The sequence below is a fragment of the Ipomoea nil genome, unplaced genomic scaffold (assembly GCF_001879475.1).
Source record: "Ipomoea nil cultivar Tokyo-kokei standard unplaced genomic scaffold, Asagao_1.1 scaffold1932, whole genome shotgun sequence".
NCBI classification, from domain to species: domain Eukaryota; kingdom Viridiplantae; phylum Streptophyta; class Magnoliopsida; order Solanales; family Convolvulaceae; genus Ipomoea; species Ipomoea nil.
In genome coordinates, this window is record NW_017618360.1 from 1,714,332 (window position 1) to 1,819,145 (window position 104,814).

At 33.2% G+C, this 104,814-nt stretch overlaps 12 protein-coding genes across 23 annotated transcripts; 6 read left to right on the top strand and 6 right to left on the bottom strand.

Annotated features, from left to right (window-relative positions):
* Positions 1-3,836: 3,836 nt before the first annotated feature.
* On the top strand, positions 3,837-6,409 carry LOC109146540 (BAHD acyltransferase DCR). The gene is made up of 2 exons (XM_019294205.1): positions 3,837-4,416; positions 5,333-6,409. Exons 1-2 carry the CDS (start codon positions 3,952-3,954, stop codon positions 6,239-6,241), a joined length of 1,374 nt encoding a protein of 457 aa, XP_019149750.1. The 5' UTR covers positions 3,837-3,951; the 3' UTR covers positions 6,242-6,409.
* Positions 6,410-20,709: 14,300 nt separating this feature from the next.
* LOC109194104 (mitogen-activated protein kinase kinase kinase YODA-like) lies at positions 20,710-27,157 on the top strand. The gene is made up of 12 exons (XM_019344990.1): positions 20,710-20,984; positions 21,878-22,442; positions 22,593-23,324; positions 23,566-23,653; positions 23,731-23,793; positions 24,092-24,252; positions 24,349-24,424; positions 24,816-24,875; positions 24,970-25,077; positions 25,252-25,491; positions 25,835-25,926; positions 26,025-27,157. Exons 2-12 carry the CDS (start codon positions 21,889-21,891, stop codon positions 26,488-26,490), a joined length of 2,640 nt encoding a protein of 879 aa, XP_019200535.1. The 5' UTR covers positions 20,710-20,984; positions 21,878-21,888; the 3' UTR covers positions 26,491-27,157.
* Positions 27,158-29,609: 2,452 nt separating this feature from the next.
* On the top strand, positions 29,610-33,982 carry LOC109194105 (SKP1-like protein 21). Of its 3 annotated transcripts, none has more exons than XM_019344994.1 (9): positions 29,610-29,862; positions 30,901-31,034; positions 31,371-31,592; positions 31,694-31,885; positions 31,963-32,073; positions 32,205-32,286; positions 32,723-32,823; positions 32,938-33,113; positions 33,193-33,982. In XM_019344994.1, the coding sequence occupies exons 2-9, from the start codon at positions 31,014-31,016 to the stop codon at positions 33,329-33,331; spliced, it is 1,044 nt and encodes a 347-aa protein (XP_019200539.1). In that variant the 5' UTR covers positions 29,610-29,862; positions 30,901-31,013; the 3' UTR covers positions 33,332-33,982. The 3 variants fall into 3 exon arrangements, with proteins under 3 accessions (XP_019200539.1, XP_019200536.1, XP_019200538.1); XM_019344991.1 differs by having other exon boundaries at positions 30,912-31,034; XM_019344993.1 differs by lacking the exon at positions 29,610-29,862 and adding an exon at positions 29,914-30,446 and having other exon boundaries at positions 30,912-31,034.
* Positions 33,983-34,389: 407 nt separating this feature from the next.
* On the bottom strand, positions 34,390-39,816 carry LOC109146521. Of its 3 annotated transcripts, none has more exons than XM_019294185.1 (10): positions 39,641-39,816; positions 38,327-38,541; positions 37,799-37,935; positions 37,376-37,420; positions 37,238-37,291; positions 37,019-37,123; positions 36,706-36,912; positions 36,202-36,287; positions 35,046-36,028; positions 34,390-34,920 (listed from the first exon to the last, which is right to left on the bottom strand). In XM_019294185.1, the coding sequence occupies exons 2-10, from the start codon at positions 38,505-38,507 to the stop codon at positions 34,793-34,795; spliced, it is 1,926 nt and encodes a 641-aa protein (XP_019149730.1). In that variant the 5' UTR covers positions 38,508-38,541; positions 39,641-39,816; the 3' UTR covers positions 34,390-34,792. The 3 variants fall into 3 exon arrangements, with proteins under 3 accessions (XP_019149730.1, XP_019149732.1, XP_019149731.1); XM_019294187.1 differs by lacking the exon at positions 39,641-39,816 and adding an exon at positions 39,190-39,215; XM_019294186.1 differs by lacking the exon at positions 39,641-39,816 and adding an exon at positions 39,133-39,204.
* Positions 39,817-42,337: 2,521 nt separating this feature from the next.
* On the bottom strand, positions 42,338-44,820 carry LOC109193811 (probable prolyl 4-hydroxylase 12). 2 transcript variants are annotated; one of them, XM_019344633.1, is made up of 7 exons: positions 44,610-44,820; positions 44,275-44,391; positions 43,832-43,889; positions 43,649-43,732; positions 43,247-43,304; positions 42,977-43,149; positions 42,338-42,896 (listed from the first exon to the last, which is right to left on the bottom strand). In XM_019344633.1, exons 1-7 carry the CDS (start codon positions 44,678-44,680, stop codon positions 42,558-42,560), a joined length of 900 nt encoding a protein of 299 aa, XP_019200178.1. In that variant the 5' UTR covers positions 44,681-44,820; the 3' UTR covers positions 42,338-42,557. The 2 variants fall into 2 exon arrangements, with proteins under 2 accessions (XP_019200178.1, XP_019200179.1); XM_019344634.1 differs by lacking the exon at positions 44,610-44,820 and having other exon boundaries at positions 44,270-44,387.
* A 1,060-nt stretch (positions 44,821-45,880) lies between these two features.
* LOC109146579 lies at positions 45,881-49,692 on the bottom strand. The gene is made up of 5 exons (XM_019294256.1): positions 48,005-49,692; positions 47,512-47,570; positions 47,268-47,396; positions 46,841-46,976; positions 45,881-46,352 (listed from the first exon to the last, which is right to left on the bottom strand). Exons 1-5 carry the CDS (start codon positions 48,710-48,712, stop codon positions 46,023-46,025), a joined length of 1,362 nt encoding a protein of 453 aa, XP_019149801.1. The 5' UTR covers positions 48,713-49,692; the 3' UTR covers positions 45,881-46,022.
* A 4,849-nt stretch (positions 49,693-54,541) lies between these two features.
* Positions 54,542-57,192, bottom strand: LOC109193883. Its single transcript, XM_019344709.1, has 3 exons — positions 57,183-57,192; positions 54,687-55,484; positions 54,542-54,576 (listed from the first exon to the last, which is right to left on the bottom strand). Exons 1-3 carry the CDS (start codon positions 57,190-57,192, stop codon positions 54,542-54,544), a joined length of 843 nt encoding a protein of 280 aa, XP_019200254.1.
* A 2,768-nt stretch (positions 57,193-59,960) lies between these two features.
* On the top strand, positions 59,961-61,412 carry LOC109193783 (60S ribosomal protein L36-2-like). The gene is made up of 4 exons (XM_019344594.1): positions 59,961-60,022; positions 60,249-60,352; positions 60,898-61,097; positions 61,190-61,412. The coding sequence occupies exons 2-4, from the start codon at positions 60,251-60,253 to the stop codon at positions 61,218-61,220; spliced, it is 333 nt and encodes a 110-aa protein (XP_019200139.1). The 5' UTR covers positions 59,961-60,022; positions 60,249-60,250; the 3' UTR covers positions 61,221-61,412.
* Positions 61,413-62,935: 1,523 nt separating this feature from the next.
* Positions 62,936-66,895, bottom strand: LOC109146498 (signal peptide peptidase-like 1). 2 transcript variants are annotated; one of them, XM_019294153.1, is made up of 4 exons: positions 66,803-66,895; positions 65,196-66,254; positions 63,385-63,591; positions 62,936-63,259 (listed from the first exon to the last, which is right to left on the bottom strand). In XM_019294153.1, exons 2-4 carry the CDS (start codon positions 65,991-65,993, stop codon positions 63,143-63,145), a joined length of 1,122 nt encoding a protein of 373 aa, XP_019149698.1. In that variant the 5' UTR covers positions 65,994-66,254; positions 66,803-66,895; the 3' UTR covers positions 62,936-63,142. The 2 variants fall into 2 exon arrangements, with proteins under 2 accessions (XP_019149698.1, XP_019149699.1); XM_019294154.1 differs by having other exon boundaries at positions 66,715-66,822.
* A 10,928-nt stretch (positions 66,896-77,823) lies between these two features.
* On the top strand, positions 77,824-83,511 carry LOC109193884. Its single transcript, XM_019344710.1, has 9 exons — positions 77,824-77,956; positions 79,029-79,897; positions 80,616-81,454; positions 81,695-81,892; positions 81,998-82,172; positions 82,273-82,401; positions 82,860-83,003; positions 83,092-83,301; positions 83,395-83,511. The coding sequence occupies exons 2-9, from the start codon at positions 79,031-79,033 to the stop codon at positions 83,509-83,511; spliced, it is 2,679 nt and encodes an 892-aa protein (XP_019200255.1). The 5' UTR covers positions 77,824-77,956; positions 79,029-79,030.
* Positions 83,512-84,375: 864 nt separating this feature from the next.
* On the bottom strand, positions 84,376-87,477 carry LOC109193885 (protein FAR1-RELATED SEQUENCE 5-like). The gene is made up of 3 exons (XM_019344711.1): positions 87,260-87,477; positions 85,985-87,056; positions 84,376-85,483 (listed from the first exon to the last, which is right to left on the bottom strand). The coding sequence occupies exons 2-3, from the start codon at positions 86,917-86,919 to the stop codon at positions 84,376-84,378; spliced, it is 2,043 nt and encodes a 680-aa protein (XP_019200256.1). The 5' UTR covers positions 86,920-87,056; positions 87,260-87,477.
* Positions 87,478-90,199: 2,722 nt separating this feature from the next.
* Positions 90,200-103,547, top strand: LOC109146568 (pectin acetylesterase 9). Of its 6 annotated transcripts, none has more exons than XM_019294238.1 (12): positions 90,200-90,572; positions 100,260-100,342; positions 100,596-100,725; positions 101,198-101,277; positions 101,664-101,750; positions 102,111-102,235; positions 102,316-102,376; positions 102,454-102,510; positions 102,595-102,672; positions 102,787-102,892; positions 103,032-103,180; positions 103,260-103,543. In XM_019294238.1, the coding sequence occupies exons 1-12, from the start codon at positions 90,431-90,433 to the stop codon at positions 103,365-103,367; spliced, it is 1,206 nt and encodes a 401-aa protein (XP_019149783.1). In that variant the 5' UTR covers positions 90,200-90,430; the 3' UTR covers positions 103,368-103,543. The 6 variants fall into 6 exon arrangements, with proteins under 6 accessions (XP_019149783.1, XP_019149780.1, XP_019149782.1 ...); XM_019294235.1 differs by lacking the exons at positions 100,260-100,342; positions 100,596-100,725; positions 101,198-101,277; ... (5 more) ...; positions 102,787-102,892; positions 103,032-103,180 and adding exons at positions 90,748-90,830; positions 92,355-92,484; positions 93,553-93,632; ... (5 more) ...; positions 96,325-96,430; positions 96,511-96,659 and having other exon boundaries at positions 103,260-103,480; XM_019294237.1 differs by lacking the exons at positions 100,260-100,342; positions 100,596-100,725; positions 101,198-101,277; ... (5 more) ...; positions 102,787-102,892; positions 103,032-103,180 and adding exons at positions 90,748-90,830; positions 92,355-92,484; positions 93,553-93,632; ... (5 more) ...; positions 96,325-96,430; positions 96,511-96,659 and having other exon boundaries at positions 90,201-90,572; positions 103,260-103,461.
* The last annotated feature ends 1,267 nt before the right edge of the window (positions 103,548-104,814 follow it).

Consider the following 104,814-nt stretch of genomic DNA (forward strand, 5'->3'; position numbering starts at 1 on the left):
AATGTTGATCGATAAAATTGAACTCATAACCTTCTAATAGATAATCATGCTCCAGCGACGCACTTAACCACCAACGTGGACATCGACATTACAATTACAGTTCTTTGCATTAATGTTCCATGTTACCATCCATCAATTGTTACCTAATGTCACATGCATGTTTGTGTTTAATTTGGGGTTGGTATTTGCAAAATTATAGCTAACTGCCTAACTTAATGTTTAGTGAATAATAATCTACAGACCAACTGTTTCATCTTTAGAAGTGCTTATAATTCAGCGATGAAATTAATTATTATATGTCATATGGTAGAAACCCTGAGTTACACCCAAAAAAGTGTTTAATAAATGGTTGATGAAAGCAATCAAGTGACAGTATGTTAATGTTAATACAATTAAATATAAAACTCTAGTAAATATCATTACTAGTAGTTGATAAATTAATTTTGAGTTACAATAAACATGGTGATTAAAAATTTTCATTTAGACTCACTCCCGGGACTTCGGTCTAGTGAATGAGTAGTCACATTCTAGATTTGTGGATTCATTGTAGGTAAAAATATACAATTTGATATTTGAATCTCAAAATTAAATTGACTTAATTTACATTAATCTTATATTCTAAGTGTTAATTTATGACTCCACATGCCCTCATATGTTGTATATAAGTTCACATGGTACCTTAATCGGACCTTCCATTTTCCCCTTCTTTAAATCCTTAAATAGCCGACAGTTTTGTTGGTCCGGCGGGACCATAAAACTCTCAGCCGCCGATCGCCGCTGACTTTGTTCATACTTCATAACCACCAATTGTGAGGCCACCCAAATTAAAAGAAAAAAAGTAAAATGTTGACGTCTATTAGTGCTTCGTTTGACTCATATTACATAAAAAAATTGGTCCAACAAAATTATACATATAAGGTCGTGTCAAGCCAGTTTATACTGTCATTTTCTTTAACTTCTTTTTTTGTTTTTAAAACTCGTTAAACACATTACATGGTATATATTAATGAAGTATCTCGGTTGAATCTGTTGCACAATTCTTTTCTAGTGTGATTTTTCCTCTCACATATACCTTTTTTATATGGTTTGTTGATTATTACATAGAAATAATATTTATTTAGTGCATACTTTTATATTTTGACTGCGAATTCTCCTCCTATAAAAATAAAGTTTCTTGTGCGCAGTGAGCAAAAGTCTAGCCTCTGTAGTTTACGTTCAGTTGAATTATCATAATTTACGTCCTCCCAAATGCTCTGTCGGGTCGGGTGACCCTATGGGTTGAGGTTCAACCTTTTGGAAGAATTAAAATAAAATACAAAAAGATATATATATATAGTTATAAATTTAATAGTTTGGGCCAACTAAGTGGATTGTACTACAAGTGAATAAAATGCAGATAGTGAATTAGAAAGCGCATTTATTTTATGTATAAATTCAATAAGAAAAAACTATAAATAATGCATCCATTTTGTTAGTTGGGGTGGTTAGGTCATAAAAGTACACACTATTTAGAAGAAAGTGGAGTTCAAACTTTCAAAGTACAAATTCAACTGTTACTCTGGCAAGGCAATCTAGCTCGTTCGATCAATTAGTTTTTTCATAATTTTTAAAATATAAATAAAATAGAGAGATAAGAGAAAATAGTAAATGAAAAATAAATAAATGTTTTGTGCACCGAGCTGGTGCATGCAGTGCATTCATTTGATGGGCATGCCAAACGCACGCCAACAACGTCGGGTATGATTTTCTTCTTTGATAATGGGTTTTACAAAAAACTCTTATGTTAAAATGTTGGAAAAACTCACAGAAAATCTTATTGAAAATTGAGATTGCTCTATCTGAACTATTCAAAATAAAACTCTCATCATACGTCATGTGTTTACCACTTATGAGGTAAACAAAGATTAAAAATAAAGAAAAATTAAAAATATGTATAATGTTACTTATTTCAATACAATATTTGAATAACATCTGTCCGTAATTGGGCTTGTTTAAGTAAGGGGTTCTTACTATCATTTTCAATGAATATTATGCATTTGTGGACGACAATTTGTTCAAGTAAGACATGCATTATGATAGATAGTTGGAAGGCATTAGTTGGGCGTTGGTGTATTAATTAAGAAAAAAAAAAAACCCCTTTTTTTTACATAAAAATAAAATACTTTATATTCATTAATTATTAAAAATTATAAATTAATTGATTTCACCTACATTAAAAATAAATTTACTTATTAATTTAATACAATAATAACATATTACAGCACTATGTAAGAAATTGAATATTTGATCATGATGAAATTATGGAAAAATGTATAATATTACTTATTCATTTAATTTTCTAACCGCATAATTAAGAAGGGCCCCATGCAGTCCGCACGAGTTTAATTCAATGGTTCAGTATATAGTGTTTGGGAAAAGAAATTAAAGTTCGAACCTTGCCAACAATAATGTGTGCATTATGTTCAAAGTGAGTAGATCTTTTATGCACAGTGAGCCGAAATGTGGGGACCCTTGAAGTTGGGGAGAAAAAGAAGGGCCCCATATATGCATGCTTTATAACGATGTATCACATGGCTTTTTCTTGCATGTTCTATAATACAGTACGTATTTACATAATCGAAATTATGGTTCATTAATTCGTACTATGTTCCTTTACAACGCATGACTCTCATTTATGTCTTAGCTGAAAAGACGTGTAACTAATTCGGGTTTAGTTTCACAAGTTTATATTATCTCACTGGTTTAATTTGTAATATTTTAAAAAAAAAAAAAATTAGTTTTAGTTGCGCCCACAAAATATTGTTTTTAATTATCCTAAAAAAAAAAAAAAAAAAAAAAAAAAAAAACTTTACATAAAAATCTCTATCTTCAATATTATTACATTACATTAGTAGTCCGTTACAAACTATTGAGTTTTTTTAATTTACAAGAAAATTAACTTTACATAAAAATCTCTATCTTCAATATTATTACATTACATTAGTAGTCCGTTACAAACTATTCCAAACTATTGAGTTATTTTGATTTACAAGAAAATTCCTACCCACTGGCCACTACTATAGCCAAATATGCACTCTAAATTAAATTCGTCCTGTGTTCTTAGTTGGTAATTAAGAACTACAATGAGATAAATCAAGATACGTTGCCCATAGTTAAGTGGCTCAAACGAAGAAGGTCAATAGGGCTGAAATTATAATCTTATCGTTATCAAATCAATTATTCAACCAACTCATCAGATGGAGTTGTCGTGTTGGATTACTTAACTCTATAATTCAATGGTCAATTACTAATATATTTGGATGACAAGAGAAACTCGCAACCACTACCCAAAGATGTGCAATGAGTAAATCATACTCCTATGTAATAGTTTGCAAACCACACGAGAGATATAAAGTCACATACGATATGAACAGTTTGTGTGACCGTCAATTACTAATATATTTGGATGACGAGAGAAACCCGCAATCACTATCTGAAGATGTGCAACAAGTAAATCATACTCCTGTGTAATAGTTTACAAACCACACGAATGGTTTGTGTGACCCTCACTTAAGTACTATTATATTTGTATTTTTTTGAATAAAAAATAAAATTAATTGGCATTGTGTCAAATTAATGAATTATTATAAATGGACATTACATATCTTGACCTACTCACACCTACATCAAGCTCTGCAATCCAAATATGGTTACAAACAAATTATGTTTTGGTAATCGTACTTAGTAAGTCAAAATAATAGTATGATAATATACTAATGACGACAGCTTGCTTTTACTCACCGTATTCACTGGGCCCCTACCGACGATATAAATTTTGCATAAATGCATCAAAACCAAACCATCCACTCTCTATAAGTAATTAAAGCTCTGATCTGCCTTTTCTCCCATTCCAATTTCAACCCTCAAACCTCTTCTTTCACTCTTCTCTGAGCTTTTGCTTCCAGTGCAACAATGGCGGGCGAAACCCCAGCTGAGGAAACTACTGCAGAGAGGAGAGTGAAAGTGTTGAGGAAAAGCAACGTGAAACCCGGGAAGCCACTGGGGAGAAAAGAGTGCCAGTTGGTCACCTTTGATCTGCCGTACTTGGCCTTCTTTTACAACCAGAAGTTGCTGGTTTACGGCGGCGCCGGCGCCGGAGAGTTTGAGGAGGCGGTGGAGAAGCTGAAGGATGGGCTGGCGGTTGTGCTGGAGGAGTTTTACCAGCTGGCCGGGAAGCTGGGGAAAGATGAGGACGGGGTGTTTAGAGTGGAGTACGACGACGACATGGACGGCGTCGAGGTGGCGGTGGCGGCGGCGGATGCGGTGGCGGTGGCTGACCTCATTAATGAAGAAGGAACCGCCGTGTTCAAGGAGCTCATCCCTTACACCCAAATCTTGAACTTGGAGGGGCTTCACCGCCCACTCCTCTCTGTGCAGGTAAAACTGTAAAACTGTTATTACTATGTTTATGTTTAACCTATAATTCTAAATGTATGATTTTAAAAATTGTGATCGGGTCCGGGTGTGGGGACCTTAGGGTTGGGGTTCAATCTTTTGGAAGAATGATTTTAAAAATTGTTTTACAATTAAGAAACTCTTTAAAAGTTGAATTTAAATAATTTTAAAAATAAAAAGTTTAAACCAAAAAAATAAGTCTAAAGAATTATAACCTAACCTTTTCCACAATATTATTGTTTCTTAGAACATGAAATTGAAAATCTAAACTAAAACGTGGTCATCCATATAAGGACCATAAGTGTAACTGCATCCAATTGTTTAGTATTTATTTGGTAATAAATTCAAATTTAAAATTTGATTATTTTGTCAAAATGTTTTCGATCCAAATACTTTTACTATTGATCAATAAGAGTCTCATTATGATTGATATTTATTATAAGTATAAAGTTTTTTTTTATTCCATGACTTCAAAATTATTATCATTTTGGTTAACCGACTTAATTTTCGGTTATTGTTAACAAAATTTCATGCAAGTTACTTAGGGTAAGATTATAATTATTGGTCTCCTTCTTGATAAGTTTAAGAAAAATTAATTAAAAATAACAATTTTACCCTATAAGCTAAGATAAGTAATTGGGGATTGAAATTTAAGTTAAAAGTATCAAATGTGTCAACAATTTAAAAGTCGTGAGATCAAATAATAAAATTAGATAATTAGAGACAAAATGTGAAAATTATTCCATAGTCCTAATATCAAATGTGGAAAAAAAAAAAAAAAACTTTTTTTTTTAAAGCTGTAAGTTTGTAACGTTAAATTGTTAGGTATTTCCTATTAAAAGTATCCGAAAATATTAAATTCGTTACCGAATAAATAGAGCTGATTTTCTGTATACAGCTCACAAAACTTAAAGATGGAGTTGCAATTGGATTAGCATTTAATCATGCGGTGTTGGATGGGATGTCCACGTGGCACTTCATGAGTTCGTGGGCTGAGATTTGTCGTGGGGCCAACTCCATCTCGGTCCCACCATTCCTCGACCGCACCAAATCTCGGAACACCAAAGTGAAGCTCAACCTCTCCAAGCCATCGGACGCACCGGAGCACGCCAAGTCAGCAGTCAACGGCGACCCCACAGATGCCAAACCGGGCCCACAGCTCCGGGAAAAAGTCTTCAAGTTCTCCGACTCAGCAATCGACAAGATCAAGGCTAACGTCAACGCTAACGCATCCGACGGCTCCAAACCGTTCTCCACCTTCCAGTCGCTCTCCACGCACGTATGGCACGCGGTCACACGCGCCCGCCAGCTCAAGCCCGAGGACTACACCGTCTTCACGGTGTTCGCCGACTGCCGGAAGCGCGTGGACCCCCCGATGCCGGAGAGCTACTTCGGGAACCTGATCCAGGCCATCTTCACCGTCACCGCCGCCGGGCTACTCCTCGCCAACCCGCCGGAGTTCGCGGCGGCGCTCATACAGAAAGCCATCGACTCCCACGACGCCAAGGCCATCGATGCACGCAACAAGGAGTGGGAGAGCAACCCTAAGATCTTCGAATTCAAGGACGCCGGCATGAACTGCGTCGCCGTCGGAAGTTCGCCGCGGTTTAAGGTGTACGAGGTTGACTTCGGCTTCGGGAAGCCGGAGAGTGTTCGGAGCGGATCGAACAATAGATTCGATGGGATGCTGTACTTGTATCAAGGGAAAAATGGAGGGAGAAGCATTGACGTGGAGATCACGTTGGAGGCTGGCGCCATGGATAAGCTGGAGAAGGATAAAGAGTTCTTGATGATCATGGATTCTTAAATCTTCATAATATCATTCTGATTTGAATTCTTAATTAAGGTTATTTGCTTATTGCATTATTGTGCTTCGATTAACTCTGTTTATGTTGTTACTATGGATGTTGTATGATGTTACTATACAACTTTTGAGATAATATTATATTGTTAGTTTTGTATAATTTGTTTTAAATTTTGTATCAAATGGTGTTGCTTTTTTTTTTTTTTTTTTTCAAAGCCAAACAGCAAAATAACATTAAATCGAAGCAAGAGAGGTAGGGAATAACATTAACTCGAAGTTAGTTGGATAGTTAATTTGATAATTATAAAGTTTTTAAGTTTGATTTTTTTTGTATAAGTTGTCTATTAATTTTCTTTGTTTGAGTCAGTAAAAATATGGTATTGATTTATTTCCTTGTAATCCTTTTCCTTATAATCTTTTGTTAGTTAAGGTTATATGACAGGCTTCATCTGAAGCACACCTCGTAAGTTAGAGTCACACGGCGAGCTTTATCTAAAATATAGTACTTTTGATAGAAGTTTGCAAACTTTCTAACGTACAAGTAGAAACATTAATAAAGAAATGTAGTATGAACATATAATAGAACAAAGGGGTCGTTGAGTGGATTAAACATTTATTTTCTAATATAATAGATTATGCATGATATGATTTGACACTATTTCACTATGTAGTATTGACACCATGATCTACAACGTCTTGACCCAAGTTATCACTTGACAGTTGACACATGTCCAGAAAGATTGGGCAATTTATATCGTGGATTCTGGTTCAATACACATAATTTGATTTCATAATTTATAGAATTCATTTTTATAAGGTACATAATTTATATTCATAATACACATAAACACGATATAATAAATATACATAAATACGATATAATAATACACATAATTCATATGCATAATGCACATAATGTTGGTGATAATGAACCAAAAATCGATTTAATATCGTAAAATAATATTTATATATACACACACGAAGTATATAAAATATTATTCGATATATTATATCCGAAATATATATATATATATATATATATATATATATATATATATATATATATATATATATATATATATATATATATATATATAAATCAGACCACCATGGTTATATGCATGAGTATCTACGGAAAAGATATATGCATATCAACCAAATGGAATTTATAATACACAGATTATAATTCCAACCAAACTATAACATAAAAGGAGGATTTTTGCTTAGAAGCATAATCCAAAACCGAAAGAAGGAAAGATTGGCTCGTGTCTGGGTAAGGGTTTTTAGCGTGAGTCAAGAGACCACTCTTTCCTTAAAACCTTATTTGCCACCTCCCAAAAGTGCTAGGAGCGCTGTGGCCTAGGTTTCTCAGGATAAAACGCGCTACAGTTCGACGTTTGAGCACCCAAACGAACGGACCCGGCGAACTAGAGCAAAGCTATGAACACAGTTTAGGCAAAGAAAGGAATAGAAGCAGAGTTTTGAGGCGAGAAACCACTTTCTGTGTTGTGTTCTTGTCACTGTGTGCTTAGAAAATCTGCTCCCTCTACCCCTTCTTATATAGGGATTGAGGAGTGAATAGCCTTTATTATGGCATTTAGGGACATCCCTACAACTTCTGTAACAGCAACCATTAACATGGGGTGTTAATTCAAAAATTAAAATTGGAATTAATTCAAAGAATTAATCCCATAACAGCTGAATTAAATCCCAACAGTCACAAACAGGAGCTTTCTGGTTCGTGTATACTGTGCAGAATTTCGGCCACCTAAGTTGCTTGGCCGAAATTTGCAATTGCAATTGCAATTCATTTGCACATTTGGCCTGCTTGCAATTTCAATAACTCACAATAATCATCACGAAATTTTGTGGCTTTGTCAGAAAATGAATATCAAAGTGTATACTGTGCAGAATTTCGGCCACCTAAGTTGCTTGGCCGAAATTTGCAATTGCAATTGCAATTCATTTGCACATTTGGTATCAAAGTGTATACTGTGCAGAATTTCGGCCACCTAAGTTGCAATTCATTTGCACATTTGGCCTGCTTGCAGTTTCAATAACTCACAATAATCATCACGAAATTTCGTGACTTTGTCAGAAAATGAATATCAAAGTTTTGGGATTTGATTTGCACTCCCCATGCACGTGAGAGAAAACCTCTATGCTATACAATTCAATAAGTTTAACAAGAGCTCATGTATAAAAAGTGGGACAAATCCTCTTCCCAAATCAATGTGAGACAAAAACTCACTTTTTCCCTTCATTTTCCAAACTCAAATGGGTCTACTTTGAGAATCAATATCTCATTCACCCATTATCCGTTTTCTGTGTACGATATATCAATCTCTTCGTCTAACTACGAAGAACCCGAATCCACTTTGACTCGACCCAAATCGGAAGTGGACCCCACTGATAATTGTATCACAAAATAACCACTTAAAATGCCATTTTAATGCTATTTTTTCAACACATAATTCATGTTATTATATGTTTATGTGTATGTGTATTATGAATATAAATTATGTATATCCTAAACATGAATTATGTACATTATGAAGTCAAATTATGTATATTAAATTATGGTCTACAGTGTACTGTGGACTCTAGTCCATGATATAATAATTGGAACGATATTATTTTGTCAAAGTCTCCCACGGGTTGGGGCCGTTGGGCTTTTCATATGGGCTGCCCAACTTATCTGTAAAAATTCCACCATAGACTTTAGGGGCAGTGTGGACATAAAATAACCCAATCGTTATGAGTTGGACCCGTGTCCGGCATGCTTGCTGGACACAGGTAACAGTGCCCTTAGGCGCTATTATCTCCTTTTTTTAAAAAAAATTCAGACCGCTTCGTTATAGAAGTATATGTTCATAATTTTATTACTATATGTTAATAACTGTACATTCATAACTTCATAACTGTACGTTCATAACTCTATAAATGTACATTCATAACTCCATAACTGTACATTCATAACTCCATAACTGTACATTCATAACTCCATAATTGTACATTCATAATTTTCGAAGCTCTATGTTCACAATTTTAGAGCTCTATGTTCATAATTTTATCACTATATGTTCATAATTGTAAGTTCATAATGTTAGAGCTCTTTGTTCATAATTCGATCAATAACTGTACATTCATAATTCCATAACTGTAGATTCATAATCTCATAACTGTAGATTCATAACTCCATAATTGTAGATTCATAACTCTATAACTGTGCATTCATAACTCCATAATTGTACATTCATAATCTTCGAAGCTCTATATTCACAATTTTAAAGCTCCATGGTCATAATTTTATCACTATATATGTTCATAATGTTAGAGCTCTGTGTTCATAATTTCATAATTGCATAAGTGTACATTCATAACGGCATAATTGTACATTCATAACAGCATAACTGTACATTCATAATTCAAAAAAAAAAAATAATAACGCCGTTAACGGCAAAACGCGCGCGATTTTTTTTTTTTTTAAACTAAATGACGCGTTTTTTTTTTTTTTTGAAAAACGACGTCGTTTTGGACCCGTGTCCAGGGCATACTTTGCCAAAATAACCATTCAAACTGATTGATAGATCAACACAGATGACTAATATTGATTCAAGTATTCAACATCCATTCACTATGGCGGAACCGCGGAATAAATAGCTTTCACATCCTACTTGGCGTTGGGATTCCGATTTGAAGATGCATGCATGGCTCCATGCTTGCTTGGATTAATAATTAAGTTATTCTCCAAATATAAAAAACTTGACTAAAAGTAATATAGTCAATATAACTTAAACTCAATCAATATACCCATGTGTTGTAGATTAGGGATGGTTATCGGAAAAGAAATATGTGTGGTATAACTTTTACCCTCCCGACCGGTCGTCTTGGCTTGAGGTTCATTTAGGTCTAAGGAATCCCCAATTGTGGAATATATATAATATATACATATATACACGCAGACATACAACTGTCTAGATTATGAATGATCACCGTCCCAAAAATATGTGCATAGTATGTGAACAAAAAAAATCACAATTTTCTTCACCTTTGTTTGTTTGAATTCCATTATGATCAGTAATATCTACAAATTTAATAAGAGCGAATAATGTTAGGCACTTAATTGTCTACAAATTTAATAAGAGCGAATAATGTTAGGCACTTAACTGGAACAAAAAAAATGTCGGTACTAATTGTTTCTTAAAATGAATGTTCATATTATTTTGATTTTAGTATCTTTTAATGATTTTCCTTATTTACCCTCTATTATATTATTTTCTTCCCTTAAATAACCTTAAATTCCGTTAGTTTAAACTTTAGTAACGGAATATTCCGTTAACTATTTATTATTCTTAACATACTCTTAATTTATATAAGGTCTTAGGTTCGAACCTCATCCCAAGTATAGTTGGCATAATTGTTAAACATATATTATGAATATCTTAAAATGTATTAAATATATATATATATATATATATATATATATATATATATATATATATATATATATATATATATATATATATATATATATATATATATAATTTAACATAAACTTTGGTCAAATAATTAGATCGACTAAATACATAGCATTCAAAGTTGAGCATCAAAGATTACAAATCAGGAACTACTTTAACATCATTTGATTTTCTTGAATTTTTTATTTAAGAAAAAAAAAAGAAATGTAGGTTAAGTTTTTTTTTTTTTTTTTGTTTAATTAATATTCTTCTGATTAATTAGAACAAAACTTAATATTTCAATTATGCTTTTGCATTATTGGAATGATTTAGGCCATTATGGTATTAATATTTTTTGTATTTTTTTATAATGGTACAATTGTACATTACTTTACAAATATTATACTATTATTTTTTTATCAGACAAAATTGTTCTTACATCATTGTCAAACCTGCGCGACCTAACTACAAAGTTGTTGATCATAAATACAATTACACATGGACTCTAAAACGGTAGGATCATTTTCCAAATAATTGACAATGTTAACATCCTACTAGCTCCAATTGAACAAGTTTACACATCAAAATTTTATCAATGCATGAAAACTTCTAAAGAAATTTGTAAGTTAATTTTTACTATATCATTATATTAATATCTATTGTAACCATATATTTTAAATTATTTATTATCATCCTCTATTGACAGCAATTGTAGCAATTGTCATGGACAAACTCTCAAAATAATTTGTCTAAACAATGAATGAAAATTTAAAAAAAAAAATCATTGATTTCATTATTGTTGAAGAAAAGTATGTACGACACTTTATTACTCTTATTAATTAAATAAATTAGTAGCTACAACAAAAAAATAATACATATGCATTTAATTAATTTAGAATTAGATGTCTATAATGCTTTATTTATTAAAAAAAAAATTATTCATTATAAAAAAACTTTTAAAAAATATAATTTCATTAGTTATATTATCTTTATTTTCTACCATTCAAAGATTCCTTACTTTCAAATTTATTAATTTATTATATTCACTACATTGTTCATTGTCTTCTTTTTTACATTATCTTGTAATTAAATATCAAAGTTATAATACAAAACATGTTATAAATATATATATATATATATATATATATATATATATATATATATATATATATATATATATATAGGTTCTGGTGCGGTTAGGGTGCCCAGGTGCGGTTGTGCGGTTTAATCTGGACCATTCATCTCGCTTAAATCAACGTCCAGAAACGTCAAAATTTAAAAAAAAAAAAAAAAAAAAAAAACGCGGTGGTAATTTTGTAATTTTTGCATATAGGTCAAAATTAAGGTGAGCGGATCTGTGATTAATGTGTGTGGGTTTGTGCTTAATGTGCGTGAGGTTGTGCTTAATGTGAATAGTTATTGAAACTTAAAATCTGTGAGTTAATATATTAAAGTGCGTGGGGTTTGTGCTTAATGTGCGTGAGGTTGTGCTTAATGTGTGTGGAGTTTGTACTTAATGTGCGTGAGGTTGTGCTTAATGTCAATAGATGTTGAAACTTAAAATCTGTGAGTTAATATTTAAAGTGCGTGGGGTTTGTGCTTAATGTGCGTGAAGGCTGTGCTTAATGTGTGTGGGGTTTGTACTTAATGTGCGTGAGGTTGTGCAGACGCTATCATTTGTGTAGACGATATGTGTAGACGCTATCATTTGTGTAAACGCTATCATTTGTGTAGACGCTGTGTGTAGACGCTATCATTTGTGTAGACGCTGTGTGTAGACGCTATCGTTTGTGTAGACACTGTGTAGGAGCTATCTTCTTCCCGACACGTGTTTTTTTTTTTTTATAATTTTTATTGATTTGAGCCGTTGATCTAAATTTGATCAACAGCTCAGATCTAACCGCACAACCGCACGGGAAGCTATACCCGCACCCAGGGACGGAGCCAGAAAATATGTTGAGGGGGGGCAAAGAAGTAAGGATGGATTCAATGGCGGATTCAGGAATTTTTTTTAGTGAGGGAAAAAAATTAAAATAAAAGAGAAAGTTTTAAAAAAATGAAAGTATAACAATAAATATTGCTGGATATAGCGAAAAATAAAACATATTAAAACTTTATAAAAATATTTAGGGATAACAAAATATGAAACATAATTAATTTGATAAAATAATTCGAATATAAAACACATTATAAATTGCACATTCCATTATTAATATAAAGAAAGTTATAATGGAAGTTATATATATCATGCCAAAATTTAATTGTGTTAATCAAAAAAAGTGAAGAAAACTGTGACATTGTCAATGCAAAGACTCGAACCTAAGCCATTCTAAAACTCATACACGTTAACTACCACCTTGTCTATCACAACTTTTGTTTACATAATTTGTTTTATAATACTTATATGAATAATATACTATATATACATATTATATACAATATAGGGTAGGGGAGGCGTGGGGTGGGGTGAGGGGGGGCAGCTGACCCCCCTCACCCCCCCTCTGGCTCCGTCTATGCCCGCACCTGAACCCTTCCCTATATATATATATATATATTTATTTATTTATTTATTTATTTATTTATTTATTTATTTATTTATTTATTTACCAAGTATTTTATACAAATATAATAAATATTAATATTTTGTTCAATACTTTCACATGATAACCTACGACACACATCTCACAACACATGAAACATGTAGGGAAAAAACTAACACTGCTAAATATCAATAGGTGTTTGTACGCTAAAGAGTTCATATTACAACTAAAATCGCAGTCATATACACAGCAAGGCAAATCTAAAACTTCCTACACCATAATCTCATTGCATGATTAATCCCTCTATGCTGCTACCGCCTACCAGTAACCTAATTGCACATGACACACTAGCAATAAAAAAAAAAAGACATGTATTGAAGATGAAAACAATAACAATGCTACCCAAAAGAGAATTAAGAAGAATTAGAGAAATTTAAACCAAAAGTAGTATTTATTTAGACTATCGTTTTAAGACTAAGTATTTAAACTAGCGTTATTACAAAGTTGCAAACATTTATTTTAGTGATAATTATAATCAATATTTCATATATTACCTTGCATTTATATACTTTAAATTATCGATTTAAATAAACAAATTCAACATTTATTTACCTATGCATGAACATCTCCTATATAATATTGCATTGATATACTTTGAAATACTTATTTAAAAATAATTATTGGGCATTATCTCATTCGCGCAAAGCGCATAAAAAAACTAGTACAAATCTAATAAGAGCGAATAATGTTAGGCCCATAACTGGAACAAAAAAATGTCAGTACTAATTGTTTCTTAAAATTAATGATTCATATTATTTTGATTTTAGTATCTTTTAATGATTTTCCTTATTTACCCTCTATTATATTATTTTTCTTCCCTTAGATAACCCTAAATTCCGTTAGTTTAAACTTTAGTAACAGAATATTCCGTTAACTATTTATTATTCTTAACATACTCTTAATTTATATAAGGTCTTAGGTTCGAACCTAATCCCAAGTATAGATGACATTTTTTTTTTTTTGAAAATCAAGTATAGATGACATAATTGTTCATTGTCTTCTTTTTTTTACATTATCTTTAATTAAATATCAAAATTACAATACAAAACATGTTATATATATATATATATATATATATATATATATATATATATATATATATATATATATATGTTTATTTATTTATTTATTAACCAAGTATTTTATACAAATATAATAAATATTAATATTTTGTTCAATACTTTCACATGATAACCTACGACACACACCACAACACATGAAACATGTAGGAAAAAACTACCACTACTAAATATCAATAGGTGTTTGTACGCTAAAGAGTTCATATTACAACTAAAATCGCAGTCATATACACATCAAGGCAAATCGAAAACTTCCTACACCATAATCTCATTATACGATGAATCCCTCTATGCTGCTACCAGTAACCTAATTGCACATGGCACACTACCAATTAAAAAAAAAAAAAGGACATGTACTGAAGATGAAAACAATAACAATGCTACCCAGAAGAGAATTAAGAAGAATTAAAGAAATTTAAATCAAAAGTAGTATTTATTTAGACTATCGCTTTAAGACTAAGTATTTAGACTAGCGTTATTACAAAGTTGCAAACATTTATTTTAGTGACAATTATAATCAATCTCACATATATTATATTGCATTTAAATAAACAAATTTAACATTTATTTACCTATGCATGAATATCTCCTATATAATATTGCATTGATATACTTTGAAATACTTATTTAAAAATAATTATTGGACATTATTCCATTCGCGCAAAGCGCGTATAAAAACTAGTCATATTATAATTACAAAAATAACAACAACAACAACAATAATAATAAGTTGTGTGTTATTCATTTAAACATATCAAGATAGGGGTAGAGTAGGGTAGGGGTGGGGCGAGGAGGATGTTATTTGTCTCCTTTCACCATCCCTATCGAGTATGAGGAATCAAATTTTCAATGGGGTTCGGGACAATAATCATCCCAAGTGCAAATGGGATGACGTGAGTTTATTCTAACTTAATTAACATAAAGTATTGGCACATAGGCAATTAATTTTAGTATGTGCATGGTCCTTATTGACTTACTGATAAAATATGTGGGGAAAAATGATTAATTTGTGTTTTTGATGGCTTTGTCATGACTGGATTCACCCAAAATGGTATGTATAAAGTCCAAAATACTGGCTCAAAACGATGACCCAAATAAATAAAAGCTATAGCCCAATTAGTGGACTATAAATAATAATGTAGTCGTGGGAATTGAAACTTAGTGTTGGTGTTGGAAATTAGGATCACAAGCCACTTGACCAAGGGAATTTAGCAAACCAGTGGATGATGTCTTCAAGAGGAAATAAGGATGTATATTTATAGTATAGAGGTCGCTTTAGATGCTTGACAAATGTACGGCTCTAGCTTGCCTTCATTATTAATTGGTCATACACGTGTTTCCCACTACATGGATGTCAACGATCTTCACACGGGTAAGTAGAGAATCATACCTTTTAGTATATAATATATTATTAAGTGGCTTAAGTGGTTGGTGATTGTGTTGTTATCTCATAGGGCGTAGATTTGAATCATGTTAGTTGCACTTTCTTTTGGGTCAGCATGCTTCCTCTTTTTTTAGTAATAAGAATCGGTGTTATACCGTGGACCGTGGCAATTCCTTTGGGAGATGAATTACGTTTGGTTGGAGGGAGGGAATTACGTGGGAAAGGAATTGCAATTCCATGGGAGATGAATTATTGAGAATAAAGTGGAATTTAAATTTCAGTGTTTGGTTTACAGGAATATAATTACTGGAAATTTCAATTTCAATGTTTGGTATACATGAGAATTGAAAGGGAATAAGTAGTATAAAGTTAAAAATGTCCATTGTTGTTGTTAGGCATTAATTTTAGGTTAAAAAGGAATGGGTAATTTTGACTCATCATTATCTTTTTTTCTTCCTAAAATCCGAGGAATTAAAATCCCAGGGGGACATCGGATTTTAATTCCATGAAAATGGGGAAATTGCAATCCCATGAAATTGCAATTCCTTTCCACCAAACAAGGGAATTTTGTGGCCTTTGGAATTAGGTGGCCTTCAACCAAATGCCCCGTTAGGGTGTGTTTGGTTCGAACATGAGAATCGGAATCGGAATGAGTATCAAATACTTGGTAATGGTAATGAGTTTTAGTGAAAGTATTTTGCATTTTTGCATGTTTTGTAGTAGGGTAGAATGAGAATGATTATCAATAATACTGTTTGGTTATGTATGATCAAATAATGAGAATAGAGATCTTAAAAATACAATAACACAAAATCAAGACAATTGATTCTAATATAAAGGCATACAAAACATCAATATGAATTAAAAAAAAAATCTAAAAACACTAATCAAAGGAGATAATAAGGAATAAGGAAATGAAAGGGGATAAAACCCTTATTTTATTTGGATATGTGTTTTTCAATTAAAGGGGTATTTAAAACTCATAATAGTGTTCTAAAAACCTATCAACCAAACAATACCAATCAATTTGATACACATTTCTTAAAGCTAAACTTGTTAACCAAACATACCCTAGGTATTAACTAAACATAGAACTTCTATTGTTGTTAGAACTTAGAAGTGTGATTAGGTTTGGTATGAAATCTGGAATTGTTAGACAAGATTTTGTCATATTCGATCTTAGCCTATTAAAGATGGAATGTGAGGATATATTGTTGAGATGGTAAAGAAGAATGTGACATTATATCCCATCATATTCTGATATCAATATCTTGTGTGTTTGTTTGCTTTTAGATTAATCAATATAATAATTATCAAACCAACCAATCATTTGACAAGTTGATGATTCATTTTAAGGATAAGTACATGTTGAATTTCGAAATAGTTTATCGACCAGAAAATTTTTGTTTTTAAAAATTTAAAACTACAAAATATGAAAGACAATAAAGAATTTAAAAAATGAATGTGAATAAACATATTAAAAAAAAATTAAATACAATATAAAATTAATGTGGTTGTAAGAGCAACCATAATAATTAAACTCAATTTTAATTTGCTTTTGTATGAGAACAAAAATAACAAATAAAAAATAAAAGAAGAAAAAAATTATGATGGTTGCAAGTTGATGGTCATCCTGATACACTCGTTGGGCAACGTTGGTGCACGCAACAGCGTTAGCTCTTTTTTTTTTTTTCTAATATTTAAAAAAAGTTTCAAAGAAAAAAAGTTATAACACTAAACTTGCTATCTTCCCCCACCCCAACACCCAAATTAATTTCTTTTCGACATCACTTCTTTTGCTTCAAAATATGAGACAAATTATAGATGAATAAGCTCTAAAAATACACAATAAATCTCATTGTAAAAAAGAAAAAAAATAAAAATAAAAAAATAAAAAGAGAGAAAGAAAGAATAAAGTCAACTCACAGAATCATAGGTCTACTTCCGGAAAGCCTAGTGAGATAGTGTTCGTGTAGGCTTAGGTCCACCAAGCCATGCGGCCCAATACTTATATTTATCTCTAGGAGCACTTAATTAATTAAATAATATAGATATTTAAAATATTATATTTATTAATTACTTATAGACTAGCCCGCCTAACCAATTCACAAATGGTTAATTATTTAGTAAAAAAATTGACGTGAAAATACAAAAAGAATCATATATTCCTTCTATCCAATTTTATTGATTAACCAAATTCTTTATTTATTGCTTATTTTTTTAATAAATTTTAATTATTTTTAAATTTAATTATTTGTGTTTAATAGTATTTTTAATGTAGTTTCTAAATATATAAATTTTATATACTAATACTAAACTTAATATTATGAAAATTTGAATTAAAAATAACTTCAATTAAGCCTCGTTAATCGAATTGGACAAATAAAATGGGACGAAGGGAGTAATAATCAAGCAATGTACAATGTTTGTATGTCATGTCACAAAATAACAATTATAAAACTATTTTAAAAATTATAATAATCATAAGATTACAAATTTAACTCATAGGAAAGATTGATTTATTGGCCTTATTGGGTTCAACTTGTGAGATTTATCTCATTCATACAATCGTGTAGTTACTGTAGATTTTTTTATTTTTTATTTTTTTAAAAAAAAGGCACCCCAAAGGGGTAGGTGTTGTTCTTGTACCAAAAAGTCATAAGTTTGATTCTTACTAACACTCTCTTTGTCGAACTCAAATTATACTTGTTCCCCAACCTTTGTAAAATTAAACCAAAAAAAAAAAAAAGTAAGTAAAAGGCATCATAAATAATATTGTACCGGTGCAACTTTTAAATAGAATAATGCTATACATCTCTCACTGCAAGAAAAATGTACGTAGAATTTGAGGTAAAATTTCTGTTGTTGTAAGTCCTGTAAGAAAAAAAACAACGGTTAAAAACCGTTGTCTATTACATGTTTTTGAAACTAATGTCCTAGAAAAGACAACGATTAACCTTTGTGCATTTTTCTTGTAGTGTCTCTTAATTTTTCCATTCAATTTTCACATCATAGCGTGATATTATTTTATTGTACAATTCAATTTTTTTTTTTTAAATAGTAATTGATTAGTCAATTTGGGAACAATCAATAAATAAAATTTACAATAAAAATAAAGAATGGGGTGCATTCAAAGGACAAAAAAGCATTTTCCTTTTAACCAAACTAGCATCAAATGCTTAAGGATAAAGAGTTAAAGTTCGGTAGCTACTAACCAAGTGCAGTACTTAGCAACTAAGGAAAGTAGGTGTTTTTAAACCAGTGTATTTAACTTTTCTTTATCTTTTTATTTTGGATATTTATATGTATTTAAAATTTGCAAAATTAATTATAAATCAACATCAATTATTATTATTATTATTATTACTATTATTATTATTATTATTATTATTATTATTATTATTTTGGTGTAGAAATTAACAGCAATTATTAGGTAACACAAATCTCATTAAAAACTATACAATAAAAAATAAAATATATTGTAAATTGTATATAATATGTGACTTAAACTGATTAGTGCACAATATTTGCAATAGACATTTTTAATTTAAAAATAATTAAATAAAATAAATAATTGTATGTATTTAAAAAAGGTATCGTGTAATATAACATTAAAAAGGTTTTCATAATATCGATTATTGTAATTTAAAAATAATATTTTTAAAATAATAAAAGTAAAAGAGTGTTACCACACTTTTATTTTTTTGAAGAAGTTACCACACTTTTATTTGTAGTAGTTCATTCCCTTCTTCTTTGATTTTATTTATTTATTTATTCGTTTATTATTATTATTATTATTATTATTATTATTATTATTATTATTATTATTATTATTATTATTATTAATTTTTCGAAAGACAAAGGAAAATCATAACTATTAGGATCCTATTATTGTAATTGTAGTAGAATTCTCACCTCAAAAGGCTGAATCCCCAACCCTAAGGGTCCCCCACACTCCTACCCGACAAAGCATGTGGGAAGATGTAAATTGTAGTAGAATTCTGTTTGTATATTTTGTATTTATATCGTGAACATTCTGTTATTAATGGATTGACCAGAATTACTGTTCTCACCTGGTACCAATATAGATCTTGAATCCACCAGGTATAGATGTTGTTGGTTGTAAGTGGGTGTTCCGCACTAAACAAAAAGTAGATAGTTCAATATATGACTCTATTATTGTAATTGTAGTAGAATTCTATTTGTGTGCTTTGTATTTATATCGTGAACAATCTGTTATTAATGGAAACTACGCTTCTATATAATAAATTGTAAACCACACATGATATATAAATCACACTATGAATATCATGTGTGATATGCTTGACCGAAAAGGTGTTCTCACAAATTAAATTAATACGAGAATCATGCTCTATTCACTCGCCTACCACTTTCAGGATATTTTATGATTGTTTAACGTTAGGAACATGTGTCAAATTAGTCTTTTTTTAGCAAATAGTACAATTTGTCCCCTAATTGAAATTTGTTCACTAAGAACCCCTAAAAGCAACAAAATAGTGAAATAGATTTTATTATTAGTTTATTACAACACGTTACTACTGATGTAAGAGTGACTAAATTAACCCGTAACTTCTTAGATGACATTATATAAATTGTAAGTTACTGAATATATAATAATCTATTTTAATTATACTATTTTACCGATTTATAAGACTTCATGAGTTTTTTCAATTAGAAAATTTAATTACAATATTTGTTAAATTAAGATTTCAAATTGACACTTTTTTTTTTTAACGTTATATAAAATTTTCCATTTTAGAATAAAGATGAATAATTGGTATTATTGCATGAAACATAAGAAAAAGGAGAAAAGGAAAAGGAAAAGGAAGGTAGCAACTAGCAAGTAGCAATGGAAACGGAATCGAAACTTTTTAATTATTTCATAATTATAAAATTAATTTCTGCTTCATCATTAATACTGCGTAATAAAATTATCAGTGAGACAGCTCTGAAGTTCCATTTCTCTCTGCTCCAACACTTCAATCACTCTCTCTATCTCTCTCTCTCTCTCAATCTTCAACTCTACGCTATCTCTTCACAGCCTCTCCCAATTCTTCTCCATCTTCTTCTTCGGAAGCGCAGTTCGGCGGGTGCAGAGTGAGCTTTCTAGGGTTTCATTTGAGCTCTGTCATTTTTGATACAGAGCTCTAATCTGGCAGCGACCTGGCTGCTTTCGCGCTATGTGACAGCTAAGAAGCTGAGGTGAGTGAGCTCCGTTAGACATTTCCGAACGCTTGTTGGATTTGCTAAATTATGTGAGAGATTTCTGCTTTAGCTGTTTTGTGGTTGGATGCTTTGCTAGATCTGCGATAAATAGCCGTTGTTTGATTTGTTGAGATCAGAGTTGTTTTCTTTTCTAAAATACTTGGGGATCAGTAGGATCAGTTAGTTTCTCATTTATTTGAAGGCAATGAGAAGTTGGTAAAGGTGGGAAAATGGAGGAAGGTAATTTTAGGTGACATTTTTAGGGAATTCCAATGAAGAAGATGGAATTATTCTGAAGGCGATCTGATATAAAGTGTGTTTATGTTGGTAAAGTGCCAGGTGCAGGGAACATATTAATGGAATTATTTTCGTGCAATATTTATAAAGGAAATAAATTTCTTGAAACGGTGAACAAAGGGAAAAAGGGGCAAACTTTACCTAATTATTGTTAGATATAGAAAGATTCACTTATTGGTTGCCATGATATCCATATATAGAGTACTTATTTTGGGCCAGAAGTTAGGAACTTGAAACAATCTTTGATCTTTACATTAATAATGAAAATCCAGCACCCTAGCTACTTGACAATTGATCAAGTCTCCGGGTTTTACATATTTATCTGAAATGATGGGAGATTGGTTGTTCTGGATGTGCTTCAAATGTATGATACTTTATTCTGTAAAGTGTAAGCTCTTGTTTCTAAAGTACTTTATTAAGTCCATAGGTGAGCACGTAATAAAGGTATTGAGGATTTGAGGTGATATAGGTCTGAGAACCTTATATTTGATAGTAGATCATAGGTCATAACCTCTATTGACTTCTCTACTTATATTTGATGTTTGGTTAATAAGTGTGACTTTCTGACAAGTGTTTGATTTGAAATTTCTTAGCACCAAGAAACATGCCTTCATGGTGGTCAAAGTCATCCAAGGAACCAAAGAAGAAATCAAATAAAGAAAGTTTCATTGATACACTACAAAGAAAGTTGAAGAACCCATCTGACAGTAAGTCTTCCATTAAGCCTGGAGGATCTCAAAAGCATAGTAATAACACGGTTGCAGAGAAGTGGTCTCAATCTCAAGCTCAATCAAGATCAACATCACCTTCCAAACATGTACAAAGATGTCAAAGCTTTGCTGAAAGGCCACTGGCCCAACCACTTCCCCTTCCGGGCTTGCATTCCGCAAGAGTAGTCCGAACAGACTCTGGAATCAGTTCATCAACAAAGCCAAAGCTGGAGAAGGTATCCAAGGCATCCCTTTTTAGGCCTCTACCTAGGCCTGGATGCATCAGAAACAGATTGGATCCTGCAGATGCAGATGGGGAATTGGCAGTTGCATCAGTGTCAAGTGGATGCTCTGTTGAGAGTGATGATCTGACTGACTCACGGCAGCATAGTCCACTTGCATCTGATTATGAATTCGGGAGCAAAACTGCCTTGGGTAGCCCATCTAGGTGAGCAAATACAGAAAACCATTAAAAGAAATGAAATACCTTGTATAATGACATGTTTATCTTTTGGTTCTACTTATTTTTACTTTTTCCTTTCTCAATAGTTGCCGAAAGGTCCATCACTATTTGCCATAATTCTTGATTTTATTGCAGTGTGAATGTTAAGGATCAATCGCCTGTTGGACAAATAAGTGTGAGAGAGCCAGCAGAACCAATTAATCTTTCCATCAGCAGACATGTCCCATCTTCGTCTCCTAAAAGGAGAAACAGTCATGTGCCTAATATACAAGTCCCTTGTCATGGTGCTTTTTGCAGTGCTCCGGATAGCTCAATGTCCAGTCCTTCTAGAAGTCCCATTAGAATTACTGGCACTGAGCAAGTTCCATGTTCTACAGTATGGGTAGGAAGGGCTTTTCCTGATTTTCATTTGCATGGTTCTAGCTATTGTTCAAGTCCAGGCTCGGGCCAGAATTCTGGGCATAATTCAATGGGAGGAGACACATCAGGACAATTATTTTGGCAGCCTAGTAGAGGAAGTCCTGAATATTCTCCAAATCCTAGTCCCAGAATGAGAAGTCCTGGACCTAGCTCCAGAGTTCAAAGTGGTGCCGTCACACCAATTCACCCAAGGGCTGGAGGTGGAGCATCTGAACCCCACACTAACCGAACTGATGATGGAAAACAACAAAGTCATCCCTTGCCCCTTCCTCCCTTAACAGTGCCCAATTCTTCACATTTTTCTCATTCAAATTCAGCCGCTGCATCTCCCTCGGTGCCTCGAAGTCCAGGGAGAGCAGAGCCTCTAACAAGTCCTGGCTCACGCTGGAAAAAGGGAAAGTTGTTGGGTAGGGGCACATTTGGACATGTTTATGTTGGTTTTAACAGGTACATGCTTATGACATATTCGTTCTTGTCATTTTACCTTTTTTCCTTTTTATTGGGCTTGACCACATGATGAATGTGGTGTTTTATGTACATGCAGATGCATCAATTTTTAGTTTTTAAGTATCTATAGTGAGGCAACTAGCCAACTACTATGATACTTTGTAATCGTATAAACTTCACTCATTCATTAAACATCTCACTGATTGCTTTTATTATTTTCTTGACTTAAACCTCTGTTCAGTGATAATGGTGAAATGTGTGCAATGAAGGAAGTTACATTATTTTCTGATGATGCAAAATCAAAGGAAAGCGCTAAGCAATTGGCCCAAGTAAGTTATTTGCCAAAAAATTGTGCAAAGAAAAACTTCAATGCATTTTTTAGTTCTTAAATCTGGTTGTTTTGCAGGAGATTGCATTTTTGAGCCGGTTAAGGCATCCAAACATTGTACAGTATTATGGGTCTGAAATGGTTAGTGCATTTGCGCAAATTCCAATAATTAATTCTTCGCTATAAATCTTAATTCTCCGCATATGAAGATTTGAAATTAAAACGATGTTTGACAAATTGTCTGTTGTGAACTCAAAGTTGTTGAAGTAGTGTTTTATCTCACATGATGTTTAGACAAGTTTTTACAACTTGCTGCAGATCTCAATCATGAAATTAGTGGGATTTATACTTGTGTTGTTTGTCTGCAATATATATTCCCATTTGAAGCCTCCATCATTGTACTAAACTAGCTTCCTGCTGCAATATATTCTTGAATCAGGTTGGCGATAAGCTGTATATATACTTGGAATATGTATCTGGTGGTTCTATCTATAAGCTTTTACAGGATTATGGGGCATTTGGAGAAACAGCCATCCGAAGTTATACCCAGCAAATCTTATCTGGACTTGCATATTTACATGCTAAAAATACTCTGCATAGGTAACACTGATTTGTTGGTCGGGTGGTATGTCAATTTCCTGAAGCCTATGCTAGAAAAAATCACTTACCTTTTATATTGCTTAAAATTTCTGGCAGAGATATTAAAGGAGCAAATATTCTTGTGGATCCAAATGGTCGCATCAAGTTGGCTGACTTTGGCATGGCAAAGCATGTAAGTCAATGCATATGCTTTGATGGTTCAGAAATGATGATTTTAAGAAAATTGCCTCACTTTGTTAACATACATGAACATTTTTAAACTGGGAAGAAATGTTACTACTTTTATGATTGTGCTTCCTCAGTTTTGCGTGAATTCAACTTTTGTTATATTATTGTGATGCATGCCTTGTCAAGAAGTAACATTTATATTAGTTGTGAACACTGATGAATTGATTTTTTTTCCTATTCCAATTTGATTACATAGTTTTGAATTTAATCGCCTAAGACCTTGTGGTCAAGTGGGCAAGTGGCACTGGCCTTTGACTTTAGGTTAGGATGTGAAAGCTTTGATTCTCCAATCCCTCAGTTTTTGAATTTAATCTCTAAATAATTCAAATGTGCAGATTACAGGGCAGTCATGTCCTTTGTCATTGAAAGGAAGTCCTTATTGGATGGCTCCTGAGGTTGGAACTCTCATGTGTTATACAGTGCTTTTGAAAATTCCCTTTGTTCCTGTTTAAGTCATTGATACTATAATTGCTCATTATCATCACTCAGGTCATTAAGAATTCAAATGGCTGCAACCTTGCTGTTGATATATGGAGTCTTGGGTGCACAGTCTTAGAAATGGCCACTTCAAAACCTCCTTGGAGCCAGTATGAAGGGGTCTGTAATTCTCCATTTAATTTGATGAATGCACATGCCTCTGTGGGATTTAGCATAAATATTTTTATGTCCAAATTGACTGTAATGAAGTGCATGCTATTGTTGTGTGCTTTGAATTTGTTTGGTATGCAATCTATCTTTGTTTCTTAACCTGTGTTATGTTCTGGTATGAAGGTTGCTGCAATGTTTAAGATTGGCAATAGTAAAGAACTTCCAACAATTCCGGAACACCTATCAAACGAAGGGAAGGATTTTATCATGAAATGCTTGCAGCGTGATCCACTCAATCGTCCTACTGCTGCTCAGCTATTAGACCATCCTTTTGTAAAAAATGCTGCCTCTCCTGAAAAGCCTACTATTGTCCAATCACAACCTGATCCTCCATTTACCAGCACAAATGGCATCACATCTCAGGTAATGAATCTTGGTCATTTTCTTCTGTTAAAATATTGGAGATTCTTTCTGTTATGTTTTTTCTTATTTAACAAATATTAGATGCCTGATAATGTACTCAGGCTGTTCATTCTTTTGATCTAAACATTGATAATTCGCAGTATGATAACTTTCTTAGGCATTCATTAACTCTTCTTTCTTGTTTTGAACATTCTTTTCATCATAAAAGTCCTAATCTCCCCTCTTTTATGAAGCACATTTTTCATCATATTTTCTTGTTCCTTCCAAAGATGTAACAAACTGATTTTGTACACTCACTGAAGATGTAGCTCACTGCTATTTCATTTATGAATTGTTTTTTCAGGGCATTGCGCATAGAAGAAATATTCCTAATTTTGAACCAGAAAGACTTGCTATCCACTCATCAAGAGTATCAAAATCTACTTTCCACTACAGGTATATTAGTTTTTCACAAATACAATAGGGAAAAAATTTATATGTATATATATATATTAATTAGTAACTTTTTTCTCTGATTTTTTAATTTTGTTCAGTGATATCCACATTCCAAGGAATGTTTCTTGCCCAGTCTCTCCAATGGGGAGCCCCCTTTTACACCCGAGGTCTCCTCAACACCTAAATGGGAGGATGTCTCCATCGCCCATATCAAGTCCTCTCAACACATCGGGCTCATCCACACCACTCTCTGGTGGGGCTGGTGCAATCCCATTTCATCACTTCAATCACTCGGTCCACTTGCAAGTTAATGGCCCTTATTGGGATCCTGATGTCTTTCGAGGGATGCAATCAGGATCTAGTGTCTTCCGTGACATGACACCGTGTGAAAATGATGCACTTGGGAAGCAGTTCGGAAGGCTCACCGGTGTAGAAACTAATGATGGGCAGTCGGTCTTGGCTAATCGTGTTACTCAGCAACTTTTAAGGGATCACGACAAACCAGTCCCATCACTAGATCTGAATCCTTGCCCCCCCTTGGCAGGTCGGACAGGAGGGACATGAACTAATTCCTTTTCATTTTGTTTTTTCAGGAAAAAAAAAAAAGAGGGAAAACCTATTGCCTTACATTGTTTAACGGGTTTACTTCATAATTGTCTATCATTGTAAAGGAAGCTAAGGGTCATCCAACTGGAGTAACAATTCTCCGGGGATTCCTTCGCCCTTTTTCATCGCTCGAGCAATGGTAGTAATGCCTTCCAAGGTACACTAAGCTTGACCTCCCTCCCACTTTGCTATCATTTCCAAGTATAAAGCTTCTTCTTCTTCCCCTGCAAATGTTGAACTGACCTGCTGAGCTGTCACTGATACCTTCCCCGAACCTCACAGCGGCTTGTACAAAATTGAGCGCTAAAGATTGAACTTGATGATGATACTTAACTGATGCATTACTGAATTATCTGCTTGCTTGTTTTGGGGATGACGGCGTCAAGTAATTCAGTTAATAGCTGCTTTTTTTTCACTCAGATGGTTCTTGTATCAAACAACTTGTATATTTATCATCAAATAGAGGAGGATATTAAAGATTAAGCCCTGGATGGATGGATATTCACTACGTCTGGGAATTCCCTTCTTTTTTCTTTGGTGGCAGGTCCAAGTTGACTGTACAGCAAACAGTGAGTGAAGAGATTCACAACTCTGCAGATTAATCAAATAACAGTTACTTACATTATATTTATTTATCTTTTTTTTTTAAAAAAAAAAAAAATTAAAATTTACATCTCTGGAGATTCTTGATTTGACAAATAATCAAAGGCATTATTTTTACCTTAATCACATTGTTCTTTCTTTGATTTATTGAAAAAGTTCGTAGTCATTATCTGAAGGTGGACTGGTGAAGCCTGTCTTGTGATTATAGCTAGTAAAAGATTACATGGAAGTAAATTAGTCTAGGTTGTTTATAGTTTTTATAGTTTGAACAGCACAAATAAAAAAAAGCTTATAAGTAGTTTTCATAGAAAATTAAATTTGGAAGATTATAATTACCCGATCAGCACAAATAAAAAAAAAAAAAAAGCTTATAAGTAGTTTTCATAGAAAATTAAATTTGGAAGATTATAATTACCCATCTAGACAAGGCAAATTATGCTGTACATCTGTATGTACCATGCACGTCGTTTTAATAAAACGCGCGTCTTCCCTTAAAAAAAAAATCAGGTTCGATTCCCAGCAGTGTATAACTGAAACTGCAGTGTATACAAAATGACACTGAATAACAGAGTTACTTTTTGTAAAAGGGTGCAAAATGGCGAAAACTAACACTGTTTATTTTCATTTAAAAAAAAAAAGACGCGCAGTGCATAATCGATTATGCACCGCGGTGCATAATATAATTTGCCGATTGTTAGTGGCCATAGCCTGTCGTCTTCTTAAAATCCACTCTGGCCCAGAAAACCAACCAAAATTTACTGGATTACCAACTGGGCCTAGCCCAAACCCCAGGCACAGGCCCAATATAGTGACAATTATGAATTATTATACCATCGTCCACCTTATAAGGTGAACCATTATTGATATATATATATATATATATATATATATATATATATATATATATATATATATTGAAGGGATATAATGTATATTTTTAATATACTAAATGTTCATTTTTGGAGGTACATTTTTTGTGTGTTGAAAGTTCATTATTTAGTTGTATATCGAATAATGAACTTTCAATATATAAATAATGTAATTCCATATGTTAAACATGAGCATTTATTTATGATCTACATTACAATGTAGATCATGATCCACCATATAATTTGGCCAATACTGAACCTAGCCTGTAAAACTCAAGTTAAAACAATGAGGTATTAAATGATTTTTAAAAATAAGAAATTTTACTATTATCATATATAATTTTATTATAGTAACGCTACATACACTTCTTATATTTTCTTTATATCATTTGTGTGGAATCATCTGATTAGACTTTTCAATATTTAATTACTTATATTAATTAAATTCTTTTTTTTATTATTTATAATTAGCAATGATATCAGACAATTTAGACAATAGTTATGCTGTGCAACCGAATGCACCATGTGCATGGTGCATACGATGCAAAACGACGTCGTTTTGACTAAAAATACGCGTCCCACTTAAAAAAAAATCAGGTTTGATTATCGACAATAGCATTATTGTGAATATATAGTTATGAATTTATGGATATTTAGTTCATTCATTGTTGATATTTAGTTCATTCATTGTAGATATTTACTTCATTCATTCACTGTGGATATATAGTTATGAATTTCTGGATATATAGTTATGAATTTATGGATATTTAGTTCATTCATTGTGGATATTTAGTTCAATCATTGTGGATATTTAGTTCATTCATTATGGATATTTAGTTCATTCATTGTGGATTTTTACTTCATTCATTCACTGTGGATATATAGTTATGAATTTGTGGATATATAGTTATGAATTTATGGATATATAAAAATGTTATTGCCGAGAATCGAACCTAATTTCTTTTTTTAAGTGGGACGCGCGTTTTTTAACCAAAACGACGTCGTTTTGCACCGTATGCACCATGCGCATGGTGCATTCAGTTGCACAGCATAATTTGCGCAATTTATAAGCACCCAATAAATATAGGTCAAGTTTGGTAAAATATTAGCCTATCATCCAACTTTGTTTTGTTTGACTACTATTAGTTATTTGACTTGGTTAAATAACCAATATGAGTGTTTGATTAATTAGTTTTTTGTAACAGTTGATTGCTCCAAAACACTTAAATTCAAAAAGCTACTCAAAACAGTTTTTTTGATTAGTTTTTTGAGAAACTCATTTTGTATGTAATTAGCTATCAACTAACAACTAATTTACCAAACATTTTTTTACAATTAACTAATGTTATCAACTAGTAAAACCCACTAAAACAATTAGCTAACTATTATTTACAACACACCACATAAGATACGAGAGGAAATTCTAAAAAATATTTTCCGTAGTAATGAAATTGAACAAATTAACTGCTTAAGACAGTAAATAAGTACAGAATTTGAGTAAAATTTAAATAGCGGTTAAAACAATGGATGACCCTAACGAAATTTTGAACAGATATCCATTAATCCCATCATAAAGCCTTAACCGCTACCACGTGCTAATCGGGGACGAACAATTGACGGTCACGTGGCGGTACAAGAACACAACACAAAAGCGCACATAACCTCTTCCTCCTAAAGATAGAATATTTCCGCTTTCCATTTTTTAACCCCATTTCTATTTTTACTTATTTTTTTAATTTATTTTTATTTATTTTTTTTTCGCGTTCTCAAACCCTAGCCGTACTTCTTCGTCATCTCTCTCCCGCAGCACAGTCTACAGACAGCTTCACTCCTGTCCTGGATTCAGTTTTCACTTTCGGTATGTACGTCTTTCATTTCTAATCTCAACGCATGTGTTTTAATTAATTTTAAAAATATATAAAATTTTCAGCTCGGTTTTGATGAATAGTTTCGGAGTAGTCGGTACGCGTATTCCTCGATTCTTAGTGAGCTTAATTGAGGTGGATTATTGAATTGAAGTATGCTTTGAAGATTTAGAACAGTTGTAGCTTGGTTGATTTATTTGGTGTATTTGGCATCTAGCATAGACAGGGTGGGATGGTGGGAAATAGGACTTTTAAGGTGATTGGTGTTTAGGAGGTGGGTAATGGTGGTGAAATGTTGTGGGAATGACGTTTGAAGTGATTGATTGCAAGGGCAAACTGTGATTGTCGGACTAAAGTGGCTGGCGTGTTGAAATTATTTGTGGTGATGAATTTAATTCATGGAGTGCGAAGTATTGTAGAATATGTGTTGTGTTAGTTGATGAAGTTTGGAGATGTTGCTCTTGCTTTAAATTTGAGGGCCTTGATGAAGCCATATGTTTATGCCGCGGGAAAGATCACTGTTTGGGCGGAGAAAATATTCCACATTCAAATAATTGAATTCTGCATTTTCTCTCTGGTATTAGGATTCTTTTTTTAAAAATCTTCTTTTTTTTCCCCTCTCGTGTTCTTTTTAGTTTCGGGTTTGGTTGGAAGTTAAAGAAGACTTGAGGCATCCAATTGGTTGCGGAAGGAGACAATTACAAGTCATTTGGTTCTGTAATTAGGAATTTTCTTGAGAGTGAAAATTCTTCCTGTCATTATCTGTGAAACAACTTTTTTCCTTTTTGTAATTTTAATTTTGTTTTCCTTATCACGGGGATAACATTCCCTTTGCATAACAAGCATATATGAGTGCATACCGCACAGTAAAGGTTATAAACTTATAATGGAGAAGTAGAGATGTAATGGTCCAGTTATTCTATTCCATAATACAAATTGTCGTCCACCATTGCATGATATTTTTCCATTGAAAAGAATAGTAAGAACTGACCTCTTTTTTTTTTTTTTTTTTTTTCTTTCTTTTCGTTGAGAATGTACATAGATGCATAATTGGAGCTGGGAAGTGATTACATGGTGAAGAATTTTTGCTCTTTTCCGAAGGCCAATCACATCATTCTTGCCTCATCACCTGTCAGAAAGGTCCATGGCAGTCGTCAAACCAGAGGTATGTAGGATGGGTGTTTGTCATTTTTCTTCTTCAATGACAAATGACATCCTTCAAAACCCTTTATGCTTTATATCATTGTGTTTGATGGTGATAATACACGCCTGAGTGGGTTGAATAGTCATACCCATGGTTCCTTATGCCCTTCCTTGTGTAATCATACTTGACCAACTTGAGTAGTCACTATTATGTTTGAATGAGAACTGAATCTATGCTTTCCTTAAATATTCAAGTCATGAGCATTATTATATCACTTTCGTGCTTAATACACTTGTTTTCTCTTTATGAAGTTTCACATTTTCTCTGCTTAGTTGGCTTTGTTACTTATTTTTCAAGATGAAGTCATTTATCTGGCTCCAAACTGCCGATGGTTCAATTCAACAAGTAGAGGAAGAGGTCGCAATGTTTTGCCCTATGATTTGTAGAGAAGTTCTTCAATCTGGCATGGGTTCCTCCAAAAATTATGCAATAACACTACCTCAACGAGTAAATCCTGCTATCTTGGGTTTAATACTGGATTACTGTCGATTCCATCAATTACCAGGTCGTTCTAATAAGGTCTGTTTTTGGCTTCTTGTTTGTTTGCATTTGTACGTGTACTGGCCTGTTGGAGATGTAAGCTCTCACTTTAGTGGTTGTCTTTTCTGTTTTGTACCTAGGAACGCAAAACTTATGATGAAAAGTTCATCCGGTTGGATACAAATAAGTTATGTGAGTTAGCTTCTGCTGCCGATAGTCTCCAGCTGAGGCCTTTGGTTGATCTTACCTGCCGTGCACTTGCTCGGATGATTGAAGGCAAAAGTCCTGAGGAAATACGTGAAACCTTCCATTTACCTGATGACCTAACAGAGGTTAAAATCATCTGCACAGTATTTATAACCATGTTCATCACATTGTTATTACCGACATAAAAATGGTTTTCTATCAGGAAGAGAAATTGGAGCCCTTGAGAAATATGACTGATGATCCACGGATCCGACTTCTCAATCGACTTTATGCACGTAAAAGGAAAGAGTTAAAAGAAAGACAGAAATTAAAGGTGTGCCAACTTGGGGTTCTGTTCCTCCAATTTTTTTTTTCATAGTAGTAGTTTCTTTCTTTCCTTAAACGTGAAGGTCACGTTCTATCGGAAATGATAGTTTAGTATTAAATACTAGCCATATCTTCCAGAATGTCGAGGTGGAAGAAGAGCAGTGTTTGGATGAGCGCTCCGTCGATGATCTTTTGTCATTCATAAATGGTGGAGATGGAGGTATCTAAGAAACAATTTTGGACACACTTCTCATAAAGGAATTTGTTAACTTTCCACATGATGTACTGCAATATAGTTAAGTTATTTGCACTACTGAAATGTTTTCTTTATTATTATTATTATTATTATTATTATTTCCGAGAGTTATAATGTCTCATTGAAGTGAGCTTCCATTTAGTTGGTGTTTGCATGACAGTTGTATTTGGATTGGACTCTTCTGTAGTTCATGACATCTGTGGCTCCATATGCTCGTCAACCTTTTGATGCACTTTTATCATGACCTTATTTTTGGCACAATTCTGTTTGGTTTTCACGCTCTTTGAGAACTCTCTTTTATTATATGTGTGAGTCTCCACCTAAAACTTCCATGTTATTTAGGCACTTGCATTATTCTTAAACTTTTATGTAGTTCATAGGGCATTTTTTTCTTTGACAGACACAAAAGGAGTACGAGCTAATAAGAATAAGAAGAAAAATCGACGAAAGAAAGATCAGGCTAAAAATTCTTCAAGTAGTGAGGCTGGAAGCAACAGTAAGGTCGGTGTGATGTGAACTAATGTTTTATGCTCCTATTCAATGTCGGTTACTATCTTCTTTTTATAGTGTGTGCTGCTTTGTATTTAATTTCACTGGTTTCTCTGGATTCATCAGGAGCATAATTGTCTTCCCTCCAGCCAGCCAAGTGGTGGCACTGATGACGTGCCTTCTCCAAGTAGAACTTCTAAGCAGCAAGGTTCTGCATCTGGTATACTGTCGCCTAAGCTCGACTTTGATGACGGTGATATTGATGATGAGTTAGATCCCGCAATGAAGGAAGAACTTGACAGGTGTGATGATTATGTTATGTCCTTGAATTTGTGAATTAACTTCATATTTCTGCAAAATGATTCCTGTTCTGTGTATCAGGGAGGTTGAGGATTTTGCTCGGAGGCTAAACTCCGTCTGGCCAGAGAGGATGCAGGAGCTTCTATCTTTGGGTCAAGAGCGGAGGCTCGTACCAATATCTATGAATGGTAATGGTTCTCTTAGGAGATGTACAGAATAGCTGCCTGCCTTTTTGCATCCAAGATGAACAGCAACTCAAGATTATTAATTTCGAGTGTTTCTGTGGGCGAGAGTGAACCACTTGTCTGTCTGGTGGAAAATCTGAATGTTGTAAGCAGGCTCGGTCAGTTGGGGGATGATGGCATGGGGGTGGGCAGTCCTCTATCAAGTTTAAGATGAGGTTAAAGTGGCTAATTGGTGCAGTCTTGTTTACACACCTCACTGCATGTAGAAGTATTCATCTGGCTTGCTCAACTTTGAAATTGAGTTCCAGATCCAAGGTCAGAAGTTTTTCCTTAGTGTAGGGGAGGAGAGCAAATGAAAAGGAAATTCAGTTTGTGGTTTGGCAAGTCTTGATTTCTCTATACATTTCCATTTTCCCCACCCAAAAAAAAAAAAAATGAAAATTCTTACAACCTGTTTTGTGTTGGTATTCTTTTTAACCATTTTAGTTGAAAATTGTGTCATTACCACCCTAGTTTTTAGTGTTGTACTCAATTTTTATCCCAATACTAGTGTCTTGTTTCCTATGGAAGTTATAAATGTAATATGAGCTCCCATTTAACCTTTAGAAGGCTGCACTGGTCAATAATTTTGATGGTTGAACTGTTGTGTAATGATTAATCTCATTCAATGAAATAACAGTTGCGTATCCACATTACATTATGCACTTGCTTCTTCTATCTTCCCTCGTGAAAAAGAATGGGGAAAGTTGAGAATAATTTGTATAAATATTCAAATACCTTTACTATGTAAAGATATGTGAAGGTAATAATTCTAATTTTTTTTTTTTTTTACAAATTTTAGGAATTCGTTTTCTATTAGAATTAATTCTCCATGTTAAATTTGTACCAAACAAAAAAAATTTACTTTTTATCTCACCAAAAAAAATATTTTTTTTCCGGTGAACTGAACAGGTGAATAGGTCATTAATAAAATTGAGATGGGATGGTCTCAGGATAGAAAATGGGAAGTTGCAGTTGGTCTTATGTTAAGCCATCTTCTAGTTTATATTCATACATTGTTTGGCTAACCATTAGATATCACATGGTCCTAGTATGAAAAAGGAATAAAATAAAAATAAAACGACGCAACAATTTATCACAGTAATATCAGGATTGGCAAAAGAACTGCCAAAAAGAAAATGAAAACAAAAGAGAGTTGACAAGTAAACTATTTCTCCCCCCTGACAGAAGACCAATTAAAGAACAGACTCCGAAAACTAAAAGCTTCATTTCCTGACAGAAGATCACTAGTAAAACGGAACCTCTGCTGTTCAAACTGATTTAGAGAATTGGACTGCAAGTCTAGCCCACAAAAAGTTTCTTGGTTTACCTAAATGGTTTTTTTTTTTTTTTTCTTTTCTTAGAAATGTACTTCTGTTGATCGCCTCTTTCTAATCTTCATGGTAGGATTTCCACAAGAGAATTAATTCACAAGTCCATTATTGGTAGAAAGAATATTATGTTCCTGAAAATCTTACGCTGGGACTGGTTGCTTCCAGAGTGTCACATTGAGCTTCAGGAGCAGTTGCAGGAGCAGGGCAAAGGACTAATTTCACGTGATCAGCTGAGATAGCCTCCTTCCATCCTACATTCATTTAATAAGATCAAACAGTCAATAAAAGTTGAACCTAAGATTGCCAAAGATGTTTAACATTGACGGGCGAAATTCAGCACGAAAGATGAACAAGTACGAAACAAATTAGAACATACTCTGAGCAAGAAAAGCTTTTGCAACACTACTGCATAATGGTAAGCCTTCTGAATGAGTGTTTCCTTCTGGTGGTAGACATGAATGGTTCTTGTTATTGCCATTGACCATGTAATGTGATTGCTGAAAAATTTCACTGGATAAAGTTCGATCATCAACTTTCACTAAAACCCCGTCTTCTTGATCTTGTCTGCCCCTGTCATGCCTGCTCACAGGCCTCCAATGCTTGTTTGATGGTCTGTTTGTTGTGTACTTAGAATGAACATTTTTATTTTGATTTTCAGGAATATTATGTTTCTTAGGCTCTGAATCCTGTTTGTCGCCAGAGTCATCTTGTGCTTCCTCTAGGTTATTGCCGTGTTGGTGTTGAGTGCAATTTTTCACAGGCACAGATATAGATCCAATCATTACTTCACAACCGCTTTGGTTTGGGCTTATTGCCTTTTTCTGTGACACCTGCCTCAAGCTCTCATTATTTTCTGGTCTAACTTTCCTTGTCCATATCTTGCCATCAATAACAACAGCCCCCCTAACACTAGGAGGTCCATGTTTCTGCACAGGCTCAACTTTCAAATCTTGATGATTCTGACTACCATAAAAACCATTCCGTCCAGGCCTCTGAGGTTTTTGTACCTGCCATTGGCTATTAGCAAGTTGCTCTTGACTATTTGCCAGCACCAGCTGGGGTTCAACATTATGAACAGCCATTTCAAAATTTTCATTGAAAAACTTTTGTGCTTCAAAAGCCTGATCTTTATTTAAGTGGACCATTTCTAGGCAGGAGTCATCCACTGAAACATCAAGATTGCTGCTAGAGTTTGAATCAGATGATGCTGGAGGACTGGATACTCCTGCCATCAATGAATCATCTAAAGAATCAGCCATCACAATGATATCCACTTTTTCCTCATTTGTTTGATCCCTTGCCTTCTGTTCCTTCTGTCGCAACTTTTTTTGTCTTTTGATTTCTAATAGCTCAGCTTTCCTGTCATATATACATATGAGAGAGATCCGTTGATGAAAAAAACGGCTTGACAATGTGCAACATAAAGTCACAAGAACTGTTCTCTTGTATAGAAGATTAGAAGCAAAATGTCATTTTGGCACAAGCAAATCTTGAGAACAGATTAGGCTTACATATGACCAATAAAATCATACCTTCTCTGAGCAGCTTCTTCCTCCTCCACAAGCAACTTCTGGCATCTCAATGCCTCTGCATCTTTGTCAACAAGCCATGCTTTCACCTAACCATAAAGGAACAGCAGAGACCATGGATGCTGGATAGAAGGATGTAATCAATCAACACAACTCAACTAAGCATTAATTCCAATCTAGCTATGGTTTTCTCTTGAATCCAAATCTGTCATAATCCTTTCGATTAGCATCTTCTAAAATACTCCAAAACTCCCGTCCAAATAAGTTTAGTTCACTTTTTCATGTCCCATCTCCAGCTACTACTAAATTACCAGTCTCTCTAACTGGTGCATCTATAGGCCTCGGCTGAAGATGTCTGAACTAGATTAAATAAATGACTAGTGTAACAATGCATCTGCATATAAGTCCATATGCCTTTGCAAAGAAACATTGGATGCATAAAGAGTGGCAGTTGTCAACAGGAAAACATGAGTAACTCAGAATGAAATGTAAGAAGAAAAAGAATACCAGTTTCTGCTCAAAAAGGAAGCAAGTGCATGCAATTAAATTCTTCAGATCAAGGCCAACTTTTGCAACTTCACCATCAAAAACATATTTTTGCACTGCTTCTGCTGTGCCAGCACATAAAAATGTTCTCTCACTAGCATCATCAAGGATGCTAAATAGTTCAAGGGATGAGAGTGGAAGCCTGCAGGGTTTAGCTTGGATGATTTCCTGCATAAAATCCCAGCTTAGTATTAAGAAAGATGATGAGAGCAAAAAGATAAGAACTAGAATAAATGGGGTTGGCAGAAACATCATCAATGAGCAGGAACCTTACCAATAATGCAGAGCCTGCTTTCACATAAACTGATGGAAGAGTCCAAACCATTGCTTTGCAGATAGACAATGACAGTCCATTGACAAGTGAAGTCCCAGGAATTTCCTGGAAAGAGTTCTTTTTTTTTTTGTTATATTCTCTATATATGTGAAACATGGTTGCATTGGGGTTGGGGACCATCCGCACAGCATATGGAAAAGTTCTTTTTTTTTTTTTTACCTTTAGTGAGACATCATTCAATGATGCAACTTTCTTAACCTCCTCCAATGTAAGCTGCATGCAGAGAGCATGAATAAGTATTTTGCAACTAGAAGACAACCTTGCACAAGAAAAGATTCCAACAAACGCACTAATTACCTTGTCCCAAAATGCACCCAATAAACCTCTATACTTGCGTGACTCCTGGATAATTTAAATATTAAGGGTTTTGTTAATCAATGATAAGTCTGATTGTTTCAGGAATCCTAATTAGGCCAAATATACAATTTACAATGGGCAGAATTCACAATTCACACTTTATAGTGCATACAATTTAGTAAAAGGACATGCAGAGGCATTGAAGTAAAAGGATCTATTACTTCACTCGTCATAAATCTTTCTGCTTGGTCATAATGTAAGCTAGATTGTTGTTGATAACAGAATACAAATTATCTAATCTAAGTAAAGAGAGATGATACATGATTGAAAGAGTATAATCAACCAAGTCAGTCAAGGTGAACCTAAAACTAAAAAGACAATATTGGAACAACATAGCAGGAACAAAAGACAAACTGAAAAAACCTTATCAAAATTTAAAGATCGGCGATGCAAGCGCATATGTCTACGATAGTTTACAGGTGAACAAAATTCCCGGAAACATTTCACACACTTTTGCATCTGAACTTTCAAAGGTGTCAACAAAGGCCAGCCTGGAAGATCTGCATGAAAACAAAAGCAACTAATCAGTCTCTAGGTTTTATTTTGTCCACAATGCAACCAATTATAAGCCTCACTTACATCTTACATTCCGACTTTTTCATTGCCATTGCCACTACTGGATCAAACGCAAAGAATTTACAAGGCACCTAAAACAAAACTAATCCTAAGCTCCAATCTTGCCACAACTCACAACTCACAAGTCTACTACATCAATTATCTGCTTCCATTCAGTCCCAATAAGACATTTTTACCAACTAAATTTGTCTACTTGCAACAGGTGTGTAGTAAGTAAAGGAAATTCGTCAATATATCCAATCTAATAAGCACAAAAGTTAAAGAACTCTAGTACAGTATACGTAGTTTTGGGGTAAATGGAAAGTTCTGTTGTACCTGGCTGATCTAAGGCATGAAGTAACTGAATCAACTGTACTGGGCTGTCACCTGTTCTCGAGAAAGAAAGGAGAGGCTCCTTCCCTATAGCTTGTCTAATGAAAGTGTCAAGTGAATTATTCCCCTCATCTGATCTTGTTGCATCTGGAGTACCAAGAGTGCCGAATTTTGCAACTGACATCTATCCTCAACAGCTAATAGCTCATAAAATGCAACTACATCAAAAAGTTTAAGGCAATTTTTATTTTTACACTAGAACAAGATTCTATGGTATAAATCATTATAACCATTTGAATCCTTTATATCAAATGAAAGAAAATTCAGTTTATAGTTCAAAACTGAAAAATCTAACTCCCACACACACGAACTCCCAAATACCCCCCCACAGATAAAGGCCACTTCAATCTAGGGGAGTAGGGGGCATGTATTGAATAAAAATGAAGGAGCCTAAGAAAAAAGGAACCCTCATACTTCTGTTTTTTTCCATATGATTCTACGTCTAATGGAGTTTGTTTTAATATCTTGGGTGTAAAAAACAATAAAGTCTGACTCACCAAAAAGCTAATACTTAAACTCAAGAAACTAATATATCATAGCTACAGTCTCATGGATGACATAATCAGTGATGTGCATAGAAAGAATTCGTGATGTGCATAATCAGCAATGTAGAAAAGAGACAATAAATTAGCCTCCTTTTCCCTTGGTAAGGAAGGACTGACTTGAATCCAATGTGCGGATGTATGCACACTAAAATCCAATTGCTTATCATTACTGTGCTAATTTATTCAAGAGAAATGATAAATTACAAAGGAACAAGCAATGCCAAGCTGCAGGCTCTAAAACTGTAGCAGTAATGCAAAAACCTGACTCTATTCCACCTGAAACGTCACAATGAATGGATCATTACACATGCTTGGTGCCAATGGAATAAGAGAATCACTTAAACCATTCAACAAAATAGCAACAACAAAGATTTTCCATCAAAAAAGTCATATCCACAACGCCAACTCGACTATATACAGCAAATCCTTCTCAAAGCACTAGCAAACCAATAACCAGAGCACATAATTGCAATGAAAATATACAAAAAATAAATTTAAAATAAAAAGGAAAAGTAAAAGTCATCAACAAAAAACAAAAGCATATACGAAACACTAAGCAAGAAAAATGAAAATGGCAATAATTCCGGATCAAAATAAAATCCACTTGATTGAAAATCAAGGAATAGAGCTTCTCTTAGGGTTCGAGGCCATGTGATCCTTGATCAACACGTGCCGCACAATTTAACAGAAGAAACCTACAGTGTTCACGTACCAGTGAGAAGGATCGGCAGAGATCACCGTCGCTCGGCGGGATTCAAGGCCGCCGGCAAAGAGAAAATTATGTAATTGACGTATGTATGTATATATGCGATTATGTAGAGAGAGACAGCTGGCTGTGTGTACAGACGGGGACAAGTCGGCGAAAACTGTACAGGAGAGACATCAGAATGAAGGAGCAATACATGTATATATATATATGAAAACGGAAATTGACTCTTTTTAGCTAGCATGAAAGTTTGTAATTGGAAAACAAATGCAATATTTACTTAATAATAATAATAATAATAATAATGTCGAATCACACTTCCCAAAAATGTAACTAATTATAATGGACCATGATGAGTTTTAAATAACATAAAATGGTATTTTGTAATTAGGAGATAGTTGATATTTGCTGTAAAGCAATGAACCGAGTAAAGATGTGGTTAGGGGCTCCTTGCATCTCACGAAGAAGGACAAGTATTTGTTGGCAATGGGTTGGGAGGTCCGGATCTATCACGTTTCATACGAGCAAAACAAAGTGACAGACAAGTTAGCTTATCTATCATTGTCTCATGAACGAATAGTCGGATTTATCACGTTTTATGTGAATAAAATAGAGTGGTAGACAAATTGGTGGATCTATTGTTGTCTCATGAAAGATGCATATATGAGATTTACATGTAGACCTTGTGTGATGATGGTGGAGATTGTTAATAATGTCCAATCTCACTTCCCAAAAAATATATATATAATGCATCTAATTGTAATGGATCATAATAGATTGTAAATAACATAAAAAATTATTTTGTAATTAGCAAATAGTTGATAATTGATAGTCAAGGGTCTCTTGTGAAATCTCACAAATAGATTGTAAATAACATAAATATTGTTTTCTAAAACAATTGACTACCTATTGGGTAAAGCTGTGGTCGAGGGCCTCTTGTGGAATCTCATGAAGAAGAGCAAGCATTTGTTGGCAATGAATGGGAAGGTCCGATTCTATCATGTTTCTTGCCAGCAAAGCATAGTGAAAAACAAGTTAATTAGCGAATCTTCCGTTGTCTCATGAAAGAGAGGTAAGATCTATCACGTTCTTCACGAACAAAACAAAATGACAAACAAATTTATAGATTTACCATTGTTTCATGAAAAAGTCATGAGATTTACACATATACCTTGTGGGATGCTAATGGAGATTGTTAACTAGAACAACTTGGGATTAGCTTGCATAGTTAGTAACCCAATAACGGGTGATTAGATTTGAGTTCTTTGTTCATGTGGCTTCATTCATTGTATTCAAAAAATAATAATAGTTATTTGTAAAAAAATATTTAGTAAATTAATTGTTCAATATGTAAAATGAATTATAAAGACGTAAGGTATTATTAAATTAATGAATTTTATGAAAGAAACCCTTTAAATTATATTATTATATTTGCCAAAAGTTTAAGTATAAAAAATTTAGTCTCTTTTAAGGTATCAAAGTCAAATCTTATAAGTATGATAATGATTTAAAAATTTGTTATAAAAAAAAAAAATCTCCTTAGATTCAAATAAAGCTCAAGTTTAAAAATAAAAATAATCATATAATATATGAAAACAAAAATAAGAATTACAAAAACATGAATTATGTGGCACCTTTTATATTGATTTCCATTATGAGTTTACGCGTCTTATTTTGTACTATAATTATTCGTCAACTTAGCAAAAAGTGAATGTAACGTTTACATAAATATAGTAAAAACGTTACGTTCAATATTTAAAAGAATATCACCGGCCAGTGCCTATTTCGACAATATTATTCTTTATCATGTTGAAAATTTCTTATAATTTATAATCTCTCATGAAAATTCCATATAAATGAGCATTGAAGTTCACATTGTTATAAAAGTTGGATATAGATTAGAGATGTCAAAGTGTGCTGAAACTCGTGACCTGTCCCGCCATCTCCGAATAGAGCGAATTGGAGCGAATTAGGGACACAAAAATTATGCACAACAAATATATGGGGCCTAGCTCGTAAGCCCACGCTGGTTGGCCAATGCGAGCAACGGATCCATCCGCGGGCCAAGCCCTTTATATATATCTATAAAATATATATTATATATTATTAATTTTTATTCTTATAATGTATTTATTGTTTTTTTTTTAATCTTGTAATTCATGAATCATGATTTTAATGGTTAATTATAATTTTAAAAAAAAATAAAAATTAAGGTATAGTTGCCTACCCGCATTGGAATGTGCTAGGGTTACTTTGAAATATAGCCCGCGGGGCTTCACAAGCCAGCCCATAAAGCCTGCCAAAATTAGGCGGCAGGTTGGCCTCTTTGACAGCAATGGTTATGCTGGGCAACTCCGGTTGCAAACACGACGTTGTTTTGACTAAAAACGCGCGTCCTATTAAAAAAAAAAAAAAAAAAAAAAAACAGTTTCGATTCTCCTCAACAGCATTATGTTGTGCATAATTTGAACTATATATTCAAAATGAATGAACTAAAAATCCAGAATGAATGAACTAAATTGTATATACCAGAAAGGCAGGTTATACATCAAAGAACTTGAAGATGGAGAAACAAGGATAAAGCAGTGTGATGCAAGCTCAGAAGATAGCAGAAAGCAGAATTAAGAAGCATAACATCTTCTCCATTGACCTTTCTTGCACAAATATTATTTTTTAAAAAGCCAAACAGCATTGTAAACCCTCTAGAAAACTACCTACTTCACTAATATTTGTGCAAATTGCAGAATACTGCATAAACTTTCAGTGCAATGTGTAATATACTTTGACACTCAGCAGTTGTCTCCTGCATGATTTCTCATGTCTGATATACAAAACAGATCAGACTCTTTCATATGAATGAAGATTATCAAGAAACCAGAAACAAATTAGTGTTGGGTATACCATATACATAAGAGGCTAACTATTAGCATACATTACAACTTTTCCTACATGTACCGTAGTAATCGGGGGAACCAACCATGAAAACCGGATTCCTTTGACACTCCCCAATGGCAGCCCAACGAGGACAGTTGTCATCTTCATCCATGCAATCAGTGGAGGTTATTTCTCGATTGATTGCTTTGAGATACAAGAATTTTGTGGCGGACCACATATCACCCTCGAGGACAGCACATCTGGCATGGGAGCTACTGTGGTCAGGAGTTGCGTTAAGATTGACAGCAAAAAATAGAAGTGCATTTCCTTTAGTAGGTCGGATGGTGGAATTACTCGTCATGCAATTGGATGAGGACCAGATCTTGCTCTGCAGTGTGAGTTTTCAGATGAGGATTATAAGCAATTCCACGCAAATGGTAACAGTGACAGTGTCAGTATATCTCTTACCCCTGACTCGGGAAAAAGGATCTGCCCACCAGCAGAGACATTGGAAAGGTATAAAATCACTGTTGCTATTACGGGTGCAATTTGCAGTTCTGTGGAATTCTTGTTAAAATAAGTATACTTTTGCTTAGTATCTTCAACTCCAAAATGCGTAACCTTTAAGGGCATGCTGTTCACTGTGAAAATATAAAGCAGCATATATATGACAACATATCACTACGAAAACAAGTTATAGTGTAAAACAGGTAAAAAGAAAATGATAACAGACAATACCTTTGGGCAAAAAGGTCCAAGCTGAAATTCGTTCTTCAACCCTAGCTACAATTTCATCCTAGATCCAAACAGACAACCAATGAAGTGGCATGGTCATATGGAAGGGCAGAATGGAATAAATGAAGTAAAAAGTTAAAACTGCATGTTCAGTCATTCCTTACTACCGAAAATATGAGAATCTGTTTAGCCATTCCTTACTATTGAAGATATCGAAGGCTATCATGACAGCTCATCCCCATTCTAGGCATTCATCCTATGTTCAAATCCCATCTCCCCCATCCCAATCCGATGAACCAATCAGGAAGACTTATGGAAATTATAAGAACCAGTACAAAACCCTGCTACAAATTCGGCCATAGAGGCAATCTTTTACATCTGCAATCAGGGAAATAAGGAACTTACATCTGTATCTAAATAAAAATCCAACTTAGATGCCAGCTTCTCCGCACCATTACTTCCAGCAGCGTTACTGTTCTTGGCATGCACCTAAACCAAGACGTCGGAGTAGATTCATATAAACTATTTTATTCAAACAAATGACAAAATAGAATGCAAAGACAACAAAAGTATCGAGCATAGACTTACCAAAGCCATTAAGTGATCACATTCTTCCTCTGTTAGGAAATCTTTGTATAAAAAGACCCTATCACACAAAAACAACATAAAATGTTTAGACAACCAAAATTCCTCACTCAAAGTTTTCCCAAAATTCGTGATAAAAAATTGAATGCACATACAACACAAATTTCTCATAATTGATCATTGAGGAAAACCACCGCAATCACTACCCGAAGGTGTGCACGGGGCTAAGAAGGCCAATATGCCGTTCTTACTAGAGTCGAACTTGTAACCTTGTAGTTATCAAGTCTAACATAAGGGCCGGGGAATGTTTCTTTTATTCTTTGAGGCTCTTAGCAATCACAAAATCAAACAAACACTGTACAAGAGCACAATTCTTGTATTTTTAGAATATATCTCTGTAAGCTTAAAGAAAGCAACAAAGCTTATGATTGACAAGACTACCTGACCTTGGACGCCATGAGAGCTGAATAACTCGTGAGGGATCGACTGCATTAGACTTCTCAACTCGATCCAGCTTCACATTTCGGTCTTGGATCACTTGCTTGATCCTTAATTCCTTTCGACTGCATAAATTACACTACGGGGATTCAAATCTTACCAACAAGCAAAATTTAGCAAAAAAAGAGCATTCGTATCAAACACTCAGCTCGACTGATGAAGAAGATGATTTTGAAATGAGGAAATCGTAAACAGTCAACAATTAAATGCAAACATGAAATAAATAAATAAAATCAAACTTTGGCAAGCTAAAATGCAAATTATGCAAGATAGCGTTATTTACCCTTCGGCAAAAAGCTCATCAAAGTTGCTCGCGAGAGTCGCGAGAATCAGAACCGAGAGAAGGCGCGACATTGTTAACCGAGAGAGAGGGCGAATAGAAATGGAAAGATCAAAGATTTTTCTTCTTTTTTAATGCTCAGTGGTCAGTGGAGATCAGGGCTCTGATTTGGCCATTGGGAACGAAGATCGGATTAATGGATTATCAGAGATGGTAGCGTGGGTTAGAGACAAGTATTAGGTGGAAATTGCAAATAAGTACAAAACTTGAGGAGTCACTTGTAATTTCAGGAAATAGTTAATTACCGAAATGGTCACTTGACTATAGCGAAATTACTAATTTGGTCTTTGACTATTTTTTTTACCAATTAAGTCCTTCAACTTTAAAATTTTTAACCAATTTGGTCTTCCGTTTGTTTGACCATTAGTCAACCGTTAACTTTGGACCAAATTGGTAATTTGTTATAGTTAAGGGACCATTTTGGTAATTAACTTTAAGGGTGGGCAATTCGGTTCAGTTTTCTCGAACCGAACCATACCAAACTAGTTAGATTCGGTAATATACCGAACAACCGAACAGTAATAGATTCTTGTATACCAAATGGTTCGGTAAAAACTCGAACCGAACTGAATTAGTTCGGTTCAGTTCGAGAAAACTAAACTGAATTGCCCACCCCTAAAGTTAATTATCAAAATAGTCCCTTGACTATAGTGAAATTACCAATTTGGTCCAAAGTTAACGGTTGACTAACGATCAAACAAACGGAGGATCAAATTGGTTAAGTTTTTAAAGTTGAGGGACTTAATTGGTTAAAAAATAATCAAGGACCAAATTGGTAATTTCACTATAATCAAGGGACCATTTTGATAATTAACTCTTTCCGGAAATGACATATTACTCCATTTTTTTTGAATGCTATTGACTCTATTAATACCAATCTAGCCGCTACGAGTAGTATTAATTACATATTACTCCATGTTTAATTGTTTATAAAGTTTATAAAGTAAACATATGTGAATTAATACCACTCTAGTCGCTACTTGAAGGCATGATGAAGAAAACTCGTAGCCACTACTCGAAAATATAAATTGAGTAAAACTCCTAACTAACCACCCTGCAACCCCTCCCCACTCCCGACATTATGATCTTAACTAACAAAAGATTACAAAAAGATAAATCAGTCCAGGTTCGCTAACAATCAAATTTGTAACTTTGTAATTATTCAAATCAATAATAAACTTGCCTCACGAGTACTACTCATTTGCTCTTATGAATTCAAGCCTCAATAATAACATAATAAAATTACACACAAAATAAAATAATCCAAACAAGAAAAAAAAAAAAAAAAAATGATGATTATATCAATGAAAGCTTCCAAATGTTTATACAACAATATGTAATTCATTAGACACAACATCAAACACCAAGAAGAGGTTCCTTCAGCACCATGTGACCCGAATCGTCCTTGTCAAACAGACGATCGATTACTTCATCCCAATTTTCCCTGCCCCTGCTTTTCTTCGATGATCCAGTCAAGGAATCCCCGACAGATGTATCAGAACATTCGTCGTCTTTATCATCAAAGGTTCCATATTCAGAGGGTGAAAATGCGTGGGGAACTTCCAACGTAACAGCCCTCCTTAGCGCAGCCTTGTACTCCTCGCTGTGTTCTTTAGCCAACGATTGCTGCCTCTCCATCCTTTGTGTTTCTGGAATCTTCATTGCCGCCTCTTTTTCTTGTAGCAACTGGATAGCAGTAAATGAAGCCGATGTGAAGACTTGGCAAACCAGATTGTGTGAATTGTGTATAATTACTAAAATTGCAGTTAAACGGGAACATAATAAAGGTTTCAACTCAAAAGAGTTCGTTGGGAAGTTTGATGTTTATAGAACTTAAACCACACTAAAGCATACGCCACCAATCGCTCTGATACCATGTTGTATTCACAAATTGGGCCAATGCCACTCAATTGGGTCATGGTCCAAATCATACTAAAAGACTGAATCCAATCAATTAGCTAGTCTAACCCTTGACCTTAAAACCCATATGTTTCTCTCTTATTTTGCAATGTGGGACTCTTTAACATAGATAAACCGGTGATACCTTCAAACATCATTATGAACTAGGAAGGAATGGCAGCTTCAAAATAGTTGCAAAAGTTCAACGTGAGAAACAATCTAACATAAAAAAAAGTGATCTATTATCTTAGTAACTTTTCAATCTAGAGACTTACATCCAGGGCTTTTTGGGCTTCTTTCTCGATCCAAATAATGGCGTGATCAGAAGTTGCATTACAAGACAGGACTATGTGTTCAAATCTCCCGTCCACAGGAACCGCTGTTCTAACAGTGGGTGGAAATCTTCCGCACCTGCATTAGTAGACAGTGGTACTGGGCAGTTAGACGTCAAAAATATCTGTTTTTGACTCTTAACAGATTAATGCAATTTGTCACGACCATAACATCACTCATATTTCCCAAAGTTTTTTAGAAAAAACATAAAGTTATGTTATGTTCATTGGCAGTTTTTGACTCATGTTTTAACTTGCTGATATTCATGTCGATAGTCTTTCAGTTTATAACTTTATATAACCATCTATAATGTCTCTCTAATGCTCTCGGCTTACAGAGGCGATGATCATTTTAATACTCTTGGCATACCTGAAAGGTTTTCTCTCAACAATGTGATAGAGGCGACCGGGTGCATAAAGTCTCCTTTTTTCTTTGAGCTTCCTCTCTTCAGATATGCATGTATCTCTCATGCACCGGGTGCATAATAAACACGGCAAACTGTTCAAGAAATGGATTAAGAAGGAAAAAAAGGATCACTTAGTGAAGAGGAAAAGTTGATGACATTTCTAAAAGGATACAATATTTCGGACTACCAAACTCAAGAATCTTTTACCAGAATAGTGACTTGAAGATATCTTCCAATGGGGTTGCTGTCCGAGGTAAGAAATCATCCTGTTTCAGTGAAGAAGTCGCTGTTAGATCTTTAGCACATCCCGATGTTATTAGGAGTGTACATCAAAAGAAATAGACAGTAAAAATGTCAGGACATAAATAGAGCAAGTAAGTCAATTGTTATACCATGAACCAGGGTTTATATTGCATTGTGAATCATACAAAAAATTTGTACCTTTAGTTAACACATTTTGTATCTACAGTTAACAGTTTTTGTACATGTAAACAAATAACTTGATAATTGCTGACACGTAATATGATAGCTACAGGTACAGAATGTGTCAACTACAGATACGGAATCTGAAGGTTATTTTAGACCAGGGTCTACAATGCAAGGTAGACCCTGGTCAATGGTATAATTTGCTAGTCACGAAACGAGAGAAAAAATTTACACCGTGATGAAGAACAACTAAGCATGGATATCAGGAGCTTACCTGCAGCACGACAGAGTTGATGACGTCTGAATATTTCACAGCGAGATTAAGTGACATGCATCGGGCTGGTGCTATGGCAAAGCACCTGACTCTTTTCTTGTCAATATTGCCCAATCTATCTCGACTATTCACCACCACTATTGTCAATAACGCTGCTACACCCGAACCCAGAGAATGCCCGGCAAAAGTCAGAGTATAATTTGGATATTTCGCTAGCAAATTCTTCAAGGTCTCACTTTCTGCGTTTAAAACCCATCCAGCTGCTTTTAACAAGCCATTATGAACATATCCACCTTCAAATGCTCTCTTACCCAGCTTATTATCCAACAAAACAGCATAATCACTCTCCTTTGCCAAATTAAGGCCTCTAATAGCAAGGACTATATCAGCATGATCATGATCGAGATACAAGAGATAGGGAGGTGCTCGTCCACCATTATCTTTATACGTTTTTTTCCGAATCAGCCAATCTGGGTTAATTCCATAGCCTCGAGGAGGTTCCCATTGAGGGTTTCTGAGATCATCTTCATATACAGCCAATATATACCGGCAAAGCCTAGGGACGGGTTCAAATTCATCTGCAGAGGCAAGCCCCCAATTTTCACTGTCATGGCCTGCAGTGTGGAGACACCGCTTCCATGCCCAGCGGGCACAGCCTATACAGTACACACACTCGAGGAGCGGGGGAGCACCACAGAGAATCGACATTTCTCCCTTATCACACTATTGGTCAAATTGTGTAAAGCTTTAACTAACTAGAAAATGGACATCTCTTCCTCTATTGATCAAATCATGTGGCTTTAACTAACTAGAAACAACCTCTTTTAAAAAAATGGCAATACTAATCAGTGACTGCTAGTAATATACAAGAAACAACTGAAATTGGTATTTGCACACATTTTAGCAAGTAAAAGCAGAAGTGGAAATTCAGAGCTCTCCACCCACCAACCAGTTCTGAAAAGTGTGTTTTTAACAAGCACCCAAGTAGACAAGTAGTATGATACCCAGAATCACAATAATATAGTACCAAGAACAACAACAATAACAATATGAATCAAAAGAATTGAGAATAAAAGAATTTGATTGCAGAACCCCCACTTTACTTCATACAATAACAAATTTACAAGAATCCCTAGTAGCTGGAGTTCCAATTTGGAATGAAATGGGAAGGCAAACAAAGGGGGAAAGATCTAAACTTTTTACTAAAATTAACAGCACCCAGAAATATACGGAGTAACGACAATGAACCCAAATACCAGGATTAAGCACTGATCAAGAAAATGAATGAACAGCCCAAGGTGCTTGAAGGGTACTAGAGGAGAATTCAGTCGTCTTCTCCGTCTGTTCTGGGTTTGGGGAGAAGTGAGGGCTATACAGTACACAGTGGTAGAGGAAGCACATGTCTCATGTGTGTATTAATTACTGCCGAGTTGTTTGAATTGAGAACATGATGAGACTGGGTTGGAGGGTTTTAGGTGGGTGTAAGTCAACTTTGATAGTTTGATGGACCTAACCATATATCCCACCATTTTTTATGGCTTTTTCAGGTCACAGCTGAGTAGCAGAGAAGATAGGCTATGGAGATCCCCCCACCCGTACTCAATTCTATATTCGTATATTTAAAATGTCCCCATCTGCCCCAACGCAGTGATCAAGATCCCCACCCGTACTCAACTCTATATTCATGTATTTAAAAATATGTCCCCAGCTGTTAGGAAGGATCACGTTAGTTGGAATCGTGGACTTAGAAATTGAATCTGAATCAAAACTCAAAAGGTAAAAATAAATAAATAAATAATAAGAAAGCTATGTAGACTTTAATTTTGGTAAAATTAAATGTAAGTATAGTTTTTTTATTCTTTTAGTTTAAATTTAAAGTTTTAATATTTAATAGAGAAAATGCTCAAATAGACCCTTGAACTATAAGCAAAAGAGCAATTAGGCCCTTCAACTTTAAAAATGTGTAATTAGATCATTCAACTTGTTATTTTGAGTAAAATAAGTCCAATAACAGATTTTTCACCTGGAATAATCGGTCAAAAAATTTCGACGACGTTTCCGGCGAAAAATGCGGCGACAAAAAAAAAAAAAAAAAAAAAAAAAAAAAAAAAACTACCATCCGGTGGAGAAGGCGACCAAACGGTTATCTTCTCCGGTAGTTTTTTTTTTTTTTTTTTTTTGTCGCCAGATTTTTTCGCCGAAAATGTTACCGAAATTTTTGAGCGATTATTCTAGGTGAAAAACCTGTTAGTGGGCTTATTTGACTCAAAATAACAAGTTGAATGGCCTAATTGCATTTTTTTAAGTTGAAAGGCCTAATTGCTATTTTGTCTATAGTTCAAGGGTCTATTTGGCCCTTTTTCCTATTGAATATAATTATTTTTTAAAAAAATATTTGTTGAATTTAAATTATTTTTAAAATATAAAACAATTTTAAAAAAAAAAAAAAACACACACACACACCTACTTCGAACTGGTGATTCAAATTGAAACTATTGGTTTTGATTTACCATATTTCGGAACCGTGAACCACCAATTCGAAACTGAAACCAAACTGTGGTAACTCCTACTAGTTACCCTAATGCACTGATCTATTGGTTGAACATTGCACTTGATTTTTTTTTTTTTAATACTTTTTGAGTCCCATTACAAACTATATACAATTTATGACCATCAATTTGGTCTAAAATTTAAGTTGGACACCTTATGCAAGTATGCACATAATGGTACAGTACGGTATGGGGTTCAAAGCTTGGCAAGCTCAAGTTACCTCTTCATAGGCTTGAGTAATGGATTGGTACACCTTTGATGCGAGTTTAAAGGACTCTTTATACAGGTATGTGTTAGACTAAAATATCACATGCATCAAAGAATATGTGATCATAGGATCGACTAACCTCCAGCCATAGTTTCTGTTACGGTTGAGCGATCCGAACTGCTGCAGAGATAACGAGTATTTTGTCTCTCACTTTACTCAGCTCTCTCTAGATGGTGTATGAGGTATGTAATGTGAGCAGTGAGAGGACTAGTGACCTTATATAACCACTGGCCATCATTGTGGTTGATTGTCTTTAGGTCTCCTAAACCCTAACTAGACTCCTAATCATAATGGTAGTCTAGCTATTAGGTTATTAGTGTTGCACCACATATCAAATACTGAATATTATCATAACTTATCCTAATGTTATAATAATAGTAACGGATAAACGTTACATTCTCCCACTTGGTGCAAGCACTACCACTCAATAACAGAAAACACCAACCATAATGATATGTTCTCATTAGCACGAGTAGTATCCATTATGATCAAATGCAAACTGTCATTGGGCACTTAATTAGGAAACAAAACCCAACGAAATAAACCTTATGTTTATTCCAAGTCCCTGAAGTACATTTTCTCATCAATATAAAGTAAATGAAGGTGTACACACTTAATTGAGAAAATGTCTGAATGCCAAAGAATTTTAAACTGAATGTATATACAAATTCCATAGTGGGAAAAAGTCACATTTTCTGAACCAGATCCTTGAATTTAACTGAAGGCATGCATTTAGTCAAGGGATCTGCTGACACCAACTCAGTATGAATGTGTTCAAAGAATACAACTTTATTTTTGACACGATTCCTAATTGCTAAGAACTTGATGTCGATGTACTTAATTCGACTCCCACTTTTGTGGTCTTAGCTAGGAAGACTGCAGCTGAGTTGTCACAGTAAACTTTCAATGGCTTAGATATGGAATCCATAATTCTAAGCCCAGAGATAAAATTCTTTAGCCAAACACCCTATGAAGTTGCCTCAAAACTGAAAACGAACTCGGCTTCCATGGTAGAAGTAGCTATTAAGGATTGTTTAACACTTCTCCATGAGATAACCTCACTGGCCATAATAAAGACGCACCCTGATGTTGATTTCCGAGAATCAACACAGCCAGCAAAGTCCGCGTCTGAATGACCGACAACATCTAAATTGTCCGTCTGCCTAAACCCAAGCTTGTAACCTTTGGTTCATCTTAGATACCTTAGAACCCTCTTTACAGCTCTCCAAAAGTCTAACCCTTAGCTATGGGAGCAACATTAGATGAACAATTTTGCACATGAAATCTCTCTAAAACTTTGTTTATATAGGTTTCTTGAGATAAGCTCAGTATACTCCGGGACCTATCTCTACGAATTTTAATGTCGATAACGTAAGAGGCATCACCCATATCCTTCATATCAAAGTTCTTAGAAAGAAATTGTTTCACGAAGCATCCCCTTATCATTGGTGGCAAGTAAGATGTCATCCACATATAAAACAAGAAAGCAAATTTTACTCCCACTCACCTTTTGGTATATACAGTTATCTGAGGGATTTTCAACAAAACCAAATGAAGAAATTACCCCATCGAATTTGATGTACCATTGACGGGAGGCTTGTTTTAAACCGTATATGGATTTCTTAAGCTTACATACTAAATGCTCACCACCCCTAGAAGAGAAACCTTCAGGTTGTTTCATAAAAACCTCCTCTTCTAGATCACCATTTAGGAAAGCGGTTTTCACATCCATTTGTTGCAACTCAAGATTAAAATGTGCAACTAATGCCAGAATGATCCGAAGTGAATCTTTCTTTGATACAGGAGAAAAGGTCTCCTTGTAATCGATTCCTTCTTTTTTAGTAAATCCCTTGGCAACAAGCCGGGCCTTGTATCTCTCAATGTTGCCTAATGAGTTTCTTTTAGCCTTAAAGACCCATTTACAAACAACGGCCTTGGCCCCATTAGGCAACTCAACAAGATCCCAAACTCCATTGTCCTTCATGGAATTTATTTCATCCTTCATGGCTTCTAACCATAAGTCAGACTGTGCACAATTTGTGGCTCGAGAGAATGTTTCAGGATCATTTTCTGCCCCTATGTCAGATTCTTGTAGATACGAAACATAATAACTAGGAACTGTTGATCGCCTTATCCGAGTAGACCGTCTTAAGGTTGGACCCTCATCACCTTGTACAGGTTGCGGGGCAACTACCTCTTCAGGAACTGGTGGCAGTTCTTGAATCGGTTCAGTCTGCATCGGCTCAGAATCTTGCTGTATATCCTGAGTTGGTTCAACCATTGGTTCGAAATCTAGTTCAGACGGTTGCTGTAAGTCCTGAACTGGTTCTTCCAAAGGTTGATCCTCAACAGTTTGTGGAACCTCAACGGTAGGCGGTATATCTACAGGCAGAACTAAAGGAGCACTGCTGATAAGTACAACCCCACCAGATGACGTAGAAAGTTGAGAGTCAATATGATCGAAAGAAGGAACTAAGTCCTTAAACCGATCACTCCCACTAATCAAGTCATCTTCAAGAAATTTAGCATTCTTTGATTCCACTATCCTAGTAGTATGAGATGGACAATAGAACCTATAACCCTTAGAAGACTGTGCATATCCAATAAAGAAAGCACTAATCGTCCTCGGGTCAAGTTTCTTCTTGTGTGGGTTATATATCCTCACCTCAGACGGACATCCCTAAACACGCATATGTTGCAAACTCGGTTTCCAACCTTTGAATAACTCAAACGGTGTCTTAGGGACAGCCTTGGTTGGAACACGGTTTAATATATACGTTGCCGTCTTAAGCGCTTCATCCCACAACGACTTAGGAAGCTTAGAGTTGCTAAGCATACTTCGCACCATATCCAGAAGGGTCCGATTTCTTCTTTCAGCTACACCATTTTGGTCCGGAGAACCAGACATGGTGTATTGGGCAACAATCCCATGCTCTTGAAGAAACTTAGCAAATAGACCAGGTGCTTGCCCATTCTCATTGTATCTACCATAGTATTCACCACCCCTATCAGACCTAACTATGTGTATTTTCATGTTACATTGGTTTTCAACTTCAGCTTTAAATGATTTAAAGGCATCCAATGCTTCATGTTTATGATGAAGTAAATACACATAGGAAAATCTTGAGAAGTCATCAATAAAGGTGATGAAATATTTCTGACCAGGTATTGTCATATCAGGACAACATATGTCAGTATGAATAATTTCCAACAACGTTGAACTTCTGTTGGCACCTTTCTTTGACTTGTTTGTCTGCTTACCCTTAATGCAGTCAAGGCAAGTCTCAAAGTCAGTATAGTCTAGAGTAGAAAGTACTCCATCCTTTACCAACCTTTTAATACGCTCAAGGGAGATATGACCTAATCTCCGATGCCACAACATTGAGGAATTGTCGTTAATACTGCACCGTTTGGTGCCGTTTTGAACATGTAAAGAATTGTAAACTGAATCATTCTTTAATTTAAGACGGAAAAGACCATTAGACAATGTACCAGTACCAACACAAGTATAATAATGAAATAACTTGATATTATTGGTATTAAATTCAAAAGAATATCCGAAGGGTACAAGTCTAGATACTGAAACTAAGTTCCTAGAAAAACTAGGAACATAAAATGTCTTTTCTAACGTCATTACAAAGCCATTGTCCAAAACTAAATTGCAAACTTCGACAGCTTCGACTGGTGATGCAATCTTGTTTCCAGAGAAGATGTTACACTCAGTTCCCGTTGGCTATCTCAGTTTTGTCATATCCTGCAAAGAGTTTGCAATGTGGATTGTTGAACCAGAGTCAACCCACCAGGAATTAGTATTAACTTCTGACATGTTAGATTCGAAACAAACGAAAGAAGATGAAATGTTACCTTTTTGGGACATCCATTTTTGAAACTTGATACAATCTTTCTTCATGTGTCCCTTCTTTTTGCAAAAGAAACACTTTTGTATCTTCTTAATGTCTGCTTTCGGGGTTAGTTTCTCCTTAGCAGCTATGGTAAGTCCCTTAGGTTTTCCAGACTTTCTTTTAGGCCTTGTTATGGCCATAAAAGCACTTTCCCCAAGCTCAGTTACAAGTCGCGTTTCCTCTTGAGCACACATGGTAATCAATTGATTGATAGACCATTCATCCTTATGTGTATTATAGGCAATTTTAAACGCGCTATATTCCTGAGATAGGGTATTTAGTGCAAAGTGCACCACAAAGGCATCTGGAAGAATAATTTTCAACTTCTTCAATTGTGCCGCAATGTCCCTGAGTTCCATGATGTGTTTCCGCGTTCCCTTGACAGTGGAAAGACGCATATTGATAAACTTCATTATCAGGGTACTTGCCAAAGATTTATTCGCGTCAACAAATTGATCATCGATGGCCTTGAGTAATGACTTAATTTCCTCAACTTCATCGACGGGACCACGAATTTCTCTGGCAATTTTGGACTTAATGAGGAATACGCCCAAACGATTAGCTGTTGCCCATCGCTCGTATAACGTTTTTTGTTCCTCAGTGCTTTGCGCAGTAAGCTCAGCAGGCTTCTCATTGCGAAGAGCATAATCAAACCCCAATATTCCTAAATTCAATAAAACAACGTCTTTCCACTCTTTGTGATTGTCATAATTAAGGATAGGAATATCAATTGTTATTGATTGAGTGATTGGAAGAGTGACTGTAAAAGAAATGAAAGCTTGGTTAGAATATTTTCGAGGCACAAAATTAGAGAGAGATACTGAAGTACATAATATTACCAATGTAAAATTATGCAAAAGATAAATTCGGATGCCATAAAAATTGCCTGTGGGCTAAATTTTTACGCATAATGAATTTACCAAAACTGAATGGTGGAAACGGAATGGGTGCGATTTTAATTTTTCCACTCTTAATGACAAAACTACCAAAACTATATGCCGATACATAATCCCTGTGGGCAAATTATGATCATAGTATGGTATTTCATCCTAATTAACCCTACAAATATAACAAAATTGCCTGTGGGCTAAATTTTGCCATATCACGCAGAGTGAATTACAATATTCTTGCATTAACTTTATGTGAGTAAAACTTAATATGTAATTTTGGAAAATTAAAGATGCTGTGGCTACTCTTTAATTAACCAAAGAACATAATCACATTAGCAAGAAAGCCTAATAAACAAACAGATTAAACCAAAATATGATAGACAATCCTTAGGTATACTCCCAGGAAAGTTGGTCGAGACGAAGCTCGGTTAAAAACCAACTCCTTAGACAGAGTAGTGTCGCAAGGGGACTAGTAGCAACAAGGCTTTTAAGCCAGGGCCATAGAACTAGTATTCCTCCCCAAGAAACTTCCCTAATTCATGTGTTCTCATTTTTGAAGTAAAATCATTTGAAAGATCTAAAGAGTGTAGTTTTACCTATGGATAAGGCTTTAAATAGGGTAAACTACAAATTATTTATGTACTTTATGTGCTTTAGGAACTTTATAAGAGCACGAATGGAGTAATGACTGAAGAGTGAGTAATAATATGCATAATCTAACCTGAAAGGCACTAATTCACCTAAAGGTACTAAATCATGCATAATCAGCATATAATTCAGACCTAAAGGCTCTAAATTTATCCTTAATGAACATGCTTTTCTAGGCATATAATTATAACAGTCAAATAATTATTGCAATAAAGAGATACATAGCATGCTCAGATTATGCATATTACTCACAAAATACTCCACAATTAAATTGCAACACTTAATACAATTTAATCTGAAACATTATTAAATTAAAATTCAACTGAAAAATTAAAACTGAATAATTATTCAAAGTTGAATAATAATTTAATAATAGACTTAATAAAAAAATTTCAATTGGATAATTTATTTAGAAGAAGTCCAAATATGATGAAGATGTAAATCTGAATGAATTGATGTAATCCAAATATCAATTCAGGTTTGGCCCAATACCAAAACAGGCCCAGATTTAATAACACAAATTTTTTTTTTTTTATATATATGAGCCCAAGTCTGGCCAAATTGGGTCAGACTTGGCCCAAAACCTTAAGCCCATCATTCATCATCTTCTTCATTAACGCAAGGATAGCAGCAACGATGAAGCAGCAGCCAAGCCAAAATAAAATATCCATTTTTTTTTTAAATTTTTTTTCTTAATGCGGAAAATATTATTTTCAGCAGTCCAGAAAATTTAATTGCGGACTCAAGAATATTTACACATGTATCTCAATTATACAAAATCGTATACAACATATGCAAATATTATATATATGCAATTAAACGAAACGAACCAGACAGAGATTATATATGGCGACTGATACCAACTGTTAGACTAAAATATCACATGCATCAAAGAATATGTGATCATAGGATCGACTAACCTCCAGCCATAGTTTCTGTTACGGTTGAGCGATCCGAACTGCTGCAGAGATAACGAGTATTTTGTCTCTCACTTTACTCAGCTCTCTCTAGATGGTGTATGAGGTATGTAATGTGAGTAGTGAGAGGACTAGTGACCTTATATAACCACTGGCCATCATTGTGGTTGATTGTCTTTAGGTCTCCTAAACCCTAACTAGACTCCTAATCATAATGGTAGTCTAGCTATTAGGTTATTAGTGTTGCACCACATATCAAATACTGAATATTATCATAACTTATCCTAATGTTATAATAATAGTAACGGATAAACGTTACAGTATGCACATAATGATATAGTACGACGGAGCTCTGACAACATTTCGACAAATGTGACCTTTTCAGACAACCAAACCGACTGCATATCCATCAACTGGAAAAAGTTTCTAGTCAACTAGAATTGGCCATTTCGGTTGACGGAAAAGGTCGCGCTTGCCAGAATGTTGATGGAGCTTTGCCGATACATCATTGACCTGCTATTGCATGTCACTATTATGATTTTGGACTTTGATCACTAAATTAATATGTTAATGTCTCTAATTGCAACTTTCAAAAATTGAAGGGTCTAGTTGACTTATTAGCTAAAATCTAATGGTGTATTTGACCCTTTTTCTTATATATAATTATGAACAACATTTTTTTTAACCAATAGTCACTGATAGTGGTTTGTTACTACTTTTAGTCATTTTGACGAATTTTTTTTTTTATTTTTTTTATTTGTTTCTAAACACATGTTATGTGCATGTCGGTTTAAGGCAATATTTACTCAGAAAAATTATTAGACGGACTAAAAGTCGTAAGAGATCCTCTAAAAAAAAAAAGTCGTAAGAGATTTATTATTAATGGATAATAATGGAAAGATGATTTAAAAGAAAAAAAAAAACAAAGGAATTATATATTAAAAAATTTACAAAATTCAAATGACTAAAAATGACTTGGAGAAACCCAATACTAAGGTTTTTGGGCGCGATATGTGCAGCACACGCACACACAATTGCATTTCTCATCCATTTTCTCTCTCATACGGGTCCCATAAAAATAACCATTGGCAGGAAGACCCAAAAAATGATCTTTCAATAATTCAATCCCCCCCCCCCCCCCCCCCCCCCCCCTCTCATCTACATAAACCTTGTTTGTCTAAACAAAAATGTGAAAAAATCACTAATGTAGTTAGCCTTACATGAATCATGGTTTACACAGATATGTGGATTATAAATAAAAAAAATATTTTTGATATATTAAAAGTACAATACGTAAAATACATTATTTGAGTACTAAAAAGATATAATTATGTATAATGTATATATTTAATATATTAAAAATGTACCTCATATTTATGATTAACACAGTTGTATGAACTGTGATTCACATAAAAATTTGCCGTCCATGAACATAAGTAAGTCGAATTAAAGGGCAAAAATCCTATATATAATAAAGTCATATGGTCTTGTGAAAATTAAATGGTGATAATCAACATTTAATTTTCACAAGACCATAATAATATTGTTATTGTGAAAATTAAATGTTGATAATATAACATTTAATTTTCACAAAATCATAATAATATTGTTAATTATAATAACAATAATAATAATAATAATAATAATAATAATAATAATTGCAATAATAATAATAATGATAATAATTTTCACGGACAGTTTCATATATATATATATATATATATATATATATATATATATATATATTTACTTATTTATTTATTTATTATATTTATTTATATTTCAATTTCTACTGGCAAATTATTGTGAGGAACGATGATCCACATAATTGTATGGATCATGAATATCAAATACATTTTTAATATATTAAAAATACATTATTTTTATACTAAAAGTACCTTACATATATATATATATATATATATAATGTACCCTTAGTATATTTAAAATATACTTTTTATTGCATGCAACCCCAAAGTTCATAAGTTTGAAATTAATATATGGCATAGGTAGACGACCTAATATTTAAGATTGTTGATGTGCATATTGAGGACTACGGAGACAAAGATGCGTTATTCGTGAATTCATCGGATACTATCCAACAACACTCTCCAACTTAATTGACGTGAAATGGCTTAGTAACATTAAGATTATATTCTCAAATTATTAGTTCTCATCTTTTATTGATTACACACTTAATTCGATAGGATTTGGAAGAAAAAATCAATGTTCGAACTAAGATTGTGATTTTGGTCTTTAAAGATCAATTGTATGTTGCTACATCTAGAGTTAGAAATCTCAAAGGTCTAAAAATTTTGATCCGTGGTGACTCTAAAATTGTAATTCAATTACTATTGTAGTTTACTAAGTTCTTAAAAATTTGTAATATTAAATACTATGTACTAAATTTTTAATATAGTTTAAGATTTGTAGTAATCACCCGCCTTAAAAATTATTTTAATTGTAAATATATTTATGTTCATAATTTTATCATAGAAATTCACACATAATAATTATTAAATAACAAAAATTTTATATATAAATAAACCTCATATATAGTATATTTTTATAACATATTTTTCGTGCATCGCACGGGACAAATACTAGTATCATAAAATGGAAGGTTGATGAAAAGCTTAAAATGGGCGTTTGTTTGAATAAATTTAAAATCTCCAGCCCAATTCAAAGAAGTGAGGTACCATGCATTTGGCCCATATGGCCCAGTCCATGAAAAGCCCAATCAGCTCCCCATTTTAACCCTGATATAATATAAAGCTAGCACCCAAACCCTAGATCTTCATTCAACACCTGCGTCTGCCCATTGCCGAAGCAGCTCGAACGAGGTAACTCTCTCCTTCCAGCTTTCTCTAATCTCCTCTAGGGTTTCGCTCTCACTCTCTATACCTGTATACTCGTATGTTATATGTAGAATGATTATGCAAATGCTTTATCGATTGAGTGATGGTGATTATTGTATAGAGGTGTTGTATATGCTAGAGCACAAGTTTATGTATTTATCGCGTAGAATGTTTGTGGTGTAATATTAATGGTGTGTTTGGTTGATTGTAGTGATGGCTCCAAAGCAGCAGAATTCTGGGTTATTTGTGGGGCTTAACAGAGGCCATGTTGTGACCAAGAAGGAGCTAGCCCCACGCCCTTCTGACAGAAAAGGCGTAAGTTTTGCACTTTCGCTCCCTAGTTTAACTGTTGATTTTATGTATATTCGCTTAATTTTCTGTATTAATCTATTGAAGTTTGTGGTGATTGGATTTAGTACTAGAAATGTAGTATTTAGCTTGAACACATCAATGAAGGAGTATGTTTAGAAATTTTTAAACCATGTGATTTCTTTGCATTTTCTGAAACATACGTCTCTGCTGCAAATCATATTCTGTCTGATATTTGGTGTAATGTTTACATGAACTTGTAAAGGGACTTCTAGACTGGTTGTTGTTTAGGAGCGTATAGTGGAATATCATATGCTGAACTTAATATTTCATGAAACTGTGTTTTCTTTAGCTTTGCTGGAGAATGAATGCCAGTTTTTCCTTTAAATTAGTGACCTTGGATCATTTACCAAGATTTCTGCCTATCACGTGTTTTTGAGTTCAATATCATGCACATACAATTATGTTTTGACTTTTGAGTCTCATTGCACTTAAATGGTGTTCATATTAGATGTTCATTTTTTTTTCTTGTTATTTTTTGCATGGTTCAGAAAACAAGCAAAAGGGTGCTCTTTGTGAGGAGCCTTATCAGGGAGGTTGCTGGATTTGCCCCATATGAGAAGAGGATTACTGAGCTTCTCAAAGTTGGAAAGGACAAGCGTGCACTTAAGGTGGCCAAGAGAAAGCTGGGCACTCACAAGAGGGCAAAGAAGAAGAGAGAGGAGATGTCAAGCGTTCTCCGCAAGATGAGGTAATGTTTTGGTTCAGAAATGTTTAAGCTAATGTTGTTGGTAACACGGTAGTTCTTGAAGCTAACATTGTTGTTTGTGTACTATTTTGTAGGGCTGGTGGAGGTGGTGAAAAGAAGAAGTGATCACTTCTGTTGTAATCTTTTGCTACCGAAGAATTTTTATTTAGTTGATAACATTGAGTTTTGCCAGCCTACTTTGTTTGTTTTTAGAGATTGAATGTGACTAGAAAAGTTTGGTTTTTAATGTTTCACAAACTCAAGTTATTATTATGTTTTAAGACCAACCTTTTTGAATCTAATTTTTGCATTGTGCTATTAGCCTCTACAAATTCATAAACTTTAATTTATAACCGTGCCAACTCCATAAACTTTGTTGCATTTGATTATACTGAAACACAGTCGTATCTGGGGAGTTAATTGTCTACATAAAACATAGAATAATAAGCCACCATTTCTATTTGTTTGCTGCATTTCTTGATAATATTTTGTTTATGAAACACAGACTATTTCTTTTTTTTTTTTTTTTTGAAGGAAAACACAGACTATTTCTACTTGGCTGCTTTGTAGCTATTCAAGTAAAATTGTTTTTTATGAGAAAAACTTTATGGTTAAAATGAAGTGAAAAATAGCCACCAAGTAAAATACACAGAATAGTAAGCCACCATTTCTAGATGCCCACATTTCTTAATATTTTGTTTATAATACACAGAATAGTAAGCCACCACTTCTAGTTGCCTGCTTTGTATCTATGGAAGTAAAATTGTTTTAATGAGAAAAACTTTAAAATGAAGTGTAAAATAGCTCAAAGTATCTTGCTAGTGTTATAAATTGAGAAAAGGGTCCAAATACTCTTATTGTATCGAAGCTTAAGAATCGATCATTATTATTAGAGTTAATTAATACCATTTAGGGTTCTCCGACTAGGATTTTGCTACGTTTTAAGCTAAATTTTCAAATAATTACTTTAACCATGATCCATGGGTAGTTAACTTGACCAAGTTGAAAAATCGTAGGATTTTGAAGGAAATGTGATTGCCTTTATTTTCTTAGGTTATGTAAGATAACCTTGGATATTTACAAATTTTTCTATTTTAATTCTAATTATTTAAAAATATATATTTTATGTTATCTTTTATATATATATATATATATATATATATATATATATATATATATAAAATAAAAGATAACCCTAAATCAAATATGATTATATTACATACCTCAATTTTAACTAAACACAAAAATTTATTATTCCCAGTAATCTAACATTTCGTGAACCAAACACCCCTTATTATTATTAGGTAGGCGAGTTGCAATCACCTTTGTCGTTATGATTATTATTAGGTAGGGGAGTTGCTATTACCTTCTTCAATAAAGAAGGGGCGACTAATCACAATCATGAATTTTTAAAGAATTATTAAATTATAAACTTTTTAAAAACAATCCATTTATTTTTCATTCTAAACTATTGAAAACACTCCAAGACATCCTCAATAGTAGGTGATTTTTATGTGATTTTTGATTTTTTGATGCATCAATTAGGATAGAGATAAGGAAGAGAAGAAGGAAAAAAAAAAAAAAAAAAATCTAACCCTTCATAGCAGGAAAAAAAAAAAACCTCTTGACGCGCCAACAAACACGCAAAAACTGAGCCTCTTTTTTATTTTCTCTCTCCTATAGGTCCTACAAAAAACCACCGAACATCCCCAAATTTTCTCTCTTTCTCCACATCACCAATGTTAACCTCAAAAACTAAGCAAAATCCACTAATCTGTATGCTCTCCTAAGTCATAAATGGAAAAGTATGGGATTTCCCAAGATGAAAATTCAGAAACCGGGTGGAACAAAGTAACATTTTGTAATTTAAGTCTGGAAAACAGAGCTGTAACCCTCTCTGAAATATACTGCTTCATTAGTACTTAATACAAAACAAAATGATGATTTTCGTATTAACAAATTATCCAGGCAGGTCAGGGATTATGAATCCCAACTAAATCTACAAAGGCAAGCTCTGTCGAAATGAAGTGTTCCCAAGGAAATGAGCTTCATACTTCTGTAAAATGAGTTTTCTCATTTATGTTTGGAACTGAGCCCTCCCACAGCTCTGCTAGCTCCCTTCTCATCCAGGAAATGACAATAACTGGTCCCAGGGTAGACGGTACCTGAGTTCATCAAACACACGACGAATTTACAGAGTACTTAATTGGAAATCGAGAAATTATGGAGTTAGGATTGGAGGTTGATATTGTTTAATGAAGCAAGAGCTAAAAGGCTTTCGTTAATATACCAAGTATAGGAGTGCTGGTTGAGGTGAGCGTGTCAAGATGCCGGCAGCCAAGGCTGAAATCAGTCCAAGTGAATACCCTGTTAGAGCATACCATATGTACTTGAAACCTTTTGAAGACGAGCCATCACCCTTGGAAGGAGGCACAGACTCCCTGCTCTTTCGATGGTCAAAGCAAAGAACCAATGCTAAAAGCATAGAAGGAATGGCCTGAAACAGAATTGCATATTAACAAAAATGTAATGATAGAGTGCCACTTTCCAATCATCTTCCGGGCCTAATTTTTAGTAAACTCATTGTAGACTATTGTAGCGCCCGGATAGCATCTCTACGAGATTCCGAGGTTTGCTACGACACTCTAGAATTTTCTAGCACTTGTACATATCATCCCTTAGCTTGTAGAATAGTTTAGAAGCAGGTACATAACACTAGAAGATGTAGGGATGCCTTAAGAATATTCTAGAACATTAGAGAATCCTCTTGGTTTTGTAGAGAATTATAGAGGATTCTAGAGAACAATTCTTAACCATAGGATCAAATAGATCTCCATCCTCCATTGAGGAGGTGGAATAAGTATAAATACCCCTAAAGGGGCCTCATTTGTAACCATCCAAACAAGTTCAGTTTTCAAGTAATCTAAGTTCACTTCGAGGCTTTCAAGTACTTCTGCGATATTCTTGCCTTAGGACACTATGCACACTTGAATTACATTGAAATATCTTAAACTAAAGACATACAAGACCACATAAAAGGAGAAAAAGGAAAACTGTGAACATTGGGTTATTGCGAAGATGAATCTAGCCAGTGTTTCTCAAGGTCTAAAAGTAGAAGCTCTTCCCTCCACCCTCAAGCAAAAAGTATGGAAAGGAACATCAGAAGTGAAATTGAGACATCCCATTAACCAGACATTTGAACATCCAGCAAAAAACAAGCAATACACAGGTACCAGAAGAAAACGAATTCACAAACAATAGATAAAAGAAGAGCAACAGATTGATATCCATCACCCAACTTCGATGTGTAATGGACTGCCCAAATCTAATGGAAAAAAAGATTATCAGCATAATCATATCTATTGGACTAATCACAAACTCTCTTACATATGCAATCATTGTTGGTTAAGTGTCCCAAATGCTTCAAGAAAGGAATATCATTTAGCCGAGCTAGGAAATATAACCCTTTGATCTAGATTTGGAGTAAAATCATGTACGTGCAGGCTTACTAGTTGATGAAGTATGATTGATGTTATATACTGCCGTTATAATGGACTTCCGGTTTGCCTACTCTGAGTAGGGCATGACATTAAAAATAAATTATATAATTGTACACTCTTACCTTGTTATCTATAAAATATGATCACACACATCATTGATTAAACTACAACAGTGAAATTAAATAATCACTTGGGTAAAGTGATAAAGTATAAACCAGTTGTATAGACAAAGCACCCGTCGCTATCAAAGCAACAAAAGAGAAGCTACCAACCGCCAGAATATGCAGGTGCACAAGCATGAGAAAAAGCTCATCATAAAAAGATTAGTAGATTATTCTATTTTATGTCATGGCTTGTCTATTAATTTATAGAAGTAGAATTCATTTCTGCCATAGACCTAGAGACAAGTGAAACAATTTTTATGTTCTCCTGATGTCGGAACCTTATTTCTTCACTACAGCTACATATGAGAATGATCAATTATTATGTTTGCAAAAATCCCAGAAGAAAAAATGGGAGAAAAAATAAAGTAAATATAGGCAGCTAAAGTTGTGGGTTTCAGAAACAGAATTTTTTAAATCAATGTAGAAGTGCTCATTACCATGTCTCCAAGACCAAGCATCATGAAGTCAGCAGCAGCATTTCCTGGAACTACACCACCTAACAAATTCCTGGGAAAGACAATTTTGACAGGCAACTCCAGTTTCTTTGTAATCAACTGCAACCCGGGAAGACTCAAGCTATTAGCAACAGTGTGTACGGGATTTGATGCCTGTTGTGTTGCTACTGAAACCATCACATTTGCTCCAAAAAATCTCTCGGAATAAAATACCCAAAATATGTCATACACAAACAGACACAGCAGGAGCACTGCACAAATCTTGATATTTGGAAGGCGCACATGGCTCACAAAAGCAATACAAAGAGAGATCCCCAACAAATTATTCAATATCCAATGCCCAGAGACAAGCCATGCTACAACTATGCCAACACACATAAATGTCAGAAATGCTTGGATGCGGGTAAATGATTTGGAACAGCATCTGGATACATAGGGGTCAGATAAACCAAACTGAGACTTAATTTGAGCAAAGTATGGCGACAGACAAAAGTACAGCGATGATGCTGAGGCAACGGCAGTGAAAGCTGTGAGAAGTTGAGACACGGAAGAGAACAAATAGAACATCAAAAGCAAGCTGCAAGAGCTCATTATGGGTATCATAAGGGCCTGAGACCTGTCTAAAGTGATTGATGCTTCTGATAAATCACGGTTTCGCTCCATTTCCTTCCCATAGTTTAGAGCTCGAAATGCAGAACAATATGAAACAAGTATTGCAGTCAAAATGAGAGAGACTGGAGCGGGTTCAAGCAAAAACATTAGCTTCCATAGAGGCTCCATCTTTGACAAAGTAAGGAGTAAACAGTTTTCCCAATTTTATATCACTCTGACACAACGCCTAGCTTAAACCAGCTTACCTATAGTACTTAGCTTGTGTTTATGCCTCAAACCCGACACTCGTTTAAATAATACAGATAATATTGCCTTGAGTAAATTCCTTAAAAAACCAAGGCTCCAACTTTTACTTCATTCCCTCCACTGTTGGACAGCAAAATCTGAGTCTTTTCAGTGCATACTAGCTGACCCAAGAACTCAGACTGCCTGAAAAAGTTATATTGACATCTTATTTGCAGTAATATGAATGAGAACTAGCCAAACAAGTAAATAAAAAAAAAAAACTCATATTTACAACATTTAATGCAAAATGGACAAAACTCAGTTTCCACACTCATCTAATTGACCAAATTTCATCCGACATGAATATAAACATCATCAACCAAACAAACACATTTGTGCTCTCAATACCTAGTAATTGTTTTTCTTTATATTATGATTTATTCACTCATTTATTTATTATTATTATGTAATAAAGGTGAATGTTGATCTTCAGTTCGCTTTAGGATTCAAATTGAAAAGAAATGATGACCATTCAAAGCGATTGTAATTTTTACAAGGAAGAAAATCAGGAAAACCGATGCAATTCACACGAAACGACAGCACAAGAAACCGACCGACAGACAAACAAACAAACAATCATTAGAGAAAGCGAGCTGAACCTTACAATATCGAAGGAAGGTGACAGGACGAAATCGATTTACAGCTTAAAACGCCTTAAAAGATTCGATCTCGGAGGTGGAAGATGGACTTACCTTGGACTTGAAGAGCCAGAAAGACGGGAGGGCACACTCCTCGCAATGCGTAAAGGTAGAAATGGGCGTTTTTTTCAGATTTTATCGGCAAATAATCGGCGCTTTGACAGTTGACGCGTAGGTAGCACATTAGCGGAACAGGGTCGGGTCTAATTTGATCGGGTTGTAGTCTGAATGAAGAAATAAATAAAACATGAGCGGCCCATACTCATTGGTCTTGGGCCTCTTCTTTATTCGTAATTCTTCATTGCCCAAATTTCTTCTAGGGCACAATCCATTTCTCAAATGCTGGATTTTTTTAGTTGACTTGGAGGCCTAATAAATGTTTTCTCTTTATTTTTTATTCATACTAGTATTTGCACCCGTGCGATGCACGAAATTAATATGTTGTAATATATTAAGAATATATGAATCGATATATAATTATTTAAATTAGAACATCAAATATTATATAGTGCACTTAAAGATATGATTTGAATCGTTTATATATTTTGATGTTATCATTGCTTGAATTTGTGCAAATAATTGCTCAAATTAATAGCTAATGTCTAGATGTACGGATGCGGTCCTATAATTTTGAAGATTATATTTATCATTGTTTAGTATTTTCATACATTAGGTAAATGTGCTCGTTCTCTAACAACTCAGTTATAGAAATGAATTGATATCCATATTCATTTGTATGGAAGATATATTTTTTTGCCTAGATATATAGCAATTTTTCATTTAAAAAAAAATAATATCACCGATTATATTTACACATTATTGAAACCTCTTTGTAAACGACATTGGTAGTGACAACACAATCTCGTTCATCTTCGTCTAGAGCTAACATCTTCTCCATCAGGACGGGTTACTTGGGTGAAAATATATAATGGTAGAATATCACTCAATTAGTTATCATTTTATATTTTCAGTCAATTCGTAATATCAGATTCATTTTCAGCCAATTATTCTTTTTTATTTTCAATCAATTAGAATATCAAATGCAGTGCTATTTTTACCTAACTTCCGTTCCATTTTTAATTGATGATGTATATATTATTATTGAAATATTTTCGTTCAATTTTTAATTTACCTTTACTATTGTTTAAAATATGCATTTACTATTGATAATGTAGAATAATATTATTGGAATATTTTCCTCCAATTTTTAATTTTTGTTCAATTTTTAATTAAAATGCAATGATCTTACCATTTTTAGTCAATTATATATCATTTTTTATTTGCAGTCAATTATTAATATTCATTTCCTTTTATATTTTCAGTCAATTAGTAATATTAGATTCATTTTCAGTTAATTATTCTTTTTTATTTCCAATCAATCAGTCAATTAGAATATAGATGCAGTGATATTTTTACCTAATTTTCGTTCCATTTTAATTTGATGATGTAAAATATTATTAATGAAATATTTTCGTTCCATTTTTTCTTTACTATTTTTTAAAATATGTCTTTACTATTTGATGATGTAAAATATTATTATTAAAATATTTCCTTTTCATTTTTAATTTTCCTTTACTTCAAACCAAAAAAAAAAAAAAAAAAAAAAAAGACTTTGGACTTCTCAATACTTGCCCACATTGATTTTTTTTCTTTTTTATAAACCCAGGGTTTCCACCGTTGGACACAGTGACTAATCCCCTCGCTAAATTGTAAGCACCTCTTTTGGGTGGGACAGCTGGCTTAGAGATTTAAGGCTGCTCCATTCCCAAATCCAAGGATCGAACTCTTGACCTTTGGTTAAGGATGGATGAGTCCCTTACACTCAACCACACCCTTCAGGTTACTTGCCTACATTGATGGGCAAGCAATTATGTTTGTAAGAGGAGCATTGCTCCTCTTTCCAAACATTTTCAATGTGAGATCAAAATGATCCCACATCATTTACAAAGGGAGCCCGTGACTCCCATTTGTCTTCTCCTTATTTTTTTTTTTTAAATTTTAATTTTATTTTGTATATCTTTTTGTTTGGATTATTATTATTATTATTATTATTATTATTATTATTATTATTATTATTATTATTATTATTATTATTATTATTATTGACAAATTCGTCATTTTAACAATTTATCTTTACTCAAAACACCAAAAATATTATTTAATAACTAAGTAATTTGCTCCAAACTGCTAAAATCTAAAACAACACATATATTTTGAGTTAATATTTCCTAACCCCCAATAATAAATACCAAATAATAAATAAATAAAACTAAAATAAGAAGACAAAGCTAAGGTTTCTTAAATAAGAACCTTTTGACTTCTTAATACTCGCCACATCGATGGGCAAACAATTATGTTTGTACCTCTTATATAGAAGAGCTCAGGAGTTCATCTTTTCAAACATTTTCAATTTGGGATGAAAATGAACCCACATCATTTACAAAGGGAGCATGTGGCTCCCCTTTGCCTTTTTTTTTTTTTTTTTTACTTAGCAATTTGCTCCAAACTGCTAAAAATTAAAACAACACATACATTTTTGGGTTAATCTATCCAAACCCCCACTAATAATAAATAAATAAATAAATAAAAACAAAATAAGAAGACAACGCTAAAGCTTCTTAAATAAGAACCTTTTGACTTCTCAATACTTGCCCACATTGATGTGCAAGTAATTATGTTTGTAAGAGGAGTTTTGCTCCTCTTATATAAATAAGCTCTCTCGTTTCAAACATTTTCAATGTGTGATCAAAATGATCCCACATCATTTACAAAATGAGTCTGTGACTCCTCTTTGTTTTTTCTTATTTTTTTTTTAATTTTAATTTTATTTTGTGTATAGTTTTGTTTGGATTATTATTATTATTATTATTATTATTATTATTATTATTATTATTATTATTATTATTATTATTATTATTATTATTATTATTATTATTATTATTATTATTATTATTATTGTTATTGGTATTGTTATTGTTATTGTTATTGTTATTGTTGTTATTATTATTGTTGGTGTTGTTGTTATTGTAATTTGATAATTTGGAGAATTCTCCAAAATTTTAAAAAATTCGCTTGTTTAACATTTTATATTTAATCAAAACATCAAAAATATTATTTAATAACTTAACAATTTGCTCCAAACTGCTAAAAACAACACATATACATTTTGGGTTAATCTTAGCCAAACCCCCTAATAAATTAAAAAAAAAAAGAAACTAAAATAAGAAGCCATTAAAATAAGGTTTCTTAAATAAGAGCCTTTTGAAACGTTGGGCTTCAATAGGTTGAGTAAGTCTATATGAACAGATACTACATGTAACACGGTGAATCGAATAGTTATGTTGTGGAATCGTGTCCACTTTGCAAGGTGGACACAGTTCTATGTTCATAATTACTGAACTATATGTTCATAATTATAAAGCTAAATATTCAGAATCTTTGAACTTCATATTCATAATTATTGAACTCTATATTCACAATTACAAAACTCTATATTCATAATTACTAAACTATATGTTCATAATTATAAAGCTATATATTCATAATTTTTAAACTTCATATTCACAATTATTGACTCTCTATATTCATAATTACATAACTATATGTTCATAATTATGTTCACAACACTATATTCATAATTTTAGAACTATATATTCATAATTTTTGAATTATATATATAATTATGAGCAATTTTAGAACTGTGTCTACCTTGCTAAGTGGACACGATTCCACAACATAATTTGACGTGTCAATAGTACTCAAAAAATAAAATATTTGCCTTTGGACTTCTCAATACTTGTCCACATTGATGGACAAATAATTATATTTCTAAGAAGAGCATTGCTCCTCTTATATAGAGGAGAGAGCTCCTTTTCCAAACATTTTCAATGTGGGATCAAAATGATCCAACATCATTTAGAAAGGGGAGCCAAAATGATCCAACATCATTTACAAAGGGGAGCCTGGCCTTTTTGTCTTCTTCTTATTTTTTTTTTCGTTTTGTTTGGATGATGATGTTTGTATATCGTTTTGTTTGGATATATATATTCATAATTTTTGAATTTCATATTCACAATTATTAAATCTCTATATTCATAATTACATAACTATATGTTTATAATAATGTTCACAACACTATGTTTATAATTATAGAACTATATATTCATAATTATGAACAATTTTTGAACTGTGTCTACTTTGCAAGGTGGACACGGTGCCACAGCATAATTTGTCGAGTCAATAATACTAAAAAAAAAAAAAGTCTTTGGACTTCTCAATACTGGCCCACATTGATGGGCAAACAATTATATGTTTGTAAAAGAAGCAATGATCCTCTTATATAGAGGAGCTCAAGAGCTCCTCTTTCCAAACATTTTCAATGTGGGATCAAAATGATCCCACATCATTTACAAAGGGGAGTCACCTTTGTCTTCTTCTTATTTTTTTAATTTTAATTTTAATTTGTATATAGTTTTGTTTGGATTATTATTATTATTATTATTATTATTATTATTATTATTATTATTATTATTATTATTATTATTTACGAATTAATAGATTTTATTTCATTTGAGATTTACTTACCAAATAAGCTTTACTACAAAAGTTTGGGAGGAAAAATGAATTAGGATGATTTTGTTTTTAATTATACATAGATAAATTGATTCTATTTCATTTTTTTAAGCAAAATCTTTCTTAAAGATTAATAGTAAAATAAAGCTAACTTATTAATAATCGATTCTATTACATTTTTTTACGCAGAATTTTTCTTAAAGATTAATAGTAAAATAAGGCTAAATTATTAATAACCAATTCTATTCAATTTTTTATGCAAAATCTTTCCTAAAAAGACTAATAGTATCTTAATGATTCTTTTTCTTATACTGCTTATTGATTCTTTTCTATTTTTCTGAGTGTATAAAAAATTCACATCCTAACATTTTCTTCCATTCATTTCTATTTTCCCATATTATTATTAATTTCATTCCCAATATTATTCTATATTGTTTTAGCGTACGGCTTCATTCCATTCATTTCTATTTATTCATATTATTATTAATTGTTTAGGCGAGAACTGGTAAATGAGGATATTGTTTTATTAATTAATATAGAATATAGATTACCAATTAAACTTAAAGTTTTTATTATAATTGAACAATAATATTACCAATTATTATTTGAAGATTTTGTAAAACTGTAAGTAAAATTGTATTACGGATAGGAAAATATATGTATTTTAATTTTAATTTAAATTATTAATAATTAATTCTATTTTATTTTTTAACAAAATCTTCCTTAAAGATTAATAGTAAAATAAAGCTAAATTATTAATAACCGATTTTATTATATTTTTTATGCATAATTTTTCTTAAAGATTAATATAGTAAAATTAAGCTACATTATTAATAACCAATTTATTACATTTTTTTACGCATAATTTTTTATAAAGATTAATAGTAAAATAAGACTAAATTAGTATTAACCAATTCATTTTCTATTTTTTACGCAAAATCTTCCGTAAAAGATTAATATAAAATATCTTAATGATTATTTTCCTTATACTGCTTATTGATTTTTTTCATTTTTCAGAGTGTAGAAAACATTCACATGAATAATATTTCCTTTCATTATTTTCCATACTTCCATATTATTATTAATTTTCTTTCCAATATTATTATTAATTGTTTGGGGGTACGACTTCCTTCCATTCTTTTTCATTTTTTCATATTACTATTAATTGTTTAGGCGGGAGCTCGTAAAGGATGATTTGTTTTTATTAATTAATATAGAATATAAATATAGATTAATATAGAATATACATTACCAATTAAAATAAGTTTTTTTTTTAAATATTATATTGAACAATAATATTACTAATTATTATTATTATTATTATTATTATTATTATTATTATTATTATTATTATTATTATTATTATTGGTTCACATAGTTGAATTATTTGTTTTTTATTTAATTATTATAAACATAAATGATATTTTACTAATTAATTTATGATATTTATCAAATTGTATTTTTTAAATATAGTGTTTTATCCATGCATTGCACGGAATTTTATTTTTGTTATTATGAATTTAAAATAAAAATAGAAAAAATAAAAAGATGTTTAAATGTACAATATAATAATATAGTTGGACTTTTATATATTTAGTCAAGTATCTATTTCATAACATACAAAATTAAAATTAAAATTTTGTATGGTTAATATATTCTCTAATCATGTACATATTTAGATAAATTTATAAAAAAAATTCATATAATTAAGTTGATTTATTCCAAATTGTATTTCATATCTATATATGAAATTTAAAAATATGAATAATAAAAACTAAGAGAATTGTACTTAGAAATCAATAAAAAAAATGTAAATTCTAAATTTTGTATGAATAAATAAATATTCTAATCGGACGCATATCCTTATATGATTGTATAATACTTTGTATATACACATAATATTTATTAATATGTATATAGGAAAGTCCTATAATATAATTTCATTAATTATAATTTATATTGATAGATTTATACTTAAAAAATTATATTTAGAAATTTAAAGAGTATATGTATGTATATTTAAAAAAATTATAAATATTCATGTTTTGTTAATTTTAAATTGCATTTCTTTAATTATATTTCATATTTTATTAATTATAATTTAATGAAATTGTCACAAATATGTCTATGGAAGAAATCATATATTTCTCAATTTCATTAATTATATTAATTATAATTATCAAATATTGTGGCAATTATTACAATAATTTCATTAATTATAACATTTGTTTTCTTCCAATATTTAAATACATTACCATAAAATTACCATAATAATAACACAAAAGAAGTAAATAAAAATTATGAGAATAATATATATATATATATATATATATATATATATATATATATATATATATATATATATATATATATATATATATATATAATTAAGAGTAAAATCCTCCTAACCAAGTTTATCCCCAAAACTTAGGGGCATATATATATAAATTGCATATTTACGATATATGCATATTTTGTGTTTATATAGTATAATTTTTGGTATCAAACATTTGAATGGTAATAAACGGGGGAAAACATCAACATACAAATGATAATTAATTCTTTCATTACTATACTAATTTTAATGGTAATTCATTAATTATTATATTTCACGATGAGTCAGCCTGATCATGCCCATCATTTTTCAAGAAACATAGAAATGAAATAGTCAATTATTAAAATTGTTTATGATTTCGTTTTAAATTTTTGTCTAAAGTTAGAGATATATATTTTCGGCGATTATAACATTTTGTGTATTAACTGAAAATTTGAAAGTTTTACCTTTTTTGAGATCTCTTACCATTTTATAATTTCAATATTGTGCTATTTTGAACTCATCCATGGTGTATAAATACACTCTATATGACCATACAAAATCCATTGAGGAGACATTTGTACTCAAGAGTAAACTTCTCCTTAAACTAAATTCGGGTGTCAAGACAATCTCCGTTTTCATTCATAATGATATTCCTATTTCTAAGTCTCTCATCACCGTTCGGTACATCAATGATGTCTGGATTTCTGGGTCTTCCATTGTTCCCTTTGATCCTTATGATTGTGCCTTTGCCAATATTTTTTTATTTGGGTTCAGTACAACGTGGATTTTTTTGGGAGATTTCTCTAATTAAATTTTTGGTTAAAAATTTATATTTCCTTTGTGTTTTATTTTATTACTTTTTTATTTATTTATACTAATATGTGAATGGAGTAACACAAAATCTGAAATTGTATTTGTTATTTATTTCTTCTTTTAAAATAATCATTATTTTTGTGTTTTACAAAAATTTAGAAAAAATCAAATATAGCGAGATTTTTAATAGGTTAAACAAACACTCTACTCAAGTTGTGATATATATATATATATATATATATATATATATATATATATATATATATATATATATATACACACACACACATATATATATTAATTATAAAAATGCTGTAAAATGAACTATGCTTGGTAAAAAAAAATCATAGAAACTTGAATGACATGTACAAATCTTGAAGTCAACATACTAACTCTAAGTTTCAGAAAATCTTACAAAATTATCAAAATTACCGTCTTTATCATCCTCGATCGCATCTCTACAATCTTTCATAAAAACTAAACAAATAGGGTTCTGTTACAAATGCTTTTCCTCCTCAATTTCCTTTTGTTGAAGCAGAGCCTCCTTAAGTATCTTCAAACTCATACCACATGATATAAACTGCAAAACATATTGAAGTACATGAGAATATAGTTAGAAAAATGTAGAAAATTCATACAAAAAAAAGCAGAGGGATGAGTCTGGGATTCTTTGATTGAAGAAGCCATTGTATTTATAAGTAGAAAATACTAATTCAAAAGGAAAGTATAATAATTTATTTATTTAAGGGAAAGTATAATAATTTATTTATTTAAGGTAATAACATTATTATTATTATTATTTATTTATTTTCCATTTGACATTTACTTACCAAATAAGTTTTACTACAAAAGTTTTGGGGGAAAAATTTGTTAGGAGGATTTTACTTTTATATATATATAGATATAGATATAGATTTCTTCATATTCATCATTTTTTTTGAATGGTAATGACTCTATTACATTTTAGTATCTTTTAAAACATACTTTTTCAATTTAATAAAGCACACAGAGTCAACAACGTCCAACAATGCCTCTCATGAACTCTCACATGGAAGAAGTCATTATATGTCATCTGAGCACAAGGTGCTTGACATCATTTTTTTTTTAAGAACACCTCAAAAGCAACAATTCCGAACAAAAACTCTCATAAACCATGAAATACTCTAAAATTTTCATGGAGGATCTATTGAAGTCTAAAGAAATGACGGAGGATGTTCAAAAACACTTAAATCTTGAATAGAATTAATTTTACTTTTGGTCCCACGACTTTTGAGTTCTTATCACTTTTGGTGCACAAATTTAAATTTTTTCAATTTTGGTGCATAACTTTGTTATTTTTATCAGTTTTGGTCCTTCCACCCAAATTGACGGTAAAATATTTTTGAATTTTATATTTTAGGGGCAAAATCGCCATTCCATGGAAAGATCTTCAATATTTAAACAAAAGAAAAATCATATTAAGAGAAAAAGAAGAGTTTGCCAATGGTCGAAATTATAAATCCCATAGACCTGTCTGGTTTCTGCCCGTCTTCACCATTATTCTCATCGATCAAACACCTATAGATATGATTTTACAGTGATTTTGTTTAGATATTGAAGATGTTTCCTTGGGATGACAATTTTACCCCTAAAAATATAAAATCCAGCAACATTTCGCTATCAATTTAGCTAAAAGGACCAAAACTAATAAAAATAACAAAGTTAGGCACCAAAATTAAAAAATTTTAAAGTTGTGCACCAAAAGTGATAGAACATCAAAAGTCATGGGACCAAAAGTGAAATTAATTCATCTTGAATATGCATAACGAGTTAGCGAGAAAATCACGTGTATTTTGTTCACTATAAATATGTCATAAATTCATTTCTTGGTGTTGTTTCAATTCACATTTGTAAGTTATTAGCAAATTACTCACAATACCTCCCAACCTTTGGCCTCCTTCAATATCCGTCAATTACTTAATCTCCATTTGAAATCACCAGTCATATAATTCAACCCGTTTCTATCATATTGTTTTTAAACAAGTAAAAAATGACACAAAACTATATTTCTTGTGTCATTCAACAACCAATATTTTTTGTTTTCAAAAAAAAAAAAAAAAAACAACCAATATTGTATCTTTAATGCATTTGAAGATTTTAAAATAATTCATAAGATACGATTAAATTCTCGTAATTGAGTTTATATTAGAGGCTTAGAGCTATAATTCATAACTTTTGATCCACTTAAGTAATGCATGTGCACTTTTCGAACTACTTTTTCCTTCAATTTGGGTCTATTATGACCATTTTAGGTGGCTAAACTACCCATCATTATTCCATGGACCTGGTCCACTGTAAACTATAAATAAAAGTACATTTTTAATATATTAAAAATATATTATTTGTATACATAAAGTACATTATTTGAAAGTACATAATTTTTTTTATATATAGTATCAAATAATATACATTCAAACATTCGGTACTCAAATAATGCATTTTTAGTATATTAGAAATGTATATTGCATTCATGATCCACACATCTATGTGGATCATGGTCCACAAAATAATTTGTCCTAAACTATGTACTGGGGCAAGTCTACTTGGAAGGTGGCACTATACATAGCAGAAAATACTACATTATTCTCATTTTCTATTCTTAATTTTTACTTCCACATATAAAATATTGATATAGACACTTGTATTGTGAGTCACATGAAAAAGGTAACATATTAGTGCCCGACATATCAAAAAATAAAATTTATGGAAAATGATTTGAGAGTCTATGTAGCAGAATTCATACCTAGTCCCATCTAAAAAGACAATAATCATGGTTTCGTTGAGTTTGATGCCGTTAGGTGGCACCAATCACGGCCGGACAGTAAATTAAACGGCAGTTTGGAAGGTCGTTAACCCTAACAATCTCATGAAAAGTCGTCTGGATTTGGCGCCATTAATGTAATTGGGAAAAGGTAGCTTCCTCCTCACTCCACTTTGAAATCGCCATTCCTTACCCACCCATAAAATTTAATTTTAAAATATCATGATACAAACACTCATAATTACTATTTTTTATTTTTTTTAAAACCCCCGAGACGAAAACTTCAATTAATGAGATGAGAAATAAAGCTCGGAGGATCATCAAATTCACTTGCCACAACCGTGCAACCGTGTGTACCGTTCTTGGTACACACGGTTGAAAACGGCACCGTATAGTGCCAGGGAAGTAACGGTGCCGTTAGTGGCACCGTTTCACTCATCCCGATATTTAAAAAAAAAAATATTATTATTATTGCCATAAAACGCCACTATACTCCTTTTTCCGCCATTTCCAACGTTTCGTCTCTAACAAGCTACACACTTCCTTCGCACTGTAGCAGTCTTCATCTCTCTCTCTGTCTACTCGGAGTCGCGATTTTCGTCGTCTTCATCTCATTGTCGCCGGAGCGTGTTTTGTTCACCATTGTTGCCATTTTCGCCATTTTCATTCTAGCATTGTCGCCTTTTATCATCGCATTCTCCATCAGGTATAATGTATTTTTGTGTTTTTTGACTGTTAACATTCATATTCGCTGTATATTCTTGTTATTTTTGACTAGGGTTTTGCAACACGATTTTGCATTTTTCTCAAACAGATCAATACTCTGTTTTTTTTCTGTTTGTTTGATTGTTTTTTGGTGTTTTCTGAAATGTTTGTGGACAAATAGTTGTGATATTGTGGATATATAGCTTTATACTTGTGGTTTTATAGTTTAATACTTATGCATGTTCGAAAATATCATTCCTGTCTTCAATTAGTGTGTTTCTGAAATGTTTGTGGACAAATAATTGTGATATTGTGGATATATAGCTTTATAATTGTGGTTTTATAGTTTAATACTTATGCATGTCTGAAAATATCATTCCTCTCTTCAATTATTGTGTTTCTGAAATGTTTGTGGACAAATAGTTGTGATATTGTGGATATATAGCTTTATAATTGTGGTTTTATAGTTTAATACTTATGCATGTATGAAAATATCATTCCTGTCTTCAATTAGTGTGTTTTCTGAAATGTTTGTGGACAAATAGTTGTGATATTGTGGATATATAGCTTTATAATTGTGGTTTTATAGTTTAATACTTATGCATGTGTGAAAATATCATTCCTGTCTTCAATTAGTGTGTTTTCTGAAATGTTTGTGGACAAATAGTTGTGATATTGTGGATATATAGCTTTATAATTGTGGTTTTATAGTTTAATACTTATGCATGTCTGAAAATATCATTCCTCTCTTCAATTATTGTGTTTCTGAAATGTTTGTGGACAAATAGTTGTGATATTGTGGATATATAGCTTTATAATTGTGGTTTTATAGTTTAATACTTATGCATGTCTGAAAATATCATTCCTCTCTTCAATTATTGTGTTTCTGAAATGTTTGTGGACAAATAGTTGTGATATTGTGGATATATAGCTTTATACTTGTGGTTTTATAGTTTAATACTTATGCATGTATGAAAATATCATTCCTGTCTTCAATTAGTGTGTTTCTGAAATGTTTGTGGACAAATAGTTGTGATAATATGGATGTATAGTTTAATAATTCTTATTTACAGAAATGGCTCGTGAACCTACACTGGCTGAGGCTTTTAGAGAAACAAAAAGAAGAAGAACAGAGTACCGGACAGCAGCAATTCTAGATTCACAAGCAGCTCAGAGCTCTAATCCAACTAGTGAACAACCAGCAGCAGCCCTAAATTCACAAGCAGCTCAGCGCTCACGCCCTGCTAAGGAAACAACTGTTGCAGAGACTTCAACGAGACGGCGCCGACGAACTAGAGAACACAGGAGAGATTACTTCAATACGAGGATGGGGCCAAAGCTGATGTTTGATCTTGTCCAGAGGCTCTCACCACGACAGAAACAAGCTGTCGTAGAAACTGGATTTGGTGGACTTCTTCATCTCCAACTCTGCACCAATGAATCAAAGTTGGTGCAATACCTGCTGGACAACTTTAATGTTTGCAGGTGTGATTTTGTATTAGAGGATGATAGTCTCCACATTGAAGAGGAAGATGTCGAATACACGTTGGGAATCCCGCGAGGGCCTCTGAAGGTCAATGAGGGGACAAAGATGGAAGACACCTCAACCCGTGAATACAAACTGCTGCTGACTTCATGGAGAAGGAGGTGGGGTATTACAGCAGGCTCGCCAATAACTACACAGATGCCAGATGAGATTGTTAGGAGAGCTGATCATGGTGATGAGTTCAAGAGGGATTTCGTAGTCTTTGCCGTTTCCTCCATGCTTCGAGGAAACACAACACGCTACTCCAAGTACAGGATCTTAAACTCATTGATTGATGTTGATATGATTAAAGAGTACAATTGGTGTGCCTACACATACCAATCTCTCATTGACTCGATAGATAGTTACAATGAAGATAGAAAGAGAAGCTTTTGGGGGCCAATGACATTGATATTGGTCAGTTCTTATTGTCTTTAATCTAGTTGCATGAATTTTATGTAGTTGTACGTGTATAACTAACAATTTATTATGGATATATATGCATGAAACTTGGAATATACTCAGTTTAATAAGATCCTTTATGTAGTTTAATTTGTGGATATATAGTTTTAAAATTGTGGATATATAGTTATGTGATTATGGATATATAGTACTCTGTGAATATATGAATGTATTACTCTGTGGACATACTGTTAATAATTCTGGATATATATTAATGTGTTTTTGGATGTATAGTTATGGGTTTATGGATATATATGCATGACACTTGGAATACACTCAGTTTAATGAGGTCCTTTATGCAGTTTAATTTGTGGATATATAATTTTAAAATTGTGGATATATAGTTATGTGATTATGGATGTGTAGTACTCTGTGAATAAATGTATGTATTACTCTGTGGACATACTGCTAATAATTCTGGATATATATTAATGTGTTTTTGGATGTATATTTATGGGTTTATGGACATATATGCATGAAACTTGGAATATACTCATTTTATTAATATCATTTTTTATTTCTGAATTTTGTGGATATATAGTTTTAAAGTTATGGATATATAGTTATGTGATTATGGACATATAGTTATGCATTACACTGTGACCATGCAATTAAGAATACATGGATAAATTGTTCTAAATTCATCTTTAACATAATCTTCTGTAATTTGTAGCTGTTCTACTTTGATCGAGTAGAATTCAAAGGAATGAAGATCAACAGGACATACCCTAGCATACTTGCTTGGACAACCACGCTTGTAAGAAAGAGAGTCAAGGCTGAAAAAAGGGCTGGTGGGTTTGGAAAGGGAAGGGTTATCCCTAGAGTTAAGAAGCCAAGGACTGATGCTACCACCTCACTGCAACAACCTGCAGGCACTGCTGCTGCTACAACCTCACTACCACAACCTGCATTTACTGCTGCTGCTACTACTTCTTCTACTCCTGCTACTGCAACACCGACACCAACTACAAGTGAGCCACTCTCAAGTGTTGATCGGGTGACCCGTGTGCTCCAAAAGCTAGCATCAGATGTCCTGGAGTTTGGTGAAGCTATGTCTGAAATTGGAAAGCAGGGCGCACCTATTGAAGTCATGAAGAAAGCGTTCTCAGGGATATCAAACATGCTAGGTGCTGCAAGCGCAATTGAATCAACTTCCATTCCAACTGAATCTCAGTTGGATGACATATTCTTTGGGAGTGAAACTTTCACCGCTGCAGTGGATTCATTGGTGGAAGCATTTCAGAAGACAACAAGAACCATGGAATTTGAAGCTCCATCATTTGATTTGGGAATACACTGCAATGAATCGCAACCGCAGCCATGTGAGCAACACACAGAGCAAGTAGTTGAAGAGGACCTACCATTGGATGCTTTGGTTCAACAAATTGGAGAGGATGCAGGACTGTCAACGACCTTGGAAGCACAAGTAACTCCTCCACTTGTTAGGGTCCCATTTCAGAGATATGTTCGTCATGCCGCTGCTACTGATGCTGATGTTGATGACTTTGATTGGTAAATTTACAGTTTGTTATTTGCATTTGGCTTTAACGTTATGAATTTATAGTGCTAAAATTATGAATATAAACTTATGAACATTTTTACAACTGTGGACATATAGCTTTAAAATTGTGGATATATAGATATAAAATTATGAACATTTTAAATCTGTGAATATATAGTTCTATGATTATGTACATATATGTTTAATATTATGGATATAAAGTTCTAATGCTGTGGATATATAAACAACAGTGCCATGCAAGAAAGTGAGTCTGATGTTGATGACGTGACTGTTAGGATGAGACCCCAGCGACGATTCAGGAACAAACCTCTTTGTTTGAGGTCACCATACTGGACACAGAATGCAGGTTTTATACGCACTACAACTCCACGGGAAAAAATCATTTCAAACTATGCATTCTTGAGTGTGTCTACCGAACACCCAGAAGAGTATGTTTGAACACATATATTTATAATAACCTTTAAATTACTTAGATAGTTCATATTATTATAACTATTGGTGTTATTATTATTATTGTTATTTTGGTGCTGTAGTGAGTTGCTGTTCAGCTATGGTGACTACTACCTAACAAGGCGTCACTTCTCAACTTTGAGCAATGGTGAGTTGGATATAGACTTCTTGAATGTTTGGTCTTTGCGGCTAACTTTGAAGAACACAGAACGTGCTGTTGGGATACCAAAACGCGTATTCTTCACCACACTGCCACATGTAAGAGTTATTTTTGACATGCAAATGCGCATTTTTAAAAATCTAGTACTCTAAGCCTTTTGAATACTCATTTTTTGCATTTCTGTGTATTCAAAAACAGCTGCAGCTTGATCCATCTGATGATTGGATGAAAAGTCTCCCAGCTGAGAAAAGGATGGAAAATTTCAATGATAGATTGAATTATGAAATATCAAGTTTTGGAAACCTGGAAATCAGTGATGCAGACCTTGTAAGATCTATTACACACACTTAATTTAATAATTTAAGATTTTATTATTGATATATATGCATGAAGCTTGGAATATACAAAGTTTAATAAGATCCTTTATAAAGTTCTGAATTTGTGGATATATAGTCTTAAAATTGTGGATATATAGTTATGTGATTATGGATATGTAGTACTCTGTTAATATATGAATGTATTACTCTGTGAACAGGCTGTTAAGAATTCTGGATATATGGTAATGTAGTTTTTGGATGTATAGTTATTAATTTGTGGATTTATATGCTTGAAGCTTGGAATATACTCGGCTTATTAGGATCTTTATAAATTTCTGAATTTTGTGGATATATAGTTTTATAATTATGGATATATAGTACTCTGTCAAATATGAATGTATACCCATGCAGTTAACAGTACCTGGGTATGTAGTTGTTTCAAATAATAACCTTTTGTTTTGGAATTAGATATTTTTCCCAGTGCATCGCCATGCACACTACTTTGTTGTGTGCATAAATGTCAAGGAATCCAAGGTTCAGGTGATAGACAACAAGGAATTGCCTGCTGGTGTTTCAGAGCTTGATAAATATGGAGACTGTCCATACAAACTGGTAGCTTATATTATATTAAAAAATCTCCTTATTGTCACCTATATATTGAATTTAAAACATTATGAACATTGAGCTAATTTTTTACCAGATTGAAGCATTCAAGGCGTACCTGGAAGCAGGACAATCCACCTTGACTCACAAACTGAACAGCATGCCAGTAGAGTTCCTTGCCATGCACTGGAAAAATGCAGAGAATGTCACCGACTGTGGCATATATGTAATGCGGCATATGGAGAGTTACATGGGTGGAGCTCTCGAGAACTGGGATCCTGGGTTCAAGAAACATATGTGCACGAATGTAAGAGTAACATAAATATATTACATTCCAACTACATCAAAAAGTGATGAAAAAATTACAATGAACTAGTTATTTATTTTTCTTATTTTACAGGCTAGCTTCATTCTTGAGTTGAGGGCAAAGTATGCTGCTTGTATCATCATGTCAAAGCTGAACAGCGTCAAAGGCGAGGTCAAGAAAGCTGCAAAGATTGAAGACAAGAAGAAGTAAAACTGGAAAGATCAATGAATGTTTTTGTGGATGAATATTTTAATATTTTCTGTTCTTATGGTTGTTTTGTAACAACTCTATCACAATTTTTGAAATTCGATCTATGAAATTCACTGAATATATAGTTCTCATATTATGGACATGTAGGTTTAAGATTGTGGATGTATGGATATAAAATTATGAACATCTTACATAAGTATAAACATACCGTTCAAATATTCATATATTCATATTTCAAGAATTATGGACATATAGGTTTAAGATTGTGGACATATTGATATAAAGTTGTGAATATTCGTTCAACTGTGAACTTACATTTTACATAAGTGATCAAGTTCACCAGTTTACATATTGATATATAGCTTCAATATTGTGGATATAATGATATAACATTATGAACACTTTTACTAATTTGACACACAATTCCAATATTTTGTGGTCATATAGTTCTCAGAATTATGGACATATAGGTTTAAGATTGTGGACATATTGATATAAAGTTATGAATATTCGTTCAGCTGTGAACTTACATTTTACATAAGTGTAAACATCAAGTTCACCAGTTTACATATTGATATATAGCTTTAATATTGTGGATATAATGATATAACATTATGAACACTTTTACTAATTTGACACACAATTCCAATATTTTATGGTCATATAGTTCTCAGAATATGTATGTATAGCTCTAATATTATGGATATATAGCTTTAGTATTATGGATATGTAGCTTTAATATTATGGATATATAGCTTCAAACCTGCAAATCAACAAGTACTAAAATTTTGAATACACAGATCAAACAACTTGTAAATTGATATCCTCAAAACAGCTAGCTACCAACTGGTATTAACCCCACTCTCAATCTACAACTGCATTATCATCTACATCATTACTATACTGACAAAACTCCGAACTCCCAGAACTTGGATGTACAAGGTACCCATCCCCGGCAATCTCAGATAGACTTTCCAAAACCAACGACTGAACAGCACCTTTTGTACTCGAAGCAACTTTATTTGCAGCACTCCTCCTCCCCCTTGCAGCACTGTACTTCTTTTCAATAACACTACTCCTCCTTACGTTACGCTCACCTTTTGATCTCCGGTTTGAAGGATTTTGAATGACACCACTTGAAGATGAAACACCGCACTCTTCAATTTGCACATAGCCAATCTCAGCTTCAACCTTTTTCTTTGCTTCCTCAACTGCTTCATCACAGAACTGCCTAGTTACACTGTTATCTTGACTAGATGAAATCAGTCTTTGAAACTTTCTGCAAATCTCCACAACCCAAATTGAAGGAGGGACACCAGCTCTACAAAACATTGAACCAGTATTCACATCCCTACCATCAGCAACCTTTTTAGTCCACCTTTTCATGATATATTTGTTAGGAATACTTGAAACACAGTGTATATGAAGAATGCGTAAACAATGGCAGCATAAAATTCCTAACTCCGAAATCAACTTGCAACTACACGAAATGTCTAAGGTTGACAACTTAAAACTGACTTCATGCCTTATAATATCTATATCTGGACGCCATACGTGATACTTGAACTGACAACCTTCATTCAACACCATTTCTTGATGACAGACATTGCCTTTCATGAATTGTTCCTCAAACAAAAAATATATCTCAATCGTATATACCTCTCTAGCGTGTAACAGAAGTTTCACGTGCTCCATCATCATGTTGGGTACCCCTTGAGTACAACGAAAGTCTTCACCATTCTCTTTGCTCCTCCATTCAGAAGTTACACTAACAAACGATGAATAAAAATCACATAGACCTGCAGTCTTGGACAACCTTCTTGAAATCGAATGGTTAGTAGTTTCACTCCTTTGCGATGATAAAATGCCCCCTGAAAAATAGTCCTTATTGAATGCTGGACACCACTTCTCCCTACAGTCATACAGCTTTTGTATCCAACTATTCTTGTGGCACTTGTAGTCAGTCACCAACCTGAAATGATAAGATATATGTTCAGAACTCTAATGCTATATATCCACAGTTCCAATATAATAAAACCACAAATTGAATGCATATAATACAAACAGAAAGCTCACTGCTTCACTACTACATGTTCAGACAACTAATACTATATATCCATAATTGTAATATTATATATCCACAATTCCAATACTATAAATCCATAAATTGCATGCATATAATTTAGAGACAAACAGGAAGCTCACTGCTTCACTAATACATGTTCAGACAACTAATAATATATGTCCATAATTCTAACACTGTATATTCACAATTCCAAAACTATAAATCCATAAATTAAATGCATGTAACTCAGGAAAAATCAAGAAGTTCCATTCTATACTACAACATGTTCACATAATTCTAATACTATATATTCATAATTCTAATACTATATGACCATAATTCTAATACTAAACATCCATAATTCAATTACTGGAATCGAAAAAGGAAAAAAAAAAGTAGTGGACATACCTTGTCCAATAAAATTCAAACTCAGCTTCAGTCTCTGTGTATTTCAACACACAGTTAAACATATCTAAGAAATCCTTGTTATTCCTTAACGCCTTGATATGCTTCTTCGAATTCTCGCCAATATGCCATATGCAAAGACGGTGACGTGATGTTGGAAACACCTGACAAATAGCAGCAGCCATGGATGCACATTGATCTGTCATGATAGTCTGTGGACATTTCCCATTCATAGACCTTAAAAATGCTCTAAACAGCCACACAAATGATTCTATCCTCTCATTCATCAGAAAACCACATCCAAACATTACATTCATGCAATGGTGGTTCATCCCTACAAAAGGGCCACAAATCATATCATATTTATTAGTGCGATAAGTTGTATCGTGCACTAATAAATCCCCAAACAACTCATAGTCTTGTCTCATCCGACCATCCCTCCAAAAAAAACTGCATAGTCTTGAATCACAATCAACTTCAAAATCAAAGAAAAAATCAGACTCAGTCGACTGCCTCTTCCTAAATATTTCAATTAATGAGTTCGAATCGGTTCCATCCAAACGCTTTGATGTATCAGAAGCAATTGAATTATAAGCATCTCGATTAGTGAAGCCAACTAATGGAGACCCCCCTGCTTGATGTTTCAAGAACCTAATACCATCTGCCATTGCAACACCACTCTTCTTCAAATCTTTTAAATATAACAGTTGATTATCACCCACATTTCTATGTGAACGCAGAAGATGACTCTTGTCTACAGCACATAACTCGTGATTGTGCACTTTTACATGTTTTGTAACCGTCCACAACCCATCCTCACCGACGTCAAACTGAACACATGCACCACACCCTGACCTTGTGTCAATTTTTGAATATGCCCTAACACCAGCATTTGCCTTAACCTTAAAACCAGCTTTAGAACACATAAACATCTTCATTTGGACTGTTTTGCTATATACCTTGCACCGTTGATTACCCTTCCTCACACTAAAACCAACTCTATATGCATAATTGTTATACAACTCATACGCTTCAACCCCGTTACTTACAACAACACCAACCAAATCTTCATCAACTGCAAATGCAATATATAACCTCAAGTATACTAAATAATACACGTTCCATTGAAAATATAATTCCTATGTAGAGGGGGTGCGGGGAATGCCGAATAAATCCAGCCATGCTCTACAAAAGGAATAACATTTTCCATGGAAAAAGAATGAACATATAACAATGCTGAACACTGTGAATTATGATCATATAAAACTACATATAGACCTGGATTAGAAGAAGAACCATCAATGTCTAACTCTATTGGATCTGAACTTGGTGAATCAACAACAACATCTTCACTGACTGCATAGTGTTAAAAGCCAGAACAGAGTATCAGTTTAGAAATTTGTGGATGTATAGTATTATAATTCTGGATGTATAGTGATAGAATTCTGGATATAAAGCTCACAGTTTCTGGACATAAAAGTTCAATAATTATGGATATACAATCCAGAACAGAGTATCCATTCACAAAATCCTTGATATATACTACTATAATTCTGGATATATAACTCACAACTTCTGGATTTATAGTTCAAAGATTATGGATATATATTTCGTTCATTCAGAAAACCATAAACACATAAACACCAAGAGTTACGAATGATCTCAGACTAGAATCACATAAACATCACATACACAATAAACATCACACTAAATATAAACACCTACACAATATATCACACTGCAAAAATTGCAAACGACCACAAATCCATAAAAATCAAACTGCAAAATAACCTGGAACCGTATGCAATTCATCGCCTGCTTCATCTCTCTGATCTAATGCCTCGTCTCTCTGGTCTACTGCATCATCCATCATGAGATCCATACAATAAATCAGGAAAACGACTGCGATCGCTATTGCGATTGCGATTTTACGTATACTGCAATCAAAACGCTAAACTACCAAAAAATCGCAAAACTACCAAATATGATATGAATAACGCCGCTAACGGCCATCCAATTTTTTTTTTTTTGATTTTGTGCGCGCCGTGTCGTTTTTTAGTAAAACGGCGCCGTTTTGCAACCGTATGCACCTTGCTAGGTGCATTCGGTTGCACGGCATAATTTGCGTGATCAGAATGTACCATGTTTGTGAGAACATGAGCCAATTGATTTACAAAACGACGAACAAAAACTAACTCACTAGAAAGAATAAAATACAATAATAGAACACAACTATGTATAGGATAACCAAGGTAAGAATAACCTCCGGACTTGTCCCAAACCAACGTACATAGCAACTGCATGACAATCGGAGTGAAAGCGTACTCCTGTCCGGCCAGGAGTGAAAGCGTACTCACGTTCGTAGTTATTTTTATGTAAATTTCTTAGTATATTGTGATGAGATTAATCCGTTCGCTAATAATATATGAAAATAAAATTTAAAATAAGGTATTTAGATGTTCAATTCATACGTATTGTTAAGAAATTTGAACCTATTAAAATACATTTTACAATTATAATATGCATTTTTCCTATATTTTTCACTGTCTAAAAGGCTCCCCTTTTGACATTAAAATTTTGTTTCTGGTGAAGAAAATCCATAATCACTAAATGAGGCATGAGGGTGTGTATATAGTAAATATCGCTCATATGTAATAGCTCGCGAACCACACAAGATATATAAATTGCACTAAAAAGATTATGTACTACAGACTCGATCGAAAAGATATTGAAAAAAAAAAAAAATCAAACTCGAGACATTTAGGTATAATATTCATATTGGACCAACTCGATCACCTCTTTTTGCAAGGGTTTGACATGGATGTTCTTAAAATAAGAAAGAGATATTCTATTTTGACGTTTTAACTAAATACATTAATCTTAAAAATAAAAAATAAAAACTAAACTACATTAATATATTTCTTTAAAATAAGAGATTAATCTTAATTGATAAAAATATGCGAGAGAATAGCATTACACGTTATGATTTACTTCTCCATACAACTTAATGACAACGACAAGTTTTTTTTATCATCCGGTTTGAGGTGTATAATACGGAGTATAAGTTTATTATGGGGTGGTCCGTGTGGTCCCGGCGTCGCCTCCCATCGTCGCCGTCACATGTCCAGTGCCTCACCCACCGGCCCCACTTAATTTCTAACTTTAGTTGTTGAAAACAGGCAACATGAAGAGTGCGATAATTTAATGGGCAAAGGCTCATTATAGCCTTTTATGAATTCCAAAAAAGGTTTTGTATTTTTTAAAAGCTAAGATGATGTATTGTGCTCTAAAATGAAGACATGCCATTTTTAAAAAAGTTCAATTGAGATGTAGTATTACTTTTATGTCATATTTGATTCATTTAATTGTGTATGTCTAATTTACATATTAAAATTATTTTGTATATTGATAGTTTTATTAAAAGTATTGATGAAATTGATGAATATATTGGATATGAGTAACTCAACTCATGCCATAAAAGTCTCAGTCACCGATTTCGGGGTTAGTAAAATTTAGTTGATCCAAGTTGGGGAGGTTGGATTGACAAAGAGGCTCGTGGTCGGTTAAGTGCGTTATAACTGTTTGATCCACAAAGAGAGTGTTTGGATCACACGGGACGTTGCTTGAATACAACTTATGTGTATAAAACTCGTACATTTGTCTTGTTTAGACATCTGTTGTCATATCAAAATACTACTCCGTAATATGGTAATATTTGAACAATTAATATGAAGTTTGTGATCCTATTCTCTTTCCTAGACATTCTACTTGTCATTTACATTATTTGATACGGTAGATTTAATTGCATTAGTTAATTTGGGTTGCTCTAAGTTAATTTTGTATTGTATCATTATAAAGTTAAAATAAGTAAGTAAAATATAATTATGGTATTATGAAATTTGTTATGCAAATTATTATACATGAGTAGAATTTTCTCGATACTCAAGACATTTTGTCAATAAATTTTTTTTTATCTACTTATTTTAAAAAGTTTCTACCAGAACTAAATTGAGTAAATTCCTTGTGAGTACTGTCATTTGACATTGTCTGCTGAGTCATTGAGTTAGCCTATTTTACGTCCTCCCAAATATCCTGTCACGAGTGTGGGGACCCGTTGGGGATTCAACATTTTAGGAGAAAATATCAAAAAAAAAAAAAAAAAAAAACATTTTAGGAGAAGAAGTATTCAAAGCCGGAAAGTATTCTTTTAATACGCGCGCGTTTGGAAAATTGATTGAATAGAAATGGGTCTCCCGAGTCCCCGTCTGGCCGTCTCTTCACTCTTTTCCTCTCCGAAAATAGTTCTCATTCCGTTATCCTTTCTGTAAATTTACAGATTATTTTGTTACTATTTAATTTCACACTTTCAGCTTCAACATCAAGGAGGTAAGAACAGAATCCCTTTCGTCACGGTCTGGATCGGAGGTAGCGGAACGGTCTGAAATAACAATGAATGTGAATGCGGCGATAGTGGTGTATGGCTTGGTTCTGCTAACGTCCACGCCGTGGTGCATTTGCTCGCCGGCGGTGAGGGAGGAGCGGCTTCTGGTGAACATGACGCTGGTTCAAAACGCTTCGGCTTTCGGAGCTTGTAAGTATAGTACTCTGTTACATTTACGATACTTCAATTTTTAGTTTTACTTTTAGTTTTTCATTTCAATCATTAATACTAAAGTAAATCGTATTATTTGTTTTCAAAAGTGTGCTACCGTGTAGATTAATGTCGTTTTCTGGTCATATGTGTTTTTGCGATATGCATCGGTTAGATTGCTTGGACGGAAGTTCGCCGGCGTATCACCTTCACAGAGGATTCGGCGCCGGAGCTCAGAATTGGCTTTTGCAGTTTGAGGTAACTATAGAGTTGTACTCCATCTGTTACAGTGTCAGTCAATACTGTGTTTGCACAGGGTGGGTGGGGGCGGGTAGGAATAACAGTAGATTCAGTTCTCTGGCCTCGTGTTTGCAGCCTTTTCTTCCCTCGCTTTTCTCATTTTTTTTTTCTCATTTCTTTCTCACATGATTTGTTCCATATAATTCTATAATTCATCTTTAACTAATTAAAATTTCAATGGAATTCACAACGTATTGTTTTATGTGTTTGGACGAAATTTCCGCGCCTTATAAGATAGGGTAAATTATTGCATGGACCATAGTTCACATAATTGTATGGATCATAAATATTAGGTATATTTTTAATATATTAAAAGTACATTACATAAAATAATGTATCTTTAATATATTAAAAATATACTTATACAATTGTGTGTACCGTGGTTCAAGATTGATAAGATAGCTTGTGAATAGTAAACTTCTCCGTCGATCAGCCTCGTGTTTTATATCTTCGTTCGTTTATTTGCTTTTTTTTTTTTTTTTTTTTTTTTTTTTTTTTTTCTCTAAAGTTGGTCCCTTATATCCTTCAAATTGCATGGCTGTGCTTATCCAATAAGGTTACGTCTCAAAGTTTGGCTCAAGTCACTGTCCTTACAGGGCAGTTGGCTGAACTGTTCTAGAAAACAACATGCTTGTGAAACGTGAACTGCATTTATTTATTTTGCATTCTATTATTTTTCAAGTTTGAAATCTCATTATTTTGATATATATATATATATATATATATATATATATATATATATATATATATATATATATATGCGCAAATTTTTAATTACATTTGTTATATCTCAAATCAATTATATGAATATAGTTGGGAGGTGTTTGCATACATGTCCTATAAAAAATATAACACTTTGAGGTTCAAATTTTATTTTATTCTGTAATTTAGAATAATAAATTATGTGCTACAATTTTTTATTTTTTATTGACGAGAAGAATCTACTTTCACTTACGGTTCTTGTGTAATAATTTACAAATTATGCCATAAAAGTAAACAATACTAAGAAGACTATGTGACTTGATCAAGAGAATATTAGTAAGAATTGAACTTATTGTTTTCAAGTATAATAAAAATTATGTTCTACCTACTTGATCATATTTTTCAGGGCGATGTAGTTCAAATTTCATCCTAAATCCCAATCTTTACTAGATGTGCCAAAAAAAAAAAAATGGAGTTAGGGCCGCAACAATTGACAAGAGCCTGCATAGTCATATGGTATGCTTTAAAAGAACAAGTAAAACTTGGACTAAAAGCTGTCCCAGTCCCCAGTGGACCTATGCTGGGAAAAAAACACAGAGTACATGTGAGAAAAAATTAATTAGGCTACAAAACAACTGAACCATTAATTGATATTGTACATTCTCATTGATTTGAGTTTGGCTGCATATCAAAGTGGTTATGTGGTACGAGTAAAATAATTGGATTATTAATGAAGCTTGTCATTGAATAACTTTTAATTTCTCTTTGCTTTGACAACAGGGTGGTGGGTGGTGCAACGACATCAAATCATGTTTGGACAGATCAACAACTAAGCGTGGATCAACGAATTTTATGACCAAGTGGGAGGTCTTTTCCGGCATTCTCAGCAACAACGCCTCTCTAAACCCAGGTATGACCATTGCTCCACCCACAGTCATTAACGATTGCAGAGTAATTATTTGTTAGATTTAATTTACATGACTATATCATTGAAAAATTGATAAGCATTTAACATTGGACACATATTGAAGAGTGATGGTATAATCAAACCAAGTCTCAACAATAAAAACTCAAAACTCGACCACATTTAAAAAATCAATAGATCAAATTTTGAGCGTGTCTTGAATACAGAAACTACCCATGACAATAACTGAACATTCTTTCATTTTATATTATATTAATCTTGTGGTTGATTTAGTTAATACTCCGTAATATTGCATCATAGATACATAAGTAAAATGTTACAGTAATTTATGCTAAAGCTAGTTTTGAAAGCTCGACAAATATGGCAGAGGGAGTAATTGAGTACTCCGTGCAATGTTATAGTGGAAAACCGAAAACAGATAGATAAATAGTTGCGATGGGGAATTTGGCAAAGTCAAAAGCAGTATTATAAGGAGGATGGTACTCGATATGTAGTGCGCTTTGCAAGACAAAATCCATATTGCATAGCCTAGCATGTTTCCCTTTCACATGATTAAATAATTGAGGCCGATAAATTAAAGCTGCAGTGCTTTTATTTTGCTTTAGTTTTAATTATATGTTTCTAGCATTCAAAAATTATATGTTTCCAGCTTGCACCTACAATAGCCAATCACTGTGCATTTCCTTTCTCCCGCCAGTCCAACTTGTCAGTCATATACTCATATTTGTTTAAAGGACAAAGATACCCTCGTATCTCGTGCTCATACGATATTGTCCATTTGTCCTAAATAAATGCTAGACATATTTGAATGCTCATTGGTAACTATGGCACCGACTCCTATAATAATGCAAGAACCTGGTAATGGAACCCATTGGAACTAGTGTTCTAGTAATGTAACATGAAATAGCCATATTAAGAATTCAAAAGGGTTTACACATTAGTTTCTTTTTCTTTTGTTTCAAGAACTTTTAAGTATAAGGTGGTACCCTAAAGATAGTTTTTGTAGGAATTTTCTTGGTACACTGTGAACTTATCATTAAACCATGTATACAGATTTTTATAATTGGAATAGGGTGAAGATCAGATATTGTGATGGAGCATCATTTGCTGGAGATTCTAAATTTGATAATGGGGTAAGTTAGCCTTTGAATATTTCTTTATTTAGTTTTTTGCCATCCTCACATGTGGTAGCTCTTGCACTATTATAGTTCCAAATACATTGTATTTTTATACTTCTTGAATTTCTAAGATCAATGGCTCACATAGTTTCCAGATAGAACATATCTGTACTTAATCAAGTGCATGTGCAAGAGAGAGAGAGAGAGAGAAAGTTAGCTTAATTTCAAGAGTCTTTAACATGTAATAGGCACTAGTACAGCTGTGCATTGTGAGCCCTACTGAGTATGGATCTTGCCTAGTTGATTTCATTTTATAACGCTGCCAAACTGTTAAATTAAGCAGTAAAAAAACTGATTTGCTTCATCATGCTTAAGAATCTTATGAAACTTTATGAACAACCCATATATTATAGATATTAACCCAAATGTAGATGACTAGTTTTGCTTTGGTTCATAAACCTTGAGATGAGTACATCTAAATTATGGTCAATTTGTGAAGTATGTTTCATGCCTTCTTAAATAAAGTGTGAGAGTGAAGTAAAAGGGGGAGTTTAAATCCAAGGGCGTTTCCTGGTGTATCTTTCACAGTGGTATTCTCTGTTGTATTTATGAATTATTTGAAGACCGTCAAAATAGAGAGGTGTGGAGTTGTAGAATAGAAGCTTATACAGTATTCTCTTTATTGTATTTATACAATTGTCACTTAGGTAGTCAAATTTATTATTTCTGTGTTCTTTCTGGATCAGGCAAAGCTGAACTACATAAATTATAAATATCTTGACTTTTTCATAATTTTCTTGTATAATTTCTAGCTGTGGGTTGGATATCAATCCAATATGACATCATGGTCCCTATCACAATTCAGAGTCTTGAGATTCAGTAGCCAATTTTCCTCAATGACTTATTGCAGCAAAAATGACCATTTTTTACTTTGATGCTCTTCCAATAATAACTTCAGTTTAAAGAAAATATTGCAAATTAAGAACATATGGATATTTTACGAGTCAGATTCTTAAAGATGTTTACCACCCCAAGATACTCCTCTCTTTTTATCCCGATTTTTGCTCAAGATTGACTGCAAGGTGTATATTAAGGTATTAATTTTTTTATTCCATTTGGAATAAGAATTAGGATAATGGAAATGACACTGGAGTATTTAACTTAACTGCACTCTGTGCTCACTTTTAAAAGAATGATCTTTTTATGTGAAATGAAATGCAGACAATATTGCTTTATTTCAGAGGACAGAGAATTTGGCAAGCTATTATACATGATCTCCTTCCAAAAGGTTTAGGCCATGCGAGAAAGGTAACTATTAATGTAATGTCTTCCATTGGTACTTTTATTGGTAACTATGAATTTAATATCTTCCCTTGGTACTTGTATTTAAATTTGCAGATTAGTAACCCATAGCTATTGTTTTGCATTTTGGTCAATAGTTGAGTCTCGAGTTATTTGGCATAGTCTGAGTGGTTAACTGGCTTGAGTGTCTTGTCAGACCTTGTGAATCTAGCATACTGGAATATTAAATTTTGAATATCTTCGGCCACTCACCATGAATAGTAGTCCTAAATAACAGCCAAATTGTGAATTGGATGTTTTGTTTTTCTTCAAGTTCCAGTTTAATGTGTGCTTTTGTTTACTCCTTGTGTTGAGTTGTATGCTGCTGTTGCATCTGCATTTTATACTTAGATATATTATGCGGTTGCCTTTGTGGGTATAGTGCTCTCACTGGCTTTATTTATAGGCTTTGCTTTCTGGCTGCTCAGCTGGTGGTCTGTCAACTTTTCTGCACTGTGACAACTTCACTAGTTATCTGCCCAAGAACACCAGTGTTAAATGCTTGAGTGATGCTGGGTTCTTCCTAGATGAGTATGCTTTCTGCTTATTTGGTTTTACGAATGTAAAGAGAAGATTTTTGAATATGTTGTCGTATTGAAAAGAGAATACAAAGCCCTATAAATACAGGCTAGAAGACTTCGAATAGGAAACAAGTTTTCATATGCCTACCTACCTAAATCCTTAAGACTACTAATCTATAGAGATTCCATATATTATATATATATATATTCCATAACATTTGGAATTAAAACATTTGATTTCTTTTTCATGCTTCATTTAATGACAGTCTCTGTCATTTTCAGGAGAGATGTGAGTCTAAACTACACCATGAGATCTTTCTACCAGAACATGCTTTTCCTACACGTAAGTCTTCTGCTCATTGAGAATTTTGGAACCATATTCAGGTATGCTTTCTCACTCATGAGATCATTGTTTGACAGGGAGCAGGACACACTCTCAACAAAAATTGCACTGATTCTCTTTTACATCCTCAACTGGTACAATAAGCTTTAATTTGCTGTAATAAACTTGGCATAAGATGAACTCTGTGCTGACAATTTCATATTTTCTTCATGCAGTGCATCTTCCCACAGTATGCATTACCATACATCCAAACTCCGTTTTTCATCTTAAACTCTGCATATGATGTGTACCAAGTAATATCCTCATCCCGGATTGTTTCCATTTGTTTGATGATATCTAGGCTAAGGTGCTTGTGACATAGAACTGATAGAAGCCGTCATGATAATTGAAGCATGTGTTCCATATCAACTAAAAGTCTAAACTGATAATTGGATTGAACATTTATATTTATATATATATTATATGCTCAACAATGATGATAAAACTAATGCATTTGGTGCAGTTTCATCACATACTGGTTCCACCTTCTGCTGATCCTCGAGGACATTGGAACCACTGCAAACTCAACCCAGCAGCCTGCACTCCATTACAGCTTAGAACTCTTCAAGGTTCACTGCCTTCTTTTCATCTTTTCCTCCAGTCTTTGAATTCCTAACTTTTCAGAGTCATCATTTACAATGGTCCACAGGGTTTAGAAGAGACATGCTTGCAGCTCTCAGAGTTTTCTATTACTACTCGAGAAGGGATGGAATGTATATAAATTCATGTTTTGCTCATTGTCAAAGTGAGACTCAAGATACTTGGTTTGCTGTTGATTCTCCCCGAATACGCAACAAGGTTCATATACTATATCCTTTAATTCCTCTCTTGCTTCCTCACAGAAAACAAAACTGAACTTAAGTTATTGAACCCTTAATCTGCCTACCAACTATAGATTTTTATTTTTTATTTTTTAAATTTTTTCCAGACTATTGCAGAGGCAATTGGGGACTGGTACTTTAGCAGAAGAGTAAGCAAGGAGGTTGATTGTGCATATCCCTGTGATTCTACTTGCCATAATATCATTGGCTAATTAACATAAATACATCTAGATCAGAAGACACTGATGTAGTAGATAGTATACAGTTTTGGTTTCTTGATATATACTCTCATCTTACACAAAGGAGGAGAAGATTACAAGAAATACACTACTCACATTCATAGTCGATCTAACATTAATCATTACACACATTTCTATATTGATTGGTTTTTATCAATGAATAAGAGCAGCCATTTGAGTGTTGGGTTCATCTTTGATCTTTCCAATTGTGGACAATATGTATGTGCTTGAAGGTGATACCATTTTGCAATGTGTATCAATTTTAAAACAATCAATTAAATTTTGTTATTTCTAATATAATTTTTTTTCTTTGGTAATATGCTATGCAACTAAAGCAACTATTATTTCTGGGCATCTCCAAAAATGACACCAAAACATCATTTTGATGTAAAAGTTTGGTGTAACCTTCTTTCAAGGAAGACACCAAATTCTATGCCAAAATGATGTAAATGAATAATGTTAGACTATCCGTGCAATACTCTTTCACTTTAAAAAATGAGTCTCACTTTCACATCATCAAATTGACAATTTTTCAACTATTTTCTTTACATCCCTACAACACTCTCTCACTTTCATATTATATTATAAATATAATGATAAAATAATATTAAAATAACAAAAAATTTGTAAATTGTTTCTTTTGAAAAGTTTATATTATTAAAAAATAAATTTAAAGATTTAAAGATTTACGTTTAAAACGAGATCAATATTAAATATTAATTAATTAAAAATTAAAATACATTCAAACATAAATTTCATTTTAAAATATTATTATTTATATTAAAATTTTATTTTATATTAAAAATTTAAAGTAAAAAAATAAAATTTTAAATTATAAAAATACGAATTATTTTAGTGTATGAATATATTTTGGTGTAATGGGTTGAAATTAAAAATTTTGGTGTAGGAATATCTAAAGAATATTATCTTTGATGTAAAATTTGGTGCAAATTTGTCCCATCCTTTGCGTGTCAAAATGGCGTGTGGCCAGCACATGCCATATGATTGGCGTGGTGGACTAGGCGCATCTTTTAGCTTTCTCTAGAGAAAGTTTTCTCCCCGTCTTCCTTCTTCACAACTTTTCTTCCCTCTTTCCCTTATCTTTTTATGGCATTGGAGACGCACTTATAGTTAAAATTTTAAATAAATCTTATTATTTTGATGTGTGTGAATTGTGAAGATTTAAATGGACTATTTGTCCTTGAAGCAATCTTAACTAGAGAAAAATTACATGTTTTGATGAATAATTATTTGAGGTAGGATTAAATGTGGGGGGAAAACATAATTATACACCAAATATGATAAAAATTAATAATTTAAGATCTGTTGTAAGTTGTTTGTTATGCCTGTTGGTCCGTTTAGCTCCTAATCGATGAACTGATTAACATTGCATGAAAGATGTAAAGAGAGAAGGGAGAATGATAGACAATAGTGTAGGGGTAATCTCCATTTCATTTAGCATCCATAGTACAAGAGGGGATACAACATATATATAATATACTAGTAATAATAATAATAATAATAATAATAATAATAATAATAATAATAATAATAATAATAATGACGGTTACAAACGTTATAACCATTACAATAATGTCCACTTAATATCATTTATAACAATTCCATTGGACATTATTTGGCCACGACCCTATCGTTAAAAACTTGTTAGGAAAATCTGTGGGAAAAAATCTAAACAAGAAAATAATACAAGGTATATCGATGGTATATTCAAATACATTCATGCCTCGCTAAAAACTTCACTAGGAAAACCACGTGGAAAAAAACCTAGTTGAAGAAAATAGTACATGATATTTGTAAACTCATATATTGTATTGATTGCCTCGTTAGCTTTAGACGAAGATGGACAAGATTGTGTTGCTACTACTAATGTTGTCTACAAAGAGGTTTCAATAATGTGTGAATACATTCAGTGATATTGTGTTTTTTAAATGGCAAAATTACTATATTTTTTTATTTCAAAAAAAATATAGTTTCCATACAAATGAATTAGGATATCAATTCATTCTTATAACTAAGTTGCTAGAGAACGAACACATTTGCCTAATTTATAAAAAATACTAACAATGATAAATAAAATCTCCAAAGTTACAGCACCGCATGCTTACATCTACACATTAATTATTAATTTGAACAATTATTTGCTCAAATTAAAACAATGATAACATCAAAACACATAAACTATCCAAATCACATATTCAATTGCACTATATAATATTTGATGTTTTAATTTAAATAATTATATATCAATCCAAATATTTTTAATATATTATAACAAATTCATTCCGTGCATCGCACGGGCGAAAATACTAGTATTAATAACAATAATAATGTTGACTATTACAAACGTTATAATCATTATAATAATGTCCACTTAATACCATTTATAACAATATCAAATATATAAATTGAATAATAATCAAGGGATTAAAAGTATCAATAACTCTCATAAAATTAATGGCTTTTATACTTGTAACTCTAAATAAGATGTTAAATGCACAAATTAATATAGAGTTGCCACGTGACTTTAAAAATGATTTATTTGGTCAAAAAATAATCATGTTAAATCATTTTCAAATCAAAAAAATTAATAAACACTTTTCATTCCTTAAAAAAAAAAACACTTTTTACATAAAATTAAACTAAAATTTTATAATTATTAAACTAATTATTTCACAACTTGATTGGGTTGCGTCCAAGAAGAATTTCTTTATCCATTTTTGTAGCAAGTTTTTACTCGAATTGGAAAGTGTGAGTTTAATACGCGCCCGTTGCATTTGAAAATTTATTGAATATTTATGACGGAGTATATTCTATGTTTCTCCTCTCCCGCAAGGTTTCCTCAGGAAATGGCTCTCCATCTCTTCACTCTTTTCCTCTCCGGAAATAGTTCTCCTCCACTCATCCTTTCTGCAAATTTACAGATTCTTTTCCTAATGATTTCAAACTTTCAGCTTCAACGTCTAGGAGGTAAGAACAGAATGCCTTTCGTCATAGCGTGGATCGGTGATAGCGGAAGGGTCTGAAATAATATAATAATGGATGTGAATGCGGCGATAGTGGTGTATGGCTTGATTCTGCTAACGTCCACGCCGTGGTGCATTTACTCGGCGGCGGTGACGGAGGACCGGCTTCTGGTGGACAGGACGCTGGTTCGAAACGCTCCGGTTTCTGAAGCTTGTATGTACTACTCCGTTACACTTTCGACGATTATTCAATTTGTATTTCTTTCATTCCAATCTTTAGCACTACAGTAAATCGTTTCCCCAAAGTGCTACGTCGTTTTTTGTTCATATGTGTTTTTGCGCTATGTCGGTTAGATTGCTTGGACGGAAGTTTGCCGGCGTATCACCTCCACAGAGGATTCGGCGCCGGAGCTCAGAATTGGCTTTTGCAGTTTGAGGTAACTATGGATCAGTATCTGTTACGCATACTGATCTAAAGGTAGCAATGCCATTTTTAAAATCATACGATTTTTTAAATTTTACTTGTAAGTTCTATATTTTAGAAAATCAAAAGTTGTGAAATCTCAATATTTCAATATATTATGATATCTAGGTTTTTTTTTTTTTTTTTTTTTTTTTTTTTTGAAAAATGATATCTAGGTTTATGTACACATGAGTAAAATTTAATTTCTGTGTTTGCTTTGTCAATAGGGTGGTGGGTGGTGCAACAGCATCAAATCATGTTTGGAGAGATCTAAAACTAGGCGGGGATCCACCACTTTTATGAACAAGCTGGCTGTCTTTTCCGGCATTCTCAGCAACAACGCCTCTCGAAACCCTGGTATGACCATTGCTCCACCCACAATCATCGACAATTACATAGCAATTATTTGTTAGATTTAATTTAGAAGACTATATCATTGAAAATTTGATGTGCATTTAACATTAAACATTTAGTTCAGAGTAAGGATGTAATCGAGCTAAGTTAAGTTTGATTAGTTAAAGCTCAAGGTTCAACTGGATTCAAAAAATGGGAAAGTTAAGCTTGACTTGAGTTTGAGACTATTCAAGCTAGACCCGAATCCGGTCATTGTGCAAATTCCAGCAATGTATGGAATAGTGTGATATAGGTATATTGCAACAGGACAAAGTTTGTTTTGAAATTAACGGGCCGGGTCCCTTCTTCTCTAACTAAATCTTTTTTTCTTGTTTCAAGAACTTTTTGAAGTATAAGATGGTACTCTAAAGATAGGTTTTTGTTTGTAGAAATTTTCTTAGTACACTACAGAGTAATGATTAAACCATGCATGCAGATTTTTATAATTGGAATAGAGTGAAGCTCAGATATTGTGATGGAGCATCATTTGCTGGAGATACTAAGTTTGATAATGGGGTAAACTAGCCTTTGAATATTTATTTATTTTTGTGCCATCCTTACATGTGGGGTAGCTCTTGCACTATTATAGTTCCAAATACACTGTATTCTTTGGCTCACATTTTTTAAGATAGAGTACAACAAAATTGTGGTCAGATTATTAAAAATGTTTGCCGTCTCAAGATACTCTTCTCTCTTCTTGGTCCAATTTTTGCTCAAGATTGACTGCAAGTTGTGGCATAATATATTAGAGCAGTAAATTTGTTTGTTCTCGTCTTAAGCCCATTTACATTTGCATTTGGAGTAACACTTGGGATAATGGCAATACACTGAGTATGTGACTTCTAACTGCATTCTGTGCTCACTTTTAAAAGAATGACCTTTTTGTGTGAAATGCAATGCAGACAACATTGCTTTATTTCAGAGGACAGAGAATTTGGCAAGCTATTATTAATGATCTTCTTCCAAAAGGTTTAGGCCAAGCAAGAAAGGTAATTACAAATTTAACATCTTCCCTTGACCCTTGGTGTTTGTATTTAAATTTGCAGATGAATAACCCATTAGGATTATGGAATTTTAGGCGCCATTGTTTTGTGTTTTGGTCAATAGTTGAGTCTCAAGTTATTTGGCATAGCCCAGGTGGTTAACTGGCTGAATCTAGCATACTGGAGTAGTAAATTTTGAATATCCTCAGCCATTTATTGTGAACAGTAGTCCTAAACAATAGCCAAAATTTTGATTTGGATGTTTTGTTTTTCTTCAAGCTCCGGTTTACAGTGTGCTCTTGTTTACTATTGTGGTTGCCTTTGTGCTTATAGTGCTCTGACTGCTCTCACTTGCTTTATTTATAGGTTTTGCTTTCTGGTTGCTCTGCTGGTGGTCTGTCAACTTTTCTGCACTGTGACAACTTAACCAGTTATCTGCCTAAGACCACCACTGTTAAATGCTTGAGTGATGCTGGATTCTTCTTAGATGGGTATGTTTTCTGCTTATTTGGAATTAAAATATTTGATTTCTAAACATGCTTCATTTAATGACAGTCTCTGTCATTTTCAGGAGAGATGTGAGTCTAAACTACACTATGAGATCTTTCTACCTGAACATGGTAGTTCTACATGTAAGTCTTTCACTCGTTAAGAAGCTTGGGACCATATTCAGGTATGCTTTCTCATTAATGAGATCATTGTTTGACAGGGAGCTGGAAACAGTCTCAACAAAAATTGCACGAATACTCTTTTCAATCCTCAACTGGTATAAATGTATAATCAACTTTGCTGTAATAAACTTGGCATCGGATGAACTCTCTTCTGACAATTTTATATTTTCTTCATGCAGTGCGTCTTCCCACAGTATGCATTACCATTCATCCAAACCCCGTTTTTCATCTTAAACACTGCATATGATGTGTTCCAAGTAAGATTGCTTGTCATCTTGGATTGTAACCATATGTTTGATGATATCTAGGCTAATTAAGGTGCTTGTGACATAGAAGCGGTGATGAAAAAAACTAATGCATTATTTTTTCAGTTTCATCACATACTTGCACCTACTTCTGCTGATCCTAGTGCACAATGGGAAAGTTGCAAACAAAATCCAGCAGCCTGCAGTCCATTACAACTTGGAACTCTTCAAGGTTCACTGCCTTCTTCTCATCTTTTAGTCCAGTCTTTAAATTCTCGATTTTTCAGGGTTGTTATTTACAATGGTTATATTTTTGAAATGGCGTTTGCGTTTGACTGTTTTGATTTTCAAATTCCTTCCATGGTCTACAGAATTTAGAATATACATGCTTGGAGCTCTCAGAGAATTCAATTCCGACCCGGGAAGAGGAGGAATGTTTATAAATTCATGTTTTGCTCATTGTCAAAGTGAGATTCAAGAAACTTGGTTTGCAGTTGATTCTCCCCGAATAAACAACAAGGTTCATATACTAAATCCTTTAGAGAAAGCAAAACTGAAGTTACTGAACCCCTAAACTGTTACTTTTAAAAATTTTCCAGACTATTGCAGAGGCAGTTGGTGATTGGTACTTTAACAGAAATGTAAGCAAGCAGATTGGTTGTGCATCATATCCCTGTGATTCTACTTGCCATAATATCATTGGCTAACATAGATACATCTAGAAGAAACTGATGTACTGAAAGATGACAGGTGTTGGACGAAACGGAACATGTACCTTGTTTAAAGTTGTATATAAGTATGATGCTTGTAATCATAGATGTTCTATCATCACAATCACAATTAATAGAAAAATAATAGTTTCGCTCCTGTGAATGTAAGGACATTGCGGAATCACGTAAATTTTGTTGTCTTTACTTTTTATCATTTTTTTTTTGAAAACAAATTATAGAGATGTCCTTGTATTAGCTTTAGTTTTGTCATTATTTTTAATTCTTGTTTTGGTTTATAACAACAAATATAAGAGTGTAATTGACAATTGAGATTTCTTAGAAGAAGAAAAGAGAAATATTGACTGCCCACTTCTTCCGGTTCTAATCCTCTTATTCCGATGCCAATCCTTTCTTTCCGGACAACTTTCATCCTTTCTTTTCTTCCGGTTCTAGCCTCTTTCATCCGGTGCTAATCCCTTCTCTTCTTTCTTTTCTTCTTCCTTTGTCCATTTTTCAGGGTCATAACAAAGAGCAATTAGTTAACAATGACAAAAGTATAGGATTAAAAATTAGTATAACAATATCTAAGAATATGGAGGTAATTATCAAAGTTTACGTGATAATAACCACAAAAATACCTCAAATTATTAGGCCAGTAATTCTAAAATAAAAATAATACGGAGTATCAAATGATTAAAAAACGAAATAATTACTCTTATTTATTTCAATAGAATCTAGTTTGTGGTTTATTTTACATAAACAACAAAATTTGTGTAATGCATACTAACGGTAATAAAGTTACTATAATATATTTATGAAAAGGAGTAAACAAGTAACAATATTGCTAATATTTTGAGCATTTCCCTTGTATATTACATGGGTCAAGTATTTATACTGACTGGCGCTTAGTCTAAGTACAACGGCTCCACAATTAATACAAGCACAATTATATTTCTAATAAGTGCAGTGACTCCATAATAATTGGAGCGCACACCTTAATAAGTGCCGTGGCTATGGGTTAAATGCAATGATTCCACGTGCTATTTCAAGTTAACTTCTACACTTAATCATTATAGATTTACAGTTGACTATATTAATCATTTTGAGTCATCAATTGGTTCGGATTGGACCAAGAGTGTACCAAATTGAATATGAGACCATACGACTATCAAATTATCTAATCACATACTTTGAGTTTATAACTATGATTTTCATAATCATCCAAAAAAAAAAAATCCTACATACATGATTCTATCTACCTACTATGAGCTGTATGGCGATTCTCTCGGTGAGGAAAGAGAGGATAAACTGGTCTAGTCAAATGATGTGAATGGGAGATTCAAGGTAAAAAACTGCTATAGAGCCTCAATGGGGTAAATGCAAGAGTCAGCGGTTGTGATATGGTCATGAAAGTTAAAATTGCCCCCAAAAGTTAAAAAAAAAT

Coding starts and splice junctions, on each gene's coding strand:
- LOC109194104 (XM_019344990.1), top strand. CDS start 21,889: ATGCCTTCATGGTGGTCAAAGTCATCCAAGGAACCAAAGAAGAAATCA. Junction 25,078..25,251: donor CTTGGAGCCAGTATGAAGGG/GTCTGTAATTCT, acceptor TCTGGTATGAAG/GTTGCTGCAATGTTTAAGAT. Junction 25,492..25,834: donor CAAATGGCATCACATCTCAG/GTAATGAATCTT, acceptor TTGTTTTTTCAG/GGCATTGCGCATAGAAGAAA.
- LOC109146498 (XM_019294153.1), bottom strand. CDS start 65,993: ATGGAGCCTCTATGGAAGCTAATGTTTTTGCTTGAACCCGCTCCAGTC. Junction 63,592..65,195: donor TGCTTGGTCTTGGAGACATG/GTAATGAGCACT, acceptor ATTCTGTTTCAG/GCCATTCCTTCTATGCTTTT. Junction 63,260..63,384: donor AACCAGCACTCCTATACTTG/GTATATTAACGA, acceptor TGATGAACTCAG/GTACCGTCTACCCTGGGACC.
- LOC109193811 (XM_019344633.1), bottom strand. CDS start 44,680: ATGTCGCGCCTTCTCTCGGTTCTGATTCTCGCGACTCTCGCGAGCAAC. Junction 43,733..43,831: donor GTGATCACTTAATGGCTTTG/GTAAGTCTATGC, acceptor GTCTTGGTTTAG/GTGCATGCCAAGAACAGTAA. Junction 43,305..43,648: donor ATTTTTATTTAGATACAGAT/GTAAGTTCCTTA, acceptor GTTTGGATCTAG/GATGAAATTGTAGCTAGGGT.
- LOC109146579 (XM_019294256.1), bottom strand. CDS start 48,712: ATGTCGATTCTCTGTGGTGCTCCCCCGCTCCTCGAGTGTGTGTACTGT. Junction 47,571..48,004: donor TCAACTCTGTCGTGCTGCAG/GTAAGCTCCTGA, acceptor TCACTGAAACAG/GATGATTTCTTACCTCGGAC. Junction 46,353..46,840: donor AAGCCCAAAAAGCCCTGGAT/GTAAGTCTCTAG, acceptor ACTGCTATCCAG/TTGCTACAAGAAAAAGAGGC.
- LOC109146540 (XM_019294205.1), top strand. CDS start 3,952: ATGGCGGGCGAAACCCCAGCTGAGGAAACTACTGCAGAGAGGAGAGTG. Junction 4,417..5,332: donor GCCCACTCCTCTCTGTGCAG/GTAAAACTGTAA, acceptor TTCTGTATACAG/CTCACAAAACTTAAAGATGG.
- LOC109146568 (XM_019294235.1), top strand. CDS start 90,431: ATGAATGTGAATGCGGCGATAGTGGTGTATGGCTTGGTTCTGCTAACG. Junction 92,485..93,552: donor CAACGCCTCTCTAAACCCAG/GTATGACCATTG, acceptor CCATGTATACAG/ATTTTTATAATTGGAATAGG. Junction 93,633..94,838: donor ATTCTAAATTTGATAATGGG/GTAAGTTAGCCT, acceptor AATGAAATGCAG/ACAATATTGCTTTATTTCAG.
- LOC109194105 (XM_019344994.1), top strand. CDS start 31,014: ATGGCAGTCGTCAAACCAGAG. Junction 31,886..31,962: donor TACCTGATGACCTAACAGAG/GTTAAAATCATC, acceptor GTTTTCTATCAG/GAAGAGAAATTGGAGCCCTT. Junction 32,824..32,937: donor AGGCTGGAAGCAACAGTAAG/GTCGGTGTGATG, acceptor TGGATTCATCAG/GAGCATAATTGTCTTCCCTC.
- LOC109193883 (XM_019344709.1), bottom strand. Junction 54,577..54,686: donor AAAATGGATGTCCCAAAAAG/GTAACATTTCAT, acceptor AACTCTTTGCAG/GATATGACAAAACTGAGATA.
- LOC109193783 (XM_019344594.1), top strand. CDS start 60,251: ATGGCTCCAAAGCAGCAGAATTCTGGGTTATTTGTGGGGCTTAACAGA. Junction 60,353..60,897: donor GCCCTTCTGACAGAAAAGGC/GTAAGTTTTGCA, acceptor TGCATGGTTCAG/AAAACAAGCAAAAGGGTGCT. Junction 61,098..61,189: donor AGCGTTCTCCGCAAGATGAG/GTAATGTTTTGG, acceptor ACTATTTTGTAG/GGCTGGTGGAGGTGGTGAAA.
- LOC109146521 (XM_019294185.1), bottom strand. CDS start 38,507: ATGTCAGTTGCAAAATTCGGCACTCTTGGTACTCCAGATGCAACAAGA. Junction 37,421..37,798: donor GATCTTTAAATTTTGATAAG/GTTTTTTCAGTT, acceptor TAAATTATCCAG/GAGTCACGCAAGTATAGAGG. Junction 34,921..35,045: donor AAAAGCTTTTCTTGCTCAGA/GTATGTTCTAAT, acceptor AAATGAATGTAG/GATGGAAGGAGGCTATCTCA.
- LOC109193884 (XM_019344710.1), top strand. CDS start 79,031: ATGGCTCGTGAACCTACACTGGCTGAGGCTTTTAGAGAAACAAAAAGA. Junction 81,893..81,997: donor TCTACCGAACACCCAGAAGA/GTATGTTTGAAC, acceptor TTGGTGCTGTAG/TGAGTTGCTGTTCAGCTATG. Junction 83,004..83,091: donor GAGACTGTCCATACAAACTG/GTAGCTTATATT, acceptor ATTTTTTACCAG/ATTGAAGCATTCAAGGCGTA.
- LOC109193885 (XM_019344711.1), bottom strand. CDS start 86,919: ATGAAGATGTTTATGTGTTCTAAAGCTGGTTTTAAGGTTAAGGCAAAT. Junction 85,484..85,984: donor TTTGAATTTTATTGGACAAG/GTATGTCCACTA, acceptor TTATCATTTCAG/GTTGGTGACTGACTACAAGT.